This window comes from Cupressus sempervirens, chromosome 3, assembly GCF_028749045.1.
Source record: "Cupressus sempervirens isolate cs-2001-9-10 chromosome 3, ASM2874904v1, whole genome shotgun sequence".
Taxonomy (NCBI): domain Eukaryota; kingdom Viridiplantae; phylum Streptophyta; class Pinopsida; order Cupressales; family Cupressaceae; genus Cupressus; species Cupressus sempervirens.
In genome coordinates this window covers 314,044,145-314,188,323 of record NC_143120.1, presented here as the reverse complement: position 1 = coordinate 314,188,323, position 144,179 = coordinate 314,044,145, and positions in this window count along the sequence as shown.

Sequence of the window (144,179 nt, the reverse complement as noted above, 5' to 3'; positions counted from 1 at the left end):
AAAATCTTGAAGCCCATAAATTAATGGATCTATTTGATCTCTTTTCTTAAAATTTTCTCATAATAATTTTGTCAATTTCAAGTAACCAATTTTGTGTTCTACAAGGTCTTGAATTCAAATTTTCTCTCTCTTCATTACAAGAAATCTATTTTTGATTATAACTAGAATATGTGTAATGGTCTTGTGCAATATTATCATTCTAAATCAATTCATATTCATTCCTCATTTTTACACAATATATATTGTCCAACTTGATATTTGTATCTTCAATCCTTGTAGTGTCATTCTCAATTGCTACATTTTCATCTTCCAACCCTAGATCTTCATCTTCAATCCATATATTTCCAACCTCAACATTTTCAAATCCAACATCCTCTTTAGTAGAGACTACAGTTATAGAGGAAACAAAAATCACTTTTAACATACCTTATTTCTCATTCGGGTGATTATATTAAGCCTTTTCCCTATAAGCTTTAATTCATTCACTTTTCTGCTTCCTCTTATATATATATATATATATATATATTCTTTTGACAAAGACTGGTCCCCATACTGATGGCTATTTTGGGACACCAAAGAAAATTATTTAAATATTTTTTGGAAAACTGACTCCCAAACTTTTCTCTTTATTTGTAGCAGTTATAAACCCTCAAAAAATTGTAGAAAAATATGTGATTGTCAAGTTTGGGGACTCAAAGAACCATTTTGAATTTTTTTTTGTAGTAAATTTTATTGAGTATCCCATTATATATCAAATACCTAATATAGTAGGTATTCTATTGTTCCTACCAAATTAAAAAAACAAAAGATGTACATTCACTATAACATAACATATATTATATATGTTTAATGTGTTGTATGTTTAATATGTTATACAACATAACATAACATAACATAACATATATTATATTTTATATATGTACTATATCTTTAATAACATATGCTATTAATCACATATGTATAATTTAACATATCTTTTAAATATTAAAATAGATAATCCAACATTAGAGAGTCTCAATAGGAAAAAAAGACAAAAAAAAGTAAAGCAATAGACTAGCCCTCACAAGAAGACACTTACAAAATAGAGGGCGGTGACATATTAGACTAGAGGACTAGCCATAGTCAAACTATGCATATAACATACATAGGTGCCTTATACATTTTTAAAAAGTCAAGTCGAGCTTAGAAAAAATATTGAAATTGAACTAGAAAGACTAAGATCTTTGAAAACCATGTCCCTGCTAGAAAGAAATGTCACCAAGGGCCACAATTGAGGCCAAATGAAAAGAAGTATTTACCCCACTTTCTTCTATGCTCCCTCTATATTATTCACAGTGATGACTACTTTTACTATCTAGATCTAGATGGTGGTTTTCCATGAATTTGCTAAGATCATCTCTCTATTTGAGTAAGAAAGCTTTGAAATTTTACAATGTGTTGGGTGGCCTTCACTTCATCTTTATATATTTTCTATAGTATTTCACCAATAAGAGTAAACCAAAATATTTTAAGATATAAGTCAAATTTAACATAACTAGCCAGAATTTCACTCTACAAAAGTCCAAATTTACTACTCCAATAAATTGGACAGCCAAGGAATCGAAATCTTCTTGGCATAAACACAATCAAAGAAAACATGCTCAAAACTTTTAGGCTTATTACACAAGGTACAAATCATAGTCTCAACATTAATGGAGCATAAAACTGAACTAGTAGAAAAAAATTTAATCAACAATAAAAATCTAAAGTGAGTGATTTTAGGTTCAAAAGGCCCACTCCAAAAATAATCAAAGAAAAACTACCAATTTGAGAAAGGACATTCAAAACCCCAACACTTGGACATGCGTAGGAACCTAGAGTGATCACTCTTAAACATACCATAAATCTTCTTAGTACAGGAATTATCAATAGAAGTACCATTTTTCCATTCTTCATTTCTAATATAAGTATCACAATTTATGATTTTTCCAACCTTCACCTTGCTAATCACTTTGGACAAGAGGGTATATGTCTTATTTTGGGATCTAGGGATACCATGTTTGTTGGGGATTTGCTCTAGATCTTATTTATGACCAGTAGATCACTAATAAGAGAGATACCTTTATCATTCTATTTTTTAGTAGAGCATCTTTGAGTCAGATCAAGAGGATTATTATTCAGATACAATCACCACCAAATTATTCTGTCAGCAACAACATAGTTGGAAGGGCCCTTAATAGCACTCCTAAAGGAGATGAACTCCCTCACTTGCAACCAAGAAGACCAGAGAGAATTGAGCACTTTAGACCCAAAAATTTTCATCTTAAAATCTCCCTTGATGATATCCTAGAAAGGAATGTTAGACCACTATTTACCTTGTTTAATCATGAACTATTCAATCTTATTTTTCATAAGAATCTTCCATGGTTCATTACCCCAAAAATATTTATAAATCAACTTAGCCACAAGGGAAATACCTTGGACTATAATATCTTTTAACCCATGGACCCCAAGCTATTTTGGAAGGCAACACCACTCCCATTTAGCATAATGCCTTTTTTTTTAAACCCATACCATCAGACCAGAAAAAAATCTCTTAGAAAATTTTCAACCATATTAAACTAAAATTTAGCAAACAACCATGTAGAGGAAAAGTAGAGGTGATGGGAAGAGATGACTTTCTAAACAACTTGCACTCTCCTAGCAAGAGAGAGGGGTTATGTTTTCCATCTGATATGCTTCCTATTAATCTTACTATAAATCCATTTCCACAAATCAAAGAAGGAAGACTCAAGAGAAAATAGAATACCTAGACATCTAATAATAGTTGTAAGCCCAGTCTAGTTCCAACCCAAATTGGTTAACCAACTAGGAGGAAAATCCATCCAACCAAGAACATAAGACTTGTATGGGGAAACTTTGGCTCCAGAAGCTAGGAAAAAGAAACTAAGTCTATTGAGCTATAGAGAAGTTATCCTTGAATAATTCCAAATGAAGAGTAGTATCATCAACAAATTTGGAATTAATCAACTTTTTTGAACAATGGAGAGTAATTCCTTTGATAGGAGGTCCCAAAGAGGTATCTCTCAGACTTCAAAAAATAGCATAAAAAAAAATCACAAAGAGAGAGGAGGTAATAGGGCATCCCTACCTAATAAATAATGAAAGAATAATAGGATTTGATAAATCCCCATTCACATAAATAATAGTAGAAGTGTCTTGCAACAATATTTCAATCCACTTACAAAAAATAAGAGGGAACCCAAAATCTTTAAGCATACCACTGATAAAGGGCCACTCAACTCTGTCATACACTTTCTAAAAATCTAGAAGAATTATAGCCACATTTTTTCCTCCAACCTTGGCCCAATTCATAGATTCCCAACTAGAGATGAGGTTCTCCAAAATATATCTTCCCTTTATGAACCCAAATTGGGTAATTGAGACAAAATTATTAGTAATATATGTAATTCTTTTAGCCAAAAATTTTGCTATAATTTTATATGATAGATTAAGTAAGGTGATATTCCTCCAATTCTTAATCAAGGATTTATTCCCACTTTTAGGGAGAAATTTGATGGCATATTTATTCACATTGCTTCCAAGAGAGCCATATTCAAAAGCATAATTATAAAACATCACAATTTCTTCACCAATCCACTCCAAATTTTCTTTATAAAATTCAGCTAGGAGACCATCAAGTCCTGAAGACTTTTCATTAGTCATAGCTTTGATGACTTCTTCAATCTCATCTATAGAAAAGCTCCTGCTAAGTTGCACTTTCTACTTCTGATATCTTTTTAGGAATCATCTTCAAACATTCATTCAAAGCCTTTTGCTTGTTCTAACCAAATTATAATGAAAACAACTTAGAGTAGAAATTGAAAGGCTTCTCTAATTATATTAGGATTAGTGGTTCTTCCTCCCTCCACCTAGATGTCCTCTATAATTTATAACTTATGTTTTTCCCTAATGATATTGAATACATATATAGAACCTGTATCCCCTTCTTTTAACCAATTTATTCTAGATTTGATCCTTTTCCCTTGGATCTTATATCTTTGCAAGTACCTCAAATGGTCATTTTTAGACACTAATTCATGTTCTAGTAAGGGGTTACCCCATTTATTTTGAAGTGAAAGTTTTGTTTCATGTAGTCTAATGTGTACATCACTCTCTTCCTTATTCCTATCCCTTGTATTTTTTTTTCCAACAACTTGATATATTTTCCTCCATGCAACCACTAATTGATTCCACTAATTAACTGGCCTTTGTAGCTGATTGCACATTTTAGACAAGAATGTCACCATTCTAATAGCCCCCTTAATATTAGTGTCTTTAAGTAGAGGATTGTTCAACTTGAATACTTTGTCCCTAGATATAGAACTATTCTTAAGAGCATTATGATTTATACAAATCTTACTATAGATAGGTGAGTGATCTGATATAGAAGCAAGCAAAACTTCCATTGGAGAATGGCCCTCAAAGGAATGAAAAGAGAAAAAAGAGGACTCACTATAAACCATCTTTATTATGTAGAAAACTCTATTGTTTCCTCCTTGGTTATTAAACTAGGTGAACCATATATCTTTTAAATTATCCCTCTTATTCTCAAGAGGATCCTACAAGTTGAAACTATTGGTAGTGGGCCAACATCCCTTGTAGGGTTTGCAACATAGCTTAACCACCTCCTATGAATCTATAAGACTATTGGTTGTATTGGGCATTGATATGTCAATCTTTTAACAACTCTAGCCTTTCTAACAATTGGTATCAAAGCTTGATCATAGGTTCAAATCCTACAAGCCATGACAAGTGACATTGCGAGGGATATTGTTTGTAGTGGGCCAACGTCCTTTGTAGGGTTTGCAACATGGCTTAACCGTCTCCTATGGTTATTTAATACTATTGTTTGTATCAGTTATTAATAGGTTGATCTTTTGGTGCAACAAAAAAATGGCCTTTCTTATAGAAACATCTTTTGTATTTTAAACAAAATATTTTTCATTTCCTTTATAGGAATATTTTAATCCTCCCTATTTATCACAACTATATTCCACCATGTTACACTCACCTATGAAAATCCAATAGTATTTAGGCATCTCAGAATAAAGCCACTCCCACAACTTAGCTCTCTCCTTGTAATCATGTGGGGAATAAATATTTCATATCCCAATTAAGTCTTCATTATGGTTAAGGATCACCCAAACTACTCTTTGACATGGTTACCATCCATGGTAGATGATAGATTTACCTACTTAGGACCCACCAAAGTGGCAATACTACCTTTTCCTTTGTCATGGTTGGACTGAAAACCTAGGGCTTTGTCGTAAAGAAATTTTATCATATAAGATGCCTAAAAACCAACCATTTTAATCTCTTGTAGACAAACAGTGTCTTTATCCTAGATCTTATTGCACCACTTTCTAACAATGTATTTTCTATCTGTCATTTCCAGTCCTCTAACATTCCAACAATAAAGGTTGATTATCATATAGGGATTATTTGGGGGAGGACTATTGTTCTTAAAATTTTTATTAAAATAGTTAGGGATAAAATTATTGTTACCATCACTAGTAGAGAGAGACCTCCTTTCAAAAGTCTTTCACTTTTTCCTAACAACTTCAATGAATTGACCTCCTGAGTTTGTGCTCAAAGCCTTCTAGACCACAAGTGAGGAAGAATTTGTCTCCTTAGGATTGAAAATAGTAATTCTAAGAGTATTGACCCTCTCATTAATGGATGTAATATCTAGTTATTAAACATTCAATTGAGTAGGGATCTCAACAAGGTTAGCCTCACTAGGATCTATGGGAGCTGCCATAGCTAGGGTCATGGGATGAGCCTCAAAATAATTATGTTCATATTTAGCCATTGGGATCACCTCAAAATTTATATCATAAAGAGGGTTATCAAAAGAAATAAAACCACCATTATCAAGCATTTCAACCTTTGAAGGAATATTTGAAGACTAGGTATGCTTATAGTTTTCACAATTATTATTATTAGCCTTGGATATCCCCTCCTTAGATATGACCTTTTTAAAGACTAATTAGAAGAAGAATTATTATTAGGTTATGGATATTTACTTTAGCCTTATCAAAATGGAAATTAAGAGCTAAAGAGTTCCTTTTAATATTTCCAATAAGCTTACAATGAAAGCAAGCATGGAGATTCTTGAATAGAGAGACTTCTCATGAAAAGTTTTCACCTTCTAAGTCAAGATAAATAATATCTAGAAAATCAATATTGGGAGATAGGGAAACTAGAATTTGAGCATTTAAATATGACAAGGTGACCTTAGACACTTCAATTTACAACACAGATCTTATGGGGTCAGAATTTGTTAAATGAAGGGTCAAAACTTAGCGTTAAGATTCTTTATTTCCACCCACTTTGGAGTGGATACTTCTATAACTTTATCAAAATTTTCATTTTGTAACCAAGAATACTTTGGAATAAGGAATTACTAACATTCCAAAACCCTATTTTTAAGGATTCTTTCTTTCACATTGTGTCTTTTCAAAAAAATAATAAAAAGACCCTTTTGTATCTTTTTGTAAAAACTAACACATAAGCGAAATTTCTTCCCCAAAACTATATTCAACCATTCATCAAGAAATTCACAAGATGCAAGAGCATTGATATCTTAACAAACAAAAAATAGAGCAATATATTGTAATTAATTTTGTTCTTCCCTAACAACTTTAACCATATCTTCATTAGGAGACAAGGTTAGCATTTTCAGATTGACAGAAGGATTCCTACCATCTCTTTCTCTAGTTTTGGCTTTGTCTTTATCTCTAAGACACTATCTATATCCATTGCCTAGGAATCTTCCCACTCCACTTGTGCATTTTGTAACCAATTTCCTTTCAAATTTTCCATTAAAACAAGCATAAACAAGACAACTAGGATTGAATCTTTAACAAGAACTACTATATAAGACAACTTTTCATTCTTATTATCAGGTCCTAATTTGCCAACAATATTATCTTTGAGGTTTTTCTTTTCATCATTATTTGAACCCTCTTTTTAATAATTACTCAATATTCCTAGGTTACAATGTGTCTCATCATTGGAATGCACTACACGATCACCCAATAGATCACTTGCTACATTAGTAATATCCTCCATCGACTTTGGCTCACATGTGCAAACTAGAGAAAGGGCCAAAAATACCTAACCAAACTAGCACAATGAGCCCTAAAATAAATAAAAAATACTGAAGAATGTAGGATAAAAAAGGGAAAAAAAGACTTTCAATCATACACAATGTAAAGGAAAAATGACATGACATCCATAAAAGAGAAAATGTAAAAATTACATAATAACACATAGGACCACAATGGCCAATTAACAATACTGCACAGACACTTATGAGTTACAGATGTATAGAGTTGTAAACCATCCCAAGATCTCCAAATATTTAATTTAACATATGTTAATAATATATGTTTAAAGACATATGTTAATAATATATGGTAAAAATATATGTTAATAAAATATGTTTATAGGGTCAAAGGGGATTTGACCCATTCAAATGATAGTAAGAGTCTTAAGGGGTCCTTAGACCCCTCAAGACACATATTAAGGTCACAATCATGATAATTGGTTGGGATTTACTTTGTGAATCATCCCAATAAAAAAATATAAATTAAGAATTCATGATGATTCACCATGGTTCTTTGTTAAGAATTCACAATGACTTAATACCCAAGGGAAGGATGATTCTCCAATCTCAAAGGCTCCGAGATTGAAGGTTAAAATATTATTGATGACATATGAGTTCTATTGTCCAATTTCTAGAAGTAAATTTTTTTTTAATTGAGCTTCAACCTAGTGACTATCAAAGAGATTCTTGGATACACAAATTGTTCGAATGTATGAAAGTTGGATGAGAAAAAATAGTTTTCTATTAAAGTCTCCCAAAAATCTATCCTTTCTATTTACTCAAAGGCTCAAATAAAATTACATATCTTTTTTGTTGTTAGTACCACCATACTTGGATAGTAGTGCATTCTCTCTTATTTAAACCCGTGTGTTGCTCCTTACAATAATTGACTAATTAACAAAAAAAAATGACTATTTTTTAATTTAGTTAGTTAAGATCTAAGTAAGTTTTATCTAATAACAATAAGAGAATAAAATCACATGTGAAAATGGAGCAGTTTCATTGGTTGAATGAAAGAAGATTAATAATTGTTTCAACATTACAATCAACATTGTAGTTCTTTTAAAAAGGAACAAAATAAATAGAAATTAGGAACATAAATCCTGAATTTACACTTGAGTGAAAAATAATAGATTCATAAATTGTACATACTATTTATTTCCAATAATTTCCTTAAGTGTTCCTTATGCCCTATGAAAATGAAGAGATCATGGTGAACTTCAAACACTAGAAATCCCTTGAGTCCCATATTAGAAATGGAGACCTTGTTAGAAGGGGGGTCACTTCTTAGTATAGATCCATCAAAACTCTCTGATACTAATATACACATCCAATAATCAACCCTTAATAGCAAGAACATTGCATCCTACTTTCTAATATTGTTTAAAAAATACATTATAATGGACTTCGATCTTAGCCTGCTCTATCTTGACAAACATTTAGGAGGCATCTCAAAATCAATCAAGCTTAAACAATTTATAAAATTTGTAACATAAATAGTATGATCTTTAAACATTACGTGAGATTTTGAAGATGAAAACAATATAGAGTCTATATGAATGCAAAATAGAATAAATCACTAAATTCATCAGAGAACACTAGAAGGGAGGAGGATATTTCAACCTCTATATTAGTCAAAACAAATTATAAACAATTTTCCAACAATTGTACCAAAAAAATTGGTAGAAATAGGTCAAATTGATGATTTATAGTAAATAGATTGTCAAATCTAGAAACTAAAACTTATTTTATTATTTATTATGTCTACATAGTGGAAAGGATTGGGGTATGTGTAGGATCATGGTGTGCCAAACTATACCCTTAAGTGGTAGTGTAAAATCAACAAATCAGGTTTATGCCATCTTGATGTGCAACTTTGAAATAGTTATGAAGTTTATATTACAAATTTTTAACAATAGAATCTATAAAAAATTAAATGTAGTTTCTAAATTATTAGGTCTTGTCTAGAAATAATTTAGTTTGATTGGTCAAAATTTCATATTTTAAAGTAATAGTACAAATTTGTTAGGACAAAAATAAGAAGTTGGCGTATCTCTAACCACCTTAAATACAATTAAATAATAATATTTTTTTATAACATTATATATATAAGAAGTAGACTTATACCTAGATGTGACACATATTTTTGGTTATTTTTATTCCAAGAAAATAACTAATTATGATTTTTTTGCTACAATTGTTTTAGAAAAAACAAAAGGCTTATGTCTAACCACCTCAACTAATTCAAGACATTAGAAAATTTAACTTCTTTACTATACTAGACAAAGCATAGAATGTGACACATCTTTTGGATTTAAAAAAAAAAATAGTTTGAAAGTTATAGTTATTTTCTAATTAGTATGTCAATCAAAACTTTATATCTAACTCCATTAGAAAATAAGTAAAAATTACTTACTAAAATTGTAATTTGATAGACAATATATCAATGGAAAGTTGAGATCATTCTTAAGAAATCATTTTCATTTCATCAAATTTGGGTGAAATAAAAGTCATCAGCTACATGCTTGAAGTTAGAAACTAAAAAAAATTGTTTCTAGGATATTTTTGGCATTGAATATGAAGGCTTCATATCCAAAGAACTACGAAGCCTAAATCGGATACTCGGTACCTCAAATGCCCCAATTTCCTCATAAAAAATAATTAATTTTTTTAATAATATTATATATGTCCTCTTTTGAGGACCCTTAGTTTGTATTTCTTATAGTGTCTTGGGACCCTTAACCACACATATACTAGCTCAAAAAAATCAAAAAGAGTTGTAAGGTATGTTATGATCCCTTTTGACCCATTTGAACATATTATCTATATGTCCTCAGGGGTCCTAGGATTGAATAGAACAAAAGGGTCATAAATTACCCTGTGAACCCCTTTGACCCACTCAAACACATTATCTATGTGCTTAGAGGTCTTGAGATTCTTAAGAATACATAATATGATCAAATGTGTTAAATAGGATCATAGGTTACCCTATGACCCATTGAAACACACTATCTATATTAGTATAGGTCCTAGGATCCCAAATAACACAAAATATAATTGAATAAGTCAAAAGGGGTCATAGGGTACCCTCTAACTCCTTATGATCCATTTGAGTAGATTATTTATGTTGTTAGGAGTCCTAAAACCCTTAAGTACACATAATGTGATCGAATCGGTCAAGAGGGTTGATTTGGTACACTATGTGTTTGAAGACTTCTTAGAAAGCAAGATTCTAAGAGAGTGGGGGGGCTGAGGGTGTAATGCCCCAGCCAAAGATCATTGAAAAAAAGGATAAATATAAGCCAAGATAAACAAAATTTAAACAAGTATGGATATACAAGACATATGACATACGAGGGTCACAAAGATCACAATGGAAGACTAAAAAGGGATCCAAACACCAATGGAACTCCAAATGTCGCTATAGGCCAAAATGACAAACTACAGAAGGATGCAAATGATTTTGAATCCAAAAACATTCCAAATTCAAAATGCAATTCAAAGGTATCCAAGAACACCATAAAAGGGTATCCAAAACACCTCCAAAAATTTTCTAGTCAAATAAAAAATTACCTATTATTTGCCTGAACAAGTTTTCCAAAACCCAAGTGATACTTTAAATCAACATTGTGCAATAATTTCTAGTATTGTATGACCTTTCTAATGAAGGTATTTGATACAATTAGGGTTTGGGTGATGCTTCTCATGAAGGAATGTGATACTTCACAAGTATCGTAACTTTCCTCCAAGATGCATGTGATACAATAGAGTGTCACACAATAGCATTTACATGGGCATGTGATACTTTCTAGTAGCGCATGATTCTTCTCCTTTGAGCATGTGATACTTTAATGTATTGCCCAATGTTGATGCATGGTTGCCCAATGAAAGAAAGAATTACTCTAAGGATCAAAACAAGGGATAAAATAGGAAATCAAAACCTCTACACTAGGGAGTACTAGATCCACAATCAAGGAAAATATACTCAAAATAATAGCTATAAGATAGGAACTAGATTTAATCATCTATCATAGCAGTGAACAAAAAGAACTAAAAGCAACATCACGATAAACTAAACAACCAAACTAAGTGCATGATTCCTCTCAACCATAATACAATAATAAGAACTTGAAGGTCCTAGCCATCCCCTATGCATGACATCTCAAATTGCCAACTACATAGTCAGAGTTGTCTTATAAGGATGTCACTACTAAAGTGTAATAACATCATAAGAACCAGAAATCTAATCATGCCAAACTATAAGAATTCAGATCCTCCAACAAAGTAGATAATATCATAACATCATAACATTATATGCTAAACATCTGTAGACTCTCAAAAATGGTTCACATCTACAATTTCATCACTCCTTCGTACTAATTTGTCCCATTTTCTCATTCTACTAACTTTGATATTTTGGCCAAAATCAATCATATTTCATCATTTGTATCCTTTTTCACATCAATTTCATATCAAATCAAAACCATTTCATATCAACTCAAAATCAGCCCAAATCAACTCAAAATCACTCGTAATTAGTCCTAATCAACCTAGAACATATCAAGCATCCCAAATCAATCATCATTTATCTAATCCTAGGCATTGTTGTGGCTTTTAGTGCATTGGAAACCTATCAATCTTATCAATTTGACCTTAGTACTATCATGGCTCTCAGTGTTAGGTCAAACTATCATTCATGTCATTGAATCTTTGACATTATTGAGGCTTTCAATGTTGGATCATGGAATTATCTACCAATTTTAATGATATCAACAGTGTTTGTCGATATTATTATGATCAACCTTATTAATCAATCTCGATCCTGTAGCATTTATGATGTGAATTAAATTTTACGTTTCAATCAATTCATGTCATGTATCCTTGGCATGTTATCAAATTCAATCAATCAATTTGACCATGGATTTGGTCTACTTATCATCATCTCATTCGATCTATATCATCATCACATTTTCATCACGGTCGCATTTATTTAATCAATTTGGCCAATCATCTACTAATTTTCTCTATAGGATTAAATAACCCATAATTTAATCCTATTATTCTTTCTAATTATTCTTCCTAATTATCATCCTCATTTAATTAATTTTATTAATTAATTGGTTCATCATTTGCAAACCATGGAAATTCACAATTTCCTAAGTCACATTTTCCATCATTAATTCCATTTTCTACTAATTCTTATTTTGTGGAATAAAAGGATTTTTAATTCAAATATTCCATAATATATTCATCATAGTGACACTTGGATATGACACCTCGTGGATTCTCCTTTGACACTTGGATAAGATTTTTCATAATCAAATATTCTTATTCTCTTACGCATGTCTATCTTTAGCTTTCTTTGTCATAGATTCTTGGCTTTAAGCGGGTTGAGGTGTCTTATGATGCATCACAGATTCTCTTCCACCTTTAGCCAAGTTTGATTTCTGTGCATCATAGAATATTACAATTGGAATATTTTTCAATATGCATCATGGATTCTCAATGGAATCTCTTGCCACATCACATATGTAAGGGTGAAAAATCCAATGCTCTCACCTTGAGTGTTGATTATAAAATGGACACTCTTTCTCTCATTTCCGGTCCTTAGGTCCTTGAAGTACTAATTCTTGAGTCTTTGAGTCTCTAGATTCTTTGCATTTTGCATTCTTGCTCTCACACTAAAATCACACTTCAAGTATTCTTATGGCATTATCCCTATCATAGACTTTGCTTCAATATCGTGTGAACCATAGGCAACTTGGAGCTACATCATTTGGAGAAGAAAGAAGGATATGGGAGCTACAAACAAAAGAGGGGGTTTCTAACCTTATGTTTCCTTCTTTTGATTAGTTTGGCTTTCATGGTAGACTAGTGGGTGCTAATGTATGTTGATTGAGTTTGTGATTTACTCATAGTATGTTATGCATTTAACCCATTTTCTAGCTACTACAACATCATAATAAGGAAATGTTTCAATACTAACATCATCTAAACATTATATACAAGAATTCCAATGAAAGTAAAAATCACAAGGAAGCATACTTTGGGACCTAAAGTACCAAGTGAAAACATCCAACAATGGTCACACTAGGGAAATAGACCTTCTCTGTACACCAGTCCCCAGTAGTGGTATAGGTAGCTATGCCTCCCAACCATGTGAAATCTAAAGGTCCACTCTCACCGTGCTGATGGAGATAATGATCCAGCCACAAACACACATAAATCAACATCCATGGCTAACACTAACACTAGAAAATATGATGACTAAAACCAAGAACAAAACAATGCATAAACTATAGGTCTTGCTAAGACACTCAATGGGCTACTAAGTACAGGTTGATGTCATGGAGAGTCACTTGGCATCCACAAGCCCAAGCTCAGACTGTGCAGATTCAACTCCTTAATAGAAGGCTCTAGTACACCACATATTTTTACCACCTAGTGTTTTATTTAGTTATCACTTGATTAAAGCTTCCTTTGCCAACCTATGGCACCATGATCGCTAGGCTGTGAGATAGAAGCCCCCTCCATATGCTATCCTACCCTACCCTTGCTCATCCAATGATGAGTGTCTGTAGCTATGCATATTCCCAACCCACCTCAATGATGATAACTCCTAGAAGAACCATGGAAGATTAGGCCTCACAAGTCATTTGAAAAATGTACATACATATACTCATATGTGGTAACCACCATCATGAAGATCATAACACAAGGACTAGATGAGAATACAATACAAAATATCACTCAACAAAAAATAGTCTCAGGAGGATAGATGTAGCATGCATTAAAATTCAACAACAAAAGTGCAACAATGGTCTAACTAACATCCAAATGGATGATCTAGGTCCACAACCAATATCATGTTAAGAAAACCTGAGAAAATAGGGTGGAACACAAAATAAGGTAAAAACCCCCAAAACTAGAAAACTTTGAAATTAAAACCCATTTGGTCTTTGGGCACAAAATCCTCAAAAATCTAATAAAATTTGGATTTGGACATCGTATGCAATAACGCAAAACATAATGGTGCAAACCCCAAACCCTCATCCCATAAATAGGGAAAATGTTCATACCCAACCAACTGGGTAGAACCAACAAATGGAAATGGAGGGGTACACTAGTTCTCATCCTCCAGATAAACAACTACCGAAAAAAGATATAAAATCTAAGCTAAAACAAGAGGAAGGTCCCTACCTAACAGAAAAAGGGGTTGAAATATGAAACACCATAGTAAAATAAATCACTCGTTGAAACTATCAGAAATCTTGGCAAAGAAAGCTCTACCCAATCCAGATCCAATGAGACTAGTCTAATGAAAATCCCACACACATAGCTCTCACAATGATAAAAAAAAATGATCCTTTAGAAGAGGATTCTCAAAAAAAGCTCTCAAATTTGTGTTTTTCAAAAGTCAGAAGTGAGGAATTGAATTCCTCTTCTCATACTTATTCACTTTTAGAGTGAATAATTGATTAGGGAAAATAGCCAATTAGACTAACTAGACTTTGAATGGACCCAAACAAAGATAGGTCTATGGAAAAGCTGCCAGAAATAAAATTCAATTAAATTAAAAGCCCAAAAACTCAAAATCACAAAAATTTCCTTGACGAATTTATGATAATGCGAACCTCTAAATGCATAGACATACTCACTAGTCTAATCACATAATGCAAATGAGTTTGGATTTAATAATCGCCCAAAGGTCTAATTTAAATAATTAAATAAGGATACATCAACCATATAGGGACAACATTGGTGAAATATGAATAGCTAAATCACTAACTCCATGTATCACTGCCAGGGATATAAATCCTACACACTAAAATACAAGATCAAGTGCAATTCTATATAATAACATAACTGAAGCAATAAATGCATTAACTAACTAATTTAACCTTTTTTTTAATTATACCTAAAATAATCCATTTACATCACTCACGTTCACATAAAGCATAATGAAACAAGAATGAAATTAATATCCCTCACATAATAGAATCACAGATATGTCCAAAATACTAGATAATTGATATCATCATAGACCTACTATCATCTCAAAATGGCATCAACATGCAATATGATAAAGTGAACAACATAGTAGTATAGCATCTATGATACTAAAATCAAAGTATAACATTTGACCATTAGGTCATCTCAAAGTACAAAATAATAAGAGTAACAAGTATCTCTCAAACCAAAATAAACAAGGTACAAACTACAAACAGGAGAGGCACTAAATCCTCCCCCATTAGTATAGGTTTACTCCTAGAAGCCAAAAAAATGATAGTGGTACCATCCTCTCAAATGTGTAGCATCTTTCCAATTCATAGAGGTATCATCACTTGGGTCCCATTGGACCCTTACCTACTTGATTTTCTAATCCTGCAAGGTCAACCTCCACTGCTATAGGATATGAATGGGATGCAACACAAGCTACCTATTTGCTACCTAAAAAGCATCCTAATCAAGAACATGGGTCACATTAGGGATATACTATCTCAAAATAGAAACATGATAAACATCAAGGATGCATGATAGTCTAGGTGGCAATGCTAGTCAATAAGTAACATGATCAATCCTCTCAAGGATCTCAAATGGTCCAATAAAAGATGGTGCCAACTTAGAGTCTCGGCCATAATAAATTTGGCTCTTCCTTAGCTACACTCTCAAAAGCACCCTCTCACCAATAGAAAAGTGATGATCCAACCTATGGGCATCTCCATACTTTTTTTATCTATCCTAAGTAGTAATCAAATGCTCCCTAATCCAAACAACTTACTAGTCAAAATCATCAAGCATCTCTAGACTCAAAAGAACTCGATCCTCTAAATGATCCCAACTAAAAGGGGTACAACATGGTTTACCATAGAAGGCCTAAAAAGGTGATAGGCCAAGAGAACTATGATACCCATTATTGTATACAAACTCAACAAGGTACAAATAATACTCCTATTTCACCTACCTATCCATCACATATTCCATGTGAAGTATATCCTCCAAAACTTGATTCACTCTCTTTGTTTGACCATCGGTCTCTAGATGATAAGCCAAACTAAAATTGAGATGTATACCCAAAGCATACTGGAGAGACATCCATAGTGTAGATGTAAACACTAGATCTCTATCCAAAATTATCCAATGAGGGGTCCAGTGCAAATGAACAATATCCTCCAAGAAAACATGCGCTACTGAAGAAGTTGTATAGGATGCTCTCATGGGTGAAAAATATGCTACCTTGGACAACTTGTCCACTATCACCATAATACAATCATCTCTCCATGATGACATAGGAAACCCCATGATAAAATCAATAGATATGATATCCCATTTCCTCTTTGGAATGGTATGCGGCTACAAAAGACTTGTCGGATGCTAATACTCTACCTTCACTCTCTGGCACTTGAGACATCGAGCAATAAAATTGAAAAAATTGTTCCTCATCCCTTCCCAAAAGCTATTTAAGATCAATATGCATCTTCTTAACACTGAGATGTGCAAAATATGGTGCACGATGTGCTTCTAACAAAACCAAGGTATGAAGATCACTCTAAATGGGTATATAAATATTCCCTAAGTGTCACAATAGTCCATTATACTCAAGCAAGTATTTGGATAATCTCCCCTCAAGTGTGCATCCAGACTCACTCTCTACCCTCACCTCATGATACCAAGTGTCACTAGGAAAATCTTTCAAGATATGAATTCAAAAATTCACTCCCAATGAAATCACTGATACCTAATATCACCTCCTACTCAAGGCATCTATGAAAAATTCTCCTTCCCTTTAGTGTAATGAACATCAAATTCATAATCGCATAGGAACTCAATCCAACAATACTACCATGCATTTAGGTTTAGCTAAGTAAAAATATACTACAAGCTCCTATGGTCTCTATGAAAATCTAAACTATATCCCAAAATGAAATACCTCCAATGAAATAGAGAATGCATTATGGCTGCAAGTTCTAAATCATGAGTGGGGTAGTTGAGCTCATGGTTCTTGAGTTTTCTAGACTTATATACAATAACTCTACCATCTTACATCAACACCGCACCCATGCCTTCCAAAAAAGTATCTATGCAAACCATGAAATTACCTAAAGGATTATGCACTACAAGGACTAGTACACTAGTCAAACACTCCTTAAGAGTGTTAAATGTTTCCTCACACTAGTTTGACCAAACATACTTCTTCCTATTTTGCTAAAGAGAAGTGATGGGATGAGACACTCATGAGAAATCTTTCATGAAGTGATGATAGCAACCCACCAATCCCATGAAACTGTAGACTTTAGAGAAATTAGTGGGGTATCAGCCAATCCATGATAGCACAAATCTTCTCTAGATCTACTACAATTCTATCACTAGTGATGATATGTCCCAAATACTTCACCTCTAACTAGAAGAATCTACATCTACTCAAGTTTACATATAATTGATTGTATCTCAAGCGTGATAATACTTGATGTAAATAGACTTTATGCTGCGCCACAGTCTTTGAATAGATCAAATGTCATCCAAGAGTACAATGACACACTGATCAAGGTAAGTGCAAAATAAAGAGATAAAAGATGCACCACTTTAATGCCTCTATTCATCAAACTCATAAACACTAATGGTGCATTGGTTAACCCAAAGGGTACAACCTTGAACAAAAAGTTATTTGGTGAATGTCAGTCTCCTGGGTACAATGCTAATGGTATCCCAATCTTCAAGAACACTTGTGCTCCCTTCATCTGATCAAACAAATCATCAATCCTTAGCAAATGATATCAGTCCTTCATCATCACCTTACTCAACTACTGGTAGTCAATGCAAAAATGCAATGACCCATCCTTCTTCTCTATGATGATGATTGGTGTACCCCATGGGGATACACTAGGATGAATATGGCCCTTGGCCAATAATTCCTCCAGCTACAATCTAAGCTCACTCAACTCCTAAGTAGTCATGTGATAACGAGCTCGCGAAATTGGCTCCAATCCTTATACAAGATTGATCTAAAAATAAATTTCATGTTGTGGTGACATTCTTGGAATCTCATCAAGAAACACATCTACATACTCACAAAGGAGTGGGTGATCATCAAGTATCACTGTACAAATCTTGGCTCCCTCAAGATCACTAATAGAATAAGAAACAATTGACAACCCTTCCACACACTCTGCTTCAACTGATTAGGTAAGATCATCCAAAGTGAGTCAGGTCTCTAGTCTCTAAATTTCCAAAAGTTCCACTTGTCTACTTGTGTCATCCACACACTATACAGACTTATGGTAGTAATCTATATTCACCTAAAGGGAATCAATGGCCATTACAATTTCATATGATCCCAAAGGTAGGATACAAAGATCCACTATGGTGGTGAAGGTTCTTAAATCCAAACTACAACTATTGACCAACAATCTACAACCACTTTGGAACCCATGGATAATTCAACCTATCACCTATCAACCCGATGCACTACCACTAGCTCATATTGCTAAACAAGAGATGAAGAATTTAAAGAATCAAAAGCACAAGAGTCAAACAAAACTAAAGATGAAATGCCATGCAATGTACCTATAACCTCAACCACCACACATGATACTCAACTTGACAATTGTCAACTGCTGCAAAGACTTGATGATTCCTTCTGACATCTCCCATTGTAGGCTTGAATCTAGTTGCACTCTTACCATGTCCTATAGATGGTTTGATAGACCACCCAAAATATCTATGGTTGGGTTGACCACAAGAATAACAATTTCCTACAAATATAGAACCTGTCCCAAGACCACCCTGAGTAGCACTAAGGTAAGGTGCACTAACCTTGCTAGAGTTTTGTTGACCACTCTAAGGAGGATGAACCTGTTGAGATTTCTATCGTTATCTTTGGTTATCTCCTTTCTTTTTTTTTGGTACCAAAAGACTATCCACCCTTACCCCAAGACCTCTTCTTATTCTTATGGTGATAACCACCCCGAGAGGGTGTTGTCTAGGCTTTTCCCTTCCCTAAGGCATGGGTAAATTGTGCATCCTATGCTTAATTCTGTGCCCTTAGGTTTCAAGAACTAGGTTTGCTACTAAGACCTCTAGCGAGATTTCCTACACAATATATGCCTTCTCAATAGTGAGAACAAGAGTCCTAGGCTGATGCATACAATCTTCTCCAATAACGGCATCCTTAAGGCCTCAAATGAATGATGAGCCAAGCATAAATTATCATGATTATAACATGTATACTACCAAAGTTCAAAGAACTAGATTTGATATTGATCCACTATCATTTTACCTTGTATAATCTCATGAGACTCATCAGCACAAGCCTCTCTAAACTGAGGAGATAAAAATATCTCTTGGAACCTTTCCTCAATGATCTCCCAAGTGAGATCTGCAATGTTTATTTGGAGCTTCTATTCCTCAATATTCCAACAAATGGATTCATGGTCCCTTAACTACACAATTGCACAACATGCCTTTATATTGGTTGCATAGGGGTACATGTTGAAGCAATGCTCCATGTCCAATAATCAAGTCTCTTCCTTAAGGCCACCTCCCTTACCATCATACAATAAAAGTTTGGATTGTTGAAGAGATTTCATGATATCCAAATGGATGAAATATTCACTATTGTGGTCCCTACCACCTTGATGGTGCCCTTGGCCACTTGATGGAGTACAAAAATTCTCACATTCATGCTCCTCCTCTCTATGCTCTGACTGATTAGAATATCCATGATGAGATCCCTCTTCCTAATTATGATCCTATTGGTGTTCCCTTACATGAGTCCATAGTCAAGAAAGAATCTCCTAAAGAAATAGCTTCAATACCTCAATGTCATTCTATTCATTATTACCCTATTCTCCTTCTCCATCCTAATGTTCCTCTTCATGGTGTTCTTCTCAACAATTATTGCTACGGGCACCACTAGGACCACCAAGTCCACGTGTAAGAGGCATCATTATGGAAGCAACAAGATAAGGTCTGAAAAAATTAGTCACTAGCATAAGAGTCACAACAAGATAATAAATACTAACTAGTAATTATTGATACACATATAGAAAAAAACCATAGTAGAAGCATAACACAAAGATCCCAATGTTGCAACATGGGCTCTGATACAAGATGTAATGCCTCGCCTAGAGATCCTTGGAAACAAAAATAAATATAAGCCTAGATTTTTTTTAAAAATAAGTAAGGATGAACATGACATGCAATATACAAGGATCATAAAGATTGCAACGAAAGACTAAATAAACATCCAAACACCAATGACTCTCCAAATGCCACTACATACAAAACAAATGAACCAAGAAGGATGCATATGACTTTGAATCCAAAAACATTCCAAATTCAAAATGTAATTCCAAAATATTTAAGAACACCATAAATGTTATCCAAAATACCTTTGAAGAACTTTTGGTCAAACTAAAAAGTCCCCGCTTTCTGCCTAGATAGGATTTTCCAAAACTTAGGTGACAGTGTAAATCAACACTATGCAATACTTTCCAATATTGTATGACCTTCATAATGAAGGTGTGAGATACAATCAAGGTTTGGGAAACACTAATCATGAAAGCATACAATACTTCACAAGTATCATACAACTTTCCTCCAAGAGGTGTTTGATATAATAGAGTATCGCATGATAGAGTTTACATGGGCATGCGATACTTTCCAGTACCACACGATTCTTCTCCTTTGAGTGTGTCATACTTTAATGTATCCCCCAGTGCTGATGCATCATCACCTAGTGAAAGAAAGAATTACTCTAGATACTAGAAGAAGGGATTAAATAGGAAATCAAAAACTTCACACTGGGGAGTACTAGATCCACAATTGACGTAAAGACACTCCAAACAATAGCTACAAGATAGAAATTGCATCTAACCATCTATCATAACACTGAAGAAAAAGAACTGAAAGCAACATTGTAATGTAGCGAAACAACATCATAATAAAATGAACAACCAAACTAATTATGTGGTTCCTCCTAACTACAATAGCATCATGAGACATCGAATGTTCTAGCCATTCCCTACACGTAATATCCCAAATTGCCAGCTAGATAGTTAGAGATATCTTATAAGGATGTCACTACTAAAGTGTAATAACATTATAAGAATAAGAAATCTAATCATGCTAAACAATAAGATATAGATCCTCCAACAAAGAAGATAACAACATAACATCATATGCTAAACATCATAGTAGGGAAATGTGTCAATACTTACATCATATAGACAAGATTTACAAGCATTCCAATGAAAGCATAAATTAAAAGGAAGCATACTCTAGAACCCAAAGTACTAAGTGAAAACATCCAAAAACTGTCACACTAGGGAAATAGACCATCTCTATACACCGGTCCCTAGCAATGGTATAGGTAGCTATGCCTCCCACCTATAGGTCCACTCCCACCATGTTGAGGGAGATAATAATCCAACCACAAACACACATAAAGCAATGTTCATGACTAAAACCCACACCAAAAAGTATGAAGATTGAAATAAAGAATAAGACAATGCATAAACTATAGATCCTAGTTAGACACTCAATGGGATATTAAGTAGGGGCTAAAATCATGGAGAGTTTCTTGGCATTAAAAATCCAATTGTCAGAATGTGTAGATTCAACTCCTTAATGGAAGGCTCTAGCACACCACATCTTTTTATTATCTTAAGTTTCATTACCACCTAGGGTTTTATTTAGTTATCACTTAATTAATTCTTCCTCTGCTAACCTATGGCATCATGATCACCAAGATATGAGATAGGAGCCCCCTCCATATGCTAACCTACCCTACCCATGCTCATCCAACAATGAGTGACCATAGGAATGCAGATTCCCAACCCAACCCCAATGATCATAACTTCTAAAAGTACCACAGAATATTGGGCCTCACAAATCACCCAAAAAATGTATGTACACATAATTGTTTGAGGCACACCACCATCATAAAGATCATAACACAAGGACAAGATGAGAACACAATACAAAATATCACTCAACCAAAAGTATTTTCAAGAAGATAGATGTAGTACACATCTTGATGAAACAAAAAAAGTGCACCAATGGTTTAACTAACATCCAAATGGATGATCCAAATCTATCACCAACATCATTCCAAGAACAAACAAGAAAATAGGGTGGCACACAAAATGAGGTAAAAATCTCAAAAATTGGAAAACTTTGAAATTAAAACCCATTTTGTCTTTGGGCACAAAAGCCTCAAAAATATAATAAAATTTGGGTTTGGACATTGTATGCAAAAATGACTAGCATAATAGTGTGGACCCCAAACCCTCATCACAAAAAAAAGGAAAATGTTTATACCCAACCAACTAGGTAGAACCACCAAATAGAAATGGAGGGAAACACTAGTTCCTAGCCTCTAGAGAAACAACTACCAAAAATATATACAAAATTTGAGCCAAAACAAGAAAACATGAGAGCCTTGTTACAATCTAAAGTTTTTGTTTCACCAAAAGATTGACCTATCAATGCTCGATACAACCACTAGAATTATAGAACACATGAGGTAGTTAAGCCATGTCACGAATCCCGAAGGGGAATGCTAGTAGTTAGTCCAACAATTCATCCCTCATTGTTATCCAAGGAGATTTGAACCTGTAACCAAGCTCTAATACAACTTGTTACAATCTAGAGCTGTCATTGCACCAAAGGATCAACCTATCAATGCTCGATACAAACACTAGAATTAAATTCAATAAAATTAAAAGCCCAAAACCCAAAATCATAGAAATTTCCTTACTAGCTTTTGTAACAGTGTGCACTTCTAAATACATAGACATGCTCACTAGTCTAATCACATAACACAGATGAGTTTAGATTTAATAATCACTAAAAGGTTTAATTTAAACAATTAAATAAGGATATGTCGACCATATAGGGATGACATTGGTGAAATATGAATAGTTGAATCACTAACTCCATGTGTCACTGCCAAGGATATAAATTTTGCACACTAAAACACACAATCAAGTGCAATTGCATATAATAACATAGAAAAAGAAATAAATGCATTAAATAACTAATTTAACCATTTATTCAATTATACCTAAAGTAATCCATTTACATCACTCACGTTTGCATAAATTATAATAATGCAAGAGTGAAGTAAATATCCATCACATTACATATTCAGAGATATGTCAAAAATACTAGATAATAGATATCATCATAGACCTAATGTCATCTCAAAATAACATCAATAAGTAATATGATAAACTAAACAACATAACTATATAGCATCTATGATACTGAAATCAAAGTATAACATCTAACCCTTAGGTCATCTCAAATTACAAAATAATAAGAGTAACAAGTATCTTTCAAACCAAAATAAGTAAGGTAGAAATTGCAAACATGAGAGGCACTATAGGGGGTGGGTGAATCAAGATCTATAAAATTTTCAAGTCCTTGTAAAAAATAATAGATTGATAGAATTCACTCCTAATCCATCTCATCTCATAGATCATATACAATATAATCATGGACTATAAAACTAAAATAAATCTAAATATGCATGACACCATCAATATGAAAATGTAAATACATAGCACAAAGATTTTGAGAACCCAAAAATCCTCCAAGGTGAAGTTAAAATTGGGGTGGGGATGACACCCACAAATTCCACTACTAGAGTAATCAAGTTTGGTTGTTATGACTACAACATTGATCACTTCTAATGATCTACCCTATGAGGGGTCTTCTTGGTTAAAAGTATTACAAGACTATTAAGTCTACCTTGATTAGATGATTTAAACTTAAAAAAAAGTAAGTAATCTATTAGGAGATTTAACTAGGTATGTTAAAACCACTTTGTTAAGGGATTTTCATTGATTAACTAGTTTTAATGTCTAAGTATCCAATCCTACAATTTTCTCTTATGAAGCTGATTACATATCTTCTTTTTGACTTGTTTGAATTTGATCTCCTTATCTAATTTTCTTTGTTCTTCCCTTCACTACTAGGTTTCTCTATCTAATCACTTTATCAAACTTAGCCTTCCTTGTTCTATCCTTAGCCTTTTTCATGCATTCACAATCTTCCTTCACACTCATAGATTTAGGGTTTGATACCTCCTTAAATAGTCAATGATGGAAGGTTCTAGATCATAATCTATTATCATGAATGCTAATGATACTTAATTCATGGAGTACTCTATACATTGGAGAGTATTGATATTTTGCACTTGTGACTGTATTTGTAATTGATGTCAACATAGTAGTAATTTTTTAAAGACTAGAAGAATAGCAGTCAGTGATCTTATATTGCACAAAAGTGGAGGAAGTTTTAGATGATGCATATTGGGGGACATGTTCTTGATGTTTTCTTGATGACATGGTTAAGAGGACTAAGTATAAGTCAATGGTGTATAGAAGCTACAGTTGATTTACTGGAAGAAATGTAGAAATAAAACATTGGAAATAAAAGTTATGATGATCTATTGCTATCTTTAATCTGAGATTTAATGAAGATACATGCAATTACATAGTGATAGAGGGTAATTCTATGGTGATGCTAGTGTGTATGCAACAATGTGATTTCACATGTGTGAAGTTTTGTATAGACTATGTGCCAATAGTACTATTGTAATTGAGAATTAATTAATTGGGAAATCCTTAAGGCCGACTTAATGAATTATTATGAAGATAAAAAATAAAGGAAAGTTATTTTCCTTATTTTTAATGTATCTTGAAGAAGAGGATCAAGTGGAATGTAAAGTATTAGTGCATAGTGTGAGGAGTATAATTCTTACTGAATGTGTGTAATAGATCCAAGGGATCATTGGATATGCAATATGAGATATGGTTACAATATCTGAAGGAGCATAAGTCTAGTTGAAAGGATAGAGATAGAGGAAGGAAGTAAAATTTAGTTCTATTATTCTACAAGGAATAATATAGAGATTATTTAAATAGTGGGTTCATTGATCTTAAGCTTAAAGATTTTTAGGCAGTGAGTTCAACTGTCTTCCACAACTCCTAATAGAATTGGCACAACTCCTAACAGGGAGTCATATGTATTGATTGTTGCAACATAATCCTAATAGGGTCTATCCTCTAACAAAGAATATTTATATTTATACATCATCTTGCGGGTACCATCCCCATTGGGATTTTCCCTCTGATCAAGGGTTTCCCTAGTTAACATATCTGGTGTTAGTTATGTATGAGTATCTTGTTGTGGTTTTAGTTTATATTAATCACATGGTTAATTTTGTTTAGTGTTAATGATTGTGAAAATAGTTGGATAACTGATTCACCACCCCCCCCTCTAAGTTATATTAGTGGACTATATATTCTAACAATTGGTATCAGAGCATCAGGTCTTTGAAGATAAGGCTTAATATCTTTGGGAGATTGATGGTGAAAATTTTCTAAAAGGATAGTCCAAGATTCAATTGGGCCAACTATGATAGTTGGAAGGAAAAAATGAAGACTCATCTGCTATACATGGGTCCAAGATATTGGCTTTTGAGGAAATCTAAGAAGGAAATTGTTGAAGAATCAAAGCTAGAGGAATACATAGTGAGGGAGAAAGAGATATGTTCATGTGTTACATGAGAGCCAGAGAAGCCCTACAATTAGCTCTTCTAGAGAATGAATACAATTAGGTGAAGACATTTCAAACTTCTCATGAAATTTGAAAAGCATTAGTACTTACTTTTGAAGTTGATGATCATGCAAAAAGAATGAGATTGAAAAATTGGATTTGCACATTGCAAGATGGTAAGATGATAGAAGATGAATATATGAGAAGTTATATAGGAATAATATTAGAAATTATTGTCACAATCTAGTCTCTTGGTGGAATTAAAGAAGATGATGAGGTTATATGGAAGATCTTGAAAACTTTAACTCCACCATTTAGGCAAATAGCTCAGATGGTTCAACTAGTAATGCATTGGACCAAATGTTTCACAATGGAAATATTGCTTGGAAGATTAGAGTCTATAGAAGCATAAGTGAGACAATTTGAATAATTGGCCAGATTTGAGATAGCTTTTAGTGCTCTAAACATTTGACCTAATCTATCAAGAAGTGCAAGTGCAAGAGGAGACTTTTTCAATAGTAATAGATGTAAAGAAGATAAGAAGATTGAAGAAGGAATAGCCCTTCTAGTAAGAAGAGAGAAAGATGTTAAGAAAATCTTTAAACATTGGAATTGTGATGAATATGGTAATTATGCATCTAAATGTCCTAAAAGAGAGAAAAAGTTTAGAGAAAAATTTAAGAATAGAAGAGATAATGATAGAAATTTCTTATATGCTAATGAGGATGAATAATTTTATCAAAGAGATCAGAGTGGAAGTGATGATGAATTAGGATTTGTGGCTATCAAGGAAGATGATCTTGATAGAGAAATTAGAGAGGAAAAATCTCTAGTTACCCAAGTTGAGAAGAAATCAAATTGGATAATTGATAGTGGATGTTCACATCACATGACCGATGATATGAACAAATTTTTTAAGTTCAAAAATCATGATGGAGGTATTTTTAGAGTTTGTAACAATGCAACCTATCATATTATGGGGATTGGATCTATTACTCTTGATGGTAAAACTAACACTGATGATGTTTACTTTGTTGATGGTTTGAAAGATTATTTTTTTAAGTGTTGGATAATTGGTAGACAAGGGATGTATGTTGCAGTTCATCAAGAAGACTTGCATTGTCAAAGACAAAGATAATAAGCTGATTGCTACTAGAATAAACTCTAGAGGTAATGTATTTTAGTTGAATCCTATTAAACTAACATGTTTGATTGCAAAGGTTGATAATAGTTGGTTATGGTATAAAAGGTTGTGTCAAATAAACCTTGATAATATTGTGAAAATTAGCAGTACATTTGCAGTGAGAGATCTACCTAAGATTATTGAGCCTACTAATGTTATCTAGAAGGAATATATTTTGGCTAAGGAGAGGAAAGTATCTTTTCCTAGCAAGACACTCTCTACTATAGAGAAACTAGATATTGTTCACACAGATTTGAGTAGTCCTACAAGAACCAAAGGATTCTATGGTGAAAGGTAGTTTATGATTTTTGTTGATGATTTCACTAGGATGATGTGGGTAGCATTTCTTAAAGAAAAGTTTGAAGCTTTTGATAAATTTAAGATATTTAAGAATAGAGTTGAAAATTAATCTAGTGTCAAGATTAAATGTTTGAGATCAGATAGATGAGGAGAGTTCACCTCTAGAGAGTTCAACATATTCTATGAAGAGAATGGAATCAAAAGACAATTATCTTTACCTAGAACACCTAAACAAAATGGGATTGTTGAAAGAAGGAACAAGTTAGTAGTAGAAGCAGCAAGAGTGATGTTATTTGAGAATGATGTCTCAAAGGCATTTTAGAGAGAATTCATTAACACCATCATATATACTCTGAATAGGGTACAAATCAAAAAAGGTATGAGCAAGACACCCTATGAGTTATGGTTTGGTCATTCACCATTAGTCATTTATTTTAGAATATTTAGAAGTGTTACATAAAGAGAGATGATGATATTGGTAAGTTTGATCCTAGAAGTGATGAAGGTATATTTCTTGGTTACTCATTGAAAAGTAAAGCACATATATGTTTCAACTATAGAACTAAGACAATACTTGAGTGTGCAAATTTAAAGATTGATGAAAAGTTTCATACTAAAGAGAAGATCGTAGATTATAATTTTGATGAAGAAAAGGGTAATTTTGGAATTTTTAAACAAAATGCTGAAGTTCTTTTTGAGACTAACAATAACTTACAAAATGATGTATCTATTGAGCATAGAGAAGAATGAATATCTGAACCTAGAGAAGTGATAAGAGTTTAGATGTGAACTCCTACTTCTAATAGAAACATGAAAAATAATCACCCTCTAGAGTAGATAATTAGGAGCAAGGATAAGGGTGTGATGGAAAGGAAAAGAGTGAATGAGAAATTATGTCTAATTTCTCAAGTGGGCCCTAAGAGCACAAAGGATGCATATAAGGATGATCACTAGATACAAGCAATGGAAGAAGAATTACATTAGATTATGAAGAATGAAACATGGGAATTAGTTCTTAGACCTAAAGATGAGAATGCGATAGGAACAAAGTGGGTATTTAGAAATAAGATGAATGAGAGAGAAGAAGTTGTGAGAAACAAGGCCAGACTTGTTTGCAAAGGTTTATTAGAGAAAGAAGGAATAGATTATGAAGAGACATATACATCTATGGAAATAATGGAAGCAGTAAGGACATTCTTGGCTTACACAACAAACAATAATTTCAAGGTTATTAGATGGATGTCAAATTAGCTTTTCTAAATGGAGAAATTGAAGAAGAAGTCTACATTGAGCAACCTGATGGATTCCCTTCTACAGGAGAAAAAAAATTTATATTCAAACTAAAGAAAGAACTATATGGTCTGAAGCAAGCACCTAGAACATGGTATGCAAGGTTGGATAAGTATTTGTCTAAGCTTGGATTTATTAAAGGTACAACATATGGTAATCTATATTTAATGAAAATTAATGATGGTTTATTTATCATTGTAATATTTTTGGATGACATAATATTTAGAGGAAATGATAAAGAAAGTGATAAGTTTTCTAAAGATATGAAAAATGAATTTGAAATGAGCATGATAGGAGAAATGGAGTTTTTACTAGGATTACAAATTATGCAAAGTAGAGATGGGATATTTATTTCACAAACCAAGAATCTAAAAGACTTGTTAAATTTTACTTTTTTTAAAGTTTCAAACCTGTTGGTACACCCATGATAGCTTTCACAAGTTATCTAGTAAAGATGAAAAACCCATAGTTGAGCTAAAGAAGTATAGATCTATGATTGGAGGATTGTAATATCTAACTCACACCAGACAAGATATAGGAAATGCAGTTGGGATTATAGAAAGATTTAAAGTTGATTGTAAAGAGTATCATTATGTAGTAGTAAAGAGGATATTTAGATATTTGAAGGGTACATTTGATTATGGAATTTGGTATGACAGATCAAATGATTTCACGTTGTGCATATATACTGATGCAGATTGGGTAGGAAGTATGGATAATAGAAAGAGCACTGGTGGTGGATCATTCTTTCTTGGAGGAAGATTGGTTTCTTGGTTGAGCAAGAAATAAGACTATATTTCTCAAAGTATAGTTAAGGCAAAGTATGTTGCAGTAGTGAATAATTATTATCGAGTTATGTAGATGAAAAAAATGTTGAAGGATATTGGGATTGAGTTTATAAAACTTATTATTAGTTACTATGATAACAAAAGTATAGTGAGTATGTCTAAGTATCCCATATTGCATTCTAAGACAAAGCACATATCCATTAAGTATCATATTTTTTGAGAGAAGGAAACAAAGATGGAAATAAGATTGGAATATGTAAGTAATAATGATTAGATTGTAGATATCTTTACAAAGCCTTTGCCTAAGGATACTTTTGAGTATCTAAGAGGTATATTAGGGATTATGTTCCTACCTACTTTAGGGTAGATGATGCAGAGAGTGCATCAGTCTAGTGGTATAGAGCACTATGGTTAGACCAGATTGAATGTTGATACTTCCTATATGGGGGAGTATCTAGTATGTACTAAGCCATTGAGGACTCTTGGTATTTTGATATTTTGTATTGAATAGTGTCTTTAGATACTGGAGCTGATTTAAGAGTTGGAATAAGTATATTATAACAATTGGTATTTTGTACTTGTATTGACACCTTTGACATTGATGTCAATGGGGGAGAGAATGTGTGCATGAAAAACATCTCCTAGGAAAATAGGGTAAGAAAATATGAGAGACGCACCTATTGAGTTGTTAATGGGGGAGTGTTATCTCTATGGGAAAGATATGTAGCTAGAAAAAACTCACAACAACAACCAATATATTTCAGATTGATGAAGAGGATTTGAGAAGATGACAATAGTAATAGCAATAAAGTATAGTTTGGTATTCTTGAGACTTAGATATTTTTCACCTATGTTGCCATAAATGCCAAAGGGGAAGATTTTTATCATGAATGCTGATGAAACTACATTAAGGGATTACTCTATGCATTGGAGAGTATTGATATGTTGCATTCATGACTGTATTTGTCATTGATGTCAACATAGCAGTAATTCTATAAAGACTGGAATAATAGAAGTTAGTAATCTTATGATGTGTAGAAGCTGAGGAAGTTTTAGATGTTGCTCAATGGAGGACATGTTCTTGAGGTTATCCTAATTATGTGGTTAAGAGGACTCAGTCTAAATCAATGGGGTATGAAAGTTACACTTGGTTTACTGGAAGCAGTGTAGAAATAAAGAATTGGAAAATAGAGTTCTAATGGTCTATTGCTATCTTTCATCTGAGATGTAATGAAGAGATGCACAGTTACATAGTGATAGAGGATAATCAGGTGGTGATGCATATATATGCATAAGATGTGGTTTGACATGTGTGAGGTTTTGTATAGATTATGAGCTAACAGTGTTATTGTAATTGAGAATTAATTAGTTATCTTATTTTTATTAATTTGTAAAGCCTCAAATCAAACACAAGGAATTATTATGAAGATACAACATATAGGAAAGTTTTATCCTTATTTTTAATTTATCTTAAAGAAGAGTATCAAGTGAAATGTGAAGTATTAGTGTATAGTATGAGAAGGAGAAAAATGCTTACTAAATGTGTATTAGAGATCCAAGGGATGATTGGATATGTAGTATGAGATCTAGTTACATGATCTAAAGGAGCATAAGTCTAGTTGACATGACAAATACATAGGAAGGAAGTACATTTCAGTTCTATTATTCTACAAGGAATAATATAGAGATCATTTGTATAGTGGGTTCGTTGATCTTACCCTTGAAGCTATTGGGTTAGTGGGTCCAGTTGTCTTCCACAATTCCTAATAGGGTTGGCATAACTCCTAACAGGGTTGGAATCTCCTAATAGGGATTCAAAGTCTCCTAACAAAGACTCATATGTACTAAATGTTGTAATAGACTCCTAAAAATTTCTATCCTCTAACAAGGAATATTTATATTAGTACATCATCTTATGGGTACCATCCCTACTAGGGTTTTCTCTCTGATCAAGGGTTTCACTAGTTAACATATCTAGTGTTAATTGTGTATGAGTATCTTGTTATGGTTTTAGTATATATATTACTCACATGGTTAAGTTTTTTTAAGGTTAATGATTGTGAAAATAGTTGGATAACTAAATCATGCCCACCCCCCTCTAAGTTATATCAGTGGACTATATATTCTAACATAATCAATGATCTAGAATCCACCCTTTTTCTTGCTTAGTCCTTCCTTTTCCAATTGGTTACTCTATCTTCATTGGGATTGATGAACTCTCAAAAAATAATTTATTAGCTCCTTAGTTGTCTCTATAATCCATAAATATAGCATAGAAGTTGGCCAAAATAATTTACATAATTGTGTGTGCCAATAAAGACACATGCAAAAACTGATTTACTAAGAAAGTGAATGTCCTCATGCTTAGTCATAACTAACATTTATGTTGTTCCTTAGCTTCTATATTCTTGATAGATACTGAATCACTTGACACAAACTAACTTCACATTTTTCAAGTCCCTGATCTTTTACTTGATATGTATTGTGACTTGGTCTAAACTTGGGTGCTAAACAACCTTAGACTTTCTTAGCATGTAGTAAAATAAACAAGTCCATATCACTAACCAACACTTCCTAAAAAATGTCTGAGTGTTGAACACTAATACAAAATTAGGCTTAGAGATCAACAATCTCTCCCTTTGACATTAGGGGTAAAAACTCTTTGTCATGACTTATCAATTCATTCAAAAATAAATAAAAATAGTACTCCCCCTTAAAATGAGATTCAATCAGGATAAACTTGATTATTCTATACACAATATATGTACATGGCTTATGCATAACTTTGATCTGTGATATTTGATGCTAATTCATCTAATTTTCCCTTTATGATTTCAAATTTTGATTTGATTTCTCCTATGTCATACATAATAACCCTTTTTTTTGTGTCATGTCTAATTTCCCCCTTGTTCTTGGCACTTATGGATTAGGGTTTGTAGGGGTCAACTAATATTTATCCAAAAATGTTTTGTGATTTGATAAAATCTCCTCCAATCCTTGATTCTACCTAAATTTGGCTGATTCTAAGACCTGAATCTAGATTTCTAGTTGAGCAGCTAGATTAACTAAACTATTTACAGTTAAGAGATGAGTATCTCCCTTAACTAAGTCTTGAGAAACTTATAGTTCCTTTTATATCACCTAAATATTAGTTATAAAAATGATTTGTATTGAAATCAATTTTTTTATGATGTTATTGTCTTTAACCATTAGCTTGACTAATCTCCTTTGATCGAATATTAACTTATTAAATGAATGGGAACTTGAACTAGTGATCTTGCTCAAAGAATCAGCACGCACCTTTAAATCTTCTTGTAATTGATCAATGGAGTGTTCGTTATCCTTGGTGAAGAAATTAACATCACAAAGTTTTATATACAATGAATGAATAGTGTGCAAAATTCCTTCCAAAATAGTTGCAAGGTTAGAAAGCTCAACCTATCTTATTGCTAGTTCTATTGAGACTTTATCAAAAAAAAATTTCTCAAAATTTTTCTCAAACCATCTCATCATTTTATCATTTGTTTGTATATCTTCATTGTTTACTTTCTTAACTATATAAACTAATTGTTCCAAATTATTTTATGCTCATTTACATCATGACTATCAAATGTATCTACAAAAATAACTTTAACTCCCTCTTTAATTGTTCTTGCTTTATCTTGTGACTCAACAAAACTTGTAAATTCTACATTTTCTCTAATGTCATATTGTTAGGATCATACATAGGTAATATGATGAGCTCATCTAGACTCACTAGTGTCTTTGGTGTATCAAATTTTCTTGTTCCATCATCTATGATTATGGGGTACTATTACTTGGCAATAATGTTCATAGTTGCTTCTCCTTAGGACTCAGTCCATGTGTTTGTTGTTCAGTAGAGGTACTCTTATGTTGAGTAGATATGATCTATTGAACATGTGTAACATTGAATGCATCAGTACAAAAAACACTTGATAGTTGGATAAGGGTTTGTATAACCTCTTTCTCCTTAAGCTTCTTGGTCTCTACCAGCTTAGATGGTTCTTCCTCCTAATCTCCTTCTAAGGAATCTTGAGTAGATTAATTTTCTTCACCTTTGTCTTTTTCTTGATCATCAATATCATGAGTGAACTTTTGTGGTGGAATGATAAATTTTCCTTGCTACTTGACACTCATATCTGGAACAACTGTGATTGATGTAAATTGCATACCATCAGTTGATGCACTTTCAATTTGTAGATAATATTGAATTTTTAACAAAACTAGATTGGTGCATGGGAGAGAGGTGCCTAAGGTGTACTAAATTTTTAACATCCTCTTTTTGGGAGGATTGTTGGGAAACAATATATTGAGAGGGGGTGAATCAAGATCTTAAATTTTAACTCATGAAACCAAATTAGTAAATTCACACCTAATTCATCTTATATCTTATATCTAACATTAAAACTATACTGTTGAAACATAAGTAAAATACATAGTATCCATGAAAGATTCAACACATAAAACAAATGATTTGGTAATCCAAAAATACTTCAATATGAAGGTAATATTGGGTTGGTGATTAAACCCACAAATCTTCATTGTTGCAACAATAAAGTTAACCTATTAGGGTTACAATGTTTGATCATAATCTATGATCTACACTATGAGGGGTATACCCTATTAAAGGGTTTTACACTTACAATTAAGTAAGTACTTTGTTAGGAGGTTTACATAGACTTTTTAGGATCACTTGGTTAAGAGATTTTACCTAATTCAAAATTGATTTAGTACCTAACCCTCAGATTTTTCTGTAATATGATTTTGGATCTCCTTTGTACTATCTCTAATCTTGATTTCTTAATCTGATATCTCCTTTTAGTCCTTTGTTGCTTCGATTGCCCTTTTTAAAATTGATTCCATACTTAGCCTTTCTTTCTCTGTTCTATCCTTTTTTGTGTCTTCTCATCACATACACACTCACATACCCATACATATTACTAATTCTAAGATTAGAATCCTTCTTAAATATATTTTCTATGAAAGTTTTAGATCTCAATCGATAGTTTATAATTCATCATCTTTTGTCATTTCTATCTAATTTTTTGATTGGTTGAATAGCATTCCTTGGGTTCATTACTTTCTATGATGATGTGTATTTTCCATCCTAACTATCTCAAAAAATATTAAATCTCATATGAAAGTTAGTCAAAATGGTTTACATATTTGTTTGTTCAATTAAAAACTCATAGGACAACACATAATTGTTTGGTATTTAAATGTCCTAATGCTTGATCATCGTTCACATCCATACTAGCACTCAGATTCTATATGCATGTTCTTTTATATTTTCTTGGAAAATACTATCTCTTCAATTTACCCAATCTCTTTGAAAATAACTTGGCTTGTATGTATGCTCTATCTCCACAAAAATCACTAATCACTAACTTGTTCAACATGTAATACAAAAAGTTCTTTGTTATGCTTGGCCTTTACTAGATGACTCAGTCACATTAATGGTCATTCATCCTTGCCTAGTAAATGACTAAATGTTTGGACACTAATAGCCAACATAAGCTTAGCGTAATCACTAACTTGTTCAACATGTAATACAAAAATTTCTTTGTTATGCTTGGCCTTTACTAGATGACTCAGTCACATTAATGGTCATTCATCCTTGCCTAGTAAATGATTAAATGTTTGGACACTAATAGCCAACATAAGCTTAGGGTAAGAGCACCAAGTTGTGGTGCCAAAAGGGGGTATAAGTGGCAACTTTTTTTCTGATATCAATAATTTCTAAACTTTGACAAGAATTTGAAGATAGTTATACTTTGAATTTTAAGATATGAAAAAAAAAGTAGTAGTCCTTTGAATCTAGTTTCTAAAATACTAATTTTTTTTTCAAAATGTTTTAGTTTTAGGTACTAAAAAAGGGGGCCATAGAAAGTGGTATTTCTTTTCAAAAAAAAAAAAAAAAAATAGTGCAAAGTGTGGCACCCCTAAAATTTAAACCTTTTTTTTTAAAAATTCTTTAATCACTCTACTCTAAAATTACTTACCACTATGTAGTTTATCCTATATTTTTTGGGAAATTTTATAATGTCTTCTTTTTAATGAATTTTATAATTAGAGACATCACAAAAATATGAAATATCTGTGTGCTCCCCCTACAAATGATTGAAAACTAATCTAAAATCAAAACTTCTCTTTTCCAAAGTGTGTAAAATGGAGTATAATTTCTAGAAAACTATATTGTTGTGAAATTTGATAAATGAGCTATTATCTAAATTCTAATTGGTACATGTTAGTTTTTGAGAGAAAATGGACATATATTCAAAAGAAATTATAGTTGAAAGGCTTAAAATAGTATGAATTTAAAATAAATTATATGGTTAAATAGCTAACACAAAGATCTACAATATCATGTAACCTAATTTTATCGATGTTCAACTATGATGAGACTTGAAGGAGAGCACACAAGAAAAATCTATCATTGTTTACATGCTTTCTATAAAATAGGTCTCGAACTAGTTTAGAGACTCCAAACCTTTGGGTTGGATCCCCAAGGCAAATCCAAGCCTTAGGTTTGGTGGAATTCAATACTTTAAATAGTGTATGTGTGTTATTTAAAGAATTTTTAAATTCAAGGGATAGGGAGAGGGGGGAGAAATGGAGAGAGATGGAGAGAGAGAGAGAGAGAGAGAGAGAGAGAGAGAGAGAGAGAGAGAGAGAGAGGGAGCGAGGGAGGGGGAGAGAGAGTACGGGATGGGAGAGGCTGGGATAGGCAGAGAGAGGAAGAGATGGGGGGAGAGAGAGAGCAAGGGATGGGAGAGGGTGGGATAGAGAGAGAGAGAGAGAGAGAGAGAGAGAGAGATTTAACATAGTGTGTATGCATTATAGTGTATGCTCACTTTATAGTGCATAAGTGCTATAGTACGTACACACTATATGAAAAGACCAAAAAATGGTTACAAAAAAAGTTTTGGTCCCTACTGACCCATATTCTCTTTTTTCTATTGTCTATTATGTTGTTCCAACAAAAAACATGGGTTTCATGGTGTTGCAAGCTAGCAAACACCAAATTCAATCATTGTATATACTATTTTAAGGGTTTTGAACATTCTTTGTATAGAAAATTTTAGTGTAGTCCTTTGTAAATATTCTTTGTTACTATGGAGACAAATTCCTTTATAATTTGACAAGTTATTTAATATATAGTGAATTCATTGAAATTTGTATGTTTGAATGAATTGTTATTTGCAAATGGTTAGAAATTTTAATGTATGAATAATTCATTATAATTTTACAAGTTGTTTAATATATATTGTGTATTCATTGAAATAAGTGTAATTTGTATATGTATTTGAATGATTTGTTATTTATAAAATTTGGATGTTTGAATAATTTAACATATAGAAATCATCAATCCAAGGCAGAAACCAAAACTCAAATGATGAAAGAGAGGGAGAAAGATTTGGAAATTAAAAGAGATAAAATGAAACTACTACATGAAAAAATAAAATTGCAATACAATAATGAAGAATTGTCTTTTGAAGAGGAACATGAACCACCAATACAAAGAAACAAAGAGGAGTTGGAACAACAAAGAGAACACATGAAACTCTTACTCTCAAGGAGATAATTGAATTGTAAAGCTACACCATCTTATAATGTTGAAGTCATATCATCATCTCATGTTGAAGAGACACTAATTAATACATTTGATGATGTACATGTTGACATACCAATCAAGTTTGTTATTAGTGACACACACTTATTCAGATTTTGTACAACTACTGAGCTCTTTAAATAGTTTATAGTGTTTTCTATGTAATTTAGTAGCCATAAAGCTTCTACAGTTGCTACCAAGTCCTTTGGACTAACTCTAGTGGTTACTGAGCATATTCGGTTAGTGTGAAGTTCAGCAGTGCAAATCAAGAAATTCAGTATATACCAAGTTTATCAATGGTTACTGAGTTCGTAGTTCATGTGAAGTGAAGCCAATGGTTACTAAGTATTGTAGTGTCTGCTGAGTTCTTATTTCATGCAATGTGAAGACAATGTTAACCAAGCCACTCCATGGTAACCAAGTAATTTATTACTTTTTGAGTTGCACAATATCTACCAAGTCACCAGTGTAGACCGAGTTCAAGACTACTTGAAAGTTATTAGTATGGATCGAGCTTCTATGTCTACCAAGAGCATGATGATGCCAAGAAGTGATAGTGGATGTTGAGTATTAGAACCTCACTGAGTTAGTCTTCACAACCCAAGTATCTTCACATGGGCTGACTTTGTAATATTTGTGTTAACTTGTGTCATGGCCAACTTTGTAATTTTCTAAATTGGATTGGTATATATATGTGATGTATTGTATCATATCCAATGTAATGTATGACAAGTAATGTAATTTTAATGAATGTGTAATGCAAGTGCAAGAATGTGAATGTAAGCAGTAGATAAAGATTTATGAAGGCCATATCAGCATAAGGAGAAGTTGTGACAAAATCTATCATAGAAAAGTGATCAGTGCACCAAGGAATCTCTATCAGCAAACTTAGTTGCAAGTCAGAGATCTACTATTTCATCCTAATAGGTGAACCACTCAAAATCCTTTAACAAGGTAGACCTAACAATCTTTTCTAAATCTCTTTATCGAGTGCATACTACATTTTATGTTTATAAATCCTCTCACAAGGTGGACCTAGTAGTCCTAATTTCTCCTATTAGGGAAGATCATTAGAAGTGATCAATGTAAGCCTTAATAGGAAAACTTTATGCTACAGTACTAAAGTTTGTAGGTACCATCCCCACCCTAGTTTTACTTTCTATTTGCAAGGTTTATAGGTTACCAAATCTTTGTGTTCAAGTGTTATGGATGCTTTCATGGTTTTACTTTCCCATGCATGCAATTAGATCAAATGTGATGAATTAAATGCTAATTGATTTATTGAATTAAGAATTGAATTGGTAGAAGTTTTAAAAGTTTTTGATTCACCGCTCCCCTCCCAATAACTTAGCTTAGTCTTGAATATTTCCAACAATTGGTATCTGACCTTTGTGGTTCTTAGGAAAAAGTTTAATAGCTTTAGCAAAGATCAAGGGAATGGAGATTTTCAGACTTGAGAAAGCTATTGACAATGAAAAGTTGGATCTTGAAATGACCATTACCCAACTCAAGAAAGCTAAGGAGAAACCTTCCTAATCCCTAAAAAGAAGAAAATAACTTGAAAATAAAATGAATGACCATATCTACATTGAAGAAAGAATTGAAGACTTTCACCCTTCAAGCAGTTTAGGTGAAGCAAATGATGCAATCAAAGAACTCCTAAAGAAGAATGGTTCCCTACAAGAAGAAGTAAGAAAGCTAAAAAGAGAACAAGAAATTCAGTCTATGAGGTTATGTGAAGTACATTCAAAAAAAGAAACAGGTTAAAAGAAGAGATGGATGGAAGGAACAATGAGATCCTGAACCAATCCCTTTAGCATGCATACCTTATGGATTAAATATCCAATGCAAATGAGGAAATCATGAGCCAAAGACAAATCAATGAAAGATTAAGAAATGATCTAAATTTTAAAAAAAAAATCAATCAAAGAATAATAAATGAACTTAGATCTGGAAAGAAAATTAGTGAAAGATTGAAAAATGACCTAAACATTGAGAAGAAAATCAATAAAAGAATGATGAAATCTCAAGTAGACATGGTTTAATTGAATGAGCAAAACCTCTATAGGAAAAAAGGAAAATCAAGAATTGGATACAAAGAAGAAGGTGAATCCTCCAAACAAGGTGCTCAAAGGAATCAAAGACCTACTTACAATCACTATGGTAAGATAGGTTATACATCAAATAAATGTTGGAGTAATGGAAAAGAAAAATTCAATGGAAAATGTTATGACTACAATCAGCATGGTCACAAGTCAAATGAATGTAAAGAGAAAGCTAACTTTCAAGGCAACTATCATAAATGCAAGAAACATGGACAGAAGGCATTAAAATGCAAAACAAAAACATTGAATCCTACAAAGAAAATTGTGAAAGCAATATTTGGTTAAGATTACAATATCTGGTGTAGATGTCATTATTATGGAGAATATGGACACATTGGTATAAATTGTATTAAACATCATATGAGGAAAATAGATACCACTATAAGATGTTTTATTTGTACAAAACCTGGTCATCTTACCTATAATTGTATGAATACTGGTAAGATTAAAGATGAGAAGAAGTCAAAAGATGATAAAATTCAAAAGTAGGTGAGACAAAAATGGATTCTTAAGTCTACTGAGGTACTAGTTTGAGTAATGATGGTCAAGTCACTCAAGAATTGTGTGACTCTACCACTTCTAATTAAGTTCTTAAGGAAGAACTGGAACTAAGCTATCAAAGAAGACATTAGAATTAGTTCCAGTCAAAAGGAAAAAAAGATCCAAATCTATATGTAAGATACAAAGGGATTACTAAGCAAGATCAATATTAGTTATTATCAAGTTACCTTCTCTACCAAGTAAGGTCGGGTCATAGACTCTACTGAGCAAGGTCAAAAGTAATGAAGGCACTTACAGTTATCGAGTCATGGAGACTTCACTGAGTGATCAATACAGAATAATGGATGATAGTCTATCAAGCATTATAGTAACTCATCTACCACTATACTGAGCACTAATAGAAAATTTTTGACAAAAGTCATGGAAGTGAATTCATTTTTCACTATGAATTTTTTAGTGCTATTGCAAAGAAGCTATTTTCTGTGCGATCAAGTGACTTGAGAAAATTTATTGCAATCATTTTTGAAGTTCTCTCAAAATATTGAGTTAAAATAGCATCCACCAATAGCAAGGTCAAGGAAGGTTCAGACATGTTGGTTCAAGGTGTTGAGTGGAAGGTTTTAGAAATGATTGAAAAGATCATAACGAAGATTGTTGCAATGATCATATGGAACTAGTAAAGAATGTTCTCAATCATTGTTTTGTCATTGATGTCAAACTTGCTAGTTGTAGGAATGACAATTGCTTTAGTGATCCTAATACTTTCAAGTGGTTGATTGACAAGAAGGAGGCAATCAATAAGATGTAACTAGAACACCTAGAGAAAGGTTGAAGTTATGATGTTGTAATGAAGTACAAGGATCAGTCAAGATATTGATGAAATAGTGTACTGATGACATACTCTAAGACATAGAGAAAGGGCACACTAAAACATATCAAAGATGTAAGGTTTTAGCTAAGTCATTTGTAAAGCCCAACTAAGTTCATTAGAGAGAGGGAGCTAAGCAAGCTAGTAGGTGCTGAATAGATTCCTAGTTGAAGCTGAGTAAGTTCAACTTCAGATGCCGAGTGATACAGAGTTTATCAAGTGCCAAGTGATATTAGGTGTCGAGCTATCCAAGAAATAGATGCCAAGCATCAAAAAACCAATAGTGTCGAGTAACACAGAGATGTCGAGCATCAGTAAACCAATAATGCTGAGTTGCTTCATTATTTTGAAAATTAAAGATTTTCCAGATCTAAGCTGACAAGGTTGTTATCTAGAAATTTGTGAATTAAATGGAAGATAAGAATGATGAGCTGGTGGCACAAAACACCATGTAGAACATTTATGAGGTTACAACTAGAACCTAGACAAAGTTTCTAGATAAGAACAAGATATGGGGTAGATACATTGTATCCTACCTAATCCATTTGAATCCCTGAAATTGGAAAGGGAGAATTGAGTAGAAAAGGAAAACCAGATTTCAATTTAAGGAGTCATAACGTCATGAAGCAAAGAGAGAGGTGGTTAAGCATGAAAGCATAATTGTTCAAGAAGGTGCTAAGGAGAAAAAAGAATAGAAACTCTATTTGGATAGATGACCACAAGGATGATTGCATTGGCATGATGAGTAAGAAGACTCAAGGAGATGAAGCTTGAGAGGAAGACAAGCTGTCAGAGCTGAAGTGATTAAAGCCAAGCAATAGGACTGAATTGAAGAGTGATCTGAAATCTGCAAAGTATGTTGTAAGTTGTATTAGATCAAAAAGCCATTATTGTTACTCTCTAGCAATTGTAATAGATAGTTTAAATCTTATGGACTTAGGTTGGTTTAATAGCCATGAGATAAATCCTTTAACAGGGTGACATTCCAAGTGAATGTTCCAAAGTCCTTTAACCAGACCCATTCCTAATAGTTTGGTGAAATCCTCTAACAAGTTCACATTTAATAGTGTGTTGTAATCCTTTAACAAGGTAGGCTTTTAACAGGGCATCACTTTAGAAGAGTGAGAATCAAGTAGCATGTTACTGGTGGTTTTTTCCTAATTGGGTTTCCACGTAAATCACTGTTCCATGTGTTGATCTTGCATGTTTTATTTTTGCATGTTTATTTACTGTAACTTGCTAATATGGTTGATTTAAGTTTGGATGGATGAAAAGTGTATGGATTCATTAAAAGTAGTGAAAAGTATTATTAGGGAATTTGGACCTTGAATGACTAATTCACCCACCCCCCTCTTAGTTATTGTAAAAGAATTCTAACAATTAGTATCAGAGCCAAACTGTTGATTCAGTTTAAAGGGACTATAAGCAGAAAAGATCAAAATGCCTAAGAGAGAAGTTCCCAAGCTCAAAAAAGACAAATTTTTTGCATGGAAATGTTTGATGAAGCTACATCTATGATCCATAGGAGATTATGCCCAAAAGTCAATTGTTACTAAACATGTTGATCCAACTGGTAGTCTTACTACAAAAGATATGAAAAACAATTAGGAACACAATCAAACAATGTTGGAGATTGCTTCTGCACTCAACTATGCTGAATTTGATGATATCAAAGGATGTGACACTGCATTCAAAATGTGGAAATCCCTATCAAACATCTATGGAGGAGATCAGAATGTACAAAGAGAAAAAAGAGAAAGCCTTAGAGGAAAGTTTGATGATATGAAAATGGAGGAAAATGAGAATGCTGCTCATTATGGTGCAAGAATAAAGGAAGTGGTAAGTGCAATAAGATGTTTGAGTGGTCAATTGGATGAAGATGTTGTTAATAGTAAGTTCTTAAGAACCTTTCTCCCTATCTATGCTATTAGAGTATCAGCAATACAAGAGCTAAGATGTGTACCAAGAAACAATCTAAGTTTTGAAGGTATAGTGGGTAGACTCACTGCATTTGAGTTATCTAACTTTGACAACTACAGACCTAAGAAAGTTGAATCTACTTTCAAGGCCAAGCTATCACTAAAAGATGCTAAATAGGTGAAATCAAAGAAAGGAAGAAAAATGAAATATGTATCCAGTGACAGTAGCACTGATGAGGAAGATGTGGAAAAATTGGAAGCACTGCTAGCTAGAAGATTTCATAGAGGTAAAGGAAAATTCAAAGGTAAGATGCCTATCATTTGTTTCAACTATAATGAAGTAGGACATATTGCTGCAAGATGAACACAAAAAAAGGATTATAAGGAAGGCAACAAGTACAAGTACAAAAGAGAAGATGAAAAGAGAGATTACAAAGAAAAAGGCAAGAAATGTTATATTGTTGAAAAAGATTCTGATAATAATGATGATGAAGTTAATTATGTAGCCATGAAGGACCAATCTGATGAAGAAGAGCCAACAGAACTAGTAACATGTATGAACAAGAATGATAGATGGATCATAGATAGTGGATGCTCACACCACATGACAGGAGACAAAAGTAAGTTTGTTAACTTTACTCAGTATGATGGAAATAGTGTTAGATTTGGTAATGATGCTCTATGTCAAATAAAAGGAAAAGGTTCCATTAAGCTCACAGAGAAAATTTCATGTGGTAATGCATACTATAAGTATTAAACTACAATTTGTTGAGTGTCTCACAGTTAGGCAATATAGGATGCAAAGTAGAATTTGGAAATAAAATTGTAAAAATCTATGATACTAATGGTAAACTGATAGAAAAAGGAGATCAAACAAGAAGTAATATGTTTTACCTTGATATGGATGATGTTTCTTGCTTTGTTGCAAAATTTGATGATGAATGGTTATGACATAGAAGGCTATGTCATGTCAACTTTGACAATCTCGTCAATATCAATAAAATGAAGAAATTCAAAAGTTTACCAAAATTGAAGAAGCCTGACAATACCATGTGCAAATAGTGCCAGCTAGGAAAGATGACAAAGTCAAGTTTCAAAAGCAAAAACTATACATCTAAAGAAGTACTTGAGCTAGTTCATACGGACTTATGTGGTCCAATGGAAGTACAAAGCTACAAAGGAGATAAATACATAATGTTGTTTGTTGATGACTATTCCAGGATGATGACTATTATGTTCTTAAAACAAAAATTGAATGCTTTTCAAATGTTTAAGTGGTATGTGACTAGAGTTGAAAAGGAAATAGGAAAAAGCTTGAAATTCCTGAGATTAAACAGAGGTGGTGAATTCATATCAAATGAATTCGAGATATTTTGTAATGAAAAAGGAATTGAAAGACAAACATCAGCTCCTAGAACTCCCCCATAGAATGGAATTGTTGAAAGAAGAAATAGATCTATGATTGATTGTGCCAGAACATTAATGATGGAAAAGACCATTGCTCTAAAATACTGGAGAGAAGCTGTAATTGTAGTTGTTCATACACTGAACCGAGTACAAGTCAAGAAAGGTACAAATACAACACCTTTTGAATTATGGTATGGTCACTCACCTAATGTAAAATATTTGAAAGTATTTGGTTGCAAATGCTTTATCCTTAAAGATGCTAAAAATAGAAAATTTGATGCAAAAAGTGATGAAGGCATATTTCTTTGTTACACCACTAGAAGTAAGGCATACAAGTGTTTGAATACTAACACTAACAAAATTGTGAAAAGTGCAAATGTAAACTTTGATGAACATATAGAAGTCCAAGCTGAAGAACCAAAGAAAATGGATGAGTACAGAACCTTTGTGTATTCTTATGATGGAATGCCTATTGACGAGGATGATGTCAATAAAATTGAAACTCAACAAAAAATTTTAGTTTCAGCTAAGTCACAACCAATGAATGTTGAGTTGCATTCAGAAGCCAAGTTGCATAATGAAAGAAATGAACAATCTAATTCTGAAGATAGTACGCATGAAATAGATGAAGAACAACTTGATAACTTAGTACATAGTGACCCTGAATCAGAAAGATCAAACATGGAAACAAGGACCGAACCAAGATTATACAAATATGTAAAAAGACATCACCCTGCTGAATAGATCATTGGTGATAAAGATGCAAGACCAATGACAAGGAATAGACTAAGACATGAATCATGTCTGATCAGCAAACTTGAACCTAAGATAGTATATGACGCATTACAAGATGATGACTAGTATAAAGCTATGGAAGAAGAGATTGATCAAATAAAGAAGAACAAAACTTGGAGTTTGGTTCCTAGACCAGTTGACAAGAATGTGATTGGCACCAAGTGGGTATTTAGAAACAAGCTAGATGAGAATGGTGAGATTACTAGAAATAAAGCTAGACTAGTATGCAAGGGTTATGCTCAAGAAGAAGGACTAGACTATGGGGAAACATTTGCTCCTTTTTCTAGAATGGAAGGAGTAAGAACTTTACTTGCATATGCTGCATATAAAGATTTTAAAGTCTATCAAATGGATGTAAAGTCTACTTTTTAAAATGGTATACTAGAAGAAGAAGTCTATATTGAACAACTAGAGGGATTTGTTGATGAGAATAATAGGGATATGGTTTTTAAATTACATAAAGCACTCTATCATTTGAAACAAGCACCCAGAGCATGGTATGAGAGACTTCACAAGTATCTAGTGCAAATAGGATTTGAAAGAATTGATGATAACAGCAACATGTACATCAAAGCAGAAGAAAGTAAGGATATTATTATATCTGAAATCTTTGTGGATGACATAGTGTTTGGAGGAAAGGAAGTCCTTTGCAAAGGCTTTGCTGACAAAATGAAACATGAATTTGAGATGTCTCTGTTTGGTTAGATCAATTTTTTTGTTGGATTGCAAGTACATCAACTAAGACATGGTATATTTGTGACACAATCAAATTATATAAAATAAATACTCAAAACATTTGGATTGGAGGAGTCCAAACTAGTCAGCACACCAATGGCAACAAGAAATAAGCTGTCCAAAAATGATGAATCAGCTGAAGTCAATCAAAAAATGTACAGATCTATGATTAGAAATCTACAATATGTTGTGCATAGCAGACCAGACATAGCATTAGTAGTTGGAATAGTGGCTAGATTCTTTGCTAATCCTAAAGAAAATCACCTCATAGTAGTAAAAATAATAATGAGGTATCTTAAAGGAACTGATAACTTTGGTCTATACTACAAAAAGAATGGAAAGTTTGAGCTCAATGCATATACAGATGCAGATTGGGGAGGCAAGATTGATGATAGAAAAAGCACAAGTGGAGATGCATTATTTTTAGGCAAAAGGCTAGTTACCTAAACTAGCAAGAAACAAACATGCACATCCCAGTCCATTGCAGAATCAGAATATGTGGTAGCAGCAGTCAATTGCACAAACATTGTGTGGCTCACACATCTATTGAAAGCAATGAAAGAAGAGGTAACAAAACTTGTGATATTGAATGTTGGTAATACAAGTGCTATAAATATATCAAAAAATCCAGTAATGCATGCAAAAACCAAGCACATTGCAATCAAGTATCACTATGTCAGAGAATTGGTAGAAGACAAACAAGTGAAGTTGGAATACATTCACACAAAGGAACAAACTGTAGATATCTTCACCAAACCATTGCCCAAGGATGCTTATGAATATCTTAGAGGCAAGTTGAGGGTAATACCCCTAACTCAAGCAGTATAAAATAACAAGGATGCTGCCCTACATCAACAACAATAAATCATTGAAATATCAGAAGAATGATGCAGAGGATGACAATAGGAGCAGAAACTCCAAATCAGTCACAAGCATGGTGACAAAGGGAGAAGACATCAAGAAGCCAAAGCTTATATTTTGCATGATAAAGATGCTACATCTTTGGCATTTATGTCAAAGAGGGAGAAATATGTAGAAACCTGATCAATACAAAGCAAGAGGGAGATATATATGAAAGAGGGAGATATATGAGATCAGTAGTAAGGATGCAACAGTCAAGAAAAGTAGCAGGCAACATATACAATCTTGGTGGTAACTAAATTGATCAATTGATCAGTTTGGTTTTTCCATCAATGCCAAAGAGGGAGACTGTTGGAAATGATTGAAATGATCATAAGGAAGATTGTTGGAATGATCATATGGAACTGGTAAAGAATGTTCTCAATCATTGTTTTGTCATTGCTGTCAAACTTGCTACTTGCAAGAATGACAATTTCTTTAGTGATCCAAATACTATCAAGTGGTTGATTGACAAGAAGGAGGCAATCAATAAGATGTAACTAGAACACCTAGAGAAAGGTTGAAGTTATGATGTTGTAATGAAGTACAAGGATCAGTCAAGACATTGATGAAATAGTGTATTGATGACATACTCTAAGACACATAGAAAGGGAACACTGAAACATATCAAAGATGTAATGTTTTAGCTAAGTCATTTGTAAATCCCAACTAAGTTCATTAGAGAGAGGGAGCCAAGCAAGCTAGTAGGCGCCGAACATATTCCTAGTTGAAGCCAAGTAAGTTCAACTTCAGATGTCGAGTGATACAAAGTTTATCAAGTGTCGAGTGATACTGAGTTTATCAAGTGTCGAGTGATATCAGGTGCTGATCTATCCAAGAAATAGATGTCAAGTATCAGAAAACCAATAGTGTTGAGTAACACAGAGATGTCGAGCATCAGTAAACCAATAATGCCGAGTTGCTACATTATTTCAAAAATTGAAGATTCACCAGACCTAAGCTGACAAGGCCGTTATCTAGAAATATGTGAATTAAATGGAAGATAAGAATGATGAGTTGGTGGCACAAAACACCATGTAGAATGTTTTTGAGGTTACAACTGGAGCCTAGACAAAGTTTCTAGATAAGAACAAGATATGGGGTAGATACATTGTATCCTACCTAATCCATTTGAATCCCTAAAATTGGAAAGGGAGAATTGAGCTGAAAAGGCAAACCAAATTTCTATTTAAGGATTCATAAGGTCATGAAGCAAAGAGAGAGGTGGTCAAGAATGAAAGCATAATTGCTAAAGAAGGTGCTAAGGAGAAAAAAGCACAGAAACTCTATTTGGATAGATGACCACAAGGATGATTTCATTGGCATGATGAGTAAGAAGACTCAAAGAGACAAAGCTTGAGAGGAAGACAAGTTGTTAGAGCTGAAGTGATTAAAGCCAAGCAATAGGACTGAACTGAAGAGTGATCTGAAATCTGCAATGTATGTTGTAAGTTGTATCAGATCAAAAAGCCATTATTGTTACTCTCTAGCAATTGTAACAGATAGTTTAAATCCTATTGACTTAGGTTGGTTTAATAGCCATGAAGTAAATCCTTTAACAAGGTGACATTCCAAGTGAATGTTACAAAGTCCTTTGACCAGGCCCATTCCTAACAGTTTGGTGAAATCCTCTAACAAGGTCATATTTAACAGTGTGTTGTAAGCCTTTAATAGGGAAGGCTTTTAATAGGGCATCACTTTAGAAGAGTGAGAATCAAGTAGCATGTTACTAGTGGTTTTTCCCTAATTGGGTTTCCACATATATCACTATGTCATGTGTTGATCTTGCATGTTTTATTTGTGCATGTTGATTTACTGTAACTTGCTAATATGGTTGATTTAAGTTTGGATGGATGAAAAGTGTATGGATTCATTAAAAGTAGTGAAAAGTATTATTAGGGCATTTGGACCTTGAATAACTGATTCAACCCCCCCCCCCCCCCCCCCCCCCCCCCTCAGTTATTCTAAAATAATTCTAATAGAAGGCACTAGTCTTCAAGCTTGTGCTCACAATTGTAGAAACCCTACACCCCACTAGAGCTCAATTAAAAATCCCTCCCAAGGTACTTCTTGTTAATGACATCTGAACTCATTTTAAATGTGCAATTCAAGAAATTGGTACTCTTGATATGGATGATGCCCTAGCTTAGTTTTGTATTGATGGAACCCTTAAACTTGAGCATCAACATTGGGAAATAAAAGGTTTAAATCATATTCCCCATATGCCCCAAAGAGTTTCAAATAAAATGGATTAGGTATATCCTTAGCTAGGTGCATAATGGTCAACTGTGGTTGGAGCAGCCAATATTGATAACCAAAATGATGATTCATCAAATCACTAGCCTTCCCATGCTCACCAAAGCCAAAACCACCAAAACCCTAGGTTGAGATGAATTGGAGTAGAAAACCCTAGCCAAGTGGGATGGCAGAGGCATACAAATAAGAAGTGTTATAGATGTAGAACTCAAGTTTGGTATTCATGTTCTAGCCCATAAGATATAGTTCAAGCTGTCTTAACAACATATCATGTGAAGCTATAGAATTGGCGTATAAAGTGGTGAAGAAAAATTTATCCTATGACCTTGCCAAGTTATTATTGAGGTAATTCAATAAGAATATGGAAAGCATTAAAACTTGAAGAATAACCCATGCAAATTTGGTTCTTTGTTAACATGTTTGTTCTTTAATGTGCAAAAATTTTTCCCTTCTAAAGGCACAGTAGTCTAGAGGAAAGATGTGTCTATTCTATACCAAATAAATGAATACATTACAGAAATGGGAGAGAATTATGGTAGCATCATGGACAACTAATTTGATTTGTTCAGGAAAAAAATGAAAAATAGGTTCAGGACACCTAAGAAGTTAGTTGAAGATTACAAGGATGATGTGTGCTTCATGGTTGATTATGACAAGGTATACATCTAGGCAGTCAAGCCTAGTGTTGTGTGGGTCAAGCCTCTTGGTTATGAGGTAAACATTGATGAGACCAAGGATAACATTGAATCCCCTATCAATGAACCTATGGATCCCAAGTCCCCTTACTTTGGTACTTATGAAGACACAAAGGCAATAATAGAGCTAGAAATTAAGCTCCCTCAAGTGGTTAACAAAGTTAAGAGGAGGATAGCCAAACTAGCATCTAGTGCACCTCTCATGTTAACTGAGGGTAAAGGTGATGATGAAGAGCAAGAAAAGGATGAAGAAGAAATAGAAGAAGAACCTTTGAAGAAAAATGAAAAGGTGATCACCACCAAGCCTACAAAGGCACTCACTATGGTCTTGATAAAGAGGTCCAGGAAGAAAGGAAGTGACATTGTACTTAGCAGACCTCCTCCCACCTTTCAAGAAAGGTTGAAGCAAATGGAAGAAGGTGTTGGTATAAAAAAATTCAAATCTTTGAAGTATGAAACAAGGATAGAGGTAGAGCACAAACAAGTTGAAGAACTGGTGCTGACCAAAATGGGAAAATGGAAGTATTCACCAGACCAAATAGCCTCTCAAATCTCTAATGAATTTTTAGAGAAAATAAAGCCAAGATGGGACTTTGCAATGCAAATAGTAAAAGACATTTATGCACAAACTATGAGGTACTTACTATTGAGCATAAAAAATCCTAAGGTAGAAGAGTCTTTGAAGAAAAATGAAGAGAAAATGACTATAAGATTTAATACTTGTTTAATTTTGATTAAGCATATAGAGCATGTAGTTAAGAATGCTACAAATACTTTGAAAAATGTTTATTGTCATCATAAACCAAGTGAATATCTAATTGAAGTAAAGGATGTTGATGAATAAGAGGAGAATGATGAAGAAGAAAATGTTGAATAAGTAACTCATTTTGATAATGAGGAAGAAGAGGAGGAGCAAGGTGCAGAAGCTATCAAGGTAGATAAGGAAGATGATGAGGAGATTGGTCCAATAAAGATAGTAGCTACAGTCATTGCCTCACTTCCTCACTCCCTAAGCAAACCCTTGACAACATCAAGTATGGAGATAGCTTTAGAAAGTTTTGTTGTAATTACCATAGATACATCAAATGTCCAATCACTCTTTGCTCCAACACAACTCAGTATATCAATGATAGAAGTGACTTCCACTTCATTAACCGAGCTGTAGAAACTCTCTTCATCTGTCGAGTTAATTTCTTTAGTCATCACCTCTCCAATTTTGAGCTTATCCATGGTAAGCACTCTAGTTTTGTCTTCTTCAATTTTGGATTCTTCAAGCATTCTACAAGTTAGTACTATATCATTTTTTAATGCAAGCCTAAGTATGTCCACTATTGTTTCTATTCTAGGTACTAAGGCTATAAGTACAAGGACAATTAAGCCTAAGGCTCAACCAAGTACAAAATTTTTAGAAGGAAAAGAAATAGAAGAAGATATTGATTTAGACGAAGAGATAGAAATTCCCAAATGGGATTTCTACAATCTTTCTATAGACCAAATGAACATAGTTGGTGAACTTCTTTAGAAAAAGGCCAAGCATAAAAGATTGAGAGAAGAAAGAGGTAGAGAATATAAGATTATAGATGATGCCAAGAACATTTTGACTAAGGCTATTGGAGTTGAGATTGATTCTTGTCAACCTATTTTATTTCAGCTTGGAGAGGTAGTTCAAAAGTTTAAAGAGGATAGTAAGGGACAAGAGAAATTGGTTGACAAGGTAGAAAAGAAATTCAATAATAAAGTGTTAGAGCACATTGTTCAACAAATTTCTATTTATCAAGTTGAATTATCAACAATTTTGGTGAATCTTGAGGCATACTATTCCTATGTGTCATCACTTTTTGCAAAGCTATGTGATATCACCAAGTATACCAAAGAAGTTAAGGATAAATTTTCCAAAATTGATACTAATCTCAAGGCAAGTTCTCAATAGTTGCAACTTGACCTAAGCTCAAGCTCTATACATTTTAAGAAGATCAATTTTTTGTATGATATGTAAGCAAATTTATTGAGAGAAGAAATAAGGATCTACTCAACACTGGTTGATATCCAAAATATGATCCTTCCTATCATGGACTCTATGCAATAACATATTGTTTATTCAAAAAACCTAATTCATGATAACAACTTCTCTATTGCTAACCACATGATTGAACTATTAGTTGAAGTGAAAATTGCCATCCATACATGTAAGGTATTACAAGAAAATTGGGATAAAGCATTGGAAATTACTCTCAAGGTACACTCTAAATTCTTATCTCATTTTGGTGTCTCCTTGTAAATATGTTGAATAAATATTTGGTATTACTGTCAAAAGGGGGAGAAGGGAAAAGTTAAAGGGGGAGATGAGATATCAGAAGAGAAGAGTTAAAATGGGAGATATGTATATAAGAGAAAAGGTACATGTACATAATAGATCACATAGTATGGTAGAGATAAGTGATATGATGCAGATACACTCTCTCTATATATCTTACAAAGATCAATTTTGAAAAATCTCAAAAATAGACAAAGCTAGTATCCCATGGTGATGAATACAAGGTATTCAGTTTTGGGCTAATAAGCATTTTTGTCACTAATGCCAAAGGGGGAGATTGTTGACATATCAGTTAAGTTTGTTATTAGTGACACACACTTATTTAGATTTTGTATAGCTATCGAGCTCTTTGAATAGTTTACAATGTTTTCCATGTAATTTAGTAGCTATCAAGCTTCTATAGTTGCTACCGAGCCCTTTGGACTAACTCTAGTGGTTAACGAACATATTTAGTTAGTATGAAGTTTAGTAGTGCAAACCAAGCAATTTAGTATATACTAAATTTATCAGTGGTTATCAAGTTTTTAGTTCATGTGAAGTGAAGCCAATGGTTACTGATCATTATAGTGTCTACCAAGTTCTCAGTTCATGCGATGTGAAGACAGTGTTAACCAAGCCACTCTATGGTAACCAAGTAATTTAGTATTTGCTAAATTGCACAATATCTACCAAGTCACTAGTGCAGAATGAGTTCAAGACTACTTGAAATTTATTAGTATGGATTGAGCTTCTATGTATACCATGAGTGTGATGATGCCAAGCAATGACAGTGGATGCTAAGTATTAGAACCTCACTGTGTCAGTCTTTGAAACTTGAGTATCTTCACATGAGATGACTTTGTAATATTTTTGTGAACTTGTATCATGGTTGACTTTGTACTTTTGCAAATTGGATTGATATATGTGGTGTATTGTATCATATCCAATGTAATGTGTGACATGCAATGTAATTTTAATGAATGTGTAATGAAAGTGCAAGAATGTCAATGTAAGCAGCAGATAAAGATTTATGAAGGCCATATCAGCATAAGGAGTAGTAGTCACAAAATCTATCACAGAAAGGTGATCAATACACCAAGGAATCTCTATCAGCAAACTCAATTGCAAGTTAGAGATCTACTACTTCATCCTAATAGGTGAACCAGTCAAAATTCTTTAACAAGGTAGACCTAACAGTCTTTTCTAAATCTCTTTACTGAGTGCATACTTCATTGTATGTTTATAAATCCTCCCACAAGGTGGACCTAGCAATCCTAATTGCTCATTACATGGTGGATCATCAAAAGTGATCAATGTAAGCCTTAATTGGCCAACTTTATGTTGTAGTACTAAAGTTTGTGGGTATAATCCCTACCCCAGTTTTACTTTCTATTTGGAAGGTTTCTAGGTCACCAAATCATTATGTTCTAGTTTTATGGATACTTTCATTGTTTTAATTTCTCATACATGTAATTAGATCATATGTAATGAATTAAATGGAAATTGATTTACTGAATTAAGAATTGAATTAGTAGAAGTTTTAGAAGTTACTGATTCACCCCTCCCCTCTTAGTAACTTAGCTTATCTTGAATATTTCCTATAGTACACACTCCATCATGTCATGTTGAAGGCACAACATCAACATATCAATTAGGTGATATTCCATATTTTTCATCTTATTGCCAAGGCACATCATCTTTGGTTCAAGGTATGTAAATAAATCAACCTTATGTTGATGTTCAAAATGTTGAGGGAATGGAAGAGATTATAACACCTTTTGGAATTCATTTTAGAATACCAAAATATTTTATTGATATTGATCTAGCATTTGAAATCAATGACTGACAAGGTTAGCAAGTATACTTATCAAAGAAAAATTAATCATATGTGGAGATTATTCTTTGAAGAATTGAATATGATAGGTCAATGCCAATTATTTGATAAAATGATGAGGAATTTCAAATTTAGGCCTATCATGAAGATTCTTGGGCTAATAAATGGTAGGCGATTCAAATAAAAAAAGCATTGTTAAGAATCTAATGAGTGCATATGGAAAAGTGGGTTCTAAATCATGCACCAAAGGTATTAATATCACAAGATACATACTTATTTCAATAATAGTAAGTACCCAAATGAAGAAAGCTTGACTCATGAGAAAAACAAGAAAAACATTGACAATTGGTAGATGTACTCTAAGGAGAGCCATGGTAAGGCATGAGAGAGTGGAAGATCCAACAAAAAATGAGTTATGGACATTTAGTGGTAGACTACCATGAAAGGATAAATAAATTATGGAAGCTTTAAAATCATTAATTCGAGACTTTTGGATAAAAAAACACGCATATTTCCCCTAATCAAAGAGATGTTGTAAAAGGGAGGATTGGTAACCAAAATCATGATCCACATGCCAAATATTTTTTGGACCCAACCCAAACACAAATTTGCACAAAATTTATTAGTATGTATCCTTAAATTTGAATAAGTCAAATTTTTTTTGAGATGGTCAAACCTTTTTATGTGAAGACAAATCATACACACAACTTGTTTTTGTAGGATACATTTTGAATTTTCTGACCATTTTGGTGTTTTTAGGCATATATGTGTGCTTTTGAATTCTAAGCTTGTTTTTTAGGATTGTGACATGAATGAGCCACCTAGATCTCCAAGGGAATTCATATCCAATGTTTTATATGGAATAGGGGATGGTCAAAAATTTAAAAAGATTTCATGCTTGGATGGTACATGCTTATTTTGTGCTTGTTTGTAGATCAACTTGTTAACATATGGATGGTACACATGCAATTAGAAATAAAACAGTAGATTAAAAAAAATATAAGATAGTAACATATGCTTTAAAAGATGGAAAATAGGGTAAAAGATGTGATTTAGTCATTGAAAAGATTCCAGTGTATGAGTTCATGAAGTTTTTTCATGAAAAGATTATTTACAAGTATGCGAGGCCTACACATAGAGTTTGATGGTTGGATTTTCCATTCAAGTTGTGCAAGAATACATTTCCACTATATACCATTTTTTTGGTTGTAGACTTTGCAAATAACTACACACTACAACCAAAAAAGAGGTGGAAGCAAAGTATTATACTTCTCAACAAGTTTTCATATTTGTTCACATAACATTCATGCATTCACCCACAAAGTATAGATGATGACATGAAGACATTAAGGGAGTACCATTTTTACATTAGTGATGATTGATCACAATCTTTGGAGTTTGTACATGGTTGTTTTCAACTGTTTTATGGATATTTGGCTAATAGGGGCATACCATATGACCAACACATTATTTGGTTAGACAATTGTGCATCTCAATTCAAGAATGCACAGATGTTCCATTGGTTGAGTAGGATACATAGGTTGTCTAGAATTTAATATATATGGAATTTCACAAAGGCTGGTCATGAAAAGGGAGGGCATGATGGTATAGATGCATGCATCAAAATAGCCCTACCTCATGAAAAATTAAATTACAAAGATGAAGCAACATTGGCAAATGTGAAATCCATCATCTAGTGGTGTAATGCTATAATGGGTCTAGGTATGGAAGGTGAGTCTATGTATCATATATATTTTTGGTTGATATATAATACTAAAATTGCACCATACAAGGATCGTTGCACACTAACATGATCAAGTGAGTTGCACTCCTTTAGAATATCTGATGTAGGTTCATGGAGTATCCACACACGAAAAATGACATGCTTTTGTCCATGATGTATAGAGGAAAATTGGGATGAGTGTGAGTCCATTAAATGGGTGGACAAATGAGATATATGGGTTTTGGACCCAATTGACACCTATCATCCCCCATAAGCACTAAAAATGGTAGAGATGGATTCATCCATTGACTTTGACTGCTTGTCAGATCTTGTGAAACTTGGTTATATATATATATATATATATATATATATATATATATATATATATATATATATATATATATATATATATATATATATATATATATATATATATATATATATATATATATATATATATATATATTCAATATGTAACTTTATAACTTTAACCTAAGTATTTATTGAATTAGTGACCAAATTATGTACATTTATCACTACAGGCCATATTTTTGTTGTTATTGCACCTAAAGACAATCAAGAAGGGATAGATTATTGTTTGTGTCATTATGTGTGGGCCAAAAAAATTTAGATCACTCAGTTACAGATGGTGAAGGTTTAGAGTACCATATGGGTGTAGTAGTTGTAATCAGTACATGGCTTAGACAACATTCTATGAAGAACCCTAACTTGTGGCTATTCAAGGATTGAAAAATAGAGTGGAAGACTCTTCATTATTCAAACCTTGTTGTCATGTCAAATGTCCACTTGATAAAATATGGATGAAAACCACATAATAAGACTCTTTGGAAGGTTTGTGAGTTTGACCATGAGGTAATACTTGAGACATTAAAATGTAGAGCAGATCCACCTAGTTCATTAGATTGAGTATAATTACAAAAAAATTGATGTAACATTTATATACTTGAGACCCTGAGAGTCACTAAATGCCATAGGGAAGCAAACTTTGACAAGACATATCTCAGAGCTCCTACAAGGTATGGATGCAATTCTACATGCTACAAGATCATGCTATTGACACCTATAATAATCTCTCTCACTTTTTGGATATTGGATTCCATTTTGATTTTGTGGCCCCATCTTGAGTGATGCTAAAACTTGTAGTGTTGGATAGTACAAAGTCACCAACTAGTAAATCTCTCTAACCATTTGTCATGGGATCAAATTATCTACTATACTAGCTTTAAGTGGTCGAGTAAACCCTAGTTCCAATATTTTCTTGTCCCATGGACCACTCAAACATTCTTGGGCATGCCAAATAGAATTGACCCTCAAAGTTACCAAATACCATAGGGTAGTGATCTTTGATAGGGCATATCTCAGAGCTGGTATAATGTATGGATGCAATTCCAAGCACTATTGGATTATGTTATCAACACCTACAATAACCTCTCTCTCTTTTTGAAGATCTAATTTGGCCCCATCTTGGGTGATGCTGAAAATTGGAGAGTTATCTAGTACAAAGTTACCAAATAGTGAATCTCTTTAATCACTCGTCATGGGATAGAACTATCTTCTCTATTAGCTCTATGTGGCCTAATTGTTAGGATTAAACCACAAAAAAAAATAAAAATTACATAAAAATATAACCAATAACAAAAAATAATAGATCACACAAAAAAGAACACAATACACTGAGATTTAACATGGTTCACCCAATCCCTAGGCTACGTCCACCAAACAACAAGTCTGATATTATTATGATCTGGTGATTACAAACTAATTACAATCCATAATCCCTTACAACTCAATACCATCACAAGAACCAATTTTTGCATCACTCACACTAATAAAACAATCCCTAACCCTAAGCCCTTTTTATACCACTTTAGGGTTACAACATGTTGGCCATATATCGACCATACATATTATGAAGTATATACAATACTTCCCTAATCAGTCACCACAAACTAAAAATCTCCCACTTGAGGACTAATTAGACTCCACACTAGAAAACAATCTCTCACTTGGAGACTGATCTGGTAGCAATACTACTACCATGTGGGGCTCCCACTAGATTAAACCACCCTGGACTCTACTATTCTTTTTTTCATGTTCAGTCTAGAAGACCAACCAAAGTTGAAGAGGAATTCAGCTTCTCCCTTGTCACTACCTTGGTAAATATATCTACTAGATTTTCATCTATATGTATCTTATCTAGCTTTACTGTCCATCCTCCAAAACTAACTGAATGAAATGGTACCACAACTAAATGTGTTTGGTCTTTGAATGTAGAGCTGAATTTTTGACAAGATGAATGGCACTCTAACTATCTGTAAAAAAATAATTATCCCTCTAAGGATGTCCGAATTCTTCCAAGAAGAACTAAAGCCATATGATCTCCTTTGCTACCTCTGTAGCAGCAACATACTATGCCTCTATAGTGGATAAAGTATTAACCTTCTATAACCTAGAAACCCAACTCATGGCTGCCCCACCAATAGTAAAGACATAACCTGTAGTACTATGCCTGGTATCAATATCCCCAACCAAATTTGAGTCAGCATAGCCCTGTAAATCAGTAGTAGAGCCCCCAAAGTGTAAACACTTATTAGATGTTCCTCTCAAATATTCGAGAATCCATTTGACTACATTCCAATGCTCAATTCTTGGATGAATCATATACCTGGTAATGACTCCCATTGCATGTGAAATATCTGGTCTAGTACATACCATAGCATACATCAAGCTTCCTATAGCTGAAGCATAGGGTGCCTTAGACATCTTATCCTCATCTTCTTATGTTTTGGGACACATCTCTTTAGTCAACTTCAAATAACCACAAAAAGGTGTGTTGACAGCTTTAGCATTCTCCATAGATAAATGTTGCAACACCTTCTCAACATAATCAACCTGAGATCGTATCAATTTCTTATTCTTCCTATCTCTACAAATCTTCATACCAAGGATTTTTTTTTTCTACCCCCAGATCCTTCATAGGAAATGCATGTGCTAATTGGCATTTCAGCCCCTTACTGTGATCCATGTCCAACTACAAGCATATCACCAACATATAAACTTAAAATAATGTAGCTATCATCATCCAACCTCTTAAAGTAGATACAATGATCTGAATGAAACCTATTGTAACCATGCTCATGCATAAAACTATCAAATTTTAGATACCATTGTGAGGTGCTTGCTTCAAGCCATATAAAATTTTCTTCAATTTGCACACTAAGTTCTCCTTACCTTTGACATCAATTCTTTGTGGCTAAGCCATATATATCTCTTCATCCAAATCACCATGAAGGAAGGCTATTTTAACATCAAGCCACTCTAAATTCAAATCTTTAGTAGCCACAATACTTAAAATAGTATAGATAGAAGTGATTTTAGTAACAGGAGAAAATATCTCATCAAAATTGATACCATTTTTCTATGCAAATCCTTTTACAACTAACCTAGCTTTAAATCTTTTCTTACCTTCATCCTCTTTTTTTCACATGTAAACCCATTTTTTCTTTAAATCCTTTTTACCGATAGGAAAATTGTATAAATCCCATGTCTTATTTTTCAGCAAAGAGTCCATTTTACCTTTCATGATAGACTCCCACTAAATCTTAGTATTCACCTACATAGCTTCATCTTAACATTTAGATTCACTAGCATCAATAAGTAAAATTGAATACAAAGAGGGAGAAAATCTTTCTAGAGATCTAATTTGATTTGTTGACTATCTAACATTCACTACTGTGTGTGGTATTTTTTGTTGCAATTATTGCACATCATGAGAAAAAGATGGAACATCATCTTTGGAGTATCATCCAACACTACATAATCATCTTCTTTCTTTTCATGTTGCTGCAACAGATCTTTGTACAACACTTTCTCATTGAATATGACATCCTTTCTTCTTACAATTTTATGACTTTCAAAATCCCAAAGCATATAACCAAATTCATTAATGTCACATCTAACAAATACACATTTTTTTGACTTAGCTTCTAGCTTGGTTCTATTTTCAAAATCTATATAAGTAAATGCTTCAGAACTGAAGGTCTTGAGAAAAGAATAACTCACCTTCTTACCAGTTCATGCTTCCTTTGGAATACCAAAATCCAAAGGAGTAAAGGGACCTCTATTAATCAAATATGTAGCAATATTGACAGCCTCTACCCACATTTATAAGGGAAACCCAGCATGCAGCGTCATACTCCTTACATGCTCCATTATAGTCCTGTTCATGCATTTAGCCACTTCATTTTCCTGTGGAGTCCTTAGAACATTTTTCTATCTATGAATACTGTTAGTGGAGCAATAATCTTCAAATTTATGACTGCAATAGTCACCACTATTATTAGATCTAAGACATTTTAATTTCTTACCAGTCTAATTTTTAACCAAGCATTTCCATTTCTTAAAAGTTTGAAATACATCAGATTTCTAAGGAAATAAATCCATACCTTTCTAGTTGCATCATCAATAAATGTAACATAATAATGAGAGACTCCAAGGGAAGATACCTGAGCCGATCCCCATACATTGATATGCACAAGCTCTAATTTCTTTTTTTAATTTTCTTTTCCAATCTTTACAAAACTCACTTTCTTTTGTTTTACATACAAACAGCTTTCACAGAAATCCATATTAACAAATTTTAGACCTAGTAGAAATTTCTTTGAATGAAGTGCTTTCATACCTTTCTCACTCATGTGCCCAATTCTATTGTGCCATAGCACTATATTAAAATTTATAGCAGCTATTTGTTCTCCCTGCTTAACTACAACAATTGTTCCTAAACAATCATTTTTCTCTAAAATAATTAAAGTAGAAGGAACAATATGATCTAAACAAAGATATAAGGTGCCTACTTTCACACCTTTTGCTAATACAAGGGAACCTTTTGTAACTTTCCAATTCTTATCATTAAAAGTAACTACACAACCCTCATCACCGAGTTTCTCTACTGAAATTAAATTCCTACTCACCCTTGGAACATGTCTTACCTAATGTAGTAGCCAATGATTCTCATTCTGAAACTTAAGCTTAAATTTTTCCTTTCCAACAATCTGATAGGATTCATTATTATCAAAATAAACAAGTCCAAAATCCCCTTGGACATAATCAATGAAATAACCTCTATGAGGTGCAAGATGAAATAAAGCACCAGAATCTAAAATCCATGAATCATCAACACTTTCTAAAGACAAAAGTAAGCATCCTCTTCGAATTTTTTACTTACCACATTTTCTTCCTTGTCTCCATTTGATTTATCTCCTTGATTTTTATTTCTAGTCCAAAAATCTTTTCTTTCATGCCCTAATTTCCCACAGTACCAGCAATCATTTGGTCCTCCCAATTAAGACCTCCCTTTTGATTTTCCTCTTGATTTCTCATGATTTTCAGAATTACTTCCTCTCTTAGTTGTTCTAACTTGACTTTGTACATTAAAATCACTTCCTAATGTAGATCCACTTGAGTATTTCCTATGAATTTCCTCACTCAAAATAACACCAATTACATCATCATATTTTAGGGTACTAGATCTAGGTACAAAATTACTCACAACCATTACCAAGCCATTCTAGCTTTCAGGAAAAGAACACAAAATTAAGAGAGCCCTAATTTCTTCATCAAAATTGATACCCATAGAAGATAATTGACTAGTAATAGTATTAAACTCATTTAAATGATTTGCAATAGATCCACCTTCTGCCATTTTCATATTAAATAAATGCTTCATGAGAAATACCTTGTTTGAAGCAAAGGGCTTTTCATACAATATCGCTAGGGTTGTCATCAACTCTTATGTTGTCTTCACTTTTGTAATATTAAATGCCACCGGTGATGCTAGGCATAATTGAATGCTTCCAAGTGCCTTTCTATCTAAAATATCCCAATCATCATTTGACATAGATCCCTAATTCTTGGTTTTACCTTCTAATAGCTTCCATAAAACCTTTTGATAAAGATAGTCTTCCATTTGCATTTCCCATAACTAAATTTTTTTCATTAAACCTGTCAATCCTCAACTTACCTTTGTTTGTCATTGCTCCCACTCGATCATGAGACTCCCACTCAACCATGAGACTTTCCTACATAGGATAATTGAAAAAATCACAACCTTGCTCTGATACCACTTGTTAGGATTAAACCATAGGTAGAAATAAAAATTACATGCAAATATAACCAATCACAAAAAAAAGAACACAAGACACCAAGATTTAACATGGTTCGCCCAATCCTTAGACTATGTCCACCAAACAACAAGTCTGATATTATTATGATCCAATGATTACAACTTGATTACAATCCATAATCCCTTACAACTCAATACCACCACAAGAACCAATTTTCACATCACTCATGCCAATAAAACAATCCCTACCCCTAAGCCTTTTTATACAAGTATTTTTATGCCACTTTAGGGTTACAACATGTTAGAAATATGCCGGCCATATGTTAGCCACAATGTCAAACAATACTGCAAAGAATTTATGAAGTATGTATAATACTTCCTAATCAATCACCACAAACTAAAATCAATAAATTATATTCCCAATCTCATCACATCCCATTGACATCTCAAACATTCTTAGGCATGCTAAACAAAATTGACCCCAAGAGTTACTAAATATTGTGTGTTGATACTTGAAAGAATGAAAAAGATATAAGATGTTGAAGATTATATCCTAGGGGTATAAAATCCATCACCATATAAATAAGGTCAAAGATAGTATAGTCAATGCATAGTGGATAATGATAGACAAAAGATATCCAAGAAAAAATGCAACAAATCTAGCTATAGGAATCATAAGAAGAGCATATATAATGTGTTAGCATGAATAAAGCTCTCAAAGAGATGGATAAATAAGAAATATTGATATCAAATTCCATGAATAAATTTAAAAAAAATTTTCAAGTCTTCTCATGTTGTGAAGGTAAAGCATATATAAACTCTTGACATGTTTATGATGACACTAAAATTCAAGCTTAGACATTTACATAATGTAGTCAACTCAAGAGTCAAACTTCAATGTTAATTGTATAACATAAGAATTCAAATTTCACTATTCTCATCCCAACAGAAACTCCAAATAAGTTACTCATAATCAAAAGTACTCATAACTTGTACAATCTAAATATAAATTAATATCAAACCTTTATTCACATGTCAAAAGATACTATGGAAGCTTATTATAATGATTCCTACCCTTATTTTGGATCCAAATTACATTAAAATGAAATGCATAAAATACTTAAAACATAAACAAGAAAAACAAGATATATATTATGATAACCAATAATGTCATATATGAACAAACTGATGCATCACAATTGTAAATCTAATAACATCATACATCAAATATATGTCATACATCAAATATAAAATGTCACATATACATCAAATGTATGTTGAATATGTCCACAAACATAAAATCCACGATATATGTCCACTAATGCATACACATGTGTCCATCTCTCTATCTTCTCCTTCCCACAAAGGGAAGGAAAAAATCCCTAGAGGTGCTTGGTCATTGCATGGAGGGAGATGATGGGGGTGATGGGGTCTCTCTCATATGCTCACTCATCCTCTTGTTTAGGCTCCTATCTAACTAGAGCTAATAAAAGAAAAGTATATATGAATTCATAATTATTACACATTGAAATCAAATGCATGTACACATAAAATTAATTATTTTCTTACTGTCATCAAATAGTTATTTTGTACATCCACCTCAAAGGCCCATGGATGATTAGGAGTGACAAGACCCTACAACAATTAAATTAATATAATAACTTAATCATAGTTATAAATACCATTAAAAATTTCAATACTAATTTTTATAAATAATAACTAAAACTATTTCATACCTCAGTCAATAGCTCTAAACTAGCCATTGTAGCAACAATTCCATGATCAATGGACTGGTGAAGATGAGGAGGAGTATCTGAAGTCAACAATTAAAAATCATATAATATAATTTACATGTTTTTTATAGAATATAATATAATAAAATAAATTAAATTAACATGAAAAAAATGTACCTCTATGAAGCTCATATCATGCCTATGCTCAAAGTCACTTGTGAATGTCGATGGTCTAATAGAGAACTAATGCACATGGATAAAAAAAATTGTCAATCCTTCATATGAATACTTAATAAATATATGTATTAACTCAAATGATTAAATCAATACATACCTATTGACTCATTGATGGGACATAAAATGGGGTTAGAGAATCTATACTAGGGCCATCAACACTCTTACCCTAAATTTTAGACAATGTCAAGACATTCTAATTTATCAGTCATTCATTGTACATATAAATGGTGATCAAATTCCTTTATTATAATTGTAATTTACTTGTATGTCAATGTCAAATGTCTCACTCAGGAAATCATCAAGGACTAGCCCATCATCCATAGTGTCTTCAATGTGACTACCAAATGTGCATAAGGATCCACATGCGATGCACATGCAACCATGGTGCAAAGAAGGCTTCTCCTCAACCAATGGACTAGTGCAATGAATGAGGGTCTGTGTCAAACCATTGATAGTCCCTAGAGTACTAGTCTCTACATATTCCTTCATAGTTGGAGGAATAATGACATGCTCACCACATGGCTTAAAAATAGGTTCCTTAACTATATTATGTCCATGTTGTGTCCTCGGCCTCTCAAATGATGACCCCCCCACCTATACCCTGAGAATTTAACATGTCAGTTTAATTTGAGATCTCCTTAAGGACAAATTTACAATACAATTTCCTTAAGAAATATATTGGAACCTCATAATTACTACAGGGATGGGCATCAAATATCATCCACCATTTATCCCAAAAATTATTTTTAATATCATCATGGATGTACCTATGGATGGGGAACCCTTTGGTTATAGTTTTGATAGTTTATTGTTCTCCTAAATTTTTTAATAATTCACATATGTTACCTTTCATTATATCCTCTTTTTTGACATCTTTATAGGATAATTTTTTTTTATAATATCTTCTTTGTTCTTCTCTCTTAACATGCCAAATATCGAACTAGCCACTAATAGAAGCTACCTGGCTCATAATGACCTCAAGCAAGGATGCCAATTGTGGTCTCATAGGATTAGTTTTTTCACAAGATTTTAAACTACTAATGATTTCTTCTAATTCATTTTTCCTCTTTCTATTTCATTCATTATATTGTCTTGGGTGCTAGGAGGAGGTCTTTGAATTGGTGGAGGTTGTAGAGGTTCTTGCTCTTCCTCATGAGGGTTTTTATTTTGATCTTGTGGAGGGTTTTTATTTTGATCTTATGGAGGATTTTGTTGATTAGGATGCAGATTTGGTGGTTGATTATTTACATTTTCTGATAAGAAACATTTTGAATAAATAAACAAACTTGAAGAAAAACTTAAAAACATACAAAACAATGCTAAAACATACAAAAAAATGCAAAAACAAGACTATAAAATATGCTTGATAAATCCGATCTTTATTTTCAATGATGAGGAGGCATTTTGAGAAGGACATTGAGAAAATATTTCACCTTCTATAGAATGTGTGTGTGCTATTGGGGCCAGAGAAAGAAACCAACAAAAGAAACCCAAAAAATGAAATGGGCCATGGGTTGTAGTCCATAAATAATTATTTTTTAAAGCATGCATGTGCTATTGAAAATTTAAAAAAAGAAGATTATGGTCATATTTTTGGCACCACAAATTGGTGTATTTGGCCCTTAGAGATTGACAATCTTCCCCTTTGAAACTAGTGGAAAAAACACTTTCTCATGCATACTCATTGCATTCAAAACATGAATACTCCACCTAAGACTATTGTTGGATACAATTGTTCAATTGTGTTTTGTCTTTGATGTTACAAAAATGTCATATTAGTTATCAGACAGAGTCTACCAAGCTCAGTTGGTAAGAAAAGAAAAAGATAGAGTCTATTGAGCTCAGATGGTCAATAAAGTGAATTACAAAGTCTATCAAGTGTTTCTAGAAGTTACACTGTGAAGACAATTTCTACCAAGCTCACTCGAGTGCCAAAGAATTTTGTGGCAGAAGTCAGTTTCTACCAAGCTCACAAGGTTATTGAAGGAAAGTTAATGTCTACCAAGTTCACTCAATCTCCAAAGGATTGTGTAGAGTTCATAATGTTTAGTGAGATTCACTTGGTTAACACTGAGCAGTGTTTACCAAGCAGGGTCGGCCAATGAAGGATTTCATTATTTTGAGAAATAAATTTTAATTATTTCATATAATGTTTGTAGCTGACTAATGTAATAATTATTGGTAAATGTAACTTGTAAATGAGCCAACTTGATAATTTGTAAGGTATAAATAAAAGGTCAAATTGTGAATTAAAAAGTATGGATGGATGAATGAGCGAGCATGCAAGTGAGTTGATTGTGCGAAGAGGATGGTGTGAGCAAATTTTGAAAAAGGATCAAATATCCTTGAGGAGTAGTAAAGGTGTATTTGATCAAAGAGGATCTAGTGATGAAGAATAGAGATCTGTAACAACAAATTTTAGTTGCATCTCATTCAAGCCACTTATTGTTACTTTCTCACCATTATAGCAGTAATTCCTAAATCTCTTAATAGAGTTGGTTTAACAGCCATTTTGTAAATCCTCTAACCAGCTAGATAGTTATATTGAATTGTTCTAAAGTCCTCTAGCAAGGGCACTCCTAGTAGGGTGATCAAATCCTCTAATAGGGTCACACCTAATAGTGTGTTTTGTAACCTTTAACAGGGTTGGCTCCTAACAAGGCTCACTTTAGAAGAGTGAAAATTGGTAGCTAGTTACTTGGTGGTTTTTCCCATATTGGGTTTCCACATTAAATTCGGTGTCTCTTGTGTTGATATTATTTGTTTTATGCATGCATGTTAAATCTTTATGAATTCTTAATAAGTTAACATTCATCTACCGAGTTACAACATTTTTCTGTGTGGCTATCGAGTGATAACAGTAACTAGTTTTATAAGACATCTAAGGGATCTGTAGATTTGTTTTTGTGGTAACTGATTCACCCTCTTGTTAGTTACTCCATCTATATTTCCAACAACTATAACTTGAATCTGTAAAATTTGGATGCTCCGATGTCTTTGACCTCTACTTTTATTTTCTCCTTCTCTCATTTTATCATTTTCTTTCGCCTTGTTATCTAATATTTTCCTGATGAAGGGTGCTCCCCTTAATACCATAAAATCATAACAGAAACAAAGAAAAAACAACAAATGTGAGAAAAAAATATGGACTTCTGATTTGCATTATAAATGTAGTATTATAGAATTCACAAGTACAATATACTAACCCACATAGGTGCCTTCATTACAATAATATGAAAGACAAGCTATCAACTATCACCCAAAGCTATCCTTGACAATGTTCGAGCATTTCTTAAATAAGTAATTTTATACCACCCGAGAAGGTTCTAGACAATGAAACTTAATACCTATGGCCAAAAGACCCTAAGAAAAAATATAAAGTTGGCCAAATACATCTTTGACAATTATTTTAGATATTTTGGGTAGCCCAACTTCAGAAGGCCATAACTCTTGAACTGTTGCTCTGAATGGAAATGCTAACCATTTTTCAAAAATGCCAGCTTCTAATCTATAGGCTTGAAATTGTAAAAGTGCCCTTCCATCAAGTTTTTAGACCTCATTCGAGCACTCTAAGACCACCAATGGTGAGCCTAAAGATTTTTCTGCAAAATTTTTCATCAAAAATCTACAATATTTTCTTTGATACCTAAGCTGGAGCAATGAGATTTTTATGGTAGGCTTATAACTCTAAAATGAACCTTCATATAGAAAATGAGAACATTCCAAGCTCATATTACAAACTTACTAAAAATACCAAGTTCCCATAAATAGTAACCACCCTACCTACTTTATGCAGAAGCATCCTGGGTGTAAGGGAAATATTGCATCACCCAAAAATATTTTATTTTTAGTCTTTTCTATTTTAATAAGGACTAGTAGACAGGGTGGCTACTATTTATGGGAACTTACTATTTTTAGTAATTTTTTCATATGAGCTTAGAATGTTCTCATTTTCTACAGGAAGATTTTTTTTAGAGTTGTAAGCCTATCATCAAAATCTTATTGCTAAAGCAGTGGTATCAGAGAAGTTATTGCAATTTTCTAGTATAAAAATTTGTTAAAAAATCTTGAGGCTCATTGTTGGAGGCTTTAGATTGCCCAAATGAGGTCCAAAAGCTCGACAAAATGGCACTAGTGAGGTTCTGAGCCTATAGATCAGGAGCTGGCATTTCCAAAAAATGGTTATAATAGCGAATCAAAGCAACAATTTGTGAGTTAAGGCCTTCAGAAGTTGGTCTACTAAAATTTCTAAAATAATTTATCAAAGATGTATTTAGCCGACTCTATGTGTATTTTTACGATCTGTTGGCCCTAGGTATTAAGTTTCAATTTCTAGAACCTTCCCAGGTGGCATAAAATTGCCTATTTAAGAAAGGCCCAAACATTGTCTAGGACAGCTCTGGGTGATAGTTCGCAACATGTCTTGTAAATCATTGTACTAAAGGTGCCCATGTGGATTAGCATATTATACATATGAATTCTATAATTTTGCATCTATGGCACAAATAAGAAGTCCATATTTTGTTCTTGCATTTGATGTTGTTCCTTTATATTCTATTATGAGTTTATGGTATTAAGGGGAGCACATTGCATCACTACTAGTCCTTATTAAAATAGAAAAGATTGAAAATAAAATATTTTTGGGTGATGGAAGATTTCTCTTACACCCAAGATGCTCCTACATCATTTCCCCCTTGTTTTTTCACTGATGGCTTGGGGTTATTGGGGTCAGGTGGTGCTTATAAAAAAAAATTCTTATGGCTTACCAAAATGTCTGCATAGTCTTTATTCCACTATTCTCTTATTTTCTTCAAAACTTGAAATTGAATTTCTAGCTTGATGGCTAGATCAATGAAACCTTCAACATGAGAAAAAATAGTATCTTTCTTCAAAATATTGTATGCAATGGATACTTCTTCCTAAATTATTTCTAAATGGGGTAACAACTAGAATTGAATTAAGATCAAGATATTTCTAATCTCATAATCCCTAGCCATGAGCTCGGCTAACCTTTGTTGACTAGTTGTCAACTTATTATAGGAGAGGGAGCTTAAACTTATGTTCTCGCTCAATGAAATTTCACTTTCCCTCATATCTAAATTCAATAAAACAATAGAACATTGATTTTCCAATGTAAACAATTCAAAATCACTTAGCTTCATATACAATGAATGGATGATCTTCAAAATTGTTTCTAACTTGGTGACTAATTTGGAAACTTTTTCTTGTCTATTTACAAGTTCCTAAGAGAATTTTTCCAAAACTTTATGTTCAAATCTTCTTTTAGATCACTACATGAGTTTATCATTGGTCTCTATATCCTTTCCCTAGATTTTATTCAACTATATATACTAATTGGTCAAAAATTGGATGTTGATCATCGACATCAATTATTCCAAATGAAACCACAAAAATATCTCTAATAGTTTGTAGTGAATGTTTCTTCTTTCGATCTCTCCTTAGTTGTTCTTGTTTTGCCTTATGATTCAACAAGGTTTGTAATTCCTACAATTTTTCAAGTGGCAAATTTTTTATGGCATACATGGGTAAAGTGATTACCTCATCTAGTTAATTTGTTTGAGTCAAAAGTTGAGATATGGGAGTTGTATCACTAGATAATGATAGTTGCAATTTCTTTCCCTTCTCACTTGATCTCATTTGTTTCTACTTCCTCTCTTGAGTAAGTGGCACTTGATGTTTAGGTGTTCTCTCCAATGATACTATAGTCTTTGCACTTGGAAACTATACAAGAGCTAATGAAGTCTCTTGATCCTCTGGTGTGACCTATTCCATTACAATCCCTATTCTTTTATCCTCTTCTTTCCTCTCTTTTTTATTAGGAATAGGAATGCAAGTTAATTATGTAAACAAAATTAATGCCTTGCCCTATTTCTCAACACTTGTATCCTTTGCTACTAATTGAACCTCTATTTTTCCAACCTTTATAGTCTCAACCTTTGGATAATCTACCACTTGTAACAAAATTTGATTTGTGCAAGGTAGAGTTGTGTCTGACACAAGTTTCTGTATATCTTCCTCGGTGAGCACATTGAGGTTTTGTGGAGGGTTGTCAGATATATCTTTAATAGTAACAACCTCCTACTGTTTATATTGATGCACTAGTTTCCTAGTCTCTTTAGTTAATTTAGCAACCTCTTCCTTGTATGCATCCTCAAATTCAATTGCATCTCTTCCATCTCTAGGCTTTATTATTGGATTAATCACTCCAAATATTTCTTTCTACACCTTGATGCTATCATTCTCAATATCATGAGCCTTATTCTTCAAATTTTTTTAGGCCCTATCTCTTTGCATAAACTTATCCACTAAATCTTTAAGGGATATAGACATATTTATCTTCCCCAGATCTAGCATAGCTTGTGCCAATGTAGTTTCTCTTATATTCTTCTCTATGGATAGTTCCCACTTCCATTTGGTATATATTCATTTGTACAAACCCACTAGGAATCCATCTTCCAGTTCTAAGGTTGTGCACCTAAATTTAATCATCATATCTATCATTTCTTCTTCAAGTTTAACTTGACCATCATTATTCAAAGAATCGTAGTTAATGTCTTTAAATGGACTACACTTTACTTTCAGTTGGGGGCTGCGCTATCTTTGATCTTTCTATGATCTTTACTTTGAGCTTTTGAGTTGTGGCAACTTTCTACACCTCTCTATTAAGATCAACTTTAATTTAGGATCAACAATTATTACCTTTCTTTGCTTTGTTTCCTTGGGCTCAAGAATAGCCAATTCTTTTCCTTTTCCTTCCTTAGCTTTAGTAGGTTGTTATGATCCTTCCTATTCTTCATTCTTCTTGTCCTTAAGAGTGTTGGATTTTGCATTTAACTTTTCCATTATTGTTTCATATGTGCCAAATTTATCGACATTCCTATCATCTTCTATCAAAAGTGTATTCACTACTAATGTGGCCTCATCAACACTTACTTCATAGGCCATAGGCTTTAACCACAGAATTCTCATGATTACTACTTGAGCATGTACAAAATCTGTGTCTACTACAAGGTATAGTTCATCATAATACTTATCAACAATTGACTTAGGTATTCTCATTCTATTTTTGATTTTTTTGAACTCCTCAAAATAATTATCCATTATAGCTTCAAAATTTTCTCCTATTTTTTAATCAAGTCACTCAACTTCCCTATAGAAGGTCAATTCCTATCCCATGATACTTGGCCAATAATAGGAAATTAATTCTATACATAGAAAAATATGCATATTACTAAAGATCCAAACTTACATAATGTATTCTTTTCTTTTATGATTATCTCTAGGTTCTCTAATAATTGATGTAGTTATAGCTTGGAAAGGTCATAAGTATGATCCTTCTTGACAATTTTATATGCCAAATCTACTAAAATGCACAACACGTTGTTGTGGATAGCTGGATTGGTAGAACTTGTGTGCAATCACATGAATGGAAAATTCAATTATAGGGTCTTCTATCCCATCAATTAACATCCCTCTTCTATTCCACTTTGCTTTGGTCAATTTTTGAATTTCTTCATTCTTTGTTGCACTCCATATGCTCTTGGGTTGATCCAAGGTAGGGTATCCAATTACTCAACATGTTATAGCCTTGTTGATCTTGATAGGTCCACCTTCTAATCATATATTAATGTTGTAGATGTGACTAAGCATGACCTTTATCCATTCTAACTTGAAAACCTTAGGGAACCCTAGGGCATGGGTAAGCTCTTTCTCGACAAGTGCTTTTTTCTTGTCTTTTAATACTCCATTGTTGCACAAATTCTCATAAGCTTCTCTTATTTCAAAGTCTCCAATTTCTCATACTTCACATAGGTAATAGGACCTTACATCATAAATAGCCATAATTTTAGATAAAATTTAAAATAGAGTGTGTTGGAAATGATTGAAAAGATCATGAATGAAGAATAATGGAACTGGTAAAGAATGTTTTCATTATTTTGTCATTGATGTCAAACTTTCTACTTGTAGGAATGGAAATTTCTTAAGTGATCCAAATACTATCAATTGGTTGATTGACAAGGAGGAGGTAATCAATAAGATGTAACTAGAGCACCTAGAGAAAAGTTGAAGTTATGATGTTGTAATGAAGTATAAGGATCAACTAAGCCATTGATGGAATAGTGTATTGATGACATACTCTAAGACACAGGGAATGGACACACTAAGAAACATCAAAGATGTAAGGTTTAACTAAGTTCATTTGTGAGTATCTAGAAAGCTAGTTAAAGCTGAGCAAGTTCAACTTTAGTGTGTGCTGAGCAATCCTTCAAGTGCCGAGTAAAATAGAAGGTGACGAGAAATCCTTCAGGTGTTGAGTAACATAGAGGGTGTTGAGCATCACTAAATGTAGTAGAAGCTAAGCAATACATGAAAGCTTTAGGTGATGAGTAAAGTAGAAACTATAGAGGATGCTAAGCAATCCAGAACTAGATAGTGCTGAGCATTAGTAGAAGTCGAGTAACCCAGTTAATGTCAAGCATCAGTAAACCAATGATGTCGATTTGCTACATTATTTGTTAAGTCAAAAGATTCGCCAGATTAGTAATGATAAGTTTGTTACATTAATTTTGTGAATTAGTTGGATAATAAGGATGATGAGTAGATGTCACAAAATTTTATGTAAACCATGCAAACCAATTCAAGGCAAATACTAATGGACTCATCATGAAGTTTTTGGAAGAAATAATTTGGAGGGAAAACAATATCGTTCTCCCAGATCAAATCAAATTGATGAGTGGGAAATGAAGAAAATAACTTCTTTATAAGGAGTTGTAGGTTAGAGATCGATAGTGTATAGGGAGTTTTTCATAAATGTGATCATGTGTAAAAGCCAAGAGAAAGCTAGTGTGAAGTGTTAAGAAGAGGACACGATGAGGAGTAAGACTAGAGCATCAAGACTCTGAGTTGATGAAGTGATCATAGACTGCATTGGCATAATGAGTGGAAGAACTCAAGGAGATAGATCTTGAAGGGTGGACAAGCTATCAGCATTGCAAGGAAGAAAAGCCAAGCAAAGAAAATAACTGAAGAGTGATTTGAAATCTGTAAGGTTAGAGTTGCAATCTTTATCAGGTCAAAACCCTTCTAATACTTTCTTACCATTGTATTAGATATTGAAATCCTACATTGCTAGGTTAGCTTAATAGCTAGGTGGATAAGCCTAAGTAAAAGGATAGAAGATCCCCAAGAGAAGGATAAGAGATCCTCAAGAGAAGGATAGGAAATCCTTAGAGAGGGATAAAAGATTCTTTTGAGAAGGTGACTGTAAATCCCATGGACTTGGGTGAGCCTAACAGCTCTATGTAAATCCTTTAACAAGGTGGCATTCTAAGTTGAATGTTCTTAAGTCCTCTAATAGGGCACACTCCTAATAGGGTGTAGAAATTCTTTAACAGGGTCACATCTGATAGTGTGTAAAGCCTTTAATAGGGTAGGCCTTTAACAGGGAAAACCATCAGAAGTGGTTGAAATCAATTGCGCAATTATTTTGTGGATATCATCCCCACCCCAATTTTACCTTCTTATTCCTGGAGGGTTTCTGGGTCATCAAAATCCTTTGTTTTATGATGTGATTCATGTTTACTTTTCATGATTATTTAATGTTTAACTGCATGCATGATAATTTCAATTATATGCCATTAAGGATTCGACAAGAAAGTAAAAAGGATAGAAAATGAAAATTTGTATTGGACATTATTGGACCTTGAATAACTGATTCACCCCCCCTCTCAGTTATTCTAAATAATTCTAATAGAGTGCCATATCATCTTTGACATTCTCAAAAATTATATTGCCCTTGACATTTAGTGGAGGACATTGGTCATTCCACACAATTTGAGCATTGCTATCCTTCAAAATATTTCTTATTGATGCCATTATAACAAGGGTTTCAAAAAATAAATTCTTCTATGATATCTTCTAAATTTCTTTTACTTGCACTAAAAGTAACACTTACTGATATGAATAAATTTGTCAATGCTCCACTATGATTTTCTTTCTTCATTGTTGAAATTGCCTTAATCTCATTTAAATTACTTGAGAGATCTGAAATCACTTGGTGAATGAAAATGTATGCACAAATTCAATATATACCTTCAAATTTCCATTCTAGGTCTACAATAAATATTCCTCATACTTGGTTGGTGTATGGAAACTAGCTCGGTCAAAGTTTCCTTACTTGGTCAACACTTATTCATTCAGTCAATACATCAATTTTCTTGATCACTCAATTTGTATTGCATAGCTCGATCAATACAAACTATACCACTAATGCTTAGTACTCTATGTAGGAAATAATTTTCTTCCCTTTTATGGATATGTTCTTGATACATCTTTACTTATGCAGATATTAACTTGTCATATATCTAAGTTAGAAACTGATGTAGAATATGTCATTGAATATACAATTCCTACATACCTTCTTCATTTAGTTAGATGTGGTGTATTGATCACCTAATCCATTGGATTGGGTGATCTCTTCTTTGTCTACTCCACTACAACTCTCACTATCTCTATCCATGTTTTCTTTCCTTCAACTTTGTAATTTCCATTATTTGGTGTTGGTGCTGCGGTTCAACAGTTTCTACTCATACGTCCAAAATTGAGACAATTGAAATATATTATTTCCCCATTCAACCACTTCTTGTAATTTCCTCTTAAATATGTCTTGATGCAATTCTCTAGTATGTGACCATAATCTCCATAATAATGAAAATTGTACCATGTATTCTAATCCCAATTGTAGGAGCTGCCTTTCCTTGATGCATGTGTTTGTTTCTCAATTATCTAGTTGAACTTTTTTTTGAATATGCACTCATGAGCTCTATGTCCATATTTATGACAGTTGTAGAAGTGTCCTTTTTAAATTTCTTAAATGATTTTATTTTCTTTTATATGTATTCATGTGCTTGATGTCATACCTTCTTGCATTTAGAACAATTACTCTTAGACTTGGGTTTAGAAGTTTGCATATCATTCTTGATTCTACACATCTTTTCTATGTGTCCAAGTTTATCACACTAATGACATATAGGTTTTCCTTTGTATTTAACATTCCTTTTTTCCCCACACTTTAATGATTCTCCTTCTTCAATAGATGAAAAATGGTTGTTGTATCCTAGTCTAGAGGTGTTTTCTGTTCTAGTCAATCTCATCAATTCTTCGAAGTGTTTAAAAACTTCATTTGGTTTGTTTAATCTTTCCATAAGTTCCTTTTCAAGTCTCAACTTACATCTTAGTTCCTCATTTTGTGAACTTAGGTTTGGGATCTCCAATTCCTTTCTAGTTTCTTCCTAATTAGCAATTATTGATTGATTTATCATATCCAATTGATTGATTGTAAGCTTTGGTACTTCAAATGATCTCTCTTTAATTCTTATTACCATTTGACTTTTGTCTTCTTCAAAAAAAAATTTTTGTTCTATTACTTCACATAGTAGTACTGATTAGGTTTCCTATCCTATCTTGAGATCTTCTACTTCTTTTCTTTGCGAACTATTCTTTTCCAGTAGTTTTGTTACTACTCCATTATTGATACTAGCCTTTCCATTTACAAGTAGTCCTTCTATGTCAACTTCCTTATATTGAGTATCATTTCACATAATTTCTATATCTTTCCTTTTTTGTCAGTGATTTCCTTAACTCTTCTCTTGCACCTTCAAGTTGTTGCAATATTATCTAGATTTCAATCATATGGTTCTCAATACTTTTTCCCAACATGTATTCCTCCATCTCCATGATCCAATCCTCTTAAGTTTTTAGGGTTCTTTAAAGAGAAAAACTCTAATACCAATTGTTGGAAGGATTATTCGAAACAAGATATTGGGAGGGGGTGGGGTGAATCAAGATCTCAAACTTTAACTCATAAAACCAAATTATTAAATCCACACCTAATTAATCTCATTTATTAGATCTTACATTAAAATTGTAATTCTGCAACATAAATGAAATACATCATATCCATGAAAGATTCAAAACATAACACAAATGATTTGGTAACATAGAAATACTTCAATGTGAAGGTAAAACTAGGGTGGAGATGAAACCCACAAATCTTCACTGTTGTAACAATAAAGTTACCTATTAGGGTTACAATGTTTGATCATAATCTATGATTTTCCTTGTGAGTGTTCTACCCTGTTAAAATCTTCAAGACTATTAAGTCCTACCCTATTAAAGGACTTCACACTTACAATTAAGTAAGGAATCTATTAGGAGGTTTACATAGATATGTTAGGATCACTTAGTCAAGAGATTTTCTCTAAATCAAAATTGATTTAGTATAGACCCTCTATTTTCTCTACAAGATGATTTTGGATCTCCTCTATACAATCTTTGATCTTAATTTCTCAATTTGATATCTTCTTTTAGTCCTTTGCTACTTCGATTGCTCTTTTCTAAATTGATTCTAGACTTAGCCTTCCTTGCTCTATTTTGTCCTTTTTTGTTTCTTCTCATACATGCTCACATACCCATACGTATTATTGATTCTAGGGTTATAATCCTCCTTAAATAGATGTTTTGTGAAAGTTCTAGATCCTAATCGACAGTTTATAATTCATCATATTTTGCCATTTCTATCTAACTTTTTATTGGTTGAATTGTACTCCTTAGAATCATTACCTTCTTTGATGATGCATAATTTCCATCTTAATTGTCTCTACAAACATTAAATCTCATATTGAAGTTGACCAAAATGGTTTACATAATTTTTTATATAATTAAAACCTCATATGACAACACTAATCTACTCAATATCTAAATGTGCTGATGCTTGGTCATTATTCACATTCATACTAACACTCAGCTTCTATATGCATGTGCTTTTCTATTTACTCAAAAAATATTGTTTCTTCAATTTAGTTGGTTTCTATTAAAAAACTCAACATGTATACATGCTGGTCTCTACTACAGTGCTCAACAATCACTGACTTGTTTGGTATGTAATGCATAATAAATAAGTTCTTTGTTATGCTCAACCTTTACTAGATTACTCGGTCACAGTAATGACAGTTCATCCCTACCTAGTAAATTAGTAAGTGTTTGTACACTAATAGAAAACATAGCCTTAGAGATCAACACCTCTATAGTAAAAACATCGTATTTTTCACTACCCTCTACTATTTTCATCACTTATTCTTCTAATCTCTCAAGCTCATCATCATCTCCTTGATTATCTAACTCTATATCATCTCTTCCCTCTTCCCCTTTTTCATCTTCTACTGATGGAAGCAGAAATCCAAATGCTTTCTTCCATATCAAAATTCTTTCTTTTTTAACCTCATCTTCTTTATTCTCCAAAAATTTATAGACACTTAATTTTGGCTTGAATTTCTTGGCAAAATTCCTTAAGGAAATTGACATATGTGTCTTTCCTAAGGAATTGTTTGGGCTAATGTGGTCTCCCTTACTTTCCTTTCAGTGGATAATACACACTTTTATTCTGCATCTGATTTATTAGAGAAGTTCTTAGAAATACCCTTTCCTAATTCTATAGGTGTATACTTAAATTTTTTCATCATATCTAGCATGATCTTTTTAAAATAATCATATCTAATTTTCTTAAAAGCTGCTATGCTAGCCAAATTCCTAATATTCTTACATACCTGATCAATTATCATACGAGGTCACCTAGGTATAGTATGAAGCTTGCTCACATCATCAGATTTGGTTTCCTCCTTTTCATCCTCCTCCTCATTGGGTGTAATAATCAATTTCATTCCTATCCTCTTTGGTGGACTTTTCTTGGTCCCTTTTTTGTATTACCTCTTTGTTGGGCTTTTCTTTTTTTTAGTAGTAGGGGGCTAAGCTTCCTTAGATCTTATTATTATCCTCCTCTTAGGATAAATTTCAAGAGGTGTAATTTCCTTCTTTACACTCTTCTTTAGATCCTTCTTCACTTTAGAATCAACAATTACAATTTTCTTCTATTTGGTTGCCTTAGGCTCAGAAACAACTAGCTCTTGTTGGAATTCATTGGAATAACTAAGAGGGGAGGCTGGGGGGAAGGGGTGAATTAGTTATCCAAGGTCCAGATGTATAATGAAAACTTGTCACAATTTAGTGAACCCATATCCATAGAACATTTTCATCATGCATGCATCCATTAGATCATATAATCGCTTAAACTTGTAGGTTACTGTCAAATCAACTTTGCATAAATGTAAAAATGAAACATAATAGATTCAATAACACATTGACACAATGATTTAATGTGGAAACCCAATTTGAGAAAAACTAGTAGTAACATGCTACTCATTCTCAGTCTTCTGAAGTGATGCCATGTTAAAGGTTACAATGCACACTATTAAATGTGACCTATTTAAAGGATTTCAATCACCCTCTTAGGAGTGAACCTTGTTAGAGGACTTTAGATCATTCACTTGGAATGTCACCTAGTTAAAGGATTTACACATGACTATTAGGTCAACCTTAATCCAAATGATTTACCCTAGACTATGATCCAAAATGTTGATATAAAAAATCATACACAATCAAATCTAGAAGCATAATCCTCATATCCCATCTTCACCTCTTTATCTTGAACTAACTCTCTCAAGTAATGATACTTGATTGCAATGTTATTAGTCTTTGTATGCATGACATGATTCTTTGATATATTTATAGCACTTGTATTATCACAATAAAGTATCATAGGTTCAATGATTTCATCCTTCATACCTTTGAGTAGTTGTTTGATCCATACAATGTTTGTACAATTTACTATAATAGCAACATATTCAAGTTCATTAGTAGATTGGGAGATGCAATTTTGTTTCTTGCTAGTCCATGTAAGTAGCCTTTTTCCTAAGAAAATGCTCCTACACAAGTGCTCTTTTTGTTATCAATATTTCTAGCCCAATCAGCATTAGTTTAGGCTCTCGATTCCAATTTCTCATTTTTCTTATATTATAGACCATAGTCTTTTGTTCCTTTCAAATATCTCATTATTCTCTTAATTTCCATCAAATGATTCTCCCTAGGGTTAGCAAAGAATCTTGCAACTATCCCAACAAATAATGCAATATCAGGTATGTTGTGTAGTACATATTGTAATTTACCAATTGTATACCTATATAATGTTTTATTCACCTCAGCTAAATCATCATTCTTTGACAATTTATGTCCTATCACCATAGGTGTACTTACTATCTTGGAATCCTCCAATCCAAAAAAATTTAGTATCTCTTTTACATACTTATACTAAGTGATGTATATACCATACTTCATCTAATGTACTTGCAAATCTAAAGAGAACTTGATCTCTCCACACATAAACATCTGAAATTCTCTCTTTATTTTATTTGAAAAAGTCTTACATAAAGTATCTTGCCCTCCAAATATGATATCATCAACAAAAATTTTAGATAATAAAATACCTTTTTCTTTCTATGTCTTCAAGTACATATTTTTGTTATCATCGGTCCTCTCAAATCCAATCTTCACAAGATAATTATAAAGCCTTTCGTACCATGTTCTTGGTGCTTTCTTCAAACCATATAAAGCTTTGTGTAGTCTACATACCATATTTTTGTTGTTAGCATTAGAAAATCATTCTAGTTGTTCTATATAAACCTCTTGCTCCAATATACCATTCATAAATGTAGACATAACATCCATTTGATAAACTGTGAAACCTTTGTATGTAGAATAAGCAAGTAGAGTTCTTACTCCTTCCAATCTTTCAATTGGGGTGAATATTTCTCCATAGTGTATCCCTTCTTCTTGTACATATCCTTTACAAACTAATATTTCCTTGTTCCTTATGACTTCACCATTTTCATTTATCTTATTTTTTTATACCCACTTGGTGCAAATCACATTTTTGTCTTTTGGTCTAGGAACTAGAGTCCATGTCTTATTTTCCTTAATTTTTTCAATCTCTTCTTATGTGAATTTAATCCAATCCACATCATCTTGTTGGAAATATGAGATAGGCTAAGTTACTGAGAGGGGAGGGGTGAATCAGTAACCAATAAAACTTAATCTTGAATTAACAATTAATCCTTCATATGTATTATGATCTAATTACATGCATGAAAAACTAAAAGCATTAAAACATTCACAACACTTTGACACACAATATGGTGACCCAAAAACCTTTCAAATAGAAATTAAAACTGGGCCAAGGATGGTACCCGCACGCTTTAGTAATGTAGTATAAATTTGGCCTATTAATGATTACAATGATCACTTCTGATGATCTATCATGTTGGAAGAAATAAGAAATGTTAGGTCCACCTTACAAAAGGATTTAGACACATACATGAGAGTATACACTTGGTAAAGAGATTTACAAAAGATTGTTAAGTCTACCTTGTGAAAGGATTTAACTATTCCACCTATTAGGATGAACCAGTGGTTGATCTCTGATCTACAACTTTGATTTTTTGAATGAGATTCCTTTATGTGTAATAATAAGCTTGCTGTGATAAATAAATATTTTATGCTCCTTATACTATTGTAGCCTTTTAACTTCACATTTTCTACTCTCACTATCTTCTTAATTTACTCCATTACATCTTGTTCATCATTTAGATATGATACAATACATTATATATAGTCCAATCCAATTTACAATTCATCAATGTTAGCTACAATACAAGTTTCACCAAAATACACAAAGTTACTCTAACTATTGGTACTAAGATTCTAAAGACAAACTTAGTGAGGTTCTAACACTCAAAAACCATTGTCAATGCTTGGCATTGTCATGCACTCAGTAGAGATAGAAGCTCAAACCATACTTATTATTTCTAATTAATCTAAACTTAGTTTTCATTGGTGACTTGGTGTATACTATGAAACTCAGCATATAAACTGAATCACTTGATTCACATTGCATAGCTTAGTTAACACTATCAATGTGAGCTTGGTATAAATTAAATCACTTGGTTGACACTTTATAGCTTGGTCAACACTAGATTCACATTGCTAAAGCTACAAACTCGATAAGCATTACAAAACTTGGTAGCTACTGTAGAACTCAATAGACCCTAAATTACTTGGTTAACATTGTTCACTGTACAATAAGCTCAGTAGCTAGGAATCATCCAAATAAGTGTGTGTGTGTGTGTCACTAATAAAAAAACTTGACTCAAATCTCAACAATCTCCCCCCTTTGGTATTAGTGATGAAAAAACTTATCAATCAAAACTAAATTCTCAAAAAGTTTAAAACAATCTTTAGTCTCCATCATGTGTCTTCAACTCAATAAGATACTCTGTTTTGAAGATTTTTCAAAATTTCTTTTGTAAGAGATGGTTGTTTGAATATCTATACATGTATAATATTATGATGCTGCCCCATACATATATATTCAATATACTTTACATGTTATATATGTCTTCTTATATTTTCCCTTTTCATTGCATTATTCCATATTCTCTCCTTTTATATCACATCTTATATTACATCTTCTCCCCCTTTGCAATATTCTTTACATGTTATATACATCTGCTCCCCCTTTTTGACATAAATTCCAATGGCACATGCTACATGATTATTCCAAAATGTGACAATAAATTAGAATGTACCTTTAAAATTAGTGACAATGTCTTGTCCAGATTTTCTTGCAACACCTTGCTTGCATGCAATGCAAATTGAACTTCTATTGATAATTCCATCATATAATCAGCCATAGAGAAGTTGTTATCATGGATGAGAGTTTTGGCACGTGCAATATATTTCTACAATGCATCTATGTTTGGGAGAATCATGACTTGTATGTCTACAATTGCATCCCTTATCCTAGCTTCTTCCCTTAGTAATTATGCTTGCATATCAGTCAAAAACTTGATCTTTGTAGAGTGAGAAGAACTGTAGCTTGGGTCAAGCAATAGCTAGCATGCACTTTCCTTTAGATCTTCATCTATCTTGGAGATTTTATCTTTGATTTATTGCATCAAGATAGATGTATCACATAATTTACTAAATAAAGAAGCGACATTATTGGTAGAAGTTTCCAGTGAGCCTAGAATAGTAGACAACTCTACTTGATATATTGCAATCTTTTGTGAAAATAGCTCCAATACTTTGTTTTCAAATTTCCTCTCTGCTCATTGCAACAATTTCTCTTGTCCATTCAAATCTTCATTGAGTTTTTGGACCACTTCTACTAGCTGAGCCAAACTTGGTTGAGAAGTATCAACCTCAATGCTAAGTGCATCTGCAAGAATATTCTTTGCATCTTCAACCACTTGATTTTCTCTATTTCTTTCTACTCTAAACCTTTGTTTCTTAGATTTCTTCTATAGTAGCTCACCTACTTTATGAATTTAATCAAGATTGAAAGTAGAGATATCCAAATTTGGAATAGCCATTTCCTCATCAAGATCAATGTCTTCTTCCTTATCTTTTCCTTTGCTAGAAACTTTTGCACTCGGTTGAGCCTTCTCTCACCTGACTTTATACTTATTATTTGCATACTTGGAATGGTAACAATAGTGGAAGCAGAAGGACTAGTAATAAAAGTAGATATAGCACTAATTGAAGAAATACCTTTTTGCTGAGTAACCAAAATTGATGAAGGAGGAAGCACTGACTTCTTGTTAGGTGAAGTGATGGTCACTTCAGTTAATGAAGTATTGAGTTGAACAAGTAAAGATATTGGTTGAGTGCTTGGATTTGTAGTGTTTGACACAACCAACTCGACAGTAGCTTTCTATATTCTTGATGGATTTAAAGCTTTTCTCAGAGAGTGAGGAAGTGAGGCTATTACTACTGCTGTAATATTTTCAAGGTCTATTTCCTCAATGTTATGAATCTTAGGTAGATTCTCCTTAGTGGTTTCTTGCTCTTTTTCCTCATCATTTTTATTCTCATCATTTTCCTCTTCCTTGTCATTTTCACCATCAAGCAGATGTTAAATTTCAAAGTAAGTTTTACTTCATTATGCTTGATGGACTCTTTTACCTCTTTGTCATTAAGAATCAACATGTTTTTCCTTAGATTCTACTCATATGTGTCCTTAGTGATTTTCTTGTTATGTTCTCATCTTGGTTTGATTTTCTCTGTCAATTCATTGGGAATTTTTTGTACAAGTTGGTCTGGTGAATATTTCCATTTGACTAGTTTAGACACAACCATGTCTTCAACTTTCTTCTTCTCTTCTTCATTTCTAGTTTCATATCTTAATGACTTAAAATTTTCCATGTTAGCTCTAGAATCAATCTCTTTTAGTTTATCTTGAAATGTGGGTGGAGGGCATTTGAAAATCACATCCTCTACTTCTTCACTTTCTAGATGTTATTCTTGTAAACATTGTAATGGATAACTTTGTAGGTTTGGTTATGATAACCTTACCTTTCTTCTTAATTGGCTCTTCTTCTTCTGATTTCTCTTCATCTTCTCCATCATCTTCTTCTATATCATCTCCTTTACCTTCTGTTAGTAGGAGAGTAGAACTAGTTTGTTTCAGTTTAGCGGTCCTCTTCTTTCCTTTGTTGAAAAATTGAGGAAGTTTAATTTATAGCTTTATTCTAGCCTTGGATTCATCATATGTTCCAAAATGTGGCCTTTGGATTGGCAGGTTCATTTAACAATGCCTAAATAATATCCTTGGTGTCATCAATTTTGACCTCATAACCTAGAGGCTTGACCCATACAATTCTCAATCTGACTACTTGTATATACTTTATCACAATCTACCATAAAACATATATCATCCTTGTAGTTTTCTACAAGTTTCTTAGGTATTCTAAATATATTATTCATCTTTTCTTTGAAACTATCAAAATAATTTTCCATGATTGTATCCCATTTCTACTATATACTCATTGATTTGATAAAGAACATGCACATATTTTTTTCCATACAATTGTACCTTTTGAGGGGAAAAAACTTTGGACAAAAAAAAATAAACAAGTTAAGAGTGAACCAAACTTACATAGATTATTCTTTGATGTCTTGATGTTCTCCATGTTTTTGCTGAATTTATTCAATATCAAATCGGTAAGGTCAAAGGACATGTTGTTCTTCACCACCTTGTAAGCGAGATCCGCTACTTCACTCAATACACAATTGAGTCAACTAGAGCTATATATCTTGTGTGTAATTATATGAATTTCGAATTTCAGCTCTATAGTAGTAACATAACTGATCTTCATACCGCTTCCATCCCATTCGGCAAGGGTTTTCTTCTCTAATTCCACCTAACTTAGTCTACTACATTTGGACCCAATTTTTGACCAAGGTTTTTCGCTATTTTTCTCATCAAAATTTCAACAAATACATTTGTCAAAATTTTGACCAACCTATAATTTATTCATCAAAATTTTGACCAACTTGCAATTTGGTTGAAATTTTGATGAGAAAAATAGTGACGAACCTTGATCAAAATTTGACCAAAATTAGTCAAAAATTGGATCCAAATTTACTAGTGTTAGGGTTTTAGTTGTTTTTTTCTTGGCCAACATTGGGAGCCCTATGATTCGATGAATCATTTTCTTTGTTATGGAAATAGACTTCTCCAACCATAACTACCTATTGTGCACATGGCTAAGGATAAACCTTATCCATTTCATCTAAAAGTCTTAGGGCATGTGAGAAATATGGGTTAAAACCTTGGTTTCTAGGTGTTGATGCTTGAGTTTTAACACACCATTCATACACAACTTTTCCAAAGTTTCATCCATTTCTAGGGTTCCTATATCTTGAATATAGAAATGAAAATGTGAGTGGATATCATTAACCAAAAGTACCTACCATGGAATCTATGATTGAGCTCCATGTTGGAGTTCTTTCTAGTAAAGAGCATATTAGATAAATTTAAACCTGATACCATGAAAAAAAGATAGCAAAAAGCCTAACGATGAGCTAAATCCTATGTTCAGCAAGGCTAAATCTTAGTTTTGGACCAATTAACAGAGTCATTAGGACTCACTTCACTTTAGGCTCTGCTAAGCCAAGGTGGGAAAACCTAAGGGATCTATCTTATTAACTTGATACTCTTCTATGCAAGACTATCCCTTCTAGTAGAAATGGTCAATAATTTGCTGACAAACTTCTTGATTGTAGTATCTAATTACAACCAAAGAAAGTAACAAAAAATAATCCATGACCAACACTTCTAGCTCTTTAACACATAAAAAGGGAAATTGATATTCAATTAAAGTTTTGATATCTCAGTATAACCTAGGTATGCAATAGTAGAGGACATGCACTCTCCAAGCTGACCAGTCCCTTATGCATTGGACATCATATAAACCTTAACATACACATGGAAATCTAAAGTATACTCGTAGATCCAAAAATCTGATCTATCTATTTGACTTGCAAATAGACATCAATCTTCATAACAACTCTCATACTTATGATGAAATCCTTCTGATGTAACCTACAACCCTATTAGTATAAACAAGCATTTACATGGATCTTTGTTCCAACAACAAATTCATCATGACATACAAACTGAAAGGATCACAATTGAGTTAAAACTCTTCATTTTCAAACACAAAAGATTGCAAATAACAGGAGGAGATGAGAATCATAATGAAACTAAGAAGGTTAAGTTCTTGCATTAATTTCCTTGAAACCAATGCATCATTTGTGTATTAAAACTTAGAAAACACACAAAGGACGACTGTGAAATGTGAATGCTTCAAAAGAAATACAATACTAATGCTCATAACAGAAGGATACCGAGAAAATGGTATCACAGTAATGGGAAAGGATTTCAACCAGACTGGAACCACAAAGTAGTTACACTGTAATGAAAAATATCCAAAAAATGGAACCCTTACAAAGAGTAGAAAAGGAAGATATATAGGAGAAAAAATAATTCTAGGCTTGTCCTCTAAAACTGACATGTGTCTCCTTAGAGATGTCTTCAAACTGAAGTTGTTGAAACTGAACTTCCTCCATCTGCCTACAATTGAAATCATAAATGATGCCAAAATATCTAATATATCCCCACTAAAGCAATCAACAAAATATCTCATGGAGAAAAATCAAAAAATTATCACAAACTATACTGAAACTCCAAAATCTGATCTTTGCCTGTCACTTCTACTTTTGTCAGGCAATTCAATTGTACTATTGACAAAAACATAATTTTTCTTTCAAACACCCTCAAAAACATCAAATCATCTTCAAGGTTGCTGAAGAAATAAAAAATGATGAAGTCATGGCCAAAAATGATTGCAATTTCATCTACAACTCTAAAACTACACTTTTCACTGAGAAGCCCCCAAAATCAGAAAACTTCTTGTAGCCACTTCTAGTAAACACCTGCATAAAATCTGATCCCAGAAATGGAGAGATTATCTTTTTCCAATTTTGATGGTATATTACACTGTACATTTTAGATAAAAAAATATTCCCTTGAGACCATTCTAAAAATTAAGCTTCCATGCCATGAGTTGAGCATAAAAAAAATTAAAAATTTAAAAAGTTATATAGTTAAACTATATAAAACTTTTAAAATGATTGAAATCCTTCATTTGATATTTCATGTGTTGAAAACCATTTTTGAATTTTGAATTTTATTTCATTTTCCCTTTGCTCAAATCAATGATGCCAAGTGTCAAATTTTCACTCATCATATCATTCAATGGCCCCAATTCCATCTTTTTAAAAATATTTTAAAACTTTGAAAGTTGTGAGTCTACAATGTTATGATGAAATCATAACATCATAGCTCATAGCCTAAGAATTCTTGATCACATGACAAGCATTTAATTAATTATTTAAATCATCCTTAATATTCATGTCATAGCATCTTCACATGGATTTTTGACCCTTTCGATGCTATGATAACCTCATGATACCTTACCTTAAATTTTTTTTTTGTGAACACACATAACCCATCATATCATTGGAGCATCATACATCTTTGGTCACGATCTCATAGCTGAATCATAACATCACAACTCTACCAAAGCCGGCCCCCAACCACATGACATGGTCATAACATCATAGAGCCATTGTGGTTGCTTTACAATCTCAAGGCATTCATCACTATGGACCATGTGAGTCAAAATCTGTTGACCACTAACCATGGCAGCCCACAAGTCGAGGAACATCACATACGACAATGTGTCTTTGAAGACACTTAGGGCTCATTTCCCTTGGCATAAAAATAAGAAAAATATCTCTCTCATAGTACATGTGGGATAAGTGGAAAACCCTAGCTCACATTACAAATTGTGGGTGTTTCCCTAATAAAACGACCTCCTCTAATGTTGCCCCTTTCTCTGAATGTTGAAGCTTCCTACTCACATGTGGACTACCCTTCATGCTGGTTAACTACACTAAAAATTGGTTTTTTTCTCCTTCAAAGCCACAACTTTCTCTTCATTGCCTACTGTTTTGGCCCAAAAATGTGGGTTGCCTTGTATGGTTAGTTCTAGCTTGGTGCAAAGATCCCATATGTAGTCATAATCTTGTGCAATGCCTTCTAATCCTGGTGTGGATCTCCTATAGTTGTAGGCCACCTCAAAATGTTGGAAGCTAGTTCATAATGTGTAAGCTTCCCCTGTTCTAGCCTGCAGTTTCCTTGTGAAAGCCATGGATGGCCATTTATGCAGTTTTTTCTAGGCGTGGATTCTACCTATGGGTGCTCGGCCTTAGAGCTCCTCCCTCCTTGCATTTTGCTGCATTTTATGTGCCTCCCCATTGCATGAGGCTACCCTTGTTCATGCATGGACTTCTTTTTATGCCAAAATATGGGGCTTTTCTCTCTCTTTGGCATCTCTTTTATTCATTTGGAGTGCAAGCATGGTGAGCCCTGCAGTGTACTTGTAGCTCTTCAATAAATTATTTTGCATTTTTGTGGAAGCTCTCCCCTTTGTCTACGGCTTATGCTCAAAACATGGGCATGAAATCCACAAATAAAAACCCCTTGGCATGGATTGTTGTTGTCTTTGTATCCTGTGGCATCTTTATGATAAGATATTCTATGTTGCATGTGGATTGTCTTGCACCCAACGTGGCACCTCTAAAATGCTCATCACATTACGTTATTTGAGTTCCTTTCATTGTTGCACAAGGGTGAGGCACTTTTTTGAATAATCCATCCTTATATGATGCTCTATAACCATGTGTTTGATCTTCTATGATTGTTATAATAGTCACATATGTAGTAAATGTCATACTAGCTTAAAGCTTCTCCTTAGAAACCTAGTGAGCTGATTATTTTCAAATCTTCATATGAACTCAACTTTGATATTGTGTGCCTCTCACATAATATAGACAAGTCTTCATATTGAATGCCATGGCCATTCTCAAAGATTTGAAAGAGCTTGAGACCCCCATCTCCGATATAGACGTTGATGGAAGAAAAAAGTTGCATCCAAGCTATATTCAAACCAATTGATTAACACTAGATGATCACTTGATAACTTCCCCTATTGTGGTTTGGTTTACAACCATTGCTCTCAATATGTCTGATCCTAAATATCCACATGAACTCAAATGATGACATCCATATGGTGAAAATTATAACAATTACAATCATTACCATTTCCCCTTCAAAATCTTCAACTTGCACAACTTTTCAACAGCTTGATGGAATTAGTCAAGCCCCAAAGTGGGTCCGACTAAAAAAAAATTCATTTATGAACTACTGATATGAAAATTCATTCATTGATCATTTCAAACCGTCTAAAATCAAATTTGAACACAAATTCTCTGCTTAAAACTTGTTTTAAATCACCTTCGCAACACTATGAACCTTGTGTCAAGAGGCTTGTTGCCTGGCTTTAATAACTAACATAAACACCTGTTCGAGCTCTAAAACTCTAGATATATTATCTCTCTGACACATTCAATAGGCCTACTAGATTTCATCACATGATGATGTTGGGGTCAAAAGATATCGACCTTCGAACATGCCTACTTAAAATCACCTACAGATAAACATGTCAGAAAGGTGGAAATTGCGTTTGGTTTTGGCTTTGAAAACTACGCAAATAGATGTTTGAGGTGACAAAAACTAGGGAATTTGTTCTTTACCATAAGGAGAAAGTAATTATGTGATTTGGACTCATGAAAAATCATGGGACACATTCGGCGAAGGTTTGAAGTTGGCTACCTAGATTTGCAAGATAGTGAACATTGACAAGATAACTATTTTTACAAATGGAATGACCCTAGAAAAGTGTGCAGATGGATTCATCAATACTTGAAAATTGGCACACTTGTAGTATTTTCAAAGTAGAATCTATGGGAACAAAGTATTTGATCCAAGAAATCACAGACTCAAAGATATGACATCCTGAAAAGGGCAACGAATCAATCTGCATTTCTGATTACTAGTGAAACCTAAAAAATTGCAAATGGAATCATGTTTGAAAACTGATCAAATAGATTCATCATAACCTCAAAACTAGAGCATATAAATTCTCTAACCCCTAGAGTATGATGCAAAAGGAAATGTCTTATTTGGGTCAACTAGTCAATAGTTATAACTTATCAAACAGGGCTACCTAGAAATATGAACAATATGCAGATTTATAGCAAAGGTAACTGACCAACTTTGAGACATTCAAAACCTAGCCAAAACATGTCAAAATGACCTAAAACTTGGAAAATAGGTTCTTTGGTATGCATATTAAAAATACTCAAAGTGGTGAGTCATGAATCTTAACTAGACAAAAGGTATTCAAAAGAAAACATGCCCTCTTGTCGTTGTTTGACACTTGGGCAAAAAATGCAGAACTAAAGACAACTAAAAATGGGATTTCATAGAATGGTTTAGAATGTCAGTTTATCATCATAGAATATGTAGTCAAGCTGAATGAAGGGTGTTATAAATATAAAACACCTTATAGGCCTTGAAATGATAGCTGGGTACATATGCATGAAAATCATTCATAAGGGGCTTAAAGTGATGCAAAATTTGGAATAGGCACTCAAAAAGGGAATGCGATTTTGAGTAGAAACACTCTAGTAGAATCAAGTATTTGTACAATTGCTAGAGTTAGCTTGAAATCTGGTGCTTTCCATTCAACTCCTTGAACTAATATCTCAGACCCTTTCTTTCTCTTACTACTAAAGGATGCCATTGCTTGGTAGAATTTGTGAAAACATGAAAAACTTCAACAATAAATTGCATAGATCACTTGGATGCACTGAAATTGCTCTTCACATAAGTTCTTGAAAATTCATGGTGAAAAATGAATTTGATTTCACCCTTTTAACAAATTTCACCTTCAATCACCATGAATGCTTGGTACATTTTATTGCTTGATGAAAAACTATCTTTCACTTAGTTTGAATTAATTTCTTGGTAGAGTCATTCATGACTCACTGTCCACACAATGAATTGGTTATTCTCGACCTTGCTCGGTAGGGTCTTGCAACCTGGCCTAGCTCGGTAAGGTCCAAGATTTCCTTAGATACTCGATAGTCCCTTTGCATCTTGAATGCTAATATAAATCTTTCCTTCTATCTGACTAGAATTGATGTAAGATGTGTACTTTAGAATCTTAGTTCTAGTTATCCTTGTGAGAAATCAAGTAGAAATGCTTGAGTCACCCAATTCTTGAGTGTCATGGGCTTCATTTCTTGGACTTACATTCTCAAAATATTTTAGAGTCCACTACTGTCTCATTTTCTTCCTAATGTTGTCAACCTTGGATTTCTTTTCATGTTCAATTCTTCTAGTGTTCATACACTTCTTGGCAAGATGTCCAAGTTTTGTACAAATAAAACATCTTTTAGTGGTATCGCTTGTCCTCGTGTAATGTTTTACACAATTCATTCCAATGTGTCCAAATTATCCACAATAGCGACATCTGCACCAAGTGTTGTGGTCCCAATCAAATATAGCTTTTACAATATGTTCTACTAGATCCAATATCTTAGTTTTTCATGCAGAAGATTTGTGCCCATGCTTCTTGCATTTGTGACATTTTCCTTCAAATCTAGGTTTCTCTTTGCATTCATTAGTTCTATGACCATGCTGATTATAATTGTAGCATTTTCCACTTAATTTAGCTTTACCATTACTCCAATATTTTTTTAATGTATGACCTAACTTACCACAATGATTGCAAGTAGCTCTTTGATTTTTTTGAGCTCTTTGCTTGGATGATTCACCTTCTTCTATATATCCAATTCATGCTTTGCCTTTTTGTCTATATTGGCTTTTCTCATTCAATTGATTCATGTCTGCTTGAGATTTCATCATCCTCTCATTGATTTTCTTTTCAATTTTTAGATCATTCTACAATCTTTCATTCTCTAATCCTAGATTTGTGATTTCTTCATTTGCATTAGTAAGTTGATTAATGAAGTCTTCCTATTGAAGGGACAGATGTTGAATTTCATTGATCTTTCCTTCTATTTCTTCTTTTATCTTATTTTTCTCTTCCATGATTTCACATAACCTTACTGACTAAATTTCTTGTTCTCTTTTCAACTTTCATACTTCTTCTTCAAGTGTACTATTATTTTCTAATAGTTCTCAAATTGCTTTGTTAGCTTCATCTGAATTATTTTCTGAATAGATATCTTCAATTCTTTCTTTAGTGTAGAGTTTATCATTCATTTGTACTATAAGATTTGTATTGTAAGAGCCAATTCCAAATCTAGCTTTTCATTGTCAATAGCCTCATCAAGTTTGAATACTTCCATTGCCTCTGATCTTTACTCAAGCTATTGAACTTCTTCTCTGAGAACCACAAAGCTCTGATACCAATTGTTGGAAATATGAGATAGGCTAAGTTACTAAGAGGGGAGGGGTGAATTAGTAACTAGTAAAACTTAATCTTAATTCCCCAATTAATCCTTCATATGTATTCTGATATAATTGCATGCATGAAAATCTAAAAGCATTGAAACATTCATAATACTTTGATACACAATATGATGACCCAAAAACCTTCCAAATAGAAAGTAAAACTAGGGTGGGATGATAGCCCCAAGATTTAGTACTGTAGTATAAACTTGGCCTGTTAAGGCTTATAATGACCACTTTTGATGATCTACCCTATTAGGAGCAATAAGGACCACTAGGTCCACCTTGCAAAATGATTTACAAACATATAGTGAAGTATGCACTTGGTAAAGAGATTTACAAAACATAGTTAAGTCTACCTTGTGAAAAGATTTAATTGTTCCACCTATTAGGATGAACCAGTAGCTGATCTCTAATCTGCAACCTTGATTTGTTGAGTGAGATTCCTTTGACTGTAATAATCACCTTTTTGTGATAGATAAATCTTTGTTTCTCCTTATATTGTTGTAGCCTTTTTCTCTTCACACTTTCTTCTTTTAGAGCTTTCCTAATATTCCATTACATATTGTTCATCATTTGGATGTGATACAATACATTACATATATATTAATCCAATTTATAATTCATCAAAGTTGGCTAGAATACAAGTTTCACCAAAATACAAAAAGTCATCCTAACTACTAGTACTCAAGTTTTGAAGAGAAACTCAGTGAGGTTCTAACAATCAAAAGCCATTGTCAATGCTCAACATCATCATACACTTGGTAGAAATAGAAGTTTATTCCATACTAATCACTTCCAAGTAGTCTGAACTCGGTCTATATTGGTGACTCAGTGAATACTATGAAACTCAGCATATAAACTAAACCACTTGATTTACACTGCATAGCTTGGTCAACACTATCACTATGAGCTTGGTATAAATTGAATCACTTTGTTGAAACTACATAGCTCAGTCAACACTAAATTCATATTGCTAAAGTTGTAAGCTTGGTCAACACTAGAGAACTTGGTTTGTACTGAGAAACTCGATAAACACTATGAAGCTAGGTTTACACTGATAATCACCAATTTGGTAGAAATTGCTCGATGAAAACTAAATATTATTCCTAGAACTTGATAGAAACTATAGAACTTAGTAGAGCTTGAATTACTTGGTAGCTACTAATCATCTGAATAAGTGTGTTTGTCACTAATAAGAAAACTTGACTAAAATGTCAAGACTTCTAAGGCATCTTTTACTATTTTAGGTTCTTGCATGCTCAAAAAACATGTATCATATCTCAACTTGTTTCTTGCCATTGGTCTAGCATCTCTATCTATAATAATTTGTGTAGTAGGGTCATGTCTCTTTACATACTTAGACAATCTTGGTTCTACTCTATTTTCTTCACCTGGTCTCTCAACTTCTAAATCACTATGTACATCTCTATCAAGTAGTTCAACATCTCTTTCACATACACTAATCTTAGAATCAAAATGTGCCTCAACTTCATTCTATAACTTGACATCTGAATGTGGCTCAATTCTTGAATGTAACTCAACATTCATAGTATTTGACTCGATAGTCACTAAAACTTGTTGTTGGTTTGCAACTTGATTTAAAACAACTTCATCCATAGGCATACTTTCATAAAATTATACAAATCATTTGTATTCTTCTGGTTCCTTCATAGGTTCAGCCTCATGTACTTCTATATATGCATGAAATTTCACATTCGCACTTTCTACAACTTTGTTAGAGTTATTATTTAAACACTTATAAGCTTTACTTCTTGTGAAATAACTAAGTAATATACCTTCTTTACTTTTTGCATCTAGTTTTCCATTCTTGAAATCTTTGAGCATATAAAACTTGCTTCCAAATACCTTAAAATATTTTACACTGGTGGGTATCCATACCATAGTTAAAAAGGTGTTGAATGAGTATCTTTCTTGACTTGTGCAAAGTTCAACATATTGATGGCTACACTCACAAATTCTCTCTAGTATTTTAAAGAAATATTTTTCTCCATCATGAGTGCCCTGGCATAGTCCATGATGGACCTATTCTACCTTTCAAAAATTCCATCTTGTGGAGGGACTTTTTTTGTAGTTTTACAATGCATGCCCCATTTTGCTTAGAAATGAGGACCCCCTACTTTATATTTTACCTTTTTGGATCCCTAGTCAGGGGTCTAAGACTTTTTATGGTTTTGCCTAATGTCTTTGGCTAATCTAGGTCTCTACCTAAAAACCCAAATTTTGGAAATTAGGATTCTAAAAGAGAGTTTTTTTTGCATTAAAATGTGCACTAGTGCACCTAGTGCACCTCACCAGGTGCGCTAGTGCACCAAATTACCTAAGGCATAAAGTGTAGAGTGCTTCACTCTTGGAAGTGCACAACTAGAGGTGTACTAAGCCTTGGGCCTATAAATCCTGGGGCCCTTGCCTCTTCCTCCATCATTTTTCTCATTCAGCTCCCACAAACTGCACTTGTCTAGCTCCAGAGGTGTGCCAATGCACTCCCAACCACTTTCACACTTGCACACACCAAAAAAAAATTTAAGCATATCTTAAAAAAGGTGTGCCAGGTGTGCACCCTATATTTATAAAAACTTTTTTTCAACTAAATAAAACTAAAAAACTTAAGTTAGCACCTAGTATAAAGTGTGTGGCTATGCACCTATCCAAGGTGGGCTACTACACACATCATACTATGATTGAACATTACCTTTGCATCATAAGGGTGCGCATTTAGTGCACCCTTTCTTTTATACTTACCTATAAGGGAAAAAGTGCATCTAGCTCACCTCTAAGGTGTGCTAGGTGTGCTCTTTTTTGCTTTTTAGGGTTAGAATTAAGTTTTTTGATGTTTTTCAATAGTTTTTGTGAGTCGAGGCTTCTGGGTTGTATTTTGGTCATTATTAGGTTTATATTATTGTTTTTTCTTCACCTCCAGACTAATGGATCTTGATTTTGTGTAGATTTAATGGTTTCTTCATCATCCTTCCTTGTTGTAAAGATGGTCCTGAAACTACTAATTTTCAAGTTTCAAGGTGTTCCTACAAAATTACACTTCCAAGATGACTATTCAAAGATCCAAGACATTGAACTTGGCCATACCAACTAGAACACATTCCTAGTATTGTGCAACAAACCTATAGAGAGGTCTCCAATGATATCTTCTCTTATTCAATTAGAACTAGTCAATGGAACATCAAACCTAGTATCAATACAGTCCTTGAAGTTGATCATGACATTGGCAAAAAATTGTCTCTAAAGAAAGAGTCGTCAAGAGAATAACTAGAGAGATCATGCTAGATCTTTGACCTAGGAACATAGAAAAGGTATTCCATCTTCTGAGGGTAGATCAATATATTAGATTGATCTACCACTAGGAGGAAAGATGGTATAGAGAACATGGAGAAGAAGCTTTTGAAATCATCCAATCCTCATACTTCATCAAGAACACTCCTCTTAGATGTAAAGTAGGCAAAGTGGACATGACAAGGGGTCATATGAAAGAGGATATTGGATATTCTATAATACTTTTAAGTAGATTCATAGGGTTACTAGCATCAAGATGCCTAAATATATGGATGGTACACTTCATTAAGACTATGAGAACAATGAAGATACTAATTGATCAGGCTTTGATTCTTAGTGAGAACTTGGATGAGCAACTAGTGGCAGTTAAGAATAACCATAAGTTCTATATGACATCCAATTTTGTGTACCTATTAGATGTGAGAGCAATATATTATCTAGGACTATTCAAAAGGGTAACATGTAAGATGTAGACATGTGGCCCTATATAGTATATCCTTAGTCGATGAAGAAAAACTTTCAAAGTACAATAAGGAACACATGATAATGAATGATGCCTCTATTTTCACAATTATCCAGTTCATTGAAGGGGATTATGTGAAAAGGATGGCAGATGAGGCAGTGATAAATATTTTTGAAGTTGACACCTATTACATCCAATTGAGGACATTCACTTATTTGAGGGTAGCAACTATCACTATCAATCCCATGAAGCTCCCTAGGTATCAGAGTGATAGACTTATATTGTTGGAGATCACTCAAATACTCTTGTCTACATATAATAGACTAAGGAAGCAACACACGATAACCTTGTTGTGGCCCATTACTATAGGACCATTTAGTGTGGTTCAGAGACAAGATATTCCATCTTTTGAGTTTGAGTGGGATCAATATTCCTTGGATGAATATAATTCTCCTCATCTCTATTTTGAAAAAATTGGAAGGGTGCAGTACTTAGCGAGTAAACCATTCCAATATGAAGATGTAATTGAGGATAATTGGATGAACATAGTAGATGACTATGATATCCATATAAGGGATTATTGTAGGATGATAATCTATTTGGAAAGTAGTGCTTTGAAGATAAAGGTTCCTTTGAAGGTAGTGTAGCAAGATATCAAAGATGTCTTAGATCCATTATATAATAGAGATAAGATTTCTGATCAACCTATTATGAATGTTGAGATTGATAAGGAAGAAAACTTAGATATTAAACATAGGGCAAGGAATGTCGTCAAATTCAATAAATATTGGATTGAAAGACATTTCAAATTGGATCTAATTACTTAAGCAGTTGTCCTCCACATTACAACCCACCAAGCAAAAGGTAGAGGAGACAAGGTAATAGTGCCCACTTTCATAGCTCAATCCCTAGTGAGGCTGAAAATAGTGCACCAACTTGATAGAGAAGTTGGATATTATAGGACTCAAAAGGGTAAAGAAAAGAGTAAAAGGACTTCTTCCCAACAAGCTGAGCCAGGAAAAGAAACAATTCAAGCACTGCCATAACAAGGGACAAAAAATGTACAAGGATTAGAGAATGTAGAAGCTATGTAGATAATCCTCAAGTGCCACCAACTGAACAATAATAGGGAGGAACTAAAATGAAAGTAAAAATAGTGTCTCCTCTTCAAAAAGAATTACAAGCCTTCACATTGGATCCTAAAAGAAGAAAGATCAAAACTCTGGTCAAAGGAGACAAAAGGTGATTAGAAAGGTCCCAATATAATCCTCAAGTGCCACCAATTGAACAGGGGCAAGGAGGAACTAAAATAGAAGTACAAATAGTGTCTCCTCCTCAACAAGAATTCAAATTATTCCCATTAGCTCCTAAAAGAAGAAAGATCAAAACTCTAGTTAAGAGGAGACAAAAGGTGATTAGAAAGGTTATCCCTTTTCCATTAGTTCCATAAGTTATTCTAGAAGAAAAATAAGATGATGATGAGGATGAAGAAGATGACCTTCCCTTGAGTTAGAGGACTTGTCTTGATAGAGTGATAGAGATGGAGTGGAGAAGAAGCTCCACCATTACATCACCATCCATTCCCACTTAGCCTATTCTGTCTACTACTTTAGAGGATGAGTTGTAGCAATGGATTGATCGACAAGAAGATGAAGGGGTTGATGTCTTTTAGATGTCAGATTTTGATTTCATTCTAGTTGGCACTAATTTGGTGGGAGATAAGTTAAGGGATACTCTAAATAATCAACCTCAATAAGAGGATTGGACTTAGTGACCATCTTAGCTACAAGGACCTGAAGTAGCTCCACCATCTCCAAATCAAGGTACATTTTGTGTGGATAAATATTTAGCTACTTCTCTCCCTTCGGACAATGAAGAAGAACAAGTTTGAGTGGAACAAGATGAAGAGACACAAAAAATACCCATAGATGAAGTGTCAGAGGAAGGACAAATATGTGAGTAGCCTCAATAGAGTTCCCAAGACATAAAGGTGAGAATTATGGACTCTATAGATACAAAGACTCCTGATGTGGATCTCTCACAAAAGGAGAAGACTCTGGAGAGGAGTGATAAGGGGAAGAGCATAGTAGAAAAAACTCATTCTTCTTCAAAAGGTAAATCTTTGATGGAACATATTCTGAGATGGTTGAGGAAAGAAATTATTAGAAACAAAAGGCAACGATATTCCATTCAAGAAGAGGATATGATAGAATTGATTGAACCACTAACTTTTGTGATAAGTGATCACAGTCAAAACTTGTTTTCTCATGTTTCTATTCCTCCTCTACATGTAGATATTGAGTAATTGACTCCAAAGGATTATCAAATCAAGTAGGTTATGCTTGGGAAATCCATGATGGACACTGCCAAATTAATTGTGATATAACATGAATTAAAGAAGTGTTTAAACACTTAGAACATGACGAGATTGAACTAATGAATCTTTGAAAGTAGAATGAGATCACAAAGGGATATATAAATGAAGTAGTTGGTCCATTGGATTCTAAAAATCCTAAAGACACTTTGAATGCAACATTGGAGAATTAAAGGAATAAAAAGAATATGCAACTTGATCCATTTTTGAAAATTTGTCAGCAATCGCAAGAAAATTTTGAAGAAAAAGGTTTGCAGATTATTCAGGAAAATCTTAAACTACAACACCATATGTAGAATAATGTAGATAAGCTAGTGGCCATTTCAAACAAGGATTTTGGGTTTATGGATGAAGTACATACCTATGGTAAGGACTTGCATGCACTACAGTCAATCAAGGGTCAAAGTTATCATATGTTAATGGAGGTATATAAAACAAAAGAGTTAGATAAAATTTATGATTAGATAGAGAATATTGTGGATGGGAATAAAGTAATGGAAATATTACACATGGATATTCATAAGCTTAAGGATCAAACTCGAGAGAAAATTTTGGAGGCAGAGAAACATTACAGTGATGCTTACTTATATATTTTTGAACATGATTGAAGGGACAAACTGATGATTGTAAAGAATTTGTTGAATATTTTTGAAAGAATTTTGAAGAAGCTTCTAATGATGATGATATTAGACAACCATTTAGGAGTGAAGAAGCATTACTAGACTTGGATGTGAAACTGAGAGATTTTGCACAAACTTGCATCGAGGTAGGCAATTATAAGAAGAAAGTGAAGGAAAAATATGAAGTATTAGAATCGCTAGATAGAATCCAACTCATTGAGATTATTGAGAAATTCAAGAGTAAATACATAGACATAGCTCCAGTATAAAGGGGAACAAAACCCAAAAGTTAGAATTTCAGTTTTGACACTTGGTGAAATCTTATATTTTTGGGACCTACTTCTGAGGCATGCAAGTGCACCAAGCGCATGAGGTGTGCTACTTCCAAGGTGTGTTTCTTATAAGGTGTCTTTGAAGTTTTTAAAAAATTTAGAGTTGCACAAATAGTTAGCTATCAGTTCTAAATTTAGAGCTTTCCATGCATTAGAAATGCATTCTTACACTAGTTTAACTCCTACAAACACCTAGTAAAGATGGATCTTCTATTTCTAGCACTTCTAGTCACTCCTACATCATGTAAAGGATTTCTTCTTCTTATTTTCTCATGCTATCTTTGTTTTAAGACATTAAAGGCTCATGCATCCATTTAATGATATAAATATGGATGGAGTCCTACTAAGCACCAATTAGAGAGTTAGTTTATACATAAATAGATTTTTTTATTAGTTTAGAAGCATATGTTTGCATACAGATATCTTTCACTCTCAACACAAATTCAAGAGAATATTTCTTATAAATTCAAGAATGTAATATGCATTTCAGGTTGTTATTTCCATGCAATACTATATGCTATTGGTGCTCTCATTCGGAGTGTAGTTATTCTTGCTCATTGTGTTATTTTTATGGATTCTTGTTCATGATAATAATGGAGCTAATGGTTTTTTTAAATTTATTTGACTATGTGATCTTTTAATTATGGAATTTGTTGTGGTTCTATGAATTCCAATGACATAGTTTGAGAAGAGATCATCTATGTTGTTCATGCATAGCTTTTTGTCTTGTGTGAACACACTTTTTGTGGCCTTGTGATCTGATGAAAAGTGAAACATCTTATAGTTACTGAACTCCATCGATAATTGCATCAGTGGAATTAAGAAAGTTTTGCTCCTATTTTCATTGGTTACCTACTAATCTTTTCAAAGGCATATTTCATAGATGTGTTGTTTTCGTAGCTTATGTCCATTAGGAAATTTACTTTTCAATTCATTCTCTTAAACTTCTTGTTACCCTATTTTTGTTATTTTCTTTGCTAGCCCTTGGTTAATTTAGGAATTCATATATTTGAATTGTTAGATTTAATTCATAAAAAATAAAAAGAAAAACAAAAATATTCTTTTTTTTGTGTGGTTATTCTTTTGAGATAGCAAGCAAGTTCAAAATATTATCTGAATTGGTCAGAACCAGAAAAGCCCTCCCTATGAAAAAATACATTTATCTTCAACTAAGTGGATTCTAGTAGGTCACAAGATTACTTTAAACCTTATAGTTGATCCTAGATTAGCTTTTCAAGAGAGGAGTTCCAAAGAATTCCTTTCATTAAGCATCATGCAAAATGATATCTCAATAGGTTCTAGGAATAGATGTCTATATTTTGATTTCTCCATAATTACAAAACATCTCAAACTCATTTGATGTAAAGTCTCCTCCTCTATAAGATCTCAAACATTTCATACTTTTACTTTTTTCCTTCTCAAGTCTTGCTAAGTACCACTTTAACATTTGGAAAGCATCAGATTTCTATTTCAAAAACATAAATGTCATCATTATAGAATAATCATCAAAAAGTAGCATAATATACTTATCTCCTTTGTATCAGTGCACTTCAATTGGTCCACACAAGTTAGAGTGAACAATCTCTAATATTCCTTTAGAGGTATGAGTCTTACTCTTAAAACTTGACTTTGTCATTTTGCCTAACTAACATTATTTTCAAATTATTTTGTAAGGCATATTCAACTTAGGCAAAACTCTAACTCTTTAGATCTTACTAATACTAACAAAGTTATCAAAATTAACATGACATAACCTCTTGTGCCATAGCCATAAAGAATATATTACCTCTAGTTTGATCACCTTTTCCAAATAGTTTTCCATCAGTATCATATATCTTAACAATCTTGTTCCCAAACTCAACCTAAATTATTTAGTTGTGATGCATTGAACAAATTATAGTTAATTTCTTCAACATAATAATCATTGGCACATAAAATATTTATTATGAGTTTGATAGAAACTTTGCCTCTTATTAGATAGGGTGGATTATTATCAAATCTTACTCTTTTTCCATCATAATAATTCAAGGTAATGAACTTAATTTTATCTCTAGTCATGTGATGTGAACACCCACTCTCAATGATACATCTATCATTCTTGATCACATGAAACTAGTGTAGTTTCCTCATCCTCATTAGATTTATTCTTCATTGCAACATACACCACTTCATCATCATCATCATTAGATCCATCTTTTGTTTCCTCTTCAGCAATGTAACAAGACTTCTTACCTTTATCTTTGTAATATTTTTTTCGTCATCTCTTCTACTTTTGTACTTGTCTCCACCTCTATAATTCTTCTTTTCTGGACATCTAACAGCAATATGACCAACCTCATTTCTATTTAAACACATGATAGGTAACTTACCTTTGTACTTGTTATTGTCACTTAGGTTTGCACCCTTGTCCAGAGCCTATGCGTGAGGACAACCTAGTGAAACATGGAAACATTCTCCAAGCTATGGGACTTGAACTGTGAGGTTGAATCTTCAGAGAAGGCTGGCTTCCTCTTACTATCAAGGTGCACCTAACTAGTCTTGGAGAGGAAAGGGAGAAGGAGAGCATGAAAACAAATCTACCTAGTCTAATCTAAAGAAGTGATGCACCAAAATAGAGTGTTCAGACCAATCTCTACCCATATGCACTATTGAACTAGAATGAAACTAAGGATATACACATTCAGACTTGCTATAATCAAATAACCACATGCAAATGAAAAAATCAAGATGAATGACACAAGGAAAGAGAGATTCACTTATATATCATTCACAGGCCAGCAGAGATATAGTCATGCAGATTACAAACTTTCACAAAATAATGGCGGAGGCAAAGAGTTCTTGCACTTTCATACCAATGGCTGAAGAAGATAAAATAGAGAATCATACAGTTTAGAGGCACAGGGGAACTTACACTGGAATTGCAAAGCAACAATAGAGAAAAGTTAGAGAAAGGTTAACCTTAACAAAATCTACAAAAGTTGCCTTTATAGTTCAGGCATAACTGAGATTTTCCCTCCCAAAACTATCCTGCAACCACCGCCATTGAGACCTATAAGGAATAATCATGGAGAAAATATAATTTGGGTACAGATCCAGATGCAAATGATATATGATCCTCTGTATCAAATAATTCCTTGAGAAGATAGAAACGGTGCCATTAAATGTCCTGATCAGGTAGATGGATCGGATCAGAGTGGTAGAGTGTTCTTCCACATTCAACATTCATTTATGGGTGGTTGGGACCAATCATAGATATCAAATAGTACAAAAAATCCGATCTCTTATTAGTTTTGGTGCATAAATCAGCAGAGTCAGCAAATCAACTAAACTCTACATCTAGAATGAGCCACGTGGGCCAATAACTTCCTTTCTTTCTGCCACCTCGCAAGGTCTTCCCATGTTGACCACTCTTTTCTAACTAACTACTCCATCCTATTAAAACTTGATCATGACGGCTTACAACAAAAATGCCAACCCTTAACTGTAACATTGGCCGAGCTTGTAAGACTCATGTCACCAAGGTGCTATGTTGCTATGAATATCTTCTGAGCACTGTCTCATAGCAAGATAGCACCTGCCGTAGATCTTCCCAAATCTGATGATCGTAAAGACTCACCATTTCCTATGCTTTCCTTTAAGACTTTGATGAGGACACAACCCAACAACAGAATGGAAACAATAGAAAAGGGAAATTATATTAACTAAGAAAATAAGCTAGTACAAACAGTGCAAAGAAAATAAACTTCAAAACATGCCCTACAAGCTTACAATAGCATAAATCTGGAGAATATTTCTCCTTTTAGCACCTCCTCTCAAGCTCCAATCCGAACTGCCTTTTACAATGCCAAAAATCTCCTTAAATAGACCCCGAAGGGTTAAGGACTAGGAGTACATTCTAGAAAGTGCTAGTAGGCATCCACCGACAAAATAGAAGGTTCTAGAAGCTGCGTTAGAAGTTGGTGCAAATCTAGAAGAATCCAGAAACGGTAGCCAAATTTTCGGGAGGCATAACTTTTGAACCATAGCTCCAATTGACGAACCGTTTACATTCTTGGAAAGCTCTCGAAGTGCTCTATAGCCCTATGGACAAGCTTCACTCATTCCCCATTTTTTAACCCTTTTTTAGGTCATTTAATGCCCCAAACCTGACTTTGAAGCATTCTTAGGAGGTCTCCAAAACCTGAAAAACTGCAATAACTTTCAAACCGTGGGGCCTATTGACCTGATTCTTTTTTTGGAATGCTCTAAATCATGATTACATTCATCTGGCCAATTCACACCTTCTAGTTTATCAAAATGATGGCCCAAATACATGCTCCTATTTTTTTGGGATTTTCAAACGCACTGATAGTTGAACTATGAGAGTTGGAACCTTTATTTGAGCCAAATGGGTATCCAAAAATGTAAAGACATGAAACAAAAACTAAGTCTAAGTACATTTTTTTTGGTGACACAGGATTGCCCTTATACCTTTGGATGCTCCTGCATCAGACACCCAGGGTAGATTGAAAAGTGACCCTGTCACTTTATGGATGGTAGAGGAAATCCCAAATGGGAAACCTCAGCTACTGAAATCCAAGTTGAGTCCTCGATCGACCATCCTTTCCATTTGACCAAATACTCTTCATACTGCCTGTTTCTGGTACTCCTACCCACATGATGATCTAGAATGTCTTTTATCTCCTCCTTCTTAGAAGCAGGAATTGGACATGGCTCTAAAACCAGCTCCTCATCTGCACCATCATCATGATACTCTGTTAAATCTGCAATGTTGGAAATGGGAGAAATGTGAATACCATCTGGCAGCTCCACCTCATATGCATTTCCTGAGTTATGTTTCTTCAAAACTTTGCAGGGGCCAAATTTCTTCATTTTCAGCTTGTTGTAAGTACCAACTGGAAATCTTTCTTTTCGTAAGTGCACCATGACTAGATCCCCTACTCGGAATTCCTTATGTCTTCTCCTTTGATCAGCCCTAGCTTTATACTCTTGATTCATCTTGATAATGTGTGCTTGAACCTCCTCATGTAGACGCTTGATGTGTTCAACAAATTCCTCAGCTTCAACACTTGTCCTCTCCCCTTGTTCTATCTTCCTCAATTCTGGTGCAGTCCTTGGGCTATTCCCATATATAATTTGAAATGGTGATTTTCCAGTACTCCTATTTACAGAGTTATTATAAGAAAACTCTACCTTTGGTAGAATCAAATCCCATCCCTTGGGCTTATCTCCAACTAAACATCTCAGCAAATTGCCCAGACTTCTATTTACCACTTCTATTTGGCCATTAGTCTGTGGGTGATGCGTGGAACTGAATTTCAAGTCTGTTCTCAACTTCTTCCACAATGTCCTCCAAAAATACCCCACAAATTTAGTATCTCTGTCAGAAACTATACTCCTTGGAAGACCATGTAGTCTTACCACCTCTTTGAAAAACAAGTCTGCAATATGGACAACATCAAGAGTTTTGTGGCATGGAATGAAATGTGCCATTTTGGAGAACCTATCAACCACCACGAATACTAAGTCATTACCCCTTTGTGTCCTTGGCAATCCAAGAACAAAATCCATACTTATGTCCTCCCATGGCCTTGATGGAATAGGCAATGGCTGATATAGGCCAGTATTTTGACTAAACCCCATGGCAACTTGACAAACTTGGCAACTCTGTACAAACTTCTTCACATCCTGTGTAATTTGAGGCCAAAAATAATGTTCTCTAAGAATGGAAATGGTCTTATCTTGACCAAAATGTCCTACCATCCCTCCACTATGTTTCTCCTTAATCAGATTTTCCCTCATGGAACTCCTTGGAATGCACAATTGACTACCTTTGAACAACATGCCATCCTGAATCAAATAGTCTAACCACTTGGTTCTATCTATAGCAACAGGTTCTTTACAAGCTTTCCATGCTTCAGAAAAATCAGGATCCTTGGCCTACAAATTCTTGAGTTCATCAAACCCAACTACTTCAACCTGCATTGTTGTAAGCAATAGCTGTCTCCTACTTAATGCATCTGCAACCCTATTAGATTTTCCACTTCTATGCTTCAACACAAATGTATAACTCTGCAAGAATTCTACCCACTTCATATGCCTCTGATTCAATTTACCTTGGCTATTTAGGTACTGTAATGCCTGATGATCAGTATATAAAACAAATTCCTTTGGAAATAAATAATGCCTCCATTTCTTTAAGGCCTGAACTATTGCATAGAACCCTTGATCATAAACAAAATACTTCTTCTTTGCATCATTCAATTTTTCACTAAAATATGCAATAGTCTTACCTTCTTGGCTTAATACAGCCCCAATAGCACTACCACTAGCATCACAATCCACCTGAAATACTTTCCTAAAATCTGGAAGTGCCAACACAGCCTATTAAGTCACCTTCTTCTTCAGCAATTCAAAACTTCTCACAGTTGTTGTAGTCCATTTGAACTCTTTTCTATCCCCTCTTATTGTATCAGTTAGAGGTGCACATATGCCACTAAAATTCTTAATAAACTTCCTGTAAAAACTAACCAAACCATGAAATGATCTTACCTCAGTAGCAGACCTTGGAGTAGGCCATTCCAAGATGGCTTTTACCTTCTCTGGATCCATTTTGAGACCTTCAGGTGATATAACAAATCCCAAATAGACTAACTCCCTTTTTGCAAAGACACACTTCTTTAGATTAATTAATAGTTTCTCTTCCCTTAGCCTTTCAAGGACACTACAAATATGCAGTAAATGTTCTTCCAAAGTCTTGCTGAAAATTAAAATATCATCCAAATAGACAATAACAAATTTTCCCAAGAACTTCTTTAGTACCTCTTTCATGAGCTGCATGAAGGTGCTTGTGGCGTTCGTCAATCCAAAGGGCATGACTAACCACTCATAAAGACCCTCCTTGGTCTTGAAGGCTATTTTCCACTCATCTCCTTCTCGAATCCATATCTGATGATAGCCACTCTTTAGATCTATCTTTGTGAAGTACTGACCTCCACTCAAGCAATCCATAAGATCATCCATCCTTGGTAAAGGAAACCAGTACTTGATGGTTATCCTATTTATAGCTTGAGAACCTGTACACATCCTCCACTCTCCATCCTTCTTTGGTGCAAGTATTGTAGGTACTACACATGGACTCAGGCTCTCTCGAATCAAGCCCTTCCTCAAGAGCTCCTGAACCTGTCTATTTAGCTCCTCTATTTCAGTAGGATTCATCCTGTGAGCAACCTTGTTAGGAAAACTAGCTCCTGGAATCAGATCTATCTGATGACTAATTTTCCTTACTAGTGGCAATCCATCTGGAACATTATCAGAGATAATATCTCCAAATTCCCCTAGTAAATCTGAAACTTCAAATGGTATTTCACTACTACCTTCTTTATCTTTCCTAGGAATCAAAGCATAGCACATACGCTGATGTTTCATGCCATCCAAAAACTTCCTTCCATCAACAAGACAAATCCTAGCACTGCTACATACCTTTTCACCTTCCCTTTTCATGGGCTTCAATTTGTGGCAAACTCCATCCTTTGTCAGAGAGTATGTGTTTGCATGTCCATCATGTATTGCATGTCTATCAAACTGCCATGGTCTACCCAACAATAGATGGCAAACATCCATCAAAATAACATCACAGAGAACTTCATCATGGTAACTCCCAATTTTGAATTTTACTAAACATTTTTCACTTACCAGGACCTTATGATCATCTTTTACCCAAGAAATCAGATAGGGCTGTGGATGTTTCTCCCTCTTGAGCTTCAGCTTAGAGGCCATCTCTTCTGATACCAAGTTATCAGTGCTACCACCATCAATGATCACATCATAACATTTATCCTCACACTTGCATCTGGTACAGAAAAAACTCCTCCGTTGTCCTAGTTCATTCTCACCACTTAGTAGGACTCTTTCATTTACCAAGGTCTCTCCCCTTTCTGCATCCTCATCCACATGAGCAACCCTAGCTTGGCCCTCAGCTCTGATATCTGTCCTTCCTTGTCATTGAGGGCATTCAAAGGCATGATGACCTTCTTCATTGCAATGGAAACAGGTACCACGGAAGCCTCCTCTTCCTTGTCCACATCCTCTACCTCTTCCTCTTTGATTTCCAAAGTCTTGATCACGGGAGCGGTTGAAACCTTCATTCCTCTGGTTCCTGCTAGTACCCTCATCTTCATTTTTCTTTTGAGTTTCATTGCGGCCTCCAAATGATCTACTGCTTCCCCTTCCTCCTTGACCGCGCCCTCTTTGTCTTCCTTCAAACCTTTTACTCAGCTTCTCTTCAACTTGTAGGGCAAACTTGTATGCTTCTTCAACACTGGTCATTCTTACCAAACTTAATTCCTCCTGGATGCTAGGTCGCAACCCACTGATATAATGAGCAACCTTCTCCTTATTTTCTTTTGCATGCCCCGCTCTAATCAAGAGTCGGTAAAACTCCTCTGTATATTCTTGGACTGATCTTCCTGCTTGCTTTAACCCATGCATCTTCTTAAACAGATCAAGCTCGTAGTCCACAGGAATGAACTGCTTCTTCAATTTGTCCACCATGCGATCCCATCTTGTGATCTTCTACTTTCCTCTTCTAAGTCTTTCCAGTTGAATCTCTTGGCCTTTGCAAACTTAACCCTATCTGGGTCCCTTATATCCTCATACTCAAAGTATTCTTCCAGTTCATTGATCCAATCAATCAACTCATCTGGTTTCAAATTTCCCAAAAATATACCCACTTCAATTGTAGGTCTTTTCCCAAACGCAGTAATGGCCCTAAAAAGCCTTTCCTCTATAGGATTTAGAACTTCCTCGTCAACTTCCATTACTTCCTCTTCATTGTCATCCTCACTATTGTCATCTACGGCAACATTTGCTCCTCTACGAAGCTCCTCTTGAAATGCTTGTACCTATCTCTAGAGGGCTCTAACCTCCTTAGGATCAATAGCTCTAGCCCTTTTGCCACGCTTTCTTCGTGGAGGCATCTTCTAACTCGAACCCACAACCACACAGTCCTGGTGCAAACTGCCTCACAATCGGCGCTCTGTCTACACACTCTGAAAAAACCCACTCTGATACCACTTGATGAGGACACAACCCAACAACAGAATGGAAAAAATAGAAAATGGAAATTATATTAACTGAGAAAATAAGCTAGTACAAATAGTGCAGAGAAAATAAACTTCAAAACATGCCCTACGAGCTTACAATAGCATAAATCTGGAGAATATTTCTCCTTTTAGCACCTCCTCTCAAGCTCCAATCCAAACTGCCTTTTACAATGCCAGAAATCTCCTTAAATAGACCCCAAAGGGTTAAGGACTAGGAGTACATTCTAGAAAGTGCTAGTAGGCATCCACCAACAAAATAGAAGGTTCCAGAAGCTGCGTTAGAAGTTGGTGCAAATCTAGAAGAATCCAGAAATGGTAGCCAAACTTTCGGGAGGCATAACTTTTGAACCGTAGCTCTGATTGATGAACTGTTTACATTTTCAGAAAGCTCTCAAAGTTCTCTATAGCCCTATGGACAAGCTTTGCTCATTCCCCATTTTTTGACCCTTTTCGAGGTCATTTAATGCCCCAAACCATACTTTGAAGCATTCTTAGGAGGTCTCCAAAACCTGAAAAACTATAATAACTTTCAAACCGTGGGGCCTATTGACCTGATTCTTTTTTTGGAATGCTCTAAATCATGATTACATTCATCTGGCCAATTCACACCTTCTAGTTTATCGAAATGATGGCCCAAATACATGCTCCTATTTTTTTGGGATTTTCAAACGCACTGATAGTTGAACTATGAGAGTTGGAACCTTTATTTGAGCCAAATGGGTATCCAAAAAATATAAAGACATGAAATAAAAACTAAGTCTAAGTACATTTTTTTGGGTGACACAGGATTGCCCTTATCCCTCTGGATGCTCCTGCATCAGACTTTTGGACCCACAGACCATTGTTAGCACACCTAGCATCTGAATCAGTCTGAACTGGTACCATCCCCATAGCTTTATAACACTTGGCTCCACTAATCCACATGGCAAAAGGGGGCTATGTCGCTAACATTAACATCCTCACAATTTTCCATAGTGAGATAGCACCTATCGTAGATCTAATTCACATCTACAGTGCTCAAACTCTTTGTAGGAATACATACCTAGTCAACTAGATGGGCCAATGAGATTTTCCTTTGTACTCTGACCTACCTGATAGCTACCATGAAAGACAAGCCACCTGTTGATATGTTATGAGAAAGCGGGCCCATGACTTCAACTGTGCCACATGTCACCGAGGTGTTATGTCACTATGGGTATATATTGTGCAACTCTCAATGGCACGATAATGTCTACCACAAATGTTCCTTGATCTAGCGGCAAGCAAGATGGGTCTATCCTATCACTACATTGACTAATAGAAACTGGCCACGTGCCAACCTTTCTGGCAACCCTCATTTGTGGCCCACCAAGTGAAATAGGGACCACATTCTGCACAGTCATCTTTAGCCAATGAAAACTGACCAACTGCCAACATGTCTAACAAATCACATCATGATATCTGACGAGGTACAGTTGGGACCCACCGTATTTCCAAACCTTGCCGCAGGAACACTTTTCGTCTAGGCGCTATGTCACTAATGGCGAGAAGCCTAATTTTTTTGATAGTGCCATGGTGCCCACTGTGGAAATAGCAAAACTCAATGCTAGAGAAATAATTAGGGAAAAGGGGACCCACTTGACACATGGCAGAAGGGCACTGTGTTGTTAATGCAAAATATCATGCAACTTTCAAAAGAAACATAGGGCCAACTGTCGATATCCTCAGATCTGATGATGGAGAACTTGCAGGCTGCAAAAACATATCATAAGGTTTGTGTTTTTAATAATGTTGATATCCTTGGGACATTAAAAATAATATTAAACTGGGTAGTGAACGTTGGTGGGTAAGCATTTAAAATTTAAATATTTAGTAGGGGGGGCACAAAATGCAACATTTCTAGTGACTCACATGGGATGCTAGCTTGTTATGCATAGACTAGTGGCCTCTAGCATCCATTGGGTTATAGAGTAAAAAATATTTGGATCCTGAGCACTGTGAACCCTAACCCTACCTCTGAGGCAGAAAAACACTAAAAAAACCCTATCTCTGCAACTGAAATCAGAGATGAAACCTTCATCCGCAACCTTCAAAATTTCAAAACTTGCTATCTCATGGAGACAACTATGTGCTTGTGCACTTCTTGGAAAATTGGAAACCAATAAAAAACAAAGAACTACTCTAATATGTGCATGGAACCTCAAAACCTGTCAGAAACATGGCTTAAGATAAATCCCATTGACTAAGATAGGCAAAATTTTGCCACCAGGCCTGCTTAACTGGAAAACATTTTCCTACTTGCAACTAACAATAAGATAGGGACCACTCCACAATGCATCAAAATTTGAGTGTCTTCCCAATTTGGCCCTATCTGCATCCCATTTCAAAACCAGGTCTCCCTCCTTGAAGATTTTGACCCTAGCCTTCCTGTCAAAGCTCCTTTTTACTTGTTGCTAATGTGTCTCTAAGGTCTGCATGGATTTACTTATTTTCTCTTCTAGTTTCACCAGTTCTACCATTCTCACTGTCATGGCATCATTTTCAATTAGTTCCAACTGATGAGCTAACTCCAAGGCTGGGAACTCCAATGAAATTGGAAGCGTTACTTCACTGCCATATACCAATACAAATGGAGAGTTCCCTAATGATCTTTTAGGCATTATTTTGTTAGCCCATAGAGCAGTCCTTAATTTTTTATGCCAACACCTGTAGTTATCCTCTATTGTCCTTTTAATAATTCTAATCAGGTTCTTGTTAGATGATTCAACCAAGCCATTACCTTGAGGATAGTAATTTGAGGATGTGCTTAAATAGATATTATGGTCCATTGCCAATGCACAAATTTGAGCTCCAACAAAAGACTTTGCATTATCTAAAATAATGGTTGAAGGGGCACCAAACCTGGTCACAATTCTATCAAGGAATTCAACAACTGAAGATTCAGTGGCATCCTTCAATGCAACTACCTTTGTCCATCTGGTGAAGTAATCTGTAGTAGCTAAAATCCATTTGTAACCTGAACTAGAAGGAGGATTGATAGGGCCTATGAAATCCAACCCCCACTGAGCAAAAGGTTGATCCACCAAGATAGGATGAAGGGGAAGATCTACAAGTCTTTGTTTGCCAGAGAAGAAGGCACATCTTTCACACTTCCTCACATACTTATGACAATTATGAAACAAAGATAACCAATAATAACCAGCCCTCATGACCTTCATTGCTATTTTTCTAGCTGAGAAGTGGCCACCATCAGGACCATCATGAAGGTCTTTAATCATTCTTTCAGCTTGGTCTATATCAAGGCATCTTAATAGGGCTCCATTAAAATCTTTTCTAAAAAGGATACCATCAACTATGATGTAAGGGATTGATTGTAATCTATACTGTCTCCTTTTAGTCATATCTAATCCTTGAAGGTATCCATTCCCTAATAAGAAGCTCTTCATATCATCCATCCAATCCCTTGGACCATCATTTCTTGCTTCTTGTTCTTCTATTAATACCATGACAACTTCTTCATCCGATTCTTGAGATGATAACATTTGTTTACACAATCCTTTCCCTCTTACCAGCCTAGTGACCTGGATGTCAACATCATATTCCATCACTCTAGTAATCTAGCCAGATCTTTTCTCACCAATATCTTTGTTCAAAAGGAACTCCTTCACACTAATGTGGGGTACTAACAAATGAATCTTGTTATGGGACAGGAGGTGTCTAAATTTATTTAAAGATTTGATGAATGCAAGGGCTTGCTTCTCTACATAACAATACCTATCTTCATACTCCTTGAGCCCTTCACTAAAGAAAGCTATGGGATACTCTTCATTTTTGTCATTTATTTGGGTCAAGACAACATAAATGCTTGACTCACCACCTAAGGTATAAAGAATGAAATCCTTCTCAAAATTTGGGTTCATGAGAGTAGGGGCTAAGGCAATGGCTGCCTTGATCTCTTCAAAACTTTCCTTCCCTTCCTTGGTCCATGCAAAGACTATACCTTTCTTGAGCATAGCTGTAAGAGGTTTGACCATAGTGGCAAGATTCGAGATAAATCTTCTCACAAAATTTATCCTGCCTAGGAAACTTTGCAGCCCTTTCTTGTTTTTAGGAAGAGGGAGAGAAAGTATTTCTTTTGTTCTCTTTAAATCAATGGTTAAGCCATCCTTAGATACAATATTTCCTAATAATTTCCGTTGGTTAGTAGTGAAGATACACTTTCTTGGGTTAAGGGAAACCCCAAACTCTCTACATCTTAAGAATACATGTCTGAGATGATGAAAATGATCATCTACATCCTTTGAATACACAGTGATATCATCAAGGTAAACTAATACAAACTTGTCAATCAATCTTTTGAAGGCCATCTCCATTGCCTTTTGAAATGTAGCACCTACATTGGTTAGCCCAAATGGCATCTTACAATAAGCATAGGTACCCCATTTAGTGGTAAATGTAGTCTTGTACCTATCAGACTCTTTCACTAGCACTTGATTGTAGCCAGAAAATCCATCAAGAAATGAAAATCTCTTTGAACCACTGACCTTGGATAAAATCTGCTCCATAGAAGGGAGAGGATGGTGATCTTTAAGGGAAGCTTGGTTAAGGTCCCTAAAGTCCATGCACAATCTAATTTCCCCATTCTTCTTCCTAACAAGGACAAGGTTTGCTACCCATGATGAGTGTTTGATGGGAAAAATTATATTGGCCTCAATCAACTTGGATAGCTCCTTTCTCATTAAGGGTTCAATTTTGGGATTCACTGGTCTCTATTTTTGTCTTACTAGTTTTACATTATCAACTAGATCTATGGTATGCTGAAATAACCTTGGGTCAAAACCCTTTAAATCATCATATGTCCAAGAAAATACATCATTAAATTCTTGACATAGATGAATAAAATTTTCTTGTTCAATTTTAGAACATATCTTACCCATGTTCAAGGACTTTCCATCAGCAACCATGACTGGAATATGATCATCTTCATTAGCAGCTAGGTCCATGGCCCTGCCTCTTGCTTGGTCATCAGGATTAAAAACACTCTCTAAGGTAATGAGATATTTAGGTAGCTTTTTGGAGCTGAGGTTAATGATTTGATCACCATACTGATCCTGCAGCCTTGATTGATTTCTTTCTAAAAATTCTACCTCATTCTGCAAGAAGTTGACAATTTTCTCATTAGACTCAAACACCTGCCAATTGATGTTGTTATCGGGAATGGCAGGCCTTACTACCACTCTAATTTGTTCCTTCTTCTCCTCCTCAAGGTTCCCTGGCACATCATAAGATGCACCTATTGTTGCAAGTCTATCAGCGTGTCTATTTTCCTTTCTAGGGATGCTTTGAATATTAAATGCATTAAAACCTTCAAGAAGATCCCATACTCTATGTTTATAAGACTTGAGCAAACCATTCTTGGTGGTATTCTAATTTCTCACTTGATTAACCACCAACTCACTATCTCCATACACCCTTAAGGCTTGAATTCCTCTTTTTTGAGCAAGTAGAAGACCTTGGATCAAGGATTCATACTCAGCCACATTATTGGTGCAACTGAATTGGAGCCTAAAGGAGAAGTAGTACCTTACTTGGGCAGGAGAAACCAACATCACACCAGCCCCTGATCCATTTTTATTCCTTGATCCATCAAAGTACATACTCCATATCCCACTTACATCTTCTTTAGCACTCACAAGATTGGGGACTAGAGAATCCTTTTCCAATATACAATATCTACTGAGACCTGTCTCAAGGATCTCTGACATAGGGTCAAATTGATATGCATCAGCCCACTCATCCAAGAAGAAATCAAGCATCTATGCCAGGGGAGTGGTGGGCTCCTTCACTATGTCATTTTCATCCATATCTAGAATAGGGAAATTCATGTTGATGGCATTAGGGGTGTAGGTTTTAGTATGATGGAGGGCTTGAAGCTCTACTCTAATTGAAGCATTGGTTCCATATCTTGTTTTAAATAACATATACGACCAATCATAAGATATGTAACCACCTATTTGGGTAGTAAAATCTCTTGACAGATAGATGGAAAAATATGGCTTGACCTTAGCAACAGAGATATCTTGGGTTACAGTACAACCAGGGCATGCATGTAAGGCCATCTCCACATTCCTAAGGATTCCTACAGTCTTGATAGTACTACCATCCAACTATAATACATCCCTAACAATGGGATCATATTTCATTCCTAAAGCATCAACAACACACCTAGGCATTATTGAACTGCTAGCCTCAGAATCAATCACGAAATTATGGACTAGCTTGCCCCCTATAATTAGAGAAACATATAATGGAGGAGGTCTAACCTTTTTACTTGTTTCTACTCTGCTTGATGGTTTTACTAGGCTTGTGGCACTTTCCATACTAGGTGTCTAATCCTTTGGTTCAATTCTTTCCAATTCTTACTGTAGCAACCTCTTTTGCATGGGTATAGTAGCAACAACATCCCACATGGAGATATTCACATTTTTTTTCTTCATTTTCTCTACCACACTGAATGGCATTACAGGTGCTTTGGTAGACACTTTGGGAGCTGCAATCGTATAAGGTTGAGATGGAATAGCCTTAGGATCACTTGTATCTCTTCTACCTTGGTTTTGCCTTTGCTGTTGAAAGGTACTTGATTGGTTATTTGCTACTTGGTCATGAGATACTACATTCAAAGTTGAGGCTTGATTGGGAGGAGGAGGGATAACATCTTCCATAGCTCTTTTTTTGCTTCTAGTGTTATGAGCAATGGAATCCTAGTTTAAATTACAATGCTTCTCCATCTGATGATTCATAAAAGAGAAATCACCCTGTCTTTGAATATCTAAGGCATCCTTAAATTGGTCCTCCTTATATGCTTGTTCTACTGTAGGTTCTTGGACTATCAAGGCCATAAAAGATTCAGCCTTCTGGCATATACAATAGGCATAGGACTAGTTACAAGAGGGACAAAAATCTTGATCTTGGGCCATATTGTTTTGAGGGACTATGGCCCTATTTTAGTTTACATTTGAGGTTGAAGCATGGCCACCCTACCTATTTTGATCAAAAGAATGGTTCCAATGATTAGGATTTGGAGGCCTACCACCACTCGAAGTTTTATATTGCAATTAATGAGGCTTACTACCTTGAGCTTGCTATCTTTCTAAAGTCACCACCTTGTTGCTCATTTTTTGCATCATAGAAAAGTTATCCTCTAGCCTCTTTCCTTGATCTTCTAACTTCTTCCCTTGATCTAGAAATTTTTTATCAAGGTTCTTCTCTCTTTTGTCCATGTTTTGCATTAGAGATTGCATCATTTCTTTGATTTCATCTATCCCATTTGAAGATGTGGAAGCTTGAGGGACCGAGATAAGGGATTGTGATGTAGAAGTTGTGGGAAGAGGGGCCATTGTTGGTTGATGATTTGGAACATTAGGGAAGAAAGGCATAGGATTCCTTGGAGCTAGTTTACCTCCCTGTATCAATATATTTTTTTCCCTTATCACTATATCATAAGCATTAGGCAAGGTATCTCCTCTCATAGTTTGGATTGTAGTGGCAATATCACTATTAAAAGCTCTAAGGTAATGCAAGCAGGCATTACCAGGGGTAGGCTTCATCGAACTAGGTATTATATCCCATGTCTTTTGAAATATATAGTTAAAATCAATCATACATTCATAGGGGGCTCTTTTTATAGTAGTCAACTACTCTAAAAGTGACAAATAGTCACTCTTATCCTCAAAAAGTTTGCACAATCCTACTCTTGATCCATCCCAATCTGTTATAGAACAATGAGCTAAACTTCTATACCATTGTAGTGCTTTTCCTTTCAAGGCTGGGGCTAGGAGCCTAACTGCAACATCATCCTCTGTGATGCCATGGATATTGCAGACATTTGCAACCTCTTGAATGTGTTTTGAGGGGGAGATAGAAGTTTCACCAGTAAATTCTTGTATACTTTTAAGTGTAGCTATTGGTATGTCATGTCTTTGGGCTAACAAGAGAGGGCTCCCACCATTAAAGTTGGCAAAAGTATGAGCTCTAGGCAATGCCATATAGACAAGTGATCTATTGATATGTGTTGATGGTAATCTAGGCTGAGATCTAATAGCAAGAGGAGTAGAGATAGATCTTGCAGGAGTATTTGTTACTACTACACTCCTAACTGGTGATAAGGATATTCTTCTCTTCCTTCTTCTAGGGTTTGAAAATGAAAGCTCTTGGTACTGAAACTTACCTCTAGAAGATGCCCTTGTTTCAGCTCTGGGCATAAATCACTGCAACTTTGGTCTAGAACTAGATATGTATTTGAAGCTTAGACTCGCCAAGTACTTTGAAGAATGAGCCTCTTAAGGGCTTGAACACTGAAGCCAGTACTATCTCTTTAGCATTGATCCTAAAATCTTCTCTTTTGACACCAATAGGCTTGAATTTTTAAAAAAAGGAGTAGTCCCACTGGGTGTGCCAAAAATTGTTGTCACTTAGGTTTGCACCCTTGTCCAGAGCCTATGCATGAGGACAACCTAGTAAAACATGGAAAGAACCTCCAAGCTGTGGAACTTGAACTGTGAGGTTGAGTCTCCAGAGAAGGCCGGCTTCCTCTTACTATTAGAGTGCACCTAACTACTCTTGGAGATGAAAAGGGAGAAGGAAAGAATGAAAACAAATCTACATAGTCTAATCTAAAGAGGTGATGCACCAAAATAGAGTGTTCAGACCAATCTCTGCCCATATATGCACTATTGAACCAAAATGAAACTAAGGATATACACATTCAGACTTGCTTTAATCAAATAACCACATGTAGATCAAAAAATCAAGATGAATGACACAAGGAAAGAGAGATTCACTTATTTATCATTCACAGGCCAGCAGAGATATAGTCATGTAGATTACAGAATTTCACAAAACAATGGCAAAGGCAAAGAGTTCTTGCACTTTCATACCAATGGCTGAAGGAGATAAAATAGAGAATCATACAGTTTAGAGACATGGGGGAATTTACATTGGAATTGTAGAGCAACAACAGAGAACAGTCAGAGAAAGGTCGACCTTAACAAAATCTACAAAAGTTTCCTTTATAGTTTAGGCATAACTGAGATTTTCCCTCCCAAAATCATCCTGCAACCACCATCATTGAGACCTGTAAGGAACAATCATGGAGAAAATTTGATCTGGGTACAGATCCAGATGCAAATGATATCTGAGCCTTTGTATCAAATAATGCCTTGAGAAGATAGAAAAAATGCCATTAATTGTCTTGATCAGGTAGATGGATCGAATCAAAGTGGTAGAGTGTTCTTCTATGTTCAACATTCATTTCTAGGTGGTTGGGATCAATCATAGATATCAAATCGTGCAAAAAACTTGATCTCCTATCATTTTTGGTGCATGAATTAGGAGAGTCAACAAATCAACCAAACTCTACATCTAGAACGAGCCATGTGGGCCAATAACTTCCTTTCTTTCTGCCACCTTGCAAGGTCTTCCCATGTTGACCACTCTTTTCTAACTAACTGCACCATCTTGTTAAAACCTGACCATGATGGCTTACAACACAACTACCAACCCTTAATTGTCAACCTTGGCCAAGCTTGCAAGACACATGTCACCAAGGCACTATGTTGCTATGAATATCTTTTGAGCACTTTCTCATAGCAAGATAGCACTTGTTGTAGATCTTCTTGAATCTGACGATCATGAAGACTCGTCATTTCCTGCACTTGCCTTTAAGACTTCTGAGCCCATGGACCACTGTCAAAACACCTGGCATCTAAATGAACCTGAACTAGTACCATCCCTGTAGCTTTATAACACTCAACCCCACTAATCCACGTGGTGAAAGGGAACTATGTCACTAACATTAACATCCTTGCAATTCTCCATAGTGAGATAGCACTTGCCGTGTATCTAATTCACATCTACGGTGCTCAAACTCTTTGCAGGACTACATACCTAGTCAACTGGATGGGCTAATGAGATCTACCTTCGTACTCTAACCTACCTGATAGTTGCCACATAAGACAAGCCACCTGTTGATACCTTATGAGAAAGTGGGCCCATGACATCAACTGTGCCACATGTCGTTGAGGTGTTATATCGCTATGGGTATATATCATACAACTCTCAATGGTGCGATAACGTCTACCGTTGATGTTCCTTGATTTGGTGATGAGCAAGATGGGTCTGTCCTATCAGTATATCAACTAATAGAAACTAGCCATGTGCCAACCTGTCTAACAACCCTTGTTTGTGGCCCACCAAGTGAAACAGGACCCACATTCTGCACAGTCATCTTTAACCAATGAAAACTGACTAATTGCCAACGCGTCTGACAAATCACATCACAATATCTAACGGGGCACACTTGGGACCCACCGTATTTCCAAACCTTGCCATAGGCTCACTTTCCATCTGGGCACTATGTCGCTAATGGCGAGAAGCCCAGATTTCTTCATAGTGCCATGGTGCCCACTGTGGAATTGGAAAAACTCGGTGCCAAAGAAACAATCAGGGAAAAGGGGACCCACCTAACATGTGTCAGAAGGGTGCTATGTTGTTAATGCAAAACATCGTGCAACTTTCAAAAGTGACATAGCGCCAACCGTCGATATCCTCAGATCTAACGATGGAGAACTTGCGAGCCGTAGAAACATATCATAAAGTTTGATTTTTTAATAATGTTGATATCCTTGGGACATTTAAAATAATATTAAACTGGGCAGTGACCATTGGTGAGTAAGCATTTAAAATTCAAATATTTGGAGGGGGGGGGGGGGGGGGGCACAAAATGCAACACTTGCCTTTACCTCTATGAAATATCTTTGCTAGTAGTGCTTCAAGTTCTACATCTTCCTCATCTATATCACTATCACTAGACACATATTTTACCTTTTTCTTCTTCTTATCATTTGGTTCCTTCAATGATAGATTAGCTTTGAAAGTAGATTCAAAATTGTTAGGTTTGTAATTATCAAAATTAGATAGTTCAAAAGTAGCGAGCCTACCTTCTGGACCTTCAAGAGTCAGATCAATGCTTGGTATACATCTTAGTTATTGTATTGTAGAAAGTCTAATAGTATAAATTGGTAACAATTTTCTCAAAACTTTTCTTAGTATAGTCTCATCATCTATCTTCCTAGTAGCTCCTCTTATTGCATTAACAACATCTTTTATTCTAGAGCAATATTGAGCAATATTCTCACCCTCTTGCATTCTCATATCATCGAATTTATCTCTTAGACTTTCATATTTGGAACATTTTTGTCACCCCTATAGATAGTGTTTAGAGAATCCCAAATTTTATTTTCACTATCATAACCCTTGATGTTATCAAACTTGGCATAACTTAGGGCAAATGCAATCTCCAACATTATCTAGTTGTGTTCTTTCTTCTTTCTCAGATCTTCAATAGTTAGGGCTTTAATATGATCAACATGCTCTATGGTGATGGTAGATTGTGCATGATCTCCAAGTTCTCCTAGCTTCATCAAACTTTTCCATGTAGGAAAGCTCTCCCTATTAAGCTTGGGTACCTCTCTTTTTTACATCTTGATCTTTTTCTCTTAGTACCTTCAAACTAGTCCTCTTAAGAAAATGAATCTAATACCAATTATTAGAATTCTTTAGAATAAATGAGAGGGGGTTGATCAGTTATCCAAGGTCCATATGTACAAATAAAACATTTTATAGCTTAGTGAACCCATATACATTAAATGTACTCATGCATGCATCAATTAGATCACACAATCACTTGAACTTGTAGATTATTGTTCTAGGTCAAAACAATTTTGTAGAAATATAAACATGAAACATAATAGATTCAATAACACATTTGACACTAGAATTTTACAAGGAAACCCAATTTGAGAAAAAACATTAGCAAAATGCTACTCATTCTCACTCTTCTAAAGTGGTGCCCTATGAAAGGCCAACCTTGTTAAAGGTTACAATGCACACTAGTAAATGTGATCTAGTTAAAGGATTGTAATCACCCTTTAAGGAGTGTACCTTATTAGAGGACTTTAGATCATTCATTTGGAATGTCACCTGGTTAAAGGATTTACAAATGGCTATTAGGTCAACCTTAATCCAAAGGATTTATCCTAGTCTAGTACAATGATTAGAAAGTAATCGTAAGGCTTGATCTGATAACAACTTACAAGACACTTGTAGATTATAGATCTCTATTTTTAGTCATCCATTCTACTTGGCTTTTACGCACTTAAACTTTGATAACCTTTTAACCCTTCATGCATCCATACCCTTAAGGCTTCTTTCTTTGCTTTCCAATGTAGTCTCTTCTCTTAGGTCACTGAATGAAGCAATACCCTAGACTCCTTGTCATCCTTAGGTTCTCACACATGAAAACCTTTCCATCTAACCAACCATCTCTATAAATAAAGAATTAAGATCTTTTGTCATTCATCCTCCATCATCCATTCAGGTTTAGGTTGGATTAGGTAGGGTTCAATGAATCTACCCATCATTTCATTTCATTCCCTTCCAGAAATTTCTACGTCAATATTCTTTGAATTCACCTCAAAATGGTTCACCATGAATTTTGTGTGCTAACTCATCAAGATTATCTTCCATACGGTTCACACAATCTAAGAAATCAAACTTGTCAGCTCGGATTCATCGAATTCATGATATTCTCATTATGTTAACAATCAACATTAACTTGCTTCTTATGCTCATCACATACTATGTTGCTTGACATTCACTATTAAAACACTTGGCATGAACTAAAGTTTATTGGTGCTCAACATCAAATAAACTTGACTTAGCTTACTTGTATCACTTGGCTTATACTAAAATTGACTTTTCTTGGCTCCAACTAATTTTTTGCTCGACTTACACTAACTTTTCTTGGTACCTATTCTAAAGATTGTTAATCTTAGCATACATACTTCATTTAAGTTGATCTTCTTAACTTAATTAGTGTATTCATCCTTTGCAACCTTAAGTAGATTATCAATGCATTATAATATCATTATCTTAACTAATCCTTGTACTCATTTTCCATATCATAACTCAACCTTTCCTGTAGGTTCTATTGTTACCTCATTTGATCAAATCCTCTTCATTAATTGAACAAATGATAGTACTCAAATTATATAAGCAATTTTCTTCATAGAAAGTATCAGGTTTGACATTAGTGATAAAATAATGATTAAAACACACATTCATACTTGTATCAATCTATTTTTAACAACTCTTTACCTTTAGATTCTTCATCTTCTATTTCATCATCATCAAATTCTTTGTCTTCACCTTTTCCCTCTATTATCCGAAGTGGTCCTTCACCAAGCTTCCCTCAAGATTTTCTATCATATTCTTCTATTTCCTATCCATCTTGAGAACTTTGGTTTGCATTAATATTTTGAACTTGGATGACTAATAATTTCCAAAGGGCTCAACATTCTTGTCTATCTCTTTAGACAATAATGCATTGAATGCTATAGTGATTTCATCCACATTCACTTCATATTGCATTGGTCTTAGCCATGCAACCCTAGGTAACAATGCATGTGCATATGTAAAATCTATATCTACAATGAAACAAATATCTTCATAGTAATGATCCATCTAGATTGTGGGATCTTTATTTTATTCTTAATTTTTCCCTTAAACTCATTAAAATAGTTATCCATAATCATCTAAAAAAATTCACCCAATTATTCAATGAAAATATTGACTTGCTCAGTGATTGGTCTTGTCCTATCCCATACAATTGTGCTTGTTGTAGGAAATAAATTTTGTACATAGAAAAATATAGAAACTAGCAATGATCAAAACTTATAGGATGCATTCTTGGATTTCCTTATTGCTCCAATATTTTTAGATAGTTGTTGCAGTTGTAGCTTGATCAATTTATAACTATGATCTTTTTTTACAATTTTGTAACCTAGGTTGAATGCGATGCATGGAACACTATTGAGTTGGCTTGACTGATATAGCTGATGTACAATTACACATACTACAAAATAAATAACTAGATCTTCAATTCTATCTATAGACATTCCACGGTCATTGCACTAGGCCTTTGTCTGATCCTTAATGATGTTCTTCATTACACATCTCATAGTATTTACTCTGTCAAGGGTGGGATAACAAGCAACTCGATGAATGATTACTTTGTTAATATTTATTGGGCCACCTTTCAACCATAATTTAATATCATGTACTTGGCTCAGTATAATCTTTATCCATTCCACTTTGAATACTTTAGGAAATGTTAGGGTATGAATAAACCCTTTGTTGGTAACATCTTTCAAAATTTTATTATCACATACCTTATCATAGGTAGCTCATATTTCATAATCTTTAGCTTTTTTAATCTTGCATGTGTAACATGATGAGACATGGTGAACCATCAAGACTCTAGGTAGAATCAATGATAGGTCACTAGATGTGTCTCTAGTCATAGCAATGTTAGGTTATGCCTAAAATTTGAGTGGAGGATATTGATCGTTCCTCACAAATTGTGTGTTACTTTCCTTTAACATCTATTTCCCAAATATAGACATAGAAGATTCCATTTCAAAAGAGTTTTAAAACTTTACTTTAGTAATTTTGAAACAAGGTAACTTGGCACTTCAAACCCTACCTAGTTTATTCTACATATTTTGTTGATGACATGTGATTTTCTTGTTCTTTCACTAAAATTGCCTTTAATCATAATCACATTTTCTCTTTGAAATCACTTGGTAAATGAAAATGAACATTAAAAATTCAATATATACCTTTAATATATCAAATTCGGTCTGTAATAACTATGTTGTACTAAACTAGCTACATTACAATTGTCTCAAAATTCTCATAATATTTTGTTTGCACTTCTTTCTTTCAAATACTTAGTCTCTATTACTTAGCTTGGACAACATATCAACTTATTTATGTATAATTACTTAGCTTATATGACATTACTCAGATTCTCTAGAACATAATATTGATACTCAACATCTTTTATGCATATGAATTATTTTTCTCAATTCTTTCCTTAGATTTTTCCTAGTGTATCTTGATTCATGCATATATGGACTTTTAGTCATAACTTCGATTAGGAACTAGTATGTAATTTATCATTCAAGTGCATAATTTATTGTATAATTTCATTTATTTGTTGGATGTGATGAGATCCCCTGATCCATCAGATTGGATAATCTCAACTTTATTTGATTCACTAATTCTAGCTTCTACTTTCTTTTTCTAGGTTAAATTCATTTCTTTCTTTGTTTTATCTTTATCAATTTTTTCTTTTATGTTGCTTGGTGTTGATGCTCAAGTTGTATAGTTCCTACTGACATGTCCAACTTTGTCAAAACTAAAGAAAACTAAATTTTCATTTAACCATTTCTTGTAATTACCTCTGAAATGTGTCATAATGTAACTTTTTGAAATGTGAACATACTTTCCACAATAATGAGAATTATACCATGTGTTATAATCCCAATTGTAAGAGTTACCTTGCTTAGGTGCATGTTCTTCCTTCTTAGATGTCCTATTTAGTTTTGTCTTGGATCTACATTATTAAGCTATATGTCCATATTTACGATAGATGTTGCAATGTCCTTCAAATCTAGGTGTAGTAGGTGCTTCACTTACCTTTGACCTACACTCATGTGCATGATGTCCCTATTTCTTGCAATTAAAATAGTTACCATTAAAATTAGGTTTAGGATTTTTCCTATCATTCTTTCTTCTACAAATATTTGTTGTGAGTCTTATGTTTCCACAGTTATGACATTTAGGTTTTCCTTTAGGTTTTGTATGTCTTTTCTATCTACTCTTGGATGATTCTCCTTCTTTAGTAGATGTTTAGTGCTTGATATATCCTAACCTAGAGGTGTCACTAGATGAGCTTGGTGACCTCATTAATTCTTCAGAGTATCTTATAGCTTCACTTGGTTTATTCATCCCTTCTAGTAGTTCCTTTTCAGATCCTTACAAATTCCTTACTTGGTCATTTTATGATCTCAAATTTGCAATCTCTATGTCTTTTATGTTGATCTCCTAATTGTCAAGTACCAATTGATCTTGTTAAATTCAAGTGGTTAATTGTGTATTATCTTTGATGTTATACAAAATTTCATATCTCTTCTACTTAATATATTCCAAGATCCCTTGGGCATTGAAGATAGTTTCTTGTATCTACCAACCATTCTAGAGTTTTCCAAGCTTAGAAGACAGTGTCTACCAATTTCACTTTGGCAATAAAGACAAGTTTGCAGAATTTGAGTGTTAACTAAGATCACTTAGTTAATGAAAGAAAAGTTGGATGGAAGAAGTGTTAACTAAGTTCACTCAATCACCAATGAAAGCTTGTGAAGATGTAGTTTTAATTGAGTTCACTTGGTTAACATAGAAAATCATTTTGGAGTTAGTGTCTACTGAATAGGATTAGCTATTGAAGGATTTTCTAGTTTTGGCATATTGAGTTTAATATATTTGTTTGTTGGTTCTAGTTGACTGAGGATATGAACATTGATTATTCTAAGTTGTATTCAAGTTGACTTGACAATGTCTATGATATAAATATATGGTCAAGTTGACAATTGAAAGTGTACAAGCAAATAGAAGATTTGAAGATTCTTAGAGGAAGCGAATTAAAAGTAAAATATCCTTGTGGAGTTGCAAAGATACATTCATTGACAAAGGATTAAGTATACAAGCCAAAATTGAGATCTATAATTAGCAATCAAGTTGCATTAGAAATTAGGTCATCTCATCGTTACTCTCTAACCATTGTAGTAGTGATCTAAATCTCTTAACAAAGTTGGCTTCACAACTATTTATAAATCCTCTAACAAGGTGGTATTTCTAGATTAAAGTGTATGAAGACCTCTAACAAGGCAACTCCTAATAGAGTGATTAAATTCTCTAATAGGGTCACACCTAATAGTGTTTTTTTTAACCTTTAACAAGGTTGGCTCCAAATAGGGTTCACTTCAAAAGAGTGAAAAATAGTAACTAGTTGCAATTGGTAATTTTCCCAAATAGGGTTTCCATGTTACATCTTTGTGTCATTTTTGTTCATGCTATTTATTTTATGTTTATGAAACTAAGCTAAGTAAATTTAATCATAAATAATATCTTAAGATTTGCATTTTCCAAGTTACAGTTGTTATTTTAGTGCTTATCAAGTTACAACATTGACTAGTGTAAACCAAGTGCCTGTGTGTTTACCAAGCATCAGTAATTTTAGTGAAGTTTTATGTTATTGTACTGACATCTAAGGGATGTGGGATTTATATTAATGGTAACTAATTCACCCATCCCCTCTCAATTACTCCTCCTATATTTCCAAAAATTGGTATCAGAGCTTCTTCATGCTTGCAGAGAAGGTTTCAAGGACCTAAAATAAAGATTATGATGTCTTATAGAAGAGATATTATTGAGCTAAACAAAGATAACTTCTAGGAATGAAAAGAACTTATGAAGATAAACTTGGAAACCATTAGTAATACAGGTTTTAAATAATTGGAAAATGCATACAATGCTCAAGCTGGAACATTGACTATGGAAGAGATTGCTAAAAAGAAAAATCATAACATCATGATTATTGACATTGTATCAGCTCTTAACTATGTTGAGTTTGATGAGGTCAAAGGATGTGCTACTACTCATGACATGTGGACCAAACTAAAGGATATATGTGGAGGTGGTGATAATATAAAAAGATCCAAGGCAAAAAGCTTGAGAGGCTAGCTTGATTAGATGAAAATGAGAGAGAATGAAAACATTGCAAAATATGTTGAGAGATTCAAAGCTAGTGTTAGTGTTATCAAAGCCCCTGGAGGAACAATTGAAGATGTGATAGTGGTAAGAAAGGTACTTAGAACCCTTGTTCCTATCTATACAATTAGAGTGTCTTCTATTGAAGAGATGAGAAGTGATCCAAACAACAAGATAACTTTGGACGCTCTGGTTGGAAGATTGATTGCATTTGAACTAGATAACTATGATAATTATAATCCTAGTTCTAGCAATCTTGAGTCTGCATTTGAAGACAAGGTATCAATCAAGAAGAAAGATAGAAAGTCTAAAATTAAAAAATCTAAAAGTGAAGAGTAAGATCGTTCTAACTATGATGTTGAAGCCATTGAAGAATTTCTTGCAAGAAGGTATCCCAAAGGAAAAGGAAAGTATAAAGGTAAAATCCTTTTAATTTGTTTCTCTTGTGAAGAAGTCAGACACATTACTACAAGATGTCCAAATAGAGAAGGAAAAGATGAAAAAAAGAACATCAAATACAAAGGCAAGAAGGATTTTACTAACTTCAAGGACTACAAAGACAAAGGTAAGAAATCTTCTTTTGTGGCTAAAGATTTAGATAGTAGTGAAAATGATGAAATGGTTTATATTTCTATAAAAGATGAATCTAATGATGAAGGAGATAAAATGGTAGTTACCTCTCATTTTATAAAAAATGATACATGGATTACTGATAGTGGTTGCTCATACCATATGATAGGTGACAAATTTTTTTTTGGACATATGGAACTTTATGATGCTTGAAGTGTGAGATTTGGAAATAATGAACCATGTTGCATAAAGGGAAAAGGTTGTATCTCACTAACTAGTCAACTTAGATGTGATAATGCTCATTGGGTTGAAGGACTAAAGTGTAGTCTACTGAGTTTTACATAGTTGAATAACATTAGATTCAAGGTAGAATTCATGAATGGGAAGGCGAAGTTGCTAGATGGAAAAGGAAATCTAGTTGCATCTGGTAAACAAACAAAAGGAAACCTATTCTACCTAGACCTTTGTGAAAGTTCATGTTTCATTTCTGAAGTAGAAGAAAGTTGGTTATGGCATAAAAGGCTATGCCATGTGAACTTTGATGATTTGATCAAGATAAGAAAGAACAAAAGAGTGAGATGTATTCCTAGCTTGATGAATCTAGATATGGGCCTATGTAAAAATTATCAAATTGGTAAGATGGGAAAGACAAGTTTCAAAAGAAAGAACTCATTCTGAAGAAGTCTTGGAGTTGGTTCATATAGACTTATGTGAACCTATTGGAATCAAGAGCTAAAATGGAGATAAGTATTTTATTCTTTTTTTTTTATGATTATTTTATAATGATGACTATAATGTATCTAAAAGATGAGTTTGAGGCATTTCAAAAGCATAAGTGGTATTTGGAAAGAGTAGAGAAAGAAACTAGAAAGAAGTTGAAGTGTTTGAGGTCAGAAAGAGGTGGTGAATTCATTTCCAATGAGTTCAATGAATTTTTCATTGAAAGAGAAATTAAGAGACAAGTATTAGCCCTTGGTACACCAAAAAAGAATGATATAGCTAAAAGAAGGAATAGATCTAGCGTTCTTCTATACTTTGGCCCCACCATGACATGTATCACAAAGGTGCATAACCGCATTCCTTAAATCTCTAGCATCTTCATAATGTGGGATTGCACCAACCCTTGATCTTTGAAAGATCTATGGCTAATGAGGCTTCACTTCCATTTGGTAGACAAAATTCTTAAGTGGCACATCTGGCAATACACGTCAGTGATCATTTTATAGTGTGGCACACCACAACATACAGTTAAAATTTCTTGACCCCACCTTGCCATGCATCCAAAAACTGCTTGCCTACATTATTTATCTCTCATGTAGCTTCAAATTGCAAGCATGCACTGGCCTTTGATCCTTGATAGATCAACGGTTATAAAATCATGTATTTCAAAACACCACGCTAGCTGAAGTGACAAATAAATATCTCCATTCATTCCAACTCATCTAACACTTGCCACGGAAGACATTTCAACACCATCCTTAAGAATGGTGGGCCCATCTTTGTCAGATTGTGCCACCTGTCCAATTTTTGTTTCCTTGCATTATTTATCTGATGAACATCTCCTTCTTGTGGGAAAGCACTATCCCTTGATTCAAATGAAATCAATGGTTGACACTTCTTGGTGATAGCCTTAGTTTCATCTACACATTTCAAAAGAATTCCTTCCATGTCTCTCCACCATAACTATCCTTGCATTATAATATACCTTATAGCCCGCAACTTGAAAGATCTTTTTTGATTGTTTGTTAATTCTAGTGGGGACTTCATATTCTACAAATAATAAATCACATCCTTGTACCAATCAGAGTTGCCCATATCATAGAGGACTTCTCTGTAATTATCATCCAATTGATTAATTTTGTTTGCCTCTAGATTTTCTTCTATCATCAACTTGGCCAAACCTTGACCTTTGAACAATTTAGTAATTTGGATGTCAATGTTGAATTCTTGTATTCTATTGATCCACCTATACCTCTTGCCAGATACCTCTTCTTGTAAGAAAATGTCTTTCATAGTAGCAGTAGGGACAAAATAAATAACTGTAGCCCCCATTTAATAACATCTAAAGACCTTCACTCCTTTGACCAATGCATATGCCTATTTTTCATTAATATCATACTTTAATTCAGCTACTTTCAATGACTTGCTAAAGAATGCAATTGGTTGTTCATAACCTTCTTCATTTTTCTGTAACAATATTGCAGCAATAGTGTGAAATGAGGCAAAAGAAAATATATGCATTGGTTTGTCATAATTAGGAGCTCTAAGAATAGGGGCATCTTTAATAGCTTGCTTAATTTTTTGAAATGCAATACTAGGTTCACCATCCCATTTTATCTCAGTTCCTTTCTTTAGCATTTTTTATATGGGCCTACTAATTTCTGCAAAATTTGTCACAAATCTCCTAAGAAAATTTATCTATCCAAAAAATTATTGGATGCCTTTGACACTCTTGGGTTTCTAAATCTTATCTATTGCTTCTATCCTTTTTAGGGTCAATCCTCACTCCATGCTTGCCAACTAGATGTCCTAACAATCTTCCTTCAGTGACACCAAAGTTACATTTCCTTGGATTTAAAGGTATTCCATATTTAAGAGCTCTAATAAATACCTTTTCTAGGTGCATGCAATGATCATTTTCATCCTTGGAGTATGCAGTAAGGTTATCCTGATACATAGCTAGACATTTTTCAATAATATCAGCAAAAGCCACATCAATGACCCTTTGGAAAGTAGCTTTATCATTAGTAAGCCCAAAAGGAATCTTTACATAAACATATGTACCCCATGGAGTGGTGAAAGCAATCTTAATCTATTCTGATTGTTTGACAACCACTTGATTATATCCTGAAAACAATTCATCGTGGACATCAATTCTAAACTAGTGACACTTTGCAACATGGCTTCCATATTGGGTAAACCATAATTATCTTTTAATGAAGATATGTTGAGATTCCTAAAATCAACACATAACCTTATATCTCCATTTTTCTTTCTTACTAGTACTAGATTGAATACCCAAGAAGAATGTCTAATAGGCTTTATAATCCCAGCATCTCTTAACTTGATCATTTCTTCTTGTATTTTGGGAGACAAGGTTGGATTTATTGGCCTTTGTTTTTGTCTAAAAGGCTTAGCATCTTTTTTCAAAGGGATTTCATGTTGAAATAGATCTTCCCTATAGGCCTTTACATCATCATACAACCATGAAAACACATGTCTATATTTCCTTAGCAGATTTGTCAAACCTTGTTTTATCTTAGGAGACAATTTTTTACCAATATATACCTTCTAAGTGGTTTCTTTAGTTCCCAAATTTATCTCCTCCAAATCCTAAGAATTATATTCACTAGTATCCATTTGAGATCTATCATGATCATCAAAAATAGTTTCCAAGACAACTAAACCTTTCGGTATTTTGTTTTTTTTTTAAATTGCACAACTTCTTGTCGAAAAATAGTATCTTTTCCATCTATGTTTTCTACATATGCTGCACAATCAATTTCTTGCCCTAATAACATATACTCACAATTCAAAAACCTTAAAATATCTTTATCATCCTCAGATACTTGCCAATTTTGGACATTGTCAGGGACATAATGCCTGATCTGAGTTTCAATTTTAGATATACCAGCAAATGTAATATCATCAAGTTTTATTGCTATATATTGCCAACAAATATTAAATCTTATTGTTAGATATGTCCTTCCAAATTATTCCAAATGCATCAAAGCACTCAATCATGTCCCATACTATATTTCTATTCTGTTTTAACCTTTTATTCTTTGACACATAAACATTTCTCACCTAGGATACAATTAACTCAGAATCCCCTATTACATGTATACATTTTATCCCATGCTTAAGAGCTAGTCTAAGTCCTAACAAAAAATCCTTGTATTCTACTATGTTATTAGTATAGGGGAAATTCAATGTGAAAGAAAATTTGTAAGTTACCCCAGCAGGAGAAATTAATAAAATACCTGCACCTGCTCCATCTTTACAATAAGCACCATCAAAGAACATGGCCCATAAGTCACCTTTACCTTACTTTGTATCAACTCCCATTTCTATCTGAGATTTTTGCTTGCTTTTCTTCAGAGTTAGGATCTCAACTATAAATGTATTAACATCTGTATCCACAAAATTTGTCATATCATCCTGAACTTCCTCTACAACCATATATACGCTTTTTGGTTCTCTATTGATCTTTAAAAAATTTCCATCAATATTAAAAGTAGCAAATGATAGGTCACATTGTAAACTTCTTCCCATGGCAGCACTCCATTTTCTAGATAAAAATATGCCATATTGAGGTGGTATGTCAACAACCAATATGTTCATATGAGTTCTTTATTTGGATAGGTTGTCAATCTATAGGGCAGGGCACTGATAGTGCCTATGACTATAACTTCCCTCTTATCCATGGCACAACATCTTCCTTGAGTAGTGTCAACCTTCAGACCTAATTCTTTCATTATCTCAAAAGGCATAAGAATACTAGAAGCACCAAAATCAATCATACAATTCTTTAATGTCTTACCATTAACTAAGATGCTTAAGAAAAATAGTTCAACATTTCCCAAACATTCATTGATAGAGTTATCCAAAAACATCTGAGGAATCTAAGACACAACCAATTTAGTGTCCAGTTCCTTCACATTTTCCTTCTTCACTCTTTTGGGAACATGATTTTCATTACATTCTTGACTTACCTTTGCATCAGTATTCCCCAACCATGCTATGGCTTTATCTTGGTGCTCTTGGATTCTTAGTAACTCAAATAGAGGAACCTTAATATTAATCTAAGACAAAACAAAAAACATATCTATAGAAGAATTAGAAAGGTTATCATTATTCACATTCCCTTTCTCATCATGCTTACCCAAAGTATTCAAGGGATTATGATGACTCTTATCTTGCTTAGTGACATTCTCTGATATTTTCCCATCTCTTTTCTTGGAGATATTATTTGAGCACTCTATATCCTCAGGGTTGCCTCCTTTCCTTGGTTCCCATTTTTTATTTGCAAATTTACCCTTCATAGCAAGGGACTCTTTAGGTTTTACAATTTCTCCTTTCTTGTGGTCAGTCCCCTTTATGAAAATACTAGCTACCTTATTCCCCTCATTTCCTTGAACCATACTACTAGTTTGAACCTCAGCCACCATATTTGTAGTGATTTGGTCAATTTCTTCTCTAGAGGGTTTTCTCAGGGTCTCTTTTTCTTTTGAACCTATTGTGTTACACACATTACCCTCAACATCACTTTTATCAAAAAATACTTGGTGTTGATTAACACTATGAAAACATGTCTGATCATATACATCTCTGTCACAACCTTCATTGTCAAAAAAATGTGAATCAAGCATGTTACATTCTACATCATCATTAGTTTCCTCCTGTTCCTAACATTTCTCAACTATATTATGATTTCCAAGAAATGACAAGGCTACCACACAATATTCAGGGGCATGAGGTAATTGACAAGCAACACAACATGTAGGTTCAACAGTGAATTTAGGATCATTTACCAAATTTATAGAGTTTTTGGATAAAGGATCAGGGGTTACTTTGTTATTGTTGTTCTTGGGGGAAGGAACATTAGGCTGACCATCCTTCCAAGTAGTGTTGTAAGGGAATTTTTGCAATCTATTTTTTCTACTAAAATTTGATTTGTAAGGGACCCTATTTTTAGTTGGGTTCCTATCATTCTTCGCCTAAGGAAGATTTAAACCTTTTATAGCATTTAAAATTTGACTCATTTCACTAGGCTCTTGCTTTTTCCCTCCAATAACTTTATGTTCTTCCCTTTTATTTCCCTTATTCCCAAATAACCTAGGATCATCTATTTTTCTTTCTAACCTCCTTGATATCCTTAAGTTATATTCTATATTAATAGCAATTCTGAAAGCATCTCTTAAAGTCCTAGGCTCCTTTTCCCTAAGCTAGTATGCCATTTTATCAATAAAAGCATTTAGATAAGTAATCAGACATACCTTGTCATCAATTTGCATGGCTTGCATTAGCTTGTACATCCTTTTCTAGAATTTGGTGTTAAATTCAGTGATAGACTCATTAGGCAACCTCTTAATATTATGTCAACACTATGTCAAAGAGGGGCAAAATGTAGACACCTAAATTTGATTACACCGCTTTAGTAATCCTATTTAGTTATCTCTAAAGGCATCATTAATTAAATTCTTATTTAATTAATCCTTTGCCATCCCTAGCTGTTTAATTTAATTAATCATCTATAGTCCTAATTGATAAATCAAATAACCTATTATTTATCAATTAAATCCTTTTCTCCTATCTAATTCCAAAAATCCCCATTTATTAAATAAATCTATTTGATAAATAAAATCCTCCAATCTAAAAACCCCTAACTCATCCCTAATCTAATCCTAAACCCAAGCCTAATCCACCCCCTAATGTTGTCACATTCCCTAAAAAAGTTTAAGACTTTCCTAAACCAAACCAAAGTCTCCCCTCAAAAATCCCAACCACCAAGTCATGAGTGCTCTTACAAACCATAAAAGACTCTTACAAGCCCACTCATGACTTTTAAATCCATCTTCCACACTCTTCCCTCTTCCACACTCATTCCTCTTACATCTCTCTTACATACTCAACCCCACTCATCATGCCTTTAACCAAACCTTTACCCTACCCTCTCACACTCATCCTCCTTGTGACAAGTGTCACCTTCCCATTGGTGCTAAACAAGCACAATCCATGTGCTCTCCTTTGAGTGCATCATAGCCCTCCTTAAGCCTTCATCTCTCCTTGCATCTTAGCCCTCCATCCCTCAAGCCCTTAGCCTATAAATTGAATCCCCTCCCAATCCATTTAAAACAACAATCCTTTAGCTAAAGTTATCATGCTATTTTGAGAACCAAAGTCATCAATCTTACTCTTATAATGCCAAATTGAGAGCTCACAAAGCTACCAATTTTCCATTACCCATCTCCACCATTGAAGCAACTTTGAGCATCTTGAGCATACATCCACATCAAAGGACGCATCTACAAAATCAAGAAAGCATGGAGTGTTTTCTCCTTTGAGGTTTTGCACTTCTTATTTGCTTTTCTTTGTCTAAAAATATATGTGAATTTAGTTTTAGTTTGTGAATGTTTACTTTATTGTTAATGTTCTTTGCATACTAAATCTTGTTCTACACTAGCAACTTCTGCTCTTGCCTCCTAAGTTATTCAACTTGTCCCACAATCTTAGGCTACCATGCACTAGCTGCTATCTCATTTTTCTCCTTTAGAGCAGCAATTCACCTTAGTAATTCTTGTTTTTCTTCATAGTTCTTTGTAATCACTTCTTCCCTTTCTTTTTGAAATCTCCTATTTATAGGTTCTTGCTCAACAAGCTGTGCTTTCAAAATTTCATTCTCATCAGGGGAATAATCTAGGTTTGACCTTTTTAGGGGAATAATCTGACATGAAAGGGTTTGTGCTACGCTAGAAAAGATTGTTGCTAGTTATACCCTCAAGATGAAATAAATGTGGTTGCACAATCTTCTCTTGGCATATCATTTCAGGGGTATTATAGAAATCATCATCAGACAAGACTAGATGAGATCTTGGACCTTTGGAGAAAGGCCCTTTTTCAATAGTAGAATAGTGAGCATTATCTTGACCTACTACCTGCTCCTGTGAATAGCTTCCTTTTTGTATCTGGTTTCCCTTCACATCCCAATTCTATCTTCCTCTAGGAGGAAGATCAATTTGTAATTTGATGCCAGGGTTTTTCCTCACATTTGCCTATGTATTTATTTTATTCTCCATAATTTGGGACAACAATTTTCTTAATTTTGACATTGGTTAAAACCCTTTGAGTAGCCACCCACTCTATCAGAATGGGAAAAAGAACTGAACAAATGATAAATCCTTTAGTGACAATCTCAGGCAAAATGTACACAGTTTCCAAAAAAATGGGAAACTTGAGCATAAAAAACTGCAACTCTACCCAAGGGGACACAAATCTCTAATAATTCACTATTTATGATAACACTAAGTGTAATTCCCCAGTCGAGTCAAATTTTTTTTGGTGTTTGAAAACTACTAAACAACAAAATGTTCAATACCAGAACGATAACACTCATATAACCTAAGGATCAGCCAATTCCTATTATCAATTATATAAGTAAACCATTTAGACCCAACTTCAACAAAACCAAAGGATGGTTTCCTACTCTTTTGGCTCTGCTAAACCAAGGCAGGTATACCTAGGAATGATTCTACTACAAACTATTGTGTAGAGATTCTTTTAGTTTCATTCTAATTCTCATCTATTACCCACTAACACATGAGCATTTTATTTCACTTCTTTTAATGTTCTCAAACTTGTATGCATCCCTTATAAGCTGATTTGGTCATCATTCTCCTTGAATTTACAAATATTCCTAACAATAGCAGCTTCCTAAGACTCAGAGAGTTGATATAAACGAGTATTGACCAGCATTTATAACTTTAGACAAAATTGAATAAAAAATGATTTTGATTTTATAATTGTTATGATATGCAGCAACATAATTTATCCTTGTTCACTTCTGACTTATATGACTAGTGCTTTATCCATTGGGTAGAAAATTGACTATTGGTGGGAGATCTAATTCAAATAACTTGTAAATGAATTAATCAATTGTAATCACCCATTCCCATTCTTATGAAGTATGCTTTTCATAAATTCATAAATGGTACTGATTTACTGAAGTATTTCTATAATTCCTTGAATTAAAAGAAACAATGAAATTAGTATACAACCCATCTAGATTGCATTCAGTCGATTTAAACCTTATTTAAATGACTTCAAAGCAGATAAACACACAAAAGAGAGATAGGAATTGATGACACAGATATAGTGTAAATACCCTTTTGTATTATTCTTTCAGATGACTAATACAATGACCAATAGAATTCAAAAGATGGCCCAGAACAACTTGTTGGTTCTATCATTTCAATATATCATCAAAAAAGTACAACTAGAAAATAAACTCAAAACAACTACACACTATTGGACCGACTGTATTCTATCAAAGAATTAAAATTGTACAAAATTTGAACCATCACATTGCCTTGAAAACTCATTTATATAGGCATGAGTGGCAACAAGCAAAGGGCAGATGTGATTGACAGGTGTCCTTAAAATTTTTTACATACACCCATCACAACAAGACAAAACTGCAAATAACAAAAAGACTAGCACACCGAACATTCCTTTGTGGGCCCACTTCTGTTATTTCCTTTGGAAAGGAAAGAATACTTTGATCGGATTCCTTTAGTGCTCTAGTTCCTCAGGATAGGTGGCCATCAAATGTGACAGTGATGAGTCATCTCCGACTACCTGAGGATCCTCTTTGTCTTTATCATTAGTAGCAGCAGTGGCTTCTACTTTTGTACTCTCTTCTTTATCATCATCCTCCACCTCATCACCCTCTTTTGTTTACTCTATGGACATAACATCTTCCTTCCACTTATTGTAGATAGTGTCCTCTGGCTAGTCAAAATTTAGAACTTCTCTTTGTATAGTTACTAAGGAATTTGTATTTGCTTCTATATCAAAAAAATCTTTTCTGATGGAGTTATAGAATATTTGTACTTTTACCAACTCCTCATTTCTCATTGCCCACAATAAATGGCCCATTTCATTTATAACCTTATTTATTCTCTCACAAAAGTCTTCATCTAGCTCCCTCTTCCATTCTTCCTTTTCCTTTATTTTATCAACTTTCTTTAGAGAACAAGGGAATAAATCAAATTTTTTTGCAAAATACTTGGAAAAATAATTAGTTTATCTTCTATAGAAAGAATCTTTCTTATCATCAAAACCTTGCAACTTATTTAGTAAATCAAAAACTCCTTCTATCTGATGGTATGTTAGCTGAATAATAGATATACACATAGCAGTGATATCTGAACTTCTCTCTGTCCACTTCTATACAATGGGTCTGAATACAGCTTCATTTTGCTTCAATTCATCCCTGATTGCTGAGATTGTTGCTAATTGATAAAAAAGTGTGGGCCATTCTATCTTATCTATTAGATACATGATACCTTGCCTCCATTTTTCCTCATATTGATTATTAAGTTCTACATGCATTGCATATAACTTATTCTTCTCCTCTTCAAAATCATCTATAGTATAGAACTGAGACCTTTCTAGAGTATCAAGTATCTCAATAATTGGTGTTGATTTAAAAGGCTCAACAGGTGGCCTCGGGGGGTATGCAATCCTGGGTTTACTAGTCTCCCCAAATTTTCTTTTCCTAAGAATCTTCTCCATCTGAGTTAATTTATTTTCTAAGGATTGTATTTGCATACCCCTCTCCTCATATGCTTTTAAAACTTCCTCAAACCTAGCATTGAGTTGGGAAAATTTATCTTCCTCTTGGCTAGACACCATGCTACAAAATTTTCGCATTTCTGATGCCATCCCAATTATTTGTTTACTACCTACCTCACCAACCCTGAACACTGTCAATGCACCAATATGATCTGCAGTGGGAATCTCATGCATTCTGGTATTTTCCCTTTTTTCCATGGACCATATAACAAGGGCTTGGTGGTCATTACTAAATTTGACTCCTCTATGAGCTTGTAGTATTTCTTTAGCTATCCTCAATTGAATATCCCTCTGTTTTCTTACTGAATCAAAAACAATGGCATTTGCTATATCCCATTCTAATAGAAGGAGGACTCCTGACTATCTAACTATTTGCCTCCCAACTTTGGGAGTAAATTGGGCAAAATCATTCAAAAATTTAGATTTCACCTCTTCCTTAATATCTAAATTAGGTTTTTCTGGCTATTTTTCTTTTATCTTCTCACAAGTTTTCTCAAAATTGCCCATTTTTAACCTGCACAAAAAATGAGAAAATCCCCTATACTTTACAAAATTCTCATCATTAATAAACCTTTTAGAAGCTTGGACAACTATTGGATCAATTTCCTTAGCTTAGTAATCAGCAATGGTTAGATCTAAGGAAGGTGTAGGAGGTTCTTGTGGCTCTCCAACATCCAAATCTATAGAAGTAAAAATCACATCCCCTTCTCCAACCATTTGTCTAAGCTGCTCCCTTAGAGATGCTTCATCATCTATCTAGATTGGGGACTGGCTTGGGGAGTATTATTTTTTTTGAGAAGAAGAAGACCCCTACTCTAATTTTTGCCTTTTTGGAGAGCTGGCTGCAGATGGACTTCTTGACCTTGGCTTTTGTTGAAGGGGTGCCTGTTGCACATTTTGAATCATGACATAACCTGCCCTTCTCTGCAATGTATACTGGCTAGGAGCCACCACATTTTTTCTGCTTATCCTCCTTTGTACCTCTGCAGCCTTGTCTGGATGTGTCTCAACATATATGTCTTTCTTCTCATTCATGGTTTGAATTATTATAGAAAAATTATTCATTAATGCTTGTATTTTAGCTCCCCATTATTTCTTATCTTTCAATGGGTCATATTGGGGATCAAAAGCATTAATGAATTCTAAAGTTTTACTCAAAACTATCCACTTTTCTCTCCTTAATTCTTGTTCTTGCAAGGTGAAAACATTTCTGATTATATCCTTTGGCTAATAAACTTGATGTACCATACAAGAAGCTTTCACCCTCTCTCTTAAGAGGTCATAGAATCCTTCAGGATCAATGAATCTGGCATGAGATTCTACCATGTTATATCTATCCAAAAATAAATTCAGGTATTTCCACCCTTTCCTGACAAAAACAAAATCATGCACTATAGTAACAATTGGAAAGAATGTGCCCTTCTTAGACAATTCCCTCTCATCTATAGTGCCTATCTGCCATAAGAGCTTAGCAATCCCTATCTTCAATGGCACATGAAAAGGAAACACATGTGGCTTTGCAACAAAACCATATACTCTTATTACAGTTGAAACATTATAAGGGATTATATCCCCCCAATTATGACTAACCAATAGTCCTTGTGCATGGTCCTTAGGTCTAACCAATTCCAATAATGGTTGTGGAATTCTGGGGCTATTACCTTTCAAGAGCAACATAAGCTTTTAAGCAAAGTATCTATAAAATCTCACATAGCTAACATTTGTAGCTTCTGAAGTCATATCTACACTCCATAGTTGCACTGGATTCCTCTCTCCATCCCTACTTGTTTCCAGATCCATACCCTTGGAGAAAAAGGTGAATCCCTTATACAAGCATACATGCATAAGCAATGAATACCAATAGAATGGTTTGTCCACTTTTCCCCTTGCTATCCCCACCAAGCCATTGTGAATTTCTCTTGCAAGAAAAGTAGAAAAATCCAAAATGGTAGTCATTCCAAATTGAAGGGTTTGAGCCATTATGAGAACAATTGAGCTTAGGATCTACTCAGCTTCATCCATCTCAAAAATTTTGCAAAGAGAAAAATATAATGCTTGATCTCTAAGGTTGAAATGCCTTCTTAGCAATGGCTCTGTGGTACTGGTTGTAATCATAGGAAAAGTGCCAATTTTTGCAGCATGCTCTTGTAGTGGCCATGTTCTTAGGTAAATCCTTTGTGCATCATACCTTTCTTGAAGGTCATCTATATCTATAGTTTCATGTACAACATGCTTAGGATTGAGGTTGAAAACTTAAGTGAATAGCGCAGGAAAAACCCTAAAAAGATTGACTCCAAAATATTTTTTTATCCACCCTATAATTGGATCATATTTCTTTGCCAGATCCATCAATAAATCACTATCAAATAACACTATGGTGACTGTTAATTTACCAATATCAAACTACATTTCTCATAGGAGTCTCCAAGTTTTGCTCTGAAAACCATTTCTTAAACAACTCCAGATGCCCCATGGAAACTTGGGCATCTCTTACCCAATTTGCTTTCTCAAAGAAACCTTCTGCTACAGCCACTCTTAGGTGTTTTGGAATGAGTTCCCTCACCTTAGTTATTTCATGTACTAATAAGGGAAATTGTTCAAGAAAATCATCATGCACAAAATGTTTCAAATAATCTATTTGCCAAGTGAATTCTTTTCGGGGATGCATTTTGAATAAAACACTAGAAAATTTACAGTAGTAGGTACTTGAATTTTTAAAAGAGTTGCAGAGTATTTACCTGCTAGAATTTGCAATTCTGCACTGTGTGACTTCTTCTACAATTTCACTGGATCACTAGCTAAAAATTATGTGCCCTGGCTCTGAGAATTTTGTATGCCCTAATGTTCTTTATGTGCCTTGGTAATTCATTAATGGTGAGATCATGAATTCTTTTCATATAATGAAATTACCCGAACAAAATTTGCACCACATTTACTCTTAGTAATGGTTACCTCTGAATTGCAACCAAGTTTGAATCCCATCCATAGATTTTCACCAAATAGGATGGCTCTGATTTAAGAAAGCAACAAGCTTTATGGCTTTTAAAAACAAGGCTATGTGTTAGAATAGCACTTTCTTGCATTATTTAAATTCCTTGCACCTTAGAATTGTGGGGAAGCACCATTTGTTTATTAAGATAAGATCAAAGATCAAATCAATTCATATTTGAACAGAGTCCAGTCAACTAGACTAGCCAATAGGAAACCTTCATATGAGTTTGTGCCTTCTGACAACATTCCATGCTAGCGGGTCCTATATCTTCTTTTGAATGAGCAAGTGCTTGACATCATCTCTTCCACATGTTGAGCTAGCACAATCTCTCTTTTCTTATCTAATGAGCATCTTCACATTGTGGGCTTGTGCCAGTCATTAATCTTCAAAAGATCAATAGTGGTAATGTTGGGAATCTAAAAACCTTACAAGATGGGAAAAGTGACGTTACCATGGACAGATGTCAGCATGGTGCATTCCCACTTTGTTTAAACTTCACTCAAGTTCTTTATGTTGGAAAGTGCCCTTTGTTGATCAAGACAGGATCAATGGTGTGAAAAAAATCCTACATTTTATGCTCACACCATCCACTTGGGCCAATGAAATAATTGATTTCACTCCTCATGCTCTAACTCACTTGACTACAGCAATAATTTCTAAAATTTTCCTTTCCCACATCATATGTGTTTCCAGCTAAGCATGAGTGGTAAACCACATAGTGTGACCCAACATTCTTCTATAGTTCGGCCCCACCATGACACATGTCACAAAGGTGCATACCCACATTCCTTAAATCTCTAACATCTTCATAATGCAGGATTGCACTAACCCTTGATCTTTGAAAGATCTATGGCTAATGAGGCTTCACTTCCATTTGGTAGACAAACTTCTTCAGTGGCACATCTGGTCATACACATCAGCAATCATTTTACAGCGTGGCACACCATAGCATACAATTAAAATTTCTTGACCCCACCTTGCCACGCATCCAAAAAATCACTTGCCCACATTATTTATCTCTCGTGTAGCTTCAAATTGTGACCATGCATTGGCCTTTGATCCTTGATAGATCAATGGTTATAAAATCATGCATTTCAAAATACCACGCTGGTTGAAGTGACAAATAAAATATCTCCATTCATTCCAACTGGTCTAGCACTTGCCACGGAAGACATTTCAACATCATCCTTAAGAATGGTGGGCCCATCTTTGTTAGACTATGCCACTTGTCCAATTTTTGCTTCCCCGCATTATTTATCTAACAACCATCTCCTTCTTGTAGGAAAGCACTAGCCCTTGATTCAAATGAAATCAATGGTTGATGCTTCTTGGTGATAAAGGCATACTTTTTTGGTAACTCAACCAATGACATCGTAGGGAATCTAGAACGTGCACGAAAAGAATTGACAAACCTGCAAAAGCTTTTGACAACTTATGACTCCTTTTACAGTTCTCTAGAAATTTAGAAAAGGCAAGGGCTATGTTTCACCAAGTGGCATACCTGCATTATTTAAAAACCTTGCATCTCAAAATTGCAGGAATGCGATACCCATTGGTCTTAACAAGATCAATGATTCTAAAGACTTTGTGTCATCAGAGGTATTTCCTAACACAATGATTAAGCAATTTGCAAGCCAAGCATGACCATGTCAGGCTTAAACAAAATTTAAATGAACTCATGCTTACACAAGCCCTTCCTTAGGTGAAATGGTATATCATTAAAAACATTTTTCTAAAAATATTTTGAGGGTCTTCTAAAACTAGGGCAATCTAAGGGTTTGAAAAATATAAGGAACAAAATCCTAATTTGCAAAACTTAAAGACTCAAATGATTTCTCACTAAATTTTCCAATAATTTTTTCATTGTGAAAAATTAGACCAATAGTGGCTCTGTCTAGGGATGATAGACTACCCGAGTTTATGCAAGAATTCAGAATCTTTGGAAGAGCAGACCACATACTTGGCACAAGGATGAAAACTTTTTTAGAGAGCACAAAGCAAAACATAGAAACAAGAAACAAGAAACCAAACTGTACAGAGAGACTATTTATAGGGATTTACCAAATATATAGAATGCACAAAAACACAGGAAACCCTAAAACTATTATTCATGGCAAAAAGATACTTCAAGAAAGGTACCTCTTCAAGAATTGTCCATGAACTAGAAATTCAAGAATACCTCAAGTTAAATCCTTCAAAAAATATGAATCTTCTCCATTTCTATCACAAATGTTATATGGACTAAGCCAGATTGGGTCAAATTTACCATGCTTTCCTTTATCTTCCAATCTAGCATTCCACATTAGTACCACCTCTCCTATTTCAAACTTTCTCTAAATGGCCTTTTTATCATATAAGTGCTTCATCTGTGATTGGAGCTTAGCATTCTAAACATAGGAATCTCTTCTTGTCTCTTCTAACTATTTAATGTCATCTATTCTGAGTTGCATCTCATCAATGATATCATCTTCATATAGCTAAATAAATTTATACCTCTCCATTAGATTATTCTAGGGAAGTCTAGCCTATATAACATAAACCAAGTCAAATAGGGCACAACCAATTGCCTTTTTTATGGTAACCTTATCAACCCACAGGGCTAATGGCAAGTTTGAATCCCATACCTTCTTATTTTCCCCCAAAATCCTCTTGATAATCTTTAGTATACTCTTATTGCTATATTTTTCCTAACCATTCCCTTGAGGATGATAAGGTGAAGATGTATATTCAGTAATGCCATATTTTCTGCAAAACTCTTTATATTCATCATATCTTAAACACATAACATTATCAGTTATTATTTTCTATGGGCAACAAAATCTAGTTATAATATTGTTTAAGATTAAATTGATCACCACTTTTCTTGTTGCATTCTTGGTAGGGATGGCTTCAATCCATTTAGTGAAGTAATCATTCGCCACCAGAATCCTAGAATGTCCACCACTGGATTTGTTTGAGATTTCACCTATGAAATCAATTCCCCACTATTGAAATCGTGCATATACTTCTACAAGTCTTAATGGTAAATTCCCAAAAAAATTCAATTTTCCACTGAATCTTTGATAAGTATCACAGGTCTTAACCAATTCATGAGCATCCTTGAAAAGTGTTGGCCACCAAAAACTAGATCTAAGGACTTTGAGGGCTGTGGTTTTAGCCATGTAATGACCTCCACACACACCATCATGCATATCTTTCAAAATTCTTGCAGCCTCAGTTTCATCTACACATTTCAAAATTACTCCTTCCATGTCTCTCCACCATAACTATTTTTGCACTATAATATACCTTATAGCCTGCAACTTCAAAGCTCTTTTTTGATTGTCTATTAATTCTAGTGGGGAATTCATATTCTGCAAATAATAAATCACATCCTTGTACTAATTAGAGTTGTCCATATCACAGAGGTCTTCTCTACAATTATCATCCAATTGATTAATTTTGTTTGCCTCTAGATTTGCTTCTATCATCAACATGGCCAAACCCTGACCTTTGACAAATTTAGTAATCTAGATATTAATGTTGAATTCTTGTATTCTATTGATCCACCTACACCTCCTGTCAGATACCTCTTGTTGTGAGAAAATGTCTTTCACAACAGTAGTAGGGACAAAAGAAATAACTATAGCCCCCATTTAATAACATCTGAAGGCCTTCACTCCTTTTACCAATGCATATGTCTATTTTTCATTAATATCATACTTTAGTTCAACTACTTGCAATGACTTGCTAAAGAATGCAATTGGTTGTTCATAACCTTCTTCATTTTTCTATAACAGTATTGCAGCAATAGTGTGAAATGAGGAAAAAGAAAATATATGTATTGGTTCATCATAATCAGGAGCTCTGACAATAGGGACATCTTTAATAGCTTGCTTAATTTTTTGAAATGCAATACTAAGTTCACCATCCCATTTTATCTCAGATCCTTTCTTTAGCATTTTTGATATGGGCCTGCTAATTTTTGCAAAAATTTTCACAAATCTCCTAAGAAAATTTATCTATCCAAAAAATGATTGGATGCCTTTGACATTCTTGGGTTTCTGAATCTTATCTATTGCTTCTACCCTTTCAGGGTCAATCCTCACTCCATGCTTTCCAACTAGATGTCCTAACAATTTTCCTTCAGTAACACCAAAGTTACATTCCCTTCGATCTAAAGATATTCCATATTTAAGGGCTCTGATAAATACCTTTTCTAGGTGCATGCAATGATCATTTTCATCCTTGAAGTAAGCAGTAAGGTCATCCTAATACACAGCCAAAAATTTGTCAATAATATCAGCAAAAGCCACATCAATGGCCCTTTGGAAAGTAGCTCCAGCATTAGTAAGCCCAAAAGGCATCCTGACATAAACATATGTACCCCATGGAGTGGTGAAAGCATTCTTTGACAACCACTTGATTTTATCTCGAAAACCCATCCATCATGGACATAATTTTGAACCAATGACCCTTTGCAACATGGCTTCCATATTCGGTAAACCATAATTATCTTTTAATGAAGATATGTTGAGATTCCTAAAATCAACACATAACCTTATATCTCCATTTTACTTTCTTACTAGTACTAGATTGGATACCCAAGAAGAATGTCTAATAGGCTTTATAATCCCAACATCTCTTAACTTGATCAATTCTTCTTGCATTTTGGGAGCCAAGGTTGGATTTATTGGCCTTTGTTTTTTTCTGAAAAGCTTAGCATCTTGTTTCAAAGGGATTTCATGTTGAAATAGATCTTCCCTACAGGCCTTTACATCATCATATGACCATGCAAACACATGTCTATATTTCCTTAGTATACCTATCAAACCCTGTCTTATCTTAGGAGATAGTTTTTTACCAATATATACCTTCTTAGGGGTTTCTTTAGTTCCCAAATTTATCTCCTCCAAATCCTTAGCATTATATTCATTAGTATCCATTTGAGATCTATCATGATTGTCAAAAATAGTTTCTAGGATAACTAAACCTTTTGGTATTTTGTTTCTTTTCAATTGAACAACTTCTTGTCAAAAAATAGTATCTTTTCCATCTATTTTTTCTACATATGTTGCACAATAAATTTCTTGCCCTAATAACATATACTCACAATTCAAAAACCTTAAAATTTCTTTATCATCCTCAAATACATGCCAATTTTGGACATTTTCAGGGCTAGAAGGCCTAATCTGAGTTTCAATTTTAGATATACCAGCAAATGTAATATCATCAAGTTTTATTGCTATATTTGCCAACAAATCTACAATCTTATTATTAGATCTGTCCTTTCGAATTATCCCAAATGCATCAAAGCACTCAATCATGTCACATACTAAATTTCTATAGTGTTTGAACCTTTTATTCTTTGACACATAAACATTTCTCACCTGGGATATAATTAACTCAGAATCCTCTATTACATGTATACATTTTATCCCATGCTTATGAGCTAGTCTGAGTCCTAACAAAAAAGTCTCGTATTCTGCTATGTTATTAGTTCAGGGGAAATTCAATGTGAAAGAAAATTTATAAGTTACCCCAGTAGGAGAAATTAATAAAATACCTGCACCTGCTCCATCTTTGCAACAAGCACCATCAAAGAACATGACCC